Source organism: Antechinus flavipes, chromosome 3, assembly GCF_016432865.1.
Source record: "Antechinus flavipes isolate AdamAnt ecotype Samford, QLD, Australia chromosome 3, AdamAnt_v2, whole genome shotgun sequence".
NCBI classification, from domain to species: Eukaryota; Metazoa; Chordata; class Mammalia; order Dasyuromorphia; family Dasyuridae; genus Antechinus; species Antechinus flavipes.
In genome coordinates, this window is record NC_067400.1 from 568536540 (window position 1) to 568680718 (window position 144179).

A 144179-nucleotide genomic window follows, 5' to 3' on the forward strand; every position below is an offset into this window, starting at 1 on the left:
CCCTTCAGCCTGGCTCTGCTCTGCTTGGAATCCACTTTCCTCCAAGGGTCAGTTGGCGTTAACCTGTGGGTGAAGCGCTTCAGAGCCCCCTCGCTACTACTGGCTCCCCTGTTCTCTCCACCCCATCACCTCCCCTAAAACTAGTAAAGCTAAAGTTGAAGTGCAGTGCCTTTCCACTTCTATCTGCAGAGCCTGCAATTTAACACGTGCTTATTTGTGGAGTAGTTGGGGAGCAGAGAACCTGCCTGCTGAACAGCTGAAGGGCTGTTAGGGCAAAGACCTCAGCTTATCCTTAAGCTCTATCTTGGAAGACCGAATTAGCATCAATGAGTTGACATTTAGAGGCTGAATTTGGTTAGCCTGAGAGCACATTCAGGTATCCCATCTCCAGAGTAGAATGGGCTGCCTTTGGTGACAGTGAATTTCCTAGGCTGGATGACCGACTAGCCTGCAGGAAGGATTCTTACTTTAAAGGGAACAACTTTGAGTGCATCTGATAAATGAACCTCTAGGTCTCAAGGTCCTACGTCATCTATGCTTCATTTCCTGGGTCCAGATCATGGGCAGGGGCCAGGAATGGATTCAGGGGACTAAAATATAAGCTGTACGCCCATTCAAATGCCAGAATCTCATGCTTCAAGCATCACCAGCTCCCATTTGGAATGAGCTCTCAAGCTCAGTGGGAAGCTGATAGCCAAGAGGGTGGGAATCAGATCAAATGGCTTTTCCTTCATCCAATGGCAAACTCTCATCTATCTCCTCTAATTTCTACAATTCACTCATGAGTCAAAAATCTGTTCCCTTCTACTGTGACCTCCCCAAATACTGTCATCCCTACCCATCTCGGTCCTACCCCTCCAGTAACTAGCTTTGTCTGCCTTCCTATTCCATTATCATCTGGAGCAATTCCCCATCATTCTGGATCTCCCCACTTCCCAATTTTTCCAGTTTTGGGTGCTAAAAGAAAGATTCTCTGCAAGAATTTGCTCCTTGACCACTCTTTTGTTCCCTCCTTTACAGACTATCCCTCTGATATCAGCAACTACTGGTTTAAATATCTCCATGCAGATGAATTCCAAATCCATCTACTCACTCTTTGTCTCTTTTTTGAGATCTGGTTCCATATTGCACATCTCAACCTTGGTATTTCACTGAAATTTTAGATTTAATATATCCAAAATGGAATATCTCTTTCCCTGCAAATCCTAAAATCCACCTCCTCTCCAAATTTCCATGTATTTCTTGACACTGCCCCCTCAGATTTCAAGCATAGTGGTTGCATGGAAGCCCTCTTAAGTAGTCTTCTACAACAACAAAGAATATTTAGTACAGATATAAAGAAAAAAAAGGTTTGATTATTCCTTCCCCTTCTCCTCCCCAGCAAAGGGCAGCATTATGGGATGGGCACAGGGTGGGGAATTTAACCAGGACAGACAAGTGGACCATCTCCCTAGTTAGAGAGAAAGCTGAAAAGGCAAATAGTGGAAAATCTAGCTCAGCAATTTAGAAATGGTCTAGTTTGTGAAAACTCCCAGCTGAATGATGGTCAGATTTAAATGGAAGCAGCTATTTATGGATCTAGTGAGCCAAAGTTTTCTATGTGTCTCCTCTGCTAATGTCCTTCCCCAAAGCCTCATTGCTACATGGAGGGAGCCTTAGGTTCTAGAGGGGCACAATGGAGTACAAACCCTGAGTCCTACTAGTCTGAGAAACCTTGACATAAAAGACTAGAACAAAACCAGCTAACCCAGACTCAACTCAAATTTGGAGAGGATCCTAACCAGGTTGGCTATGAAGTGAGGAAAAGTTTGCAGCAGCAACTCACAAAGGCTTTCTTTGTCAAGGCAGGGGTGATGTATTAGAAAACATCAAAAATAAGGATTGTCACAAACTCAAGGTCAACTGAGGTCTAAGTTTTCAGCACTTAGCAAAGATCTAAGTAAAGGCTCTTACACACACAGAGGCTTCAGCCTTCAGTGGTAAATGAGTTACTGCCAAAAAGCAACAAACCCAACTCAGAATCGAATGCTGTATCCAGCCCCCAGAGACAACATCACCAAAGGGCTACAAATGATTAATACATTTTATTGATTCCAGGGCCAAAAAAGAGCAGCATTTGGTCAGTTAAAGGTGAAAGGCACCTTGTTTTTTAAAAAACAAAACACACCACCACAGGACTGCTGTGTTTCAGCCTCAAGAGTTGCAGGGGGAAGGAATTTCTTTGGAATGAGACAATCTTCAAAGTTGGTTTTTTTTTTTTTTAAAGGAAATAAAAAGGATTCTTTACAGTGTGTAGAAAGAAGGCAAGAACAGAGGATGCACACTTGCAGATAGCAACTTATGATGGCTTTTCCCTTGAGATTAATGGAGTTAGTCAAAATCAGAGGTAAGTAAAACGGGAGGAATCAGCTGGCTTGACTCTTATGAGTCCATTAAACAATGTGTCCAGCCAGCCTTCTCACAGATTCCTCACCAAACATGGGGACTGTTATTTGGTCACATTATGTGGGGTGTTAAGGTCAGCAACCAAAACCTACCCTGTTATGAGGTACAGAACAGAGAGGAGGCAACAGGGGGAGTTACTGCTCTCCCCATCTGGCAAGCTTAGAGGTCCATAAATGACAACTAAGGTCTCAGGTCAATGGCTTTTCCATTACAATCACATTCCTGGATGAAAGGTAACTGTGCCCAAGGGATCCTGTAGAATTAATACTAGGCCTTCCTCCTCTTTCCCACACCCTCCATGTTGGGAGCTTTAGAAACGTACAACCCTCTCCCCACAACATACCCCCCATCTAGCTACTATTTATAAAACTCCCACTTGAATGGGGAAAAACGACCCCACTAAAGCAATTGCCCCCCAATTTGTATCCCTTCTTGTTCCTCGCCAACCCTTCCCTCCGCCCAGCACGTTTAAAAGCTTGGACTCTTGCTCTGAAGTTGGTCAGCAATGGTGTGGTCTTGCCTGGCCTGCAGTCATTTGGCTGAAATAAAGAAAAGGAAACATGAGAAGACAAAATGCATTACAAGTCAGACAACCAAGCAAAGCAGAACGAGGCTGGCCCACAGGTCCAAGCCGCCCGTCATCCGGGGGTAACCTCATGTGCTCCCCACTAGGCGAGGGTAAGGACCAAGGAAAACCCAACTCGGAGTTTTAGGATTCCTTCCAGAGACGGTTTACTTCTTGGAAGGGGAATCACAAGGGGGTCCAAAGGCTGGCTTGGCTACTCACTCCCACAGCCACTTCCCAGCTCTGGGCCGTCTCCTCATCTGTTACCGAGGGGCTGGACTCCCTGCCGAGAGCCCTCCCAGCTTCCACCCTCTCATTAATGTGTTCAGTGGGCAGCGTGCAGGTGGTGGAAGAAGGGAGGCCAGAAGAGCCGGCGGGGGATCCCAGCCCCACTACTTACTTGTGTGGTCTCAGGCGAGTCCCTTAATTTCTCTGTTCCTCAGTTTTATCACCTGCAAAATAAAGGGGTGGGGATGAGGCTCTCAAAGGTCCCTTCTGGGTCTAGATGACAAGCAGCTTGGCAAACATCTATAATGCTTGGGGAGCATCGTGCTAGACCCTGGGGAAGATACAAAGTTGGGACGGGACCTGGTCCCCACCCTCATAGGGCTCTGTCTGGGAAGAGAAAAAAATGGTCACTGGTCCTAATTCTTCACTCTTGAGCTAGGGAAACCAAGTATTTTTACAGGCAAGGAAACTGAGAGCAAGTGAGGTGAAGTGAGGGCCCACAGTCCTGGCATGGCAAGTGGTGGGTCGGCTCATCCGGGGTTCTTGCCAACCCTACTGTCTGGGACTTCCCCATGCGGACCCAGAGCTGTCCCTGAAGGTCTGTGTACACGTCTGGGCCTGGGGAGAGAAGCCTTGCCCAGGGACGCTGACGCAGCCAGCCTGCTAAGAGAAATCACGTGGATGGCTGTTTCCAGCCAGGCACAGGAGCCCAAGGTCTTTTGGCCAGGAGTCTGACCCTTGGCAGGGGCTGAGGGAAGAGGGAGGAACAAGGTCTCTTTAGTTAAGATTGTTTTGCTTTCACTTTTGTCCCTTCGGTAAACTTACTAATCATGTGTTTTCCAGTAAGTAGACATGGTGAGGCTGTTTCGCTTCTGAGTGAGAGCATTTTAGCCTTCACAGCAAAAGTCAGATAGGAAACGTGGAAGGGCACACAGCACACTCAGACCAGACAAAGAGGGCCAACTAGCCAAAGGGACAGGATCGAGCTTCTGGGAACCCAGAGACAAAGAGGGGAGACCTCGGGGAACTGAAACCATGCTGCCATGAATCAGCAGACTAAATGGAGGAAGGACAGCCAGTGTTATTCACTGCTCCAACTACTGACCTGAAAATGGGTTTTCCAGAGCCTGCCTTTTCTAGGTCTCACAGCAGAGTTCATTATTTCAAATGAAACAAGCCCAGGATGGGAAGCCCAGAGCTTCAGAAGAAAAGAGGCTGGCTCAGTGAGGAGTCCGCATTTCCTGCCATCACGGGGAAGGGGGCTGCTTTGAAGTGAAAGGATCAATCACTTCATCTAGGTTTTCTCACAATCAGTCACCAAAACAGAATAGCTCCTTTACAAGCCACTGCCTTATTGCCTCACATTTGGAGTAAGATTGTTACCAGATAAAATGGGAGTTGCCCAGCGGGAGCCTCGAGTTCCAGTCACAGCTGTGCACTTAACACTTGTGTCTCTATGGGCAAGTGACAGGAGCTCCACGACCTCCAAGGTTCCCTCACCTGCTCTAGATCCTCCTGGTTCCAATTCCACCTGCGGTCCCCTGACCACCACATGCAGACAGTCTGACCCAGGACTCTAGGTTCTTGGCTGGCCCCACAGCAGCCTCTATAACAGTGACATCCTTTCCTCTGCTGGCTTTCAGAACTTCTGTGTCAGCAGGTTCATTCAGAAAATGGATTAGGTGGGATATCCCATCTATTGTGATCTCAGGTCTGGGCCATGATAACCCTAGCTCTGTGTAAGCCAATCTCTCTCTCAGGGCCTCAGTTGACTTACACAAAGGGGCTGGACAAAGGGCCATCTTGTCCTTTGTATCCCCTCCCCCCCAATGCCAGGTAATTGGGGGTGCCTGGCCCCAAGTTGTATAGCTAGGAAGTGTTAAGTGTCTGAGGCCAAATTTGAACTCAGGTCTTCCCGACTTCAGGGCTGGGGCTCTATCCCCTGGGTGGTTCAGAACCGTCACCAGCTCAGCAGACAATACTCAGACCAAGGATGTTCTAAAGGTCTTCTCCTCTGGCCAAACAAAACACACTCTTTCCCGTTCACTCTCACACATACACACGCGAGAACCACCACATAGAAATGGATGACATGACAGTTGTGCACAGGTACACATGCCGAAGAAATGGTCAAGTGCTTATTTAATTAAGAGCGCGAACACTGTGTCTTCCTGGCAGGGCTGAGCCTCACTCTGAACTCTCCCCCAAGCAGAGACAGAAGGAGGATCAAGCGGTCCCCGTGGGAACAGACCCCTAGATAAATATAATCACATCTTTACATGTTGCTTTGGAGAAGGCTGCCAGGATGCTGGCAAACACCACATCTGGGGACTGAGACGCATCCACTGCCGAATGGATCCCTCTTTTACTGTAGTACTTCACCAGGGGGGTAGTCTGGGAGTGGTAGGCCTTCAGGCGGGTTTGCAAAGCAGCTTCATTATCATCAGAACGTCGAATCAAAGGCTCCCCAGTGATCTGGGAACAGGAAGAAGGCAGTAAGCAAGACAGACCTTCAATGCAAACTGATTCCCATCCCCCATGTGATTCTTGTCCTTATGTTCTTCTTCATGACATCATAATGGAAAACCGTGGACCCCACAAAACCCTGGCCCTCCTCCTCATTACCTGTATGATCTGGGATGAGTCCTTTACCTCCTCACCTGAGAACAAGGGAGCTAAATACATGATCTCTAAGCTTGCCCCAGCAACCCCAGAGGCTAGCTCTCCTTCACACCTTTAGATCCCCTCTCCAATTTTTTTTGAGCAAGACCAACCTGGTTCAGGAAATCTACCTACAAATAAGGCTGCCTCTGACCACCAGGAGCTTATGTATCAGGTATGGGAGGATTGAGGAATTGCATGAGTGCTCCCCGGGCCTGGAATCTACTGCTCCACAAGATTAAACTCAAAACATTGTGTTTTCCAAATGTAAAGATCATTACAAGATTGTTAACTTCCAAGGACGCTTCTAGCTCTCAGGATTCTTCATTTCTACATTGTTCTTCCTTTCTTTGAACTTTTCAATCTTATACCTATCTTAACCGTCTTTTCTAGGGAAGGTCCGGAAAAACTTCAGGCACAAAGTATTCCCATTTAAAAGAAAACCAGGAAACTATCCCCACCAATCTACATACATCATCCTTCATGTGCTGCTTCGGGGGGTTGAATTCTTCATGGTAGGAGCGGCCACTTGCAGGATGGATCAGCCTGAAAAATGTTAAATGAAGGATCAAAAACCAAAAAACCCTTGGTTCTTGGATGTAATTAAAAAATAACCTTAGATAATTTAGCAAACTTTCTGAGAACATGCATTTAAACGAACAAAAAAAATACCTTTGGATGAAAAATGTAAATAGTAACTCTAAAGATAATAATAGAACAGCCTGAACTCAAAAGATATTATAAGAAACACACTGAAAAGCAGCCATATCAGAGTGGATGGGGCATTAGAGTTAAGAAGATTCGACTCAAATCTACTCTAGTCACCTACTATAAACTGTATCCCAGTTTTCTCATCTGTAAAATAAAGGGAATGAAATTAAAAACCACAAAAGTTCCTTTTACCTCTAAAATCCATGATCCTATTACATGTCTCAAAAACAGCAATCCTCAAGGTTTTATTATTATAATTTTTTAAGAAATTTGGCAACATCATAAAATGCAAAACGGACTACTTTGATTACATGAAAAAGTTTTTGCACAAACAAAACCAACTTATATAAACAAGATTAAAAAAAGAAGTACAAGCTGATTTTAGAAAGGCCTGGAAAGAGTTACATGAACTGTTGCTGAGCAAAACAAGCAGAACTAGGAATACATTGTACAAAGTTTGACAGCAAGACTGTGTGATGATCAAGTATAAATGACTTGTTTCTTCTCAGTGGTTCAGTGATGCAAGGCAATGCCATCCAATAAATTTGGATATAAAACACTTATTTGCATCCAGAGAGAAAACTATGGAGACTGAATGAAAATCAACATGTTTATTTTTTCTTTTTGTTCTGGTTTTTTCCTTTTGTGGTTTTTCCCTTTTGTTCTGATTTTTCTCAATTCATAAATACACATTTAAAAAAATTAACAAACAAGTATAACAAGGAAAAAAAAACAATAAAAAAAAAGACATTTGACCAAGCTGTCTTTGAAACTTCACATTTAAGGGAAACTTTTTCTTTTTGGCTCAATTTGCATTTTTTATCATTGAAACATAGATTAGAAAACAAATCTACATCTGTACTTGTTTTGTTAACAACTACCAAGGTTCTTCCTGACACGCAGAATTAATTGCCTCCTCTATTACAATCTAAATCAATGGCTTCCTTTGTCAACAGTTCCATTAGCAGGTCAGACAGGTACCTGGGGTGGGTGTCATGAGTGTTCTTCAGAGTAAGGCTGAGAAGCTGGGGGCAGGTGAACAGAAGGCTCCTGATGGACAATAGCATCCAGCTTCAAAGTACCCAGAGAACAGAAACAAGATACCCTCTCCGACTCCCCCCACCCCCAGCTCAATGGCATTCCCCAGGTCTGGAAGGACTCTCCCTCACACATTTCTGGGGGGTGAGCTAAGTGCAGCAGAGCCATTAGTGCAGGGCCCCGTGGTCTGAACCTTGGGCTCTGCCACTGTTTGTGATCCTTCCCAAGTACCCGAACCCTTTGGACTCCAATTTCTCCAGCTGCAGAATGGGGAAGCTGAACCAGATTCTTTCTAAGACCCTTCCCAACTTCACCCTTCATTACTAATGGCTGACCTTCCCCTGGCAGGGTTTACGCCCTGGAGAGGCCCAGCTGGAGCAGGACTAGCCCCAGACAGTTCCTCACTCCCAATGCCTCGGGCACACGGCTGGATGGGCTCCTCCCTGCAGGCACAGGCTCCGAGGCTCGGCTGGTGTGGGCTCAGACTAAGGCCGCTCCCAGGCCTTTCAGAGGCTGGCCAGAGCAGCTTTTTGTGACATTCGCCACTGTAGGACAGAGTACAGCTCCAATTCCATGCCCAGGGATGCCCTCACAGGAGGGCCTTCTGACCCTTCAGTTTCTCTTTCTCTACAAGGGGACACTCACTGCACAGCAGAGGGGAAAATGCCAACCCGACCAAGAATTCATGTCGCGTGGTTTTTGATAACAAGTACCAAATGAAGAAATGATACCACGAATACAGATCCAATACTGACAGAGTGATCTCCCTGCTGCTACTACACTTTTTGTTTAAATAGTCACTCATAACTTTCAACAGGGTCTAGACAGGCAATTCCCAAGTCTTTAACTTCCATTTTGCATTTATTAGCATTTCAGTCCTAGATTTCCTATTGTCTAAGAAGGGACATTTCCCTTCAGGCTGTTCCTGGTCACCTCAAACTGCCAACAAGGCCCAAATGTGTGTGCGTTCCCTCTGTGTGCAGAGGGAACCTTGTTTCTGGTCCACCTCCATCCAATTGGTTGGACAAGAGAAGATCACTGAACTGGGATCAGAAATCTTAGGCCCCAAACTTGACTCAGACAATTCCTAGACAAGGGCTAGCCTGCTGTGAAACGAGATAATTGGATTAAATGAGTTCCAAGGGTCCCCATTTATTCAGTTGTCCAGGAGAGGAAGCTAGTCCTCTGTGGCTCTTCTTCCCCCCTCAAGCTCTCAGCTTCCTGGTTACCAAGTCCTCCCGGTTTTTTCCTCTGAAATTCTGCTGTGACACTTCTTGTGTGACTTTGAAAGTGTTCCTTAATCTGCCTGAACCTCAGTATCCTTACCTACAAAGTCCACGTAATATTTATACTCTCTACACTACAGGAAGGTTGGGATTCAATTCAAACAGTTATTGACTTAGTACCTATTAAGTGTCCTGTGTTAGGGAATGATCCACAGAAAAAAAGAGTTTTTTAAAAGTCTGTTCAAGCTGCTTTCATTCTGCTAGCATACGCTAGTATTTTACAATGCTTCATATCACTGATAATTTCATGCCAGTTATATTCCAATGCTCTGGAGGATGTTCACTGATGGGTGTGAACAGGGCCAAGGTTCAGGCTGGGAGAGTCCCCTCCCATGGCTTCTACTGCTGTTGGATTAGGAAGCCCTGGCTTGTTCTGGCTGCCATGTGATTGAAGCTCAAGCTCTAGAAATAAGTGTCCCATAGGAGCCTACCTCACACTGGGCTCTCAATAAAAAGGACTTCATGTCTGCTTGTTAAGAGTTTGTGCAGTGTTTTCTCTTTGGACTGTGGGGCAAGAATACTGTCTTTTACTTCTTTATTCTCTGTGATGTTTAGCACAGTGCTGGGCACATAGGAGACAATTAATGCTTGTAGATTGTTTGAAACAAAAGCTCTTTTCTCATTGGAGTTGGTTTTTCCTAGTTTTTACCTCCCATTAAAACAGCAATCCTTAACAATGCCTTCAGTTTCACTTCTTTTTGGTCTGTGGGCCAGCCAACAAATACTACATCTACTAAAAATACATGATGCTAGGCAGTGGATTTACAAAGTTATAGCAAACTTAGCTCCTGTTCTATAAAAGTTTACAAGAAATAGTTGGTGAAATAAGACAAGAAACGTCTTAAAGATAAAAAATACAAGTGTAGTATACTATACAGACCACACCTGGAAATTCTTTAAAAGGGTTTTAATTGGTACAGTTGCTTCACTACTGGGATCTTTCCCTACCACTTTAGGATTGCCTAATTAGTAAATTAGGACTAGATTTCTTGATCCAATCCCTCGAACCAATCTATCTCCAATTGACTATCTCCAGCTAGAACTACTCCTGCCTCCTGCAGGACTAATTGGCAATAAGCCCTGGCCAAGACCCGATTCCTGCTTCTGGGTCAGTTGAGAGGGGCCTACCCTCTTATGGATAATTCTTCGGCACTACTCTCTACCCAAAGACAATCTGTCCTACCCCCAGCTGCCTGTCATTTCTTCCCCTGCCTGAGCAGCTCCGGCAAATCTACTCATTTGATCCACATTTTATCTCTGAGGTCCTTGTAGCATTCACAGAAATCCCCTTGACATGCCAGACCTCTAACACTGTAACAGGACACTAAGAGATCCTGACTTCTTAAGAGTCAACTTAGGGATTGGAGAGAGCCAGGGCTGGGAGCACGAAGCCTCCATTTCTCTAACTGACACCTAGGCTGGAACTAGAGCAGTCTCTGATTCCCACATCCTTCAGCTCCTCTTTCCCTGACCCCATAAATGAAGCCCAGAGCAGAACTACAAGTATGGTCATTTTCGAAGGGTGAAACCAGCTCAGCAAATCTCTGTACTCTCAGGACAAAACCAAGATGGAGCAGAACTTCTTGTTCCAATGGTAGTCTTTAAGGGGGGCTGTGCTCTACTGCACCTTGCTAAGAACTCACAAAGAGAGGTCTGCAAGCAGAGGTTGGGGGAATTAAATAGGGGAGGGTGGGGGGCAGGGAAAGTGAATACCTTCCTGTGATTCTCCGGATAAGTAGAGAGTCGGCGATACTGAACTCAATGACTGAATCTAGTTTTTCTTTCCTCTTGTCCATGAGGTCATCGAGCTGCAAGAGAGTAAGGGTGAAACTGCACTTAATCCTCTGGGGCTGTGACCTGACCCCTCTTCTTTTCAGAAAAGGCTGGAATGTTAAATGCGCCAGCAGGCCTTCCTCCCACTCTGGGGCCACAAAACGAATCCACCTACCATCTCCGCCTGTCTCACTGTCCGAGGGAAGCCATCTAAGAGAAAGCCGTTCTTGCAAGGAGGGCTATCTAAGTTCTTCTCAATCAGTTCCACGACCATATCGTCACTCACCTGAAAGCCAAAGAAGAAACGACACTTTGCTTATAGGGTTAAAACACGCACGGTGCTAAGCAAGCAGAGAGTAAAAGGAGAAGACAGTTCCTGGCTCACGCTCTGACTGGAAGGGTCAATACCTAAAGAGGCTTCAGGTGCACCATTACTGCAAGCCCAGGAATTCTTGGGACATTACAAAGAGGGAACCTGGAAGGGACTGGCCCACTGCCACTGGGAAGAGGGAAGTGGGCATAAGGGGAGGGATGGGGCAAGGATTCCCGACGCCCCTGGGGGCAGCCAACAAGGGCAAGGAGCCCTGGAAAGGAAAGGCGCGCAGAGATGAGCTGCCCTCGGTGGGGGAGGGCACTCAAGCGCTTCAGGACCAATTATTAAACATTTACCCAACATCCTTGACCTTAGTGTTCCCCAAAGAGCTCAGAATAAAACTTAGAAAACAGAAGTGAGTTTCTCTGACAGATCCAACTCTCTGTAGTTCTGTTTGAACCTCATGAGGTACATGCCTTCCCACCTCCAGGGCCGGCCATGTCATGCCAGATCTCTAATTTTTGTGCTTTGGGTCTTTCCACTTCTGGTCCCAGAGTCTGCTGGGCTAGGAGGGACTTGATGCCTTATGGGTCAGGCCAGCGCCGTGGATTTCACATAAATGTGGGCCGAAAGGCAGGGAACAAGGAATACTCATGTGAATAACTGTGGTAATGAAGGTAACATGGCAGTTTAGAAATCATTGAGTTTCCCTCCTTTCAAAAAATACGATTACAAAGAAAACAAACTGAATAATCATTTCCTGAAGTGAGCTGTCCAAGGCCATACAGGTAGTAGCCACAGAGTAGGAATTCACATGCAGACATGAGGAACGCTGCACTATTTTATGGGGAGATGGAAAAAACCATCCCCAAAACCCATTTCACCAAAATTTAAATGAATTGGAGATCCTAAGTTTAAACAGGCCTGCATAATACAAGTTGTTCCATGACATTTAAGTGCCACAAAGAGGCTGCTAGTCTGCCACTCTGATTTGCCAAGATCAGTTCGACTCAAGGGCAAAGTACAAGCTTGGAGAGTAAGGGAAAACCAGAGATAAGCACTGCTGCCATATCCCCAAAGGCCCTTCTACTAAGCACCAAAGTCCACAATGGCCTTCCAACGTGACTTAAGGCCATACAAACAAGAGGCAGAGATAGGGGAAAGAAAAAAAAAGAGCCCAAATTGGTATTAAAAACTCCTGGGTACCGCTTGTTTCAAAGGGAGGTGATAATGTAGCAAGCACAGAATTTTGAGTCAGAAGGGACCTTGGCCATCACCTAATAAAAACTCCTTCATCTGAGGCACCATCCTTTACAATCCCAACAAGAAGTCATCCAGGCTTGACCTGAATTCACACTTCAAGTGCCGGAGTGTGTCAATGCTTCCCAAGGAAGCCCGTTCTGCCGTCAGCTCGGACTGATAACAAGTTATTTCTTGGAGGACTTCTGAAAGGACACTAGATTTGGGGTCAAAGGTACTTTATTAGAATCTTGAGTCTGATAAGGACTACCTGTGTAACCTTAGGCAAGCCTAGTACCTAAGTCTTCAAAGACCCACTCCAGCTGATTAAGTCAAAATCTGTTTCCTTTTAATTCCTTCTAACTTGACCTCCTCCTGTCTGCTGGGGCCACAGATGATAACACTCAATGGTTGATCACCAAGTGTTCTTTTTTTCAGGTAAAGGGAAATCTCTAAAATGCCTCCATCCAATATTCTAAGAAGTCAAAATTTACTAGAAACAAAGGGCAAACAAATAAATAAATCAATCTCCCAGCGTCCTAGTCTTGGAATAATCATTGTCATACCTATATCTTCCACATGGTAGATTGTTAAAACTGTTTGCTAACCTTGAATTGAACCACAAATCCTTTAAAATCCATTATAAGAGATCATGTTACTGAAAGACTAAACCAGACAATGGCATATTATATTAAGAGGAATGCTAGACTTAAGGCAGGAAAACAAGCTTTAATTAGGTGACATACTAGGAATGAAATGCTTTTGCCTATTTGAAATGAGAGGGGCTGAGATAGGACATTTTCAGACTTGGATATCCAATGACTTGAAGTGAAAATTTTAGCACATACTGAAAATGAACCTTTGCAAAGGACCTAACTCATGCTATCACAATCTGAAGGTCACCTTGGTCTCTGGAAGGCTATGCTGATACAGTACAAGCTCTGGCAGGTTTTACCAAGTTGTTGTTGTTTGTCTTTTTCTCTAAGAGGACATGCAAGTGAATTGGATTCAAGTGAGGGAGGCCACCTGCCTCACTTTCCTATCTGGAGCCACCTGGATTCAGTGGCCAGATATACATCAGGAGGACTGGAGATGGATGCAACGGGAGCCCTCGGCCTCTTTGAGTTAAGGTCTTCCCCAGGTCCCAGCTTGACTGAGGCTGCACCCATTCAGTATTAAGGCTAGATAAGAAATGAGGCAAAGAATCTCCTCTTTCACCAAGGAGGGCAAGTTTTAAATATGGGCTCAGTAAAGTACTGTCCTGCAGCTCACCAGCCTAGCCAAGAGTCTGAGGCTTGTCACCAGGAGTTTGGTGACTAAGTGAACAATCCAGAGACAAAAACAAAATTATCCTCCCCTTCAAAGAGCTTACAGTCTATTGGGGGAATACAAATTATGTACAGATTATCAATAAATGCAAACCAATTTGGGACAAGAGACAGCTGCTGGGGAAGCCGGAGGCCAGCTCCACATAAGTGGCACCTATGCAGCTCATGAAGTCAACCTCACTTCATGTGTCAAGGGGACTGAGGGGTAGTGGGGGGATGACAACAAAAATCAAGGATCTCTTTGAGTCATGGAAACAAGATATCTCATCCATGGAACTTTTAAGCTACTCATTGAATATATAGTTTGTCAAAAAAAAAGCTGAACCAATTAAAGCACAAGTGTCACAAGCCCAGCTCTGTTTGTCAAGCCCACAAGCCCACCAAACCTACCAGCTTTCCAGCATCCATTGTCTTCTTGAGTCTCTGGCCCAGCTCTGAACCGGAAGCTACCATGGCTCTCAGCATGTCCCCTGTAGCCAAATGGCAAACACAGTAACTTTCAGCCAGCTTGGGAGCCTGCGAGGGGGAGAGCAGGAGGAAGAGAAAAAATCAAGACGCTTTAGACAATGACATGCAGGAGGGAACGCTCTCATATTGGATACTATTTCACATACTAGCAGGACATCTAAGTAGATAAACCTAATGGTAGGACATCCAGATGCCTCACAGAGTAAAAGAAGGCTGACGGTTAATAAATTCTCCAAAATCACTACGAAGTAGTAGAGGCAGGATTTGAATTCAGGTCTCTGCTTAGGAAGCCACTATTCTACAAGAGGAAATGTCATGGCTTAACAGGTAGATGGGGAAAATCACAAAATCTCAAAAGGGAAACCTTAGGGATCAGCTGATTCAAAAAGAACCTGAGGCAAGGAGGCAACTTCTCTATAGTATCTCAGGGAGTTGTTATGCCTTTCCATGAAGGGAGGCAGGTCATTAGGATCAAGGAGGGGAGTATCACAGACAAATGAGGCATTTTTGGGGGGCTACTCTCATTTTGAGGACATTTTCCCTTCAATTTATCTGAAATCTGCCTCTTCAACTTCAAACTGATCCCAGTTCTATTCTCTGAGGCCAAAGAGAATAAGTCTCGCTGCCCCTAGATAGCTTTTCAACTGAAGAGAGTTCAACCCCTTTCCCCCCAATTTCTTTGAGGGAATTGTCCCCAATTCAATCAACTCTCATCTGACAGCTTTAAATTTCCTTGCCAACCCTTCCCCCCACGCGCCCCCCCCCCCCCCAAGTGCTTCTTCCTAAAATGCAGTGTCAACATGTTCCTCATGCTGCAGATGTGGTCAGACCAGGCCCATGACAAAGGGACAATAATCTCTTTGGGTCTGGGTCTGCTTCTGTTAGGGCAGTCTAAGACTGCACCAGCTTTTTTGGGTTACTATGTCACACTACCGATTCATAATGAATTGGCTATAATTAATTAAAACCAAGTCTTTCCCCTCAAAAACACTAACTCTACCTCCTTCAGTTGCCATTTGGATTAAAGAACCAGTTGTTCAAGGCCTTTACATTTATCCCTACTAAATTTATTTTATTAGTCTTGAATCTATTTCCATTGTCTCTTTGGATTATTTAACTTATGACTTATCCTTTCTAGTTTAGTGCCATTGGCAAATCTGAAAAGCTAGCTACCTATGTGGCCTTGTGGTTAGAGCCAGGAAGACCTAAATTCAAATCCTGCCAGACACTTATGAGCTGTGTGGCTCTGGCCAAGTCACTTAACTTCTGTTTCCTTCAGCTTACTCAACTATAAAGTAGTGAAAATAATAGCACTTACCCCGAGGTACCTCTCCTCTCCCCCACTCCCCCACTGTGCTTGAGGAACAAATGAAATACTTGTAAAGAGTTTAATACAGGGGCTGTCACACAACAGATACTCTAAATGCTAGTTACTGATAGTGCTACACCATATAACTATGTTCTTATAAAAATATTGAACAGAACAGTCTATTTAATTGAACCATATGAAATATTAATTAAAACACCTGGTTATAGGATCACAAAATCTGAAGGCCATCTAATGAACCTCTAGGTCTAAACAAATGACTCCTCTAAAAATGGTTCCCTACTGCCTTTAGAATAAAATGCATTCTTCAGTTTGGCCTTTGGAGTCCTTCCACAGACTACTTGTAGCCCATCTTTCCAATTTTCACAATATTCACCTTCAAACACTTTTAAGTACCAGCTGTATTTCTGTTTCTAGGACTTGAGCCTCCCTCTCCCACCTGTAAACAGATTTATCCACTCCTAGCTGTAACACAGAATCTTTTTACTTCTACTTCCTAGAATCTTTGATTCCTTCAAGGAACCTCTCAGATTTGATTTCCTACTTTGTGAAGCTTCTCCTGATAAAGCTAATCTGCTTTCTTTCCCTCACATTATCATATAGTTATCTTTTTTCTAACATCACAAAGCTGTTCTTGTCATGTAGCCTGCTCCTGAGCCCCTCCGATGATGGAGAGATCCTTCTTTTGTCAAGATGGTCAATTCTACCCAACAGCTTTTTTCATTCATCTCACAACTTTCAATTGTTAGTCCTATAATTGACTTAAATTCACAGAATAAATTTAATCTCCTTTCCACACAATTATCAAATGAAAAATATGTGAAGGTAAGTAACAACTAAAATTTTCCATTCAGTCATAGGTGATGGAATTTGGGACTATGGAGGTTTTTTCAGGTAAACATTCCTAGTTCTTTGAGCTGATGCTCTGGTTTATACAATTCAGAGCTCATTCCATCCAACCTCATCACTTTACTGATGAGAAAACAGGCTCAGAGTAAATAAGATGAGTTGTCAAGGCTGTAAAGACAGTAAGTGGCAGTCCCAGGATTTATACCCAAGTCCTAGTACCCTTTCTTCTATATCTCACTACCTTATAGCGCCCCCTTCCCCAATAAAATAAATTGAAAACCATATTACAAATTGGTGCTAGTCATTCTAGCTTTCAGTTAATAGACTAAATCATAGGGATAAATTAAAATGAAAATGAAAACTGGATTTTAAAGTGTTAAAAAATAAAACGTAATCTGAGCAATAACTAAAAGCTAGGATCACTGGGCAAGAGAAAGCCTCTCGTATCCTCCAAAGGGGTTGTTACCACACCCTATACCAAAACAGGACAAAGTTCTGTTAATCTAGCTCCTCATTTGTTGGAATCAACTCAAGAGAGAGGCAGTGCTTACTCATGGGACAGAAAAAGCAGAGAAACCACAGAAATGAACTGTCCCAACTGAATCGACTCTCCTATTTTTACCCTCCCCCAAAAGCATAACTAGAACCCAACTGTCAGTGCTATGTTCCAAGGGGATGAGTGCCAAGCTGGCAGGCCAACAACAGGCCTTGAAAAGAAGGGTTGGGGGACCTAATGAAAACGTCTGATGGAAACTGATGAGTTTTGGAGTTGGAAAGGACCTTAGAGAGCATTTAATCCAATCCCCTCGTTTTATAATGACATTTCATACTAGCTATGTGATCCTGGGCAAGTCACTTAACCCTTGCAAAAACAAAACCAAAAAACCCCCAAACGATTATAGTCAGGAAGACTGAATGCAACCCTCTGTAATCTTGCTCCCATGGACCTTTTCCTTTCCATTTACCAAGACTTTAGGTCCTTTTTACCTCATGCGTAAACTACTGTTAATTAAGTCTCTGAAAGCATAATCCTACATTTAATTTCTCTTCCCTCTATATCAATATAAAATCTTCCTAAAGTATGTACTATCCTATCTATCAAAAGCCTTCCACGGCTTCTCACTCCCCAAAGTATAAATTTCTTTGCCCCGGCATACAAGACCTTCTATAATTTGCCTCTCTCCCCCTCTAAACTTATTAGAATGGAGGCTTTTGAATCGAAAGGGACTTGTTCAAGGTGACACAGGCAAACCAGCATTCAAATCTAAGCTTCATGAATGCAAATCCATTTTTAAAAAAATTCCCTATAGCTCTTACACCCACTGTTGCTCCCAAACTAAGAGGTCCTCCAGCCTCAGCATCAGTTCTTTTCACATCCCAGTTCCACAAATCACTTCTTCTCATCTGGCTTCACACTCTTATTATCCCCTTTCTCCTCTCTCTTATTCACTAGGGTCTCCCCCTTGGCACATCAAGTGTTAAGAAATGAGACAAGAAAGAACAAAACAATCTCTAGCTTCAGGGTCACAATTTAAAAAGGCAGTTGGGAGAACATGAATGAGAGGTATTAAAAAACCATGTTAGTGTTGGGATAAAGAGGAAAAATTCCCCGAGAGGCTACATGAAATGGATATTGAAGAATGGCCCAGTTGTTTATATGACTGTTAGCATATACTAAAATTAGTTATTTATCCTTATGCATCTATGTATGATTTCCTTAATCAGAGTATAAAATGTCAAGGCAGTTTTGTGCTTTTGTATCACAATATTGCATAGGTACATAAATGCTTAATAATTAGTCCTACCAAGAACACAATTGCTTGAAATAACACTATATTTGTAACTCATAAATGGAATTGCTTGCATTTTTAGGATATATAAGAGAAATTCCCTTTAGTGGTTTCCAGCTTTTTTTTTTTTCCTAATAAGTATACCAGAAAAATGAATTACTTGATTTACAAAGCAGATAGTTGCAAAGAAAGCCATCAGGAGATTAAATATGCCACAATTTAATAAAGACTATTTTGACTCCATTTCAATGATAATCTGGTGTGGAACATGCAGTACACCTGAGAATTGTGGGCCCTGATTTTGAATCTTGGCTCCTATACTCTATGGTCATGGAGATGATTCTTCCCCTCCGCATTTAAAGATAGAGGATAATTCTATGCATCCCACTCCCTCCCTCTCAGGGTTCTCACAGGAATCTTCTTTAAGGCAGGTATCGTGGTGAAAGTGAGAGAGGTCTGACCCTAATCCTGGCTACATGTGTCTCTCCCTTCTAGTTGGGGAGCCGTTGGGTAGGGATCTCATTTTTTTTAGGCCAGAGTCTCAATTCTCTCATCTGTAAAAGAAGGATAATAATAATCTCTTTCCTCCCTACCTCCAGGGGTTGTTAGAGGGATGAAACTAGGCCAGGAATGATAGCCAAAGTGTCATGCAAGCACAAGGTATCATTAGAAGGAAAAGACTATCACAAAAATAAGCTGGTGAAGTTGTTTTATTTAATAAAATAAACTTAGATATTCTGGAGATTTTTCAATCAAGTTTACTTTAACAATATAAGCATCCTTAAATGTACTGGTCTGAATACAGACTTGCTTAGAATGTAGGCTGTGCTTATGTATTTATCATATATTCTAACTTTAATGACAACTTTGTGGCCAAGAGAACTTATGTAAAGTACACACATGTGAAATATGCACTTTCACCTCCCCTTGCTCTGAAATCAGGATTTTATCAGAGTGGATACTGTCACTGCCACAGCTCAATCCATTGGTGACTCAAGATGGCGTCTGAGAACTTCTGCAGTTGAAAAGTCCTTTGCCCTGCAGCCAAGCTGGTGATGAGCCTCTCCACATTCATGGAGGCTGGTCCTTGGAGGACGGGCATAGAGCCCAACATCGGTTCTGTACTCAAAGCCAGCTCTGCTACTTACTATCTGGGTGATCTTGGACGAGCCACAACTTTTCTGGGTCTCAGATTCTTTATCTGTGTAACAAGGCCAGAGCAGTTGAACTGGAAGATCTCTTCTAGCTCTAAATCTATAATCTTCTGGTGAGATATTAAGTCCCACCTAGTGAGCTAGGAGCACCTTTAGCCACAATTAGAAATTGGAACAGGACTTTAGTGGATACAATGAAAAAAAAAAAAAAACAAGGAAAAGTTTTTACTGTAAAATTTTGGCAATCGAGGGTGGGGACAATAGCTATTCTTGTGGTCCAGAGCTATCTGGGAGATATCTTGGGAGAATGTCAACAACAACTAGGAACTTTTGGCAAATCCACATACCCCTTTTATTTAAGCTGAAGGGGAAAGAATCCATCAACTACATAAGATTGCTATGCTCATTAAAGCAGGATAACTCAGGTTTTATACGGGACATCTTTGGAGAAAGTTTATAGTTGTAACAGGGCAGCTAAGTGGTACCATAGTGCATGGCACTTAGATGGCTGGGCCTGGAGTCAGGCAGACTCATTTCAAGTTCAAATCTTAGCTCAACACTCACTCTTCATGCGACTGTGGGAAAAGCCCTCCCCCCCCCCCCACGTTTGCCTCAGTTTCTTATCTGTACAATGAGCTGGAGAAGGAAATTTGCCAAATGTGGTCATAAAAGACATGATTGAATTCTGAATATCTGTAGTGAAATATTTGCAATTTTAAAACTACATTTCATATTTATAACAATCATAAAACTTCTGCCAGTTCAGCAAACATGAATGAGAGGTATAAAAAACCATGTTAGTGTTGGGACAAAGAGGAAAAATTCCCCGAGAGGCTACATGAAATGGATATTGAAGAATGGCCCAGTTGTTTATATGGCAAGAAAAAAGCCTAAATAAGAAACCCCTGATTTATATGCACCCTGTTCCTACCACCTACTACAATAATGAGCTTCAGACCTCAGGTTTCTAAACCAGTGTTGGAAGGGTAGGGCCATGTCAACATCTGAGACTCTCAAACAGAATCTTATGGTCAGTGAAGTAAGTGGTCTAGCCTAAGTCTTCCAAAGGGGCAGTTAAGGATATGATAAGGCAACATTCTATTTTTACACTAAGTATATCAAGAGGCCAGTGAACAATGTTTTATCAACAAATCTACCCTATTCATCCTTATACTCTCCATCCTTCCAACACTATCTGCCTTATTTGATAAATAATTATTCAATGCTTACTGTGAATCTTGCTCTTAAGGAATTCAAAAATGAAGAAAATTGGACTAGGTGATCTAGAAGATCTTTTCCAACTCTAAAAATTTAACGATCCTAGTTAAGGGGGCGCGGATCAGTCCCCAAGACCCACACTTAGAAAAGCCTAGTTCAAGAGACTCAGAGTCCGCATGTCCCCAGATGCTTTAACCTGGGTAATGAAGAATAGAGACTTAAGAGAGTCTGAAGATTAAAATCAGAAATTATTCAGTTGCACAACAACCAAATTCTCCCCAACTCCTATTTTGCAAAGAAGGTCCTTGAGTCATAGTGATTTGGCCAAGCTATGTGTTCAGCTTTCCCCACTCTTATAAGACTTCCCTTTTAACCATTCATTGTCTCAACTCTCTTACTTTTTACTGGTAAACTTCCTGAAGAAGCTGTCTATAACCATCACTACGATTTCCCACAACTTGCTTTCTTTTCAATACGGCCAATATACTTTTCCATTTTCTATCACTGTTTTCTGAAAACGGCCTCTTCAAGACCCGAAACTTCCAATTCAACAGTGTTTTTGGGTTGATTTTGTTCTTATTCTCTTTACATTCAGCAAACACTGAGACTACTGTGTCCAACGCACAGCGCTAGGCCACAGCATACAAACACTCACAGTACAAACTTTGCTCTTGAGAAGTTTACAATCTAATAGGGCGGAAAAACGATAGATACACCTAACTAATAAAAGATACAAAGGAGACAAATTCCTGAAAGATCAGAGGAAGTGAATCATTTTAATGAAAGTGACATTTACACAGCATTTTCAGGTTTGTAAGATGTGTTACATACATTACCTCATTTGAGACTTCATTTAAAAAGGCAGCACCTGAATTGGCCCTTAAAGAAAAGAGATTTCAACAGAGATGAGGCAGGCAGAGAAAAGAATCAATTAGAACACGGGCAAAGGCAAGGAGGTGGGAGGAAGGTTAAGAACAGGGGAGGGAGAGAGTAGTCCAATTTTGCTAGAATGTGGACTATACGAAATGTAGTATGAAATATCAAAGCCAGTTTTGACATTGTTGATGATCCCTTGTTCTACCCTATCTCTCTTCCCTCAGTAGAGACACTATTTCTACTCCTGACTCTTAACCACTTTCTTTATTCAACCTGAAGGAGAGTTGCAAAAAGGCAAATTTAGGTTTGACAGTTCTCCCAACTGTCTAACCGGCTACCTCAGCACCAAGTGGGGGATCCTTTCCTTGGAGAGCTTCAAGCAAAGGGTGAGTGGACCGGCCCCTCCTAGAGTATGTCATGATGAAGATGTTTCTCCTCGCCCTCACCAGCCTTTAAGGTCTACTCGGTCTTTCCTTTCCCTGCTACCTCTCATGGCCATCCCCGCTTCAACTAACACCTCCATTCAAGTGTTTCTAAATCCAGACGGTCAGGATTCCCCTTCCCTTGGATCCTCACCTATAGAGAAAGCTCAGTCTTTCCCCTCCGGGACCCCTCGCAAAAATATCCTGATACAAAGGCTCTTTAAAAAACATTAACCATGTTTTCATGGACTTGGTTTCCTCTGTAACTTTATTTTATGCGTTTAAAAATCCAATTTTGGGAATATTCCACAGGTTTCAAGACTGTCACCAAAAGGGGGAAAAAAAGAAGCGAAGATCGCCTAGCTTGGTGCAGAAGGGACGGGGCTTGGAATCAGGAGGATCTGGGTTCGAATGCTCCCTCAGACACTGGCAAGCTGGGTCCGTTTTCTCAACTGTATAACCGGGAGCCGGGCCAGCTCTTGCGCCTTGACCTCATGCCTCCCTGCGGCGGCCCGGGCTCCTCGCTCTGCCAGAAACTCCGTTACTCCGATTCCGAACCCTGGGTTCGAGGCCCGCCTCACCCCAGCCCCAGCTGACCTTGGGCTCGCCCCGGCCCGGCTGCTCACCTGCGTGCCCTTGCCAGCCCCGGGCGGCCCCAGGAGCACGGCGCGGATGCCCCTGGGCGAGTTCTGCTTCGGCTCCGGCGCCGTGGCCACGCTAGGCGCCATTGTCCCTCACTCGCCGCCTCGACCCCAACACGGTGCTTCCAAGACCTCTAGCAGCCTGGTCCCGCCACGCACGCTACGTTACGTTACGCTACGCCAGCCGTCACGTACACCGGTGATGCACCCGCGCCTCAAGCTGCCGGTGGGCCCGGGAGACGTCCATTAAGACTATAGCCCACCCCCATATCAGCGACAGACATTTCCCTTTACCAATGAAGCTCGGCACAGTGTAAGACTTCATTTATGATTGGAGAAGACTTCGAGAAGGGGCGGGGTATCTTTGCTTTCGGAATAGGAGGAGTTTGCGGGCGCCTGTGAATTTGCTTAGAGCTGGCTGGCCAGGTAAGGTTATAGGCTACTGGTTCGAATCCCCGTTTCTACAGAGTATGTTTAGTCTCATGAATTTCGATTAAATATAGATCCTAGCTAAACTCATGGGGCAGTAGAGAGAGCACTGAAGAGAACACTCACTATATTCAAGAAGGTCTGAATTCAAATCCCGTCTCGGATCCTTACTAGTTGTGTGACCCTGGCCACGTCACTTCCCCGCGTGCCTCAGTTTCCTCATTCGCAAAATGAGTTGGAGGAGGAAAGGGTGATTCCCTTCCAGTATCTTTGCCAAGAAAACCTCAAATGGTTGCCAGAAGTCCAACAATTGCTGATCTAGAGATGATTTACTTCAGCCAACCAAACGCTGGAGCCATCCCCTACCAGGAATGACGAAGGCTCTCAGAACTTGATTTACTGCTTTGTTGATCCTCTAGATTTAACCAAATAGTGGAGGGTAATGCTCACAATGCAGATTAAACCTGAAAAGCCGGTTGTTGAACATTTCGGTTTCAGGTGGTTTATCCAAGGTTAGTTGGTGTGATAGCTACTATGTTACCACACTAGGAGATTTTTATTCTGTGCTCAGGCTGTGTCTTCCAACCACCCCGGCATTCCCTTTGGTATGTGAAAGTTTAATCTACAACATCTAAGGAGCAAAGGTCAGTGCTCCATACAGGCAGGACTCCCAGTTGGATAGGATTATGTAATAATGAAAATTTCTCCAAGCAGTCTCCGTGTCAAGTTCTAAAACCGAAAAGGACATTTTAGAAACTACCTCTGAACACCTCAGGCTCCAAAGCCTTGGAGAAGAATGGATGAAGCAAGCGGTGAAGAGGCTGAAAATGTCTATTCTGTTACCCTATGTTGCTTAGGGGGGAAAATTTTATTTTCTGAAGAAGCAGGATTTGGGGCCTGAAGTTTGGGTCACACAAATTTCTTTTCAATTCACAGTAAATTTATTTTCTATAAAGGAAGAAACTTGATGTTAGTGAAAAATTCAGCAGAAAACAGAGCTTCTGCTTTTGATTTAGTTTACTTAAAAGTAGAATCCACTTCTTAATGAAAACTTCAATAGAAACAGAATCCTTTAAGGAAATATTTAGGGCATAAAGTTAAAAGCTCTAAACATCAAATCTGAACAGTGAAAGATTCACCACGAAGTATTATTGGCAGAAAAGCTTAGTTCTGATGGCTGGTAGTTTCTGAGTCTCTTAAGACCTTAATATGGAAGACACAAACTTGCTTTCTGTAGTCAATTATTTATAAATGTTGTCTCATAACTGGTAGTCTATATAGAGGCCCACTGCGTAGCTGAGCAGTTCAAAGTAAGTAACTGGGATTTTGATCTTTTCATTTCCCCTTTCACCTATCAGCCAGTATGAATCCATGGTAACCATACTGTATGGATGATCACCTTATCTGTGAGAAGTGATAATTCACTACTATTTGTAGGATTCCTTCAAGTCACTGAAGGCAGGAGAAACAACTGTGTTACTTGTGCAAGGCAATAACATGTGATAACTGCTGATGAGGCGGAAGTGGAGGGCACTTACACATAAGTTGGAGAAGACTGGTTTGAGGCTGATGGAAACTTCTAAGTTGTTTCTGTAGTCCAGCATATACTGGTAACATTGAATTTAGTAAGTCTTCTTTTTTCCATAAGTCATTTATTTAGGAAGCAAAGAAGGTGATGTGCATGTTGATCCCTTCCAGAAAGAATCTATCAAATTTACTCTGAGTTATTCTTCACTTAATATTATTCCCCCCCCCCCCAATTACATGTGATTTATCCAACATTACTTGGACAGTGTGATAAACTACTCCATTACTAAACTAGGAGATTTTTATTCTGTTCTCAAACTGTGTCTTTCAGTTAGTCCTTTGGTATGTGTAAATCTAATCCACAAAGTTTAATCTAGTTTTTAACATTCACTTTCATAAGATTTTGAGCTCCAAATTTTTCTCCTTCCTGCCCCACCTTCTGAAGACACCAAGCAATGCTATATAAGCTATACATGTACAATCATGTCAAATATATTTCCATATACATGTACAATCATGTTAAACATATTTCCATATTAGTCTTGTGAAAAATGAATCAGAACAAAAGGGAAAAAGCATGAAAAAGAAAGAACAAAAAAATTTAAAACAAGTGAAAATAGTGTGTTTTGATCTGCATTCAGACTCCAGAGTTCTTTCTCTGGATGTGGATGGCATTTTCCATTATGAGTCTTTTGGAATTGTCTTGAATCACTGTATTGCTAAAAAGAGCAAAATCTGTCATAGTTGATCATTGCACAATGTTGCTGTTACTGTGTATAGTGTTCTGGTTCTGCTCAGTTTTTCTTAATTCCCATTTATATAATGCTCTAGACTCTGCAATTTTTGCCTTTTTCAGTCTGGTCTTTGTTGTATCCAAGTCAAGTCTTATATTTTGCAATAATTTATTTATTTTTTTCTTTTAGCAATTGTTTTATAATCTCTTATAAAGTTTCTTAAATGGATAAGAAAGTTTATTGTCAATGTTTGAATCAGCTCTCTTCCAATTGTTTTTGTGTTTCTCCACATTTGCCGAGGGCATTATGCAAGCAATTCCTGGACCAAATTCATTCTCTGTCTCAATCATGTATTACCTCAAGAGTTCTTGGGACTTTTCTGTTCAACATCTCATAAACAAAATCTTCTAGCATTAGGATTTGACTGCAATAGTCCTTCTGTTTGCCTCATAATTTTTTCTGTCCATTGGTTGGTGCATTCAGCTTTGCTCTCAAAGATCTTTAATCTTTTCTGCCTGATCAAACTTTTCTTCTGTAAACTGCATGAATGGCTGAGGAAAGTGTCCATGTCAGCTGCACCTTCTTCATGTTGAAGACATGATACTCATGTTGGGCTGGAGCCTGAACTTCTGCCATCTCAAAGGGAACAAAGACAGAATTAGAGTGTCCACTCTATTTTCTTTAGAAATAGAGGGTGTGTGGAATTAACTGAGGAAAAATGCTCCCACGAGAATATAGCCTTAAACTATATTTTTAATTGTGACTTGAGACTTTATAATAACAAATAGAGCAATAGGTGGCTCAAAAGTTACAGGTACTGTCCCCTCCTATTTCCCACCACTTCTCGTACTTCTTTTAAAGGTGAAGATGGCTTTGAATTAAGAGTTTATTACTTGTATTCTTTTATTTCTGGGTTAGAGTTCCATGATTAGAATGCAAGTCTGGATTCCCCCTAATAATGGGAGAAAAGGTCAGTCTGGAGGGGGGATGGGGACTTTGGGGGCTTTTGCATTCAGGGATCTATTTAATCTTGTTTCCCAGTTTGCACATTTAAACTCTACTGCAGAGAACATAGCTGTATGCACATTTGACTAAAATACTATTTTATGTGGAGCTCACACAAAGTAAGCACTCACACGGAGGTCAGAAGAAGTGATACCAGGACATCTCAAGATCTCTCTGAAGAGCTTAAGTATCAATTGTGAGACTGGAGATGCTGGCACAGGACCGCCAAGCATAGCATGTTCACATGAAACGAATGCTCTTGCTGAATGAGCAAAGCAGAATTGTAGTCGCTCAAAAGAAACATGAGATGCACAAATCTAGAGACATTTCCCTCCCAAATGTTCAAAAGGACTATTTGTGGCCCACTTATGGTAAAGCTTTCTGAGCTCATATTGGGCTGATCAGCCATGGTTGAACACTTTTGATTCCGACATCATGATGTCAATGGTCTTCAAATAAGGGTAAACATCACTCTCAAGGAAGTTATCTGTGTTTAGAGATTGAACAGTGAAAGGACAGAGTTGAGGGCTTTATTAAATGGGATAGGAAATAGAACAGAGGGATCTTTCAATGGGTAAGGTATGGACCAAGGGAAGATGAGTGTCTGGGACTGAAAGGCCAGGCTGCTAAATGGTTTTGACCACTGGAACACATAATCTCACAATATGAGTGTTTTAGAGATCCAATGTCCTCATTATGCAGATGAGGAAAATGAGGCTCAAACAGAAGGAATTTGGCCCAAGTTGCAAATCCAGTGAGTGGACAGCATTAAGGTTGTCTGATTGTAGAAAAAGCTTTCTTAGGAGTATATCATACAATCTTGGAAAAAGGGGACTAGAGAATTAAAGCTGCTATTGTATTTAGGCGATCCAAACTAAACCACTGTCTTCTCAGAGGAAATCTGGTTAGGGCAATGGGAAAAAAATAGAGGTGGTAAACAGAAAAGAAGGGCATGAATCTCAGCTCGGTGAACGTTGGGCCAACCACAGTTTCCTGTGTTCTCCTCTGTAAAATGGGGAGATCATGAAGAAGGCTAGATGATCTTTAAATACTCTAATCTTATGATGCTTCTAGCTCTTTTTGCAAATTCTGCCCTAAAGCAGAGTCTCTAGGAAGCCTTTCCCCATCCCCTGCATCTTTTAATCTCTTCTCTCATATTACCTTCCTTTTTTTTTTTTCTTTATATATCTTGTACTTATGAAGCTATTTAAATTTTTTCTCCCTCATTGGATTGCAAGCTCTCTAAAGGCTGGGACTGTGTTTATTTTTCTAAATATCCTCCCTACTTGATCCAATACCTGATGCATAGTGAGCACTTAATAAAGCTTGTAGACTCACTGATATGGAGTCAGAGAATCTGAGTTCTAGACTCAGCTCCTGGCCACTAGTTTCCTGGTGACCTTGGGCAAGTACTTTCCTGCTTCTATGTGTTAATTTGTCAAATGATAATATTAGGCTAGATTGGTGGTTTTCAAATGTTTTGGTTTCAGAGACCCTTTCTTTTTTTCTTTTTGCTGAGGTGATTGGGGTTAAGTGACTTGCCCAGGATCATACAGGTTAAGTATCTGAGGTCAGATTTGAACTCAGGTCCTCCTGGCTTCAGGGTGGATGCTCTATCTACTGCACCACTTAGCTGCCCCAGGAACCCTTTATTTATTTATTTTTTTAAATATTAAGAACTCCAGATGATGTGGATTGTATCTATTGATCATTACTACATTAGAAATTAAAACTCATACATTTTGAAAATACTAATTCATTTAAAAATAATAATAAATCCATGACATGTTAATGTTTTTGTCAAAAATAACTGCATTTTCCAAAACAAAAAAGATTAATGAGAAGAGTGATGTTGTTTTAGATAATTTGCAATATCTTCTTAATATCTAGCTTAATTAGAAGATAATTAGATTCTTATATTTGCCTCTACGATGAATCTGTTGGGGTATTTTTTTGGTTGAAGTATGTAAAGGAAATCTAGCCTCACACAGACATGTAGTTGGAAAAGGAAATATTTTAATAGACAAATAATGTCTTAGTATTATTATGAAAATAGTTTTCACCTCATGAAGTTCCTGAAAGGATCTGAGAGGCCTCCAGGCGTCTGTAGACCACACTTTGAGAACTGATGAATTAAATGATCTCTGGGTTTTTCAGTGTGGCCATGGTCAATTCTTTGTCTTCTGTGCCTCAGTTTCCCTTATTGCTTATTAGGAGTTGGTCTGGATTATCCTAGATTCCTTCCAGCTCTAAGTCCTATAACGATCTTTGGTATTATGTTCAGTACTAGGTGCCATAGTGTAAGAAGGATGGGTATTATCTGGAGAATAATGAGTTTCACCAGGATGGTAGAGGTTCTTCAGTACATGCCAAATAAGAATCAATTGAAAGAACTAGGAATTTTTATAGTCTGGAGAAGGGAAGCCTCCAGGATAAAAATAATCACTGCCTTCAGGTATTTGAAGGTCTGTCATGGAGGAGGGCTTAGACTTCTTCCATTTGGCCCCAAAGAGTGGAACCAAGAGTGATGGGTAGAAGTAACAAAGAAACAAATTTATGCCCAATATCAGGGGAAAAAATGGCCTAATGGTTAAAAGGCTGTCATGTTAGTTGTGGCATTCAACTTGTTTCATATGCCCAAGAGGACAGAATTAGGAGCAACAGGTGGGAGGTGCAGAAAGGAAGTTATTGTTTTATAAGGAAAACCTTAGAACTCAATCCAGAGCATAATGAGCTGTCTCAGGGAGTAGTGGGTTTCTCTCTAGATGGAGAGTTTTATAGAAAGACTGGATAGCTGCTTTTTCAAGTGTGCTATAGTGGGCATTTTCTGCAGATATAGATTGAGTTAGATGGCCATTGAGGTCCCTTCCAACTGAAATTCTGTGATATGGATGTAAGGGTGGAAGGTAGGTTGAGTCAGTCCCTAAAATCACCTCATCCCACCTAAAACAGGCACTGAGAAACATTTATCAAATAAGAACATACTTCACTTTTTCACTAGATGCTAACATGAAGGAGACACCTCCCTTGGTACTACAGGAAGTCTGTTTGGGGTGGCTGAGGATCTTGGTCATGTCCCCTGAAGACCATGTGAAGGATAAAGGTATCTACAAGGAGAGATTCCAGTGCCTGGCAGCAGCTAAAGCCATGAGAAGGATTCACTTGGAGTGTGGGAAGAAGAACAGAAGACTTTGGCTCAAATCTTGGACTACACTCCATGCCTCATGAATTTTGGAGAAGGATGGATTTTTCTACAGTGTCCTCGCAACATTCCTGAGATGATTGATGACAGTGTCTGCATCTGGAGCCAAGGACAAATGATCTGATGCAGAAAGCAGATATAAATCTCCGCAAAGTGCCTAGCAGAAAAGTTATACATACACCGAGTGGTGAGATGCTGAACCTAGAGTCAGTAAGACCTGAACTTAAATCTATACTCAACTACTTAATAGCTGTGTGACTCTGGGCAAGTCATGTGACTTTTGTCTGCTTCCATTTCCTCTTTTGTAAAATTTTTGTTAAAAAAAAACAAAACAAAAAACTATCTGGCCAGAAACTGAAAACTGAGTGGATGCCCATCAATTGGAGAATGTTGGGTAAGTTGTGGTATATGAATATTATGGAATATTATTGTTCTGTAACAAATGACCAGCAGGATTATTTCAGAAAGTCCTGGAGAGACTTACACAAACTCATGCTGAGTGAAATGAGCAGGACCAGGAGATCATTATTTACTTCAACAACGATACTGTATGAGGATGTATTCTGATGGACATGGCCATCTCCAGCAATGAGATGAACCAAATCAGCTCCAATAAAGGAGTAATGAATTGAACCAGCTACACCCAGTGAAAGAACTCTGGGAGATGACTATGAACCATTACATAGAATTCCCAATCCCTATATTTTTGTCTGCCTGCATTTTTGATTTCCTTCAAAGTCCGATTCTTTTTGTACAGCAAAATAACTGTTTGGACATGTATACTTATATTGTATTTAATTTATACTTTAACATATTTAACATGTATTGGTCAACCTGCCATTGGGGGGAGGGGGTTGGGAGGAAGGAGGGAAAAAATTGGAACAAAAGGTTTGGCAATTGTCAATGCTGTAAAATTACCCATGCATATAACTTATGAATAAAAAGCTATTTAAAAAACTACCTCCCAGGGTTATTATGAGGCTAGAATGAGATAATGTACATTGCAAATCTTAAAGTTTTATATAAATGCTAGCAATAACTCAATGCCAAAGGGGAAACATCTTGAAGACTCCAGCAAAAAAGACTTCCAGGAATTGTAAGTTACTACTTTGTCAAATATCCCATCTAAACTTGAGCCCATTTTCTCCTGGACTTTTGGGAATATATGCTTTTGGGAAAGTGTGTCAAAGACTTTTGGAGGAATGTTTTGTGCTAACTATTCCTATGCTACCTTCATAAAATACCCTTTCTAAAAGCTAATTAAGTCCGGGGAAGGAGGAGTGGGCAGGTAGGGAGGATAGTGAATAGAGTACCCAATATGGAATCAGGAAGACTCATCTTACTGAGTTCAAATTCAGCCTCAGACTCTTACTAGCTGTGTGACCCTGGCCAAATCACTCTACCCTGTTTGTCCCAGTTTTTTCATCTGGAAAATGAGCTGGAAAAGGAAATGACAAATCCACTGCAGTATCTTTGCTGAGAAAATTGAAATAGGTCATGACTGATAATCACTGATCAACAACAACAAAATTGTCTGGCTTCTAATTAATATCAATTTATAATCATGGGAGGAATCATACTTATGAAGCTCATGTACATAAAGCATTAGAAAAATATACTCCAATCCCTCACAGTTAACCCTAAAGCCTTGAAAGAGATAGTAGATGAGTTCTGAGGACCCAACCTTCCAGTCTGAGTTAGGAGTTGGCAAAATAGCTCCAGAGCATATGCTGAATAAGACAGCCTTAAGATGATTACATTCTAATTAGGGAAGGTAATGTAAAAGATAGCCAGAAAAGAGACATGGGTTGGGAGCACGTGGAAGCATGTTTTAGAAATGTCCACTAAGTGGTCCTTAATCTGGGCAAAAATAAGGTGGAAACTCAGTTATCAGAGTTCAGGACAGTTTTAAGGGTAAAGTCCAAGATTCTTGTGGGAGAGAGAAGAGGAAGATGAGGATAGTGACCTTATTGCAGGCAAATGTGCTAGAGATGATTGGGAAACTTGGACAGTCTCTGTTTTGAAACTCCTCCCTTCCTTTGCCCTTCTCTCCTATAGTCTAAGTTTTTTTTTTTCAGTTTTGACATTATATATGCTATATATGTGTATTATAAATATACACTATTTTTATTTTTATTTTATTTTATTTTTTGCTGAGGCAATTGGGATTAAGTAACTTGCCCAGGGTCACCCAGATAGGAAGTGTTAAGTGTCTGAGATCAGATTTGAACTCAGGTCCGCCTGACTTCAGTGCTGGTGCTCTATTCACTGGGCCATCTAGCTGCCCCTATGTTATTTTAAAAAATGTTTTAATCCTGTCAACCCAGTCATTTTACAGTCTATGGTCTAATATCTTTTCCAATGCTGATATTGTGTTATGTATTGTAAGGTAACTTCCATCTCTGACATTCGATTCAATTCAATGCAATTCAATTTAAAATTGAAAGGTAGTTTCTAAATAACAAAAATATGGTTAAATCTAGACATCTGCTCATAATTCTAAATACCCACAGCCTTTTTAGGAACAGCTGCTGTTTTGAGATCATTGCAGTAAAAAACAGATTTCCATGGAACCTGCCAATTTCCTGGAAAATACTGATGACTTTAATAGCAAAAACACATGCTCTGCCTGTAAATGCTCAAAGTTAGACTCTGTGGGGAAACCCTGGATGACCCTGGGCAAGTAACTCAATCTGTTTGCCTCAGTTTTTTCATCTGTAAAATGGGGATAATAATAACAACTACCTTTCTGGGTTGTTATATGAAATCAAATATGCTAACAATTGTAAAGTGCTTTAGTACAATGCATGGTACATAGTACTCTATAAATGTTATCTATTACTGTTGCTATGTTGTTGTTGTTCTTGTTAAAATATTAGTTACATAAATCATCACAAATAGTGAATAAACCAATTTGTTCAAGCTAACAGAAAATATAAATAAGAGAAGTTATACAGATTAGAATAAATAAGATAATTCACAGTTAATTAGCTTTCTACTTCAGAGCAAAATATCTCAGAAGTCCCTAATCCTATTCATAGGAAAATTCCCCAAAGTACCTAGTGTAGGAGGTCAGAAAGTTTTGGAGGGTTTGGTTTCTCTATAAGGGCCCTTTGTTTTCTAAGGTGGGATATAGAAATGAACAAATATATTTATATATGTATAGACACATATATATAATATGTAATCTTAAGAAGTTCATAATTTTACTGAGGAATATAAAATTTACACAAGAAAAGCAATATACAACATATAATATGTAAGGACAAAAGAGAAATCCAGACAAAATACTCTTACGGAAAGTTGAGAGGAAGTGATACTTTTACCTGGGTGGTTTGGGTGGATGATCAGGAATAGAAAGGTGCTACCTTAGCTGAACCTTGAAGGAAATTAAGAATTTCACTTGCACCATAAAAAAATATGTTCCAATTAATGAAGATTGATTGTACAAGATCATGCCGATGTTAAGACGTAGGATGAGATCATTGGTCCACTTTGGTAGAACCAACGTAAAGTAGAACAATATTTAAAAAAAAAAAAAAAAAGGCTAGAAAGGTAGAATGGAGCCAGATTATGGAAGCTCTTAAATTCTGACAAGGAGTTTGCATTTTATTGGAAGCTATTAGAGAGTTTTGAGTGGTGGTAAATTGATCCTATTTGTGCTTTAGAAAGATTATTTTGGCAGCTCTGTGAAAGATATGTAAGGAATGATATAGAATTATGCTGTTTTGTTTTGCCCATGTGGTTATATATGTACTCATGTGTCTGTCAAGATATGGCTCACAAGAAGGCAAGAACTGATATCTCTACAGTCTCTTTCCCCAAACTTTCTTCAAGGGAGTTTTTAATTTCTGCCTAGAGGGCAAACAGGAAATTAGTGCCAGAAGCTGACCACACTGCTCTCTTCAGAGAGAGGCAATACTGGACAAAAGTTATATCTATTTGCTCCCTTAAATATTATTAGTCTAGGGAAAGTAATTTTTAGCTTCATGATGTGTTATTCATCTTTATCCTAAAGAGGAAGCAATGTCTTATACTGCATACCAGTGACTGGATTCCCTTCCCACTAAATACCATTTTCACAATGAACACACATAGCAAATAGTGAGTAAACCATTTATCCAAATAAGTAACAGAACTTCAACAGAACAGAATTAAAGTAAACAAATCAGAGATTGTCTATAAAGAAGATATATTCCAATCAATATAAAATAAATAGGTTCTCCTGTTGGGAGCAAAATAACTGAAACAAGGAAACTTTAGATTTCACGCCATAGGAAATCTCCCAAAGTCTCTAGCCTAGCAAGTTTGGGATAGGGACATGATAGAGATTCCAAGCTCCTCTACATGTTGATTTTGAATCACTTAGGGAAGGATCATCTTGTTATGCAAGTCCTAACTCAAAATGACTAATCAAGAGATTTCTCAAAGTGAAGAACAGAAGCTTTATTAGAATCTGGTGAGAAGCAAGCAGGTTTGCTCACTGAATTCTCCAGAAAGAGGAGAGCACTTTCACAGAAGTTAAGCATTGTTATATAGTCATAAGCCACAAGAATCCATGACTCCCTCCCCTTATCCCATTATTTTCACTACCTTGCCCAATGCTTGCTCAAGTGGAAGTAGCACGGATTTGCTAAATTCTAGTCAGGCTGAATTAGTTGACTTGTTACAGATGTGTTTACCTAAGTTTATGGTGGTCAGTTTTAGAAGGTTTACAAATGCATGCAGGTGTGTTTGCCTAAGTTTATGCTGGTCATTTTACAATGTTTACAAATGCTTACTTGAGCTAGTATGAGCATTCTATTATAAGGTTTGTACAAAGAATTTCTTTCCTAAACCCATCAGACCTTCATAAACTAAATTTAGGTTATAGGTTTGTGTGGAAAGATGAAGAACTTACAGATTAAGCACATATTGATCAGAGACTGTTAACTAAAGTAGATCAGGCCTATAGGCCCCAGTCCCGTGATTTTAGATGAGACCTGGACTGCATTCCATTATCCAAAGAAGGAATTAAGTGGCCGAAGCTGTATATCGCCTTTTTCACTGCATTCCACTGACCAAATAGGGAGATAAAGGTTTATGTAACCAATCACAGCCTGTAAAGGGTGGGATTTGGGGGATTCTTTGTCTGAAATGTATAAAAGTTGTAAGCATCTTCAAGTGAATGACTCTCCTCCTGTGGGTATCTTTGCTGTCCTTTCGGGCCCACAGGCCAGGATGGTCCGCTTCTCTAGATTCTAATAAATTCTTTCTGTACATCATTTGGAGTGACTCCTGAGTAGTCAGTTTGGGTAGGTGCAATTGCCCCAAACAGGTTCAATCTACCTTAGTTAATAATTTTATGAGAAACCACATAATCCCTCACAATTAGGAGATTTATTTACAGATAAGTAATCCATTAAGCCCGAGGAGTTAGAAGGTTTCTAGAATAACCAAGGAGATTTAGTTTACCTCAGGCTTCCTCAGTCAACAAATAGAGATAGCTAGTTTGGAGTTTCTTGAATATCTCCAGGCCATTAAATAATTAGTCATGTTTTTCTCTAAGCAGTTAAGTAAAGGTCCAAGAAGTTATCTCAGATATTTTTTTGCTAGAAAAGCAAGTCTTTTGCTCTTCTTTCTAGAGCCTTAATGATTAACAGAGCTTTGGTGCTGAGTCTTGAATTTCTCACCGTTACTATTCTGAGAAGTCCTCAGTTTCCCATTTCACTCAATCTTATATAGAAGTCTACAAATGCTGGATTTGAGTTCAGAGGATTTGGGTTCAAATTTGAGGGTTGCTCTGTATTTCCTTCCTAAAGCTCAATGTCTCTTCCTGGCTCAGGAAGCTCCAGGAGCTTCTTTTATTTCTATGATCAAATACAAACCCCTCCATTAGGCATTTAAAGTCCTTTGCCTTTTGGCTATATACCATCTTTCCAGAATAGCTATTACATATTATTCCCTTTCATATACCCCACAGTCCAGCCAAACTGTTCTACTCATTGTTTCTTATACACAACATCTCCAGTGTCCATATTTTTGCAGAAAATGTCTTCCAGGACTGGAATGCTTTCATTGTTTTCTTCTACCTTTTAGAATTCCTAAGTGCCATTTTTTTCAGGAAGCCTTTCTGGATCCTTCCACTTCCTAGGACTTCATCCCTTAAATATTTATTTTGTATTAATTTATGTGCATACATAATATACACATAAGCTCCCTGAGGATTGTTTGTTTTAGTCTTTGTTTCCTCAGTGCCTAATACAAGCACTCAATACTTTTGGGAATCCCAGGAAGGAAAGACTGAGGCTCCATTGCTACATTTAAGAGTTACCTGCATAGATGTGAGAATTAAACCAATAGGAATTGGAGAAATCTCCACAGGACAGAGGGAGAGAGCCAAGGACTAAGGCATGGTAGAATGCTACACTTGGGAATTGGCAGAAGGAGCACCAGGACACTTTGGGAATTGGCAGAAGGAACAGTGTCATGGAAGACAACCAAGGAGAAACCATGAAGGAATAGGAAGTGGTTATCAACGTCAACTATTGCAGAAAGTTTGAAAAGATGAGGACTTAGAAAAAGCTATTATTAACTTATAAGACATATATATTATTTAAATTTTATAACTTAAAAGTTATTGAGAAGTTGCTAGTGATCTTGGAGAACAGTTTCAGTCTAATGGTTGTGTTGGAACTCAGATTACAGAGAGTTGAATAATAAATGGATGGTGAAGGAGTGGAAGAAAGCAGTGTAGACTATTCATTCTAAAAATTAAATAGTGAAGGAGAAGATAGATATAAAATAAGAACTTGAGGGAATGATGAGGTCAAGAAAAGCTTTTGTCTTTTTTTAAAGATTTTGGAAATAAGCACATTTGTAGGCACCAGGAAAAGATAGATTAGAGAAAAGAGATAGGGGAGGAGGGAGGAAGAGAAGGAAAAAGGAAGGGAGAGGAGAGGAGAGAAAAAGAGAGAGAGAGAGACAGGGAGGGAAGGATGGAAGGAGGGAGGGAGGGAGACAGAGACAGAGACAGACAGACAGAGAGACAGAGAGAGATGGAAGCAAATTTCTAGAAGAGACAGAAGGAAGACTGATTGAGGACACAAGTGGAGAAGTTCACTTTATTGACAAGGGAAAAGAGCATCTCATCTTCTGAGATGAGAGAAAGAGAGGAGGGGATAAATTGAAGTCTAGTGTAGGCAACAAGATGTCTTGGTGGACAGCCTGAATTTTCTCAGTGTCAAGTAGAAGGCAAGGACAGCTCATGAGAGAAAGAGGACTATGGGATCAATCTAGGGCTTGAGGAGAGAGATTTGTAATATCTGCTGTGAATAGTATAATAGAGAATCAATTAAAGATTAATAAAAGGACTATTTGAAAATGAGTGTCCATTTGGAAGAAAGGAAGGAAACATTTAATAATCATTTAGTATGTGTTATTTTGTCAAGGATTTTACAAATACTTTTTTGATATTCACAACAACACTGAAAAATAAGTGAAATTATGATGTTCATTTTACAGATGATAAGTGATTTGCCCAGAGTTACACAACTAGTAAATGTTATAAGATTTGAATTCACGCCTTCCTGATTCTAAAATCTGAGCCCTGACCATTACATTGCCTTATCATATGAGGATAGAAAGCATAAATGTATATAGTTAATTGGGGCAGAAGTTTCATAATTTTCTCTAGAGGCACAGATTTGTAGGTAGTTGGTAGAGATGCTGGTTCAGAACCTAGAATTTTTAACTTGTAGGCCTGAGATTTTGCCATATGACATTCTCGCTATGAAAGATTCTTGATCCTTTGCTCTCCCTTCTCTGGACTTCTCTCAGAATCTACCTGCCTCTGTCATAATCACATTATCTTAGATAGTTGCAATATAGTTGTATAGAATCAAGGTTTCCTATCAATTCCTTAAAGTTTTAAATTCATGCATTTCCAAGGAGATCCTGGTTAGTAAATATTAAGAAATCAATGTCAAACTGGAGGAAAGTTTTAGTGGCACAATCTGTCCCTGGCATTGTGTTTAACATTTATTGAAAGTTTTACATTAAGACAGAGATTATGTGTTTATCCAACTTATGGATATCACAAAGTTGTAAAGGACAGCAAACACATTAAATTCCAGAACCATGGTCCCCAAAGGATCTCAAAAGGTGAGAACCCTGAGATTTAATAATGTAAGATGATTAAACTTAATAGGGATGTATATTCAGTAGGGTTCATTTCATATTTCTCAAACTGTGTTCCATGAAATTCTGGGATTGGGCAAAACAATATAAAGGTTTCTATAAAGAAAAAAGTTGAAATAATGGGTAAATACGCACAGTAAACTCATGTAGCATATTGTTTGTCAGGTTTATACATATTGTATGCATTCAGAATGCCACAAGAGAGAGACAGACATACAGAGACAGAGAAAAACAGAGATAGAGAGAGACAAAGACAGAGACAGAGAGAAAGAGTCAGAGGGAGATAGACACACACACAAATAGGCAGAAAGAGAAAGGTTGAACTTGATGACATGTAAGAAAAGTTAGCTTCTTATTGATCTAAAATGAACCATTGGCTTTGCACCCAATGAAACAGCCCATTCAACTGAACCAATGAAACAACAATGAAATCGGAGTATGGATGTTTTCTTTTTATTATATGTTTCTGTGTCAAATCCATTATCAAAATTGGTTAATATTGGAAAGTTTGAGGAAAAGAAAGCAATTAGTGAAATGGAAAAACCCTTGAATTTGGAGTCAAAGGACCCAAGTTTGAAACTTTGTTTTGCTTTTGAGTATTTTTATGACTTTTTGACAAGTCATGATCTTTCTGTGTTTCCGTTTCATAATCTTTATGGAACCTATGACCCAGAGCCCCAAGCTCTGTGTCTACATGGATTGTGTTCCATGTTGGGAATCCATCCAAGAATTTGTTCTCTTTGGCTTATTTTGTCCCCATACAGAATTTCTTCTGGGAACTTCAGAATATACAACTTACTGATATGGGCAAAAAGATCCTCAGTTCCTAGGTAAGCATTCTAGATAAGAACATTCTATTTCACAATGAAGAATATGTTAAACAATATAAAAGATTCCCAGTATCCCTCAATCATTGTGGAAAACTTAAAGAACTTTTAATAAGATGAATGGAATACTGGATTTGGAGTTTAGGAAGACCGTTGAAAAATAATCTAAAGATCTTGGCCTTTAGTTTCTTGATCTAAGGTCTCTAGAGTCCTTTCTAGTTCAAATATATGAGTTAAAAATCCCTTAACTCAAGGGAACCAATAAGAATCAAGAAATCCTCTTTGTCTACTGTGAATAACCTCTAATTCTCCCCACAAAGAAGTAGATTTGGGGCTACAGGAAAGATACCTTTTTTTTCCTCAATGGACCCACAAAATTCAAGTAGCTGAGAGGAGGAGGGCAAAATCTAGTATTCTGTTTTTCTATATCTGCCTCACAACTTTGTTGTTCCTTCACTTCTGAGACTGTATACTGGGTTCTCATCTCTGGTATTGGTGACTGATAATATTGAGGGATTCTCCCATACTTCTCTTAATGAGGTGTGAATAGATCAAAAAGTACTAATCTTAGTTCTCTATATGAGGCATTAATGGACCAAGAAGCATAGATTTATAGCTAGAAGAGAACATTAAGGGTCACAAGATCCAATCTTCTCATTTTACAAATGAAAAAACTTAGGCTCAGGGAAATTGTTAGAGTGCCTACTATGTGTCAGGGACTGTGCTAAGTGTTGGGGATATAAAGAAAGCAAAAGATAGTCCCTGTTCTCAGAGAATTCATAACCAAATTGAAGTGAGAACCTGACAACTATGTATAAACAAGTTATAGACATGATAAATTGAAGGAAATTAGCAGGGGGAAAATTCTAACATTGAAGGGGATTTGGGAAAGGCTTCTTGTAGAAGACGGGATTTTAGCTGCAACTTGAAAATAGCCAAATAACCAGATAATAAGTGTCTTGAAGTAGAATTAGAACCATTATCCTTTTGATCTCAAGTCCAGTGTTCCATCAGTTATATCACACTGCCTCTCAACATATCCACATCTTCCAGAGGAAAGTCCTTTAAAGTCTCAAAGACTTACTTCTTGTATGGTTGATGAGCATATCGACATATTGTCATGTTGATCAAAGTCCCATCAAGATTCCATTTGCAAAATGAAGGGCTTAATCCTGATCTTTCTGGCCCCTTCCAGCTCTGAATCTCTGAGCCTCATTTAGAATAAAGACCCTTTGCTGAGCTGTGAACCCAGCCAGAAGAGCAAATCTTGAATACAAAAGAAATAAAAATATGTGAACAGTTTTCTCTAATGGAATGTATTCCTACTGGTTCTGATACTAGGGTATGTGCTATTATCAATTTAGAAAATATCAATCCTTGGTTCTGAAAACATTACACCATATAGCAAGTGTGCATCTGAACTGTAATTCGAGAAATGACTTGTGGAGACTAGGAAAAATGCTTTGTGAGTATACAAGCTGACATTTTGTCAGGACATGGAAATAGAGGAGAAAGTTTTGATTATGGAATTTAAGAGGAAAAGAAGGGAGGCTACCATTACCAGTAGATTGTTAAATTAGTGCTAGATGGCACATCAGATAGAGTTGGATCTGGAATCAGGAGCAAGTGCAAATTCAGCCTCAGATGCTTATTAGCTGTGTGACTTTGTACAAATTACTTAACCCTTATTTGCTTCATTTTTCTTAACTATAAAATAGAATTCCAAATAAAACCTGCCTCACAGGTTTGTTGTGAGGATTAAATGAGATAATATTTGTAAAAATACTTAGCCCAATGTTGGACATACTATGGGTTCTTGATAAATCTGTGCTCCCTTCCCTTTAGGAAAACTTGGCTAATTTAAGTTTTAAAAATTAATTTTATTATATATTTCAAATTAATTAAGTTAATTTAAGGTCAGAACAAGGTACCCTCCTGAGGTCAGGAAAGACAGATAGCTAGGTATTCTAGAAGTTAGAGCAAAGGACTGGATGTCAGGATGATGTGGGATAAAATCCTGCTGTAGAGACTTACTAGCTGTGTGTGACTCTGCATAAGTCACTAGTCTCCTAGCCTGAGTTTCCTTCTATGGAAAATGGATATAGTAATAGTACTTACCTTGCAAAGTTATTGTGCAGATCAAATGATTCAGCATATATAACATTTCATAAAATTTTAAGTGCTACATAAATTCTCATTATTTTTATAATTATTATATTTTGTTGTTATATGATTACATTGTCTGGGTTTCTCAAAAAGTATTTTTGACATAATTGTGTCTTTGTATCTTGTTTGAGGACCAATAGAAAACCCCCTGTGGAGCAGTATGATAGAACTTTCCTCTCCTAGTCATGTTGTATCCTCTGGCTATTCCTGGTGGGTATTTTTGGTAGAGGCAGAATCTGTGATGAGAAGGAAGTCCAGATATACCTTAGACTAGCCCTCTGACATGGAAGTTGATTTTATTGCCCTGAGGGTGGGCTGAAGAGCCCCAGATGGAAGAACTTAAAATGCAAACTTCTCTAACTTTTAAAGCAAAGAAATATGTTGAACTGAAACCTGGATTCTCTTTGTTGGGGGGAAAGAGGAAGAAGGAAGGAGGAAGGGAAAAGGGAAGAAAAGCCCCAGAACAGAAGATGCTTCAAGAGTCTGGAACAACAATACCAGGAACTCAGAAGACCAGTTGACAAGCTACAAAGAGTCAGAGGATACCTGAGAACAAACAGGGTGGAAAGCAAAAACTGTATAATGAGATCTGAAAGGGATCTAGTCAGAGTGAATGTCTGAGTTTTCAGTTCAGAGAATTCAAAAACAGGAATTACAAATGGAATTTGTGGGTTTCAGAAAGCAGCATGGGAATATTAGAATTCCCCTCTCCACCCACTAGCTTCCTGCACCACCTTTGCCATAATTAACCTCCAGCACTCCACATGACTTTACTTAACCAGACTGACCTCCCATGTCTGATATATATATATTTTCTGTCAAACTTCACAAAAATACACATACACACACATTTGCATTTTAACATTTATTTTTGAAATTTTGAGCTCCTAATTATCTCTCTTTCTCCACTCTACCCAATACCCATTGAAAAGGCAAACAATATGGTACCAATTATATATATGAAATCACGCAAGATATATTTTCATACTAACTATATCATAGCTTCTTTTGAAGAATAACTTAGGTCCCACCTTCTATAAAATTTAGTTTTTTTTTTTTAACTAAACCTAAAATTTATTTTCTCTCCCTTTTTCTCCCACCACCCCACTGAGAAGAAAAAGTAAAACAAAACCCTTTCTACAAAGCCATGTCCATCAGAATTGATCATCATATGGTATTGTTGTTGAAGTATATAATGATCTCCTGGCTTGCTCATTTCACTTAGCATCAGTTCATGTAAGTCTCTCCGAAGGCCTCTCTGAAATCATCCTGCTGGTCATTTCTTACAGAACAATAATATTCCATAACATTCATCTACCACAATTTATTCAGCCATTCTCCAATTGATGGGCATCTACTCAGTTTCCAGTTTCTGGTTACTACAAAGAAGGCTGTCACAAACATTCTGTGCAATCCTTTTTAAAGATATTTACATATTTGTTATATTGTACGAGAAAAATCAGACCAAAAGGGAAAAAACATGACAGAAAAAATGAACAAGCAAACAAAGGTGAAAATTCTATGCTTTGATCTATATTCACTCTCCATAGTTCTCTCTCTCGATGTAAATGGCATTTTCCATCCCATCTATTGGAATTGTTTTGTATTAACTGAAGTCATTTCTTGAACTAAGCTACCAAATATTCAAAGTCTACTGCAGAGAGTGCAACTCCAATGGGTGGGCCACATTGTACAAATGCCAAATATATGCTGTCAAAAAAACTACTTTATGAGAATTTAAAGAGGGCAAGCACTCACATGACACTCAGAAGAAGAGATGCAAGGACATTTTGAAGAACTTTGGAATTGATTTCACGACATTGCCCAACATGGCATAACCTTATCATAGAAGATGCCATTTTCTATGAGCAAAGCAGAACTGAAGCTCAAAAGAAACATGAGATGTGCAACATTATCCATGTTCTAATGTATTTTTATTTATTTTGTTAAATATTTATTAATTGCATTTTAATTTGACTGCTCTTGGAAGTATTATAAGAGGCAGCTTTGACATCTGTCTTAGCCACATCAAGCATTCAATGTTTAATTGAATTGAATTTTAAGACCACAGGCCTGCTCTAGTTCATTAACCATAGCATTTCCTGTCAGTCAATAAGCATTGATATAGCCACCAGTTAGTCAATAAGCTCTTATTAATTGCCTACAATGTGTCAGATACTGTGATAAACATATACCTTAGTTACCTTAGTTAACCTTTGAGGAATTTATAGGATGACAAGCAGTCTTTTCATAAATTGCTCATAAAGGACTCTAAATAGTAAGTCATGTGCATAAAAAACATATGGTGGGGAATGGAAACAATCCTTTCAAATACTGGCTTGTGTAAAGGAAATTGTTATGAAGTATTTTAGGTGAGCTATTAAATTTTTATTGGGAACAAAATTTATATTTTTCTAGATAAACATGTTGTTTATTGAACTGAGATTCAAATCTTGCCTTTGACATATATTGGTTATTTGATTCCTAGGCAGATTGCCTAACTTTTCACTGATCTGGGCAGTACTCCAAGCTTTTAAGTTACAGAGAGGGTGCTAGCCTGAATTGACAGAAGGGATTTTTTGATTCTGGAATTCCCATTATTAGTGTGTAAAATAGGGCTTAGCTTTACACATACCCAGATCATCTAGCACAGAGATATCCATCCATCTGGGAAATACAGGGATGTGCTTCTGGGAGAAGACTTTCTGCCTTGTCCTACCATGAGAGGAGGAACAGCCTCTTTTTATTAATAACTTAGCTGGATGTATTGTTAAAACTATTAGATCTGGACAATACCTCTTTTCCTGCAACATCCAAGGGGGTTGGAGTGGGATGAAAGTTTGCTTTATTCAAAGCATGGGGGTCAGAAACTGAGCTTGCCCCCTTCTTTGGATTGTGTGGACCTGAACTGGTGCCTAAGGTCTGAAATCTGTTTCACTTGTCCTTTTTAGGACCTATTTAAGCATCTGTAGGTCGAACATCTCTGGTCTCTTCTAAGGATTCTTGTGTCATTTTGGGATGCTAGTCCAAGTTTCCATCAGAGTGGAATCAAGGTGCCTACTGAGTTAGTTCTACATGGTGGACAACTCAGATATCTCCTCTTGGAGAATAATGAATGCAGTGGCAAGATGCTTTTATGTAGGCTTAATGAAGGTAGTACATGAGCTCATTTGAATTCCATACTCTGCTGTGGGACTACTATGATGTTGAAAGTGTTTTATGGTTTATGCAGACTCACATGCAGTTCTCAAGCACCACAATATCACAATGATAATTTTTTCCAAGTTGTTTAAATAATAATAGCCAGCATTTATTTAGCACATTAAATTTTATAATGCCTTTTATGGACTAAAACTGTAGATTTTATTGCCTTCCCTTTGCAGAGATCAGTCTTTGGTCCACTATGTTATGTTTTCTTTTTAAAGTAAACAGAATCACAACTTCAGAAAATTCGGGAACTACAGGTGTAACATTGCCTCAATTTTCAGAAGAAACTGAGACTTGGGAAGTGAAAGATAGTTGCCCAAATTTACAAAGAGTCAATGGTCAAAGAAAGGCTATAATTCTAGTCTTCTGATTCTAGCCCAGAAGACTTACCATTGCACCATAATGCCCTTCTGATGGGCAGGCTTCATTTTCCCTCTTAAGTTATCTTTCCTCAAAGGGTTTTCTGAGAAAGTTCAATCTTTTTCCATGAGGTCGATTTCATAGCGAAAACTCCCAAACTCAGAAATGAAAGGATTGTGGGCTTGGTCCAGACAAAGGAAATGACTGTCTCTAAAACTGTGGTTTCCTTCTCTCATTATCTAGGATCAGTCAGTCCTATCCTGCCTGACAACCTCCCTTTCCAGCTGTCAAACTAGACCCAGATTATAAGTCTTTTTTTAACCTAACCTTTTCTTCTGAAATGCATACCAGAATTAGAACCTATATCCTGTAACCCACATCTTGATGACTTTAAAGTTCAGGACCTTGTAACACTGAGCAGGGAGGAAAGGTTAGCAGCCTATTTGTAGGGAGTCTGCTTTTCCTTCCCTCTCCCCACTTCTTCTGTTGTCTGAAATTTCTTTTTGGGGAGACAAAACCTTTCATTACATTATTAGAGGCCAGAATGAAAGCAGTGCTCCTTCCAGGTAAGACAGGGACTCTTAAAGTGTGTGTGTGTGTGTGTGTGTGTGTGTGTGAAAATACAGATCCACAAATCTGTTGAAGCCTACGGATCCCTTTTCAGAATTAAAAAAAAGTTAATGGAAAGAAATGTCAAATTTCAGTTACAATTTATTGAAAAAATGTAATTTTTTTACCTATCCAACTTCAAGAACTTCTTCAAATCTATCCATATACATGGACCTCAGTAAGGACCCTTGTAATATATATGGGCTTATATTAATAAATAGTGGGGTATATGGATATACTTTTTCAGTAAATTTGTGATTTAAATTGTGTTTATGTTAAATTGTGAGCAACACTCACTAGCCTATCTCAGGATTTCAGAGAAGCTGGTTGCCAATCATTTTTTAGTACTACTTCTTATATGAGTGCCTTGTTTGGCCCCTCTACTAGTGACTCCCATATTGTGCATATGGCAGGACATATTGTTCATACTCTATGGCTAATGCCTTGCCTCCTGAGATTATCTGTTTACGATGTTTATGTCTTGTGTTATGGGCCAGAACTCTGTATTTGAAACAAGGATTCTTACAAGGTGTTAAGTCAGTGGAATTGATAAGACAATGGTTATCTAGTTTAGCCTAGTGATTAATAGTTCTCTAGTTCAGTACATGTACTTAATACTTAATACAGTTCTCTACAAGATTGACACCTATTCTACAAAATTCACACCTTCGATGATGTAATTATAATAGAGCATATAAACTGGGACAAACTCGGCCAGACAGAATCATTTCACATTTGTGGTGGCTGGAGGCTGGATTTGGGACTGGGACAGACTTCAAGATAGAGACCATGGTGGTGGTCCTCCTGCCTCCCCCACAGAAACCAAGACATATTCCAGAGGACCTCCAGAAAGCTGAGCTGGTCCAGGCCCCAGGCAAGGAAACAGACTGTGAAGGAGATAATAAAAAATTTGGACTTTATCCTGCTATTTTTGTGGTGATTACTCTGACTGAAAAGAAGGCTGGTCCTAAGATCTCCAGAAAACCAACCTGAACCTCTTCAGTCTTGTATGTATATAGTTATTTATATCTTGTCTCCCCTATTAGTGTTCAAGCTCCTTGAGGAAAAGAACTACTTTTTGCCTTTTTTTTAATCCTTAGCACTTAACATAGTGCTTGACATGTAGTAAACAATACTTATTGATTGACTGACTTATACCAGGTGTCATGTAAGTGGTTTCAGATCATGTAGTAACTATCATTCATTATCTAACTCTTTGACAGACGGATGACCTCATCAAGTCCACTGATGTAGGGGGTCCACTAGTGTAGATTACAACCTATTTTCACCTTTATATCCTGTGTGACATACATATTTGGGGAGCATTCCATATATACACATATGGATATATGTATATATGTTTGTACTACATTCCTCACTTCTGAAATTAGTTTATGCTCACTTTTCTGTATATATGTTTCTATCCCTATAGAATGTAAACGCCTTGAGAGTAGGGAATATTTTCTTTCTGTTTTGGTATTTATTCTCAATGCCCAGTATGGTGCATGCTAAGCAATAGATGCTTAATAAAAGCTTGTTGAATTGGATTGTTCAGTTGTGTTTCCATAAATCCTCCACAGACTATAGATCCACCAATTGCCCTGAAAACAGTTCTCTAGTTTTTTAATGTTTTACTGATAATGGTGTAGCCTTACCATGGTCTATATTCTGTCATTTCCCTATACAACCAGTTACTGAACTGGTGTCAAATTTCCTTTTTAGGCCAGACACTTCTTTGATGATGTCTTTTATGCCAGTCAGTCCTTTATATCTAATTTGGCCCAAGCCCATGCTTCACTCTAACCTCCCATACCTAGGAACCAGGACCTTACTAGTTTGAATGTCTTGCCTGAGCTAGTCCCTACATGTGTATCCTTTGTCCCATTCCTTCCTTTCCACTTCTATTTCTTGCTCAAGAAACAATAATCCAATCAATATTACTGTTGTTACTAGGAAGGCTGTTATAAATGACTGCCTTATGACTACTGCCTATAACCAAGCTTGTTTCTTTATCCAATCAATCAATCAAACATTTATTAGGTGTCTATGTTACAAATCAAGCATTGTGTTAACCATAGTTTTCTGTGAGTCATTTACAATTTTTATTAGAATGTGGCATCCCATGATTCCGTTATTCAGTTTTACTTGGGAAATATTGGCATTAAAAGGTTGACTTTTGCAGGAAGGCATTGCTTGGAATTGTTGAAAGTGCTATGAAATTTTCCCAATTGATAGAATCATTGTGTTATAGTGGAAAGAGCACTGAAATTTGGAAGTGAAAATACCTGGGAATATTGGCTCTGATATTTACTAGCTGTGTGACTTTGGAAGAATGCCAGAATTGTAGAGTTGGAAGGAATTTTAGTCATCATTTAGTTTAGCCCATAACTGAAGAATAATTTTACAACAGTCAACAAGTGCCAGCTTTTGCTTGAAGACCTATCATAAAGGGAAATCAAACACCACCTATGCAGTTCATTCCACTTTTGGCTAGTTTAAATGAAATTACATTTGCCATTGAAATAAGCCTGAATTGGCCAAATCAACCAATGATTTGAGCTCTAATCTCTATTGCATGCAGTTTTTCAACTATACTTGTTGATAATAACTATGTTCCTCTCTCCCTCAAATTTTCCCAGATCCAGACTAAACATCTCTAATTATTTCCATTGATCAACTTTAAACTATTTACCAGTCTGAATGACTTCTACATACTTTCCAGTTTGTCAATATTCCTCCTAAAATGTGATTTCCTTAGAAGAAAACACAATATGTCAGATATAGTATGCTTGGGATAGAGTACAATGGAATCATCTCCTTTTTATTCCTGTAGAACTATAACTTTATTTTTTACTTTTTTAAAAATAAGTTTTAAATAACATCTTTGAGGTTTCTTGTACATCATCATGATTTCCCCAAGTATTCTTTTACCTGTCCCTCTCTAAGAACTGTCACATATAAAAATTAGTATTTTTTTAAAGATAAAAAGGAAAAAGAGGGAAAATCAGCTTAATTGATTAAAATATTGAAAAAAATCTCAAAATATGTCCAATGTTCAACTTTTGTATACTTTCCATCTCTTCAAAGGGATGGAAGTAAGAAGTTTTTCTCTTCTAACTTTTTTCACGTCATGTTTAATTTTTGTTTTTAAAACATTCACTTTTTTTGGGAAGGTTGTTTTTCTAATTATTGTTGTAGTCATTGTGTAGATTATTTTCTTGACTCTGCTTAATTCACTTTGTATCAGTTAATGCAGATCTTTCCAAGCTTCTCTGTATTCATCACATCAAACATTTCTTTTTTTTTAAATTTTTATTTAATAATTACTTTATATTGACAGAATCCATGCCAGGGTAATTTTTTTTTTTACAACATCATCCCTTGCACTCGTTTCTGTTCCGATTTTTCCCCTCCCTCCTTCCACTCCCTCCCCTAGATGGCAAGCAGTCCACATCAAACATTTCTTACCGTGATATTCCATTATGTTTATGTACCACAGTTTGCTCATTCTCCAGTCAGTAGGCATTTGTTTTGTTTCAAATCCTGTGCTATCATAAAAATATGGCTATAAAATATTTTGGTGTATTTGAGGAATTTCTTCTTACCAATGATTTCCTTGGAGTATAAGCCTAATAGTAGAATCTCTGGTTTAAAGAGTATAGCTAGTTTAGTTACTTTGCATAATTCAAAATTATTTGTATAATTCCAAATTTCTGAAATGACTGTACTGACTCATGGTACTATGACTTTTAATATAACTCAGGATAGCTTTACCTTTCTCTGTTGCTATGTCTCACTGTTCTCTTACACTAAACTAAAACTTCCTTTTTTTTCCCACACAAACTGTTCTCTAGCCATACTTTTCTTGGCCAAACTAATGAGTTTTTTTAAAATAAGACTTTACATTTCTTACTATTAAATTCATCATATTCAATTCAATTTCATGATCTAATTTATTAAGATATTTCCTAAGACAATCCTCCAATTTGCTGGTTATTCCTTCCATGTTTGTGTTTTCTGAAAACTTGCTAAGCATACTGGTTATACATTCATTTAATTATCGACAAAGATGTTAAAAGCACAGATCCCTGTGCTCCAATGAAGGCCTTCTTCTAATATGACAGAACCATAATACTACTCTTTGAACACGGTCATTAAACCTAATTGTATTATTGCCTAGTTTATATATTTCCATTTTCTCTCAAGAATAGCATGAGAAACTTTATCTAATACCCCTAACCTCTAGGCAAGCTATATTTACAACATATCCCTTATTTTATAACTTAGTTGTTCATTCTTCATTTTCTAGGGAAAATTCTTTTCTGAAATTTTTAGACAATTGGGTTAAATGATTTATCCATGTCATACAACTAGTAAGTGTTATGTCTAAGGCTGGATTTGAACTCAGATCCTTCTGACTTCAGGACTGGCACACTATCCAGTGTGCCTTCATCCTTCATTCACTTTTGCTGTCCACTTGCCACCAAACTTTCACTTATGACTTAGTAGCCTTGTCAAAAAAAAGGAAGTAATGTTACTAACCCTATAGTGAGAGCCAAACTCAGAGTAGAATTTCCCTAATTGACTCTTCTACCTTTTTGAATGCTTCAATTATTGTTAAGGCAAATCAAGAAACTATTAGCTGATCTATTTTTGGGAGAGAGACAACAGAGACAGACACATCTAGAGATAAAGACAGAGACAGAGATATAAGGAGAAACAGAGACAGAGACAGATAGAAAATAAGAATGACAAAGAGATAGACTGATGCTAGAACATGTCTGGACAAGTGGAGTTCCCTGTCACTACTATTCAAGACTCCAAGCCATATTTGTGTCCTTCTCCCTATTTAGTGTCTCTTAATGTCCTAGTTCTACAATATATAATGACAAAAATGTTGCTGTTTCTTATTCCATTGATTCATCCAAATGCTTTCCATCAGACTTCTCCCTCTGGTTTCTAAATTTCCTCTCATAAATAATATAAATATATTCATAATATAATATATAATTCATAACTCAAAATGCCAACATCTACGAGTCACTTTCTTATTATGAGTCTCATTCCACCAAGTTTTGGTTATACTTACACAAGGTTAAATTTTTATTTTGCTTGTTGATTAGATTATGGATATTTCTTTATTAAAATCAGAAGTCATTAGTTTCATTACTGGTTCCTTCATTTGAATCTCTCTACTCTAAAATTAATAGTACTGTTTTATTTCTGCTATGTAACTATTCTCAAATCTAAATAAATTTTAGATTTAGATTTTATTAAAAGATAACTCTTTTTTGGTAGGATCATGAATTTCAAGTTGAAAGGGAACTTAGAGACCATTATGTGCAACCCTCTCTTTTTACATATGGGGCAGGTAAGGCACAGGGAGAGTCACACAATTAGTCTGGGGCAGGATTTAAATTCATTTTTCTAGAGTCCAGTACCCTATGCAGTATACAATGATTCCCCTTATTATCTAGCTTATATCTTAACATCTTTTTTTTTTTAAATAGGAATTGTCATCTAAACTCTATGATCCACAGTTTTTTCATTTGTAAATTATGATATTTGCATTATTTCCTGTACAGGGTTGCTATGAGGAAAGGATTCACCCACATGCATATACAAATGTAGATTACTTAATTGGCTTCTGTGGCTGGGGTTCAGAAAAATATAAAGTGATGAATCGATTAGGAGAAGCACCAGGAGATGACAGCATCATGAAATGGGGGAGAGGGGAGGAGGAGAGGGAAGAAAATCTGTGCATGAAAGGGGAACTCCACTGTTTTAAAGGCAAAAGAAAAGCAGTTTTACAAATACTGAAAAAAGGCTAATAGATTTGACAGTTAAAAGATTATTGAAAATTAAAAGATCAAGAACATCAGTGGAAAAAACAGAAAAAAATAGAAATTTAAGGGATCCACCATTACTATGTAGCCAATTATATAATAAAACAATTCTCATCACAACTATTTGATAGTGGTTAAAAAAAAAGAAAAAAAAAAGGCAGACTAGAGGAATAGACTGTGTAATGAAGGCCTAAGAAGTGAACAGAGAAGTCCATAATTTAAGAAACCTCAGAATATAAATGAATGAGAAGGTTTCTTGGCCTGGACAAACTGCAAGGAAAATTGCAAAGCAATTAGGTACTACTTTTTATTAAACACATTAATATGTGCCCAGGAGAGATATACTGGGATGGTGAAAGGAGTAGAGAATATACTATAAATGCATATAAAGGAATTGGGGTTATTTCGTTTGGAGAAGAAAAATTTATAGGAAGAACATTTATAGTCTGTCATCAAATATTTAAAGGGCTGTCAAGTGAAAGGAGAGTTAATTAGATTTGTGCTTAGTACCAGAGGACAGAACTTGCAGCAATGGACAGAATTTACGCAGAGAAATTTGGGCTTTTTTCAGGGGGAAACATCCTACCAATCAAATCTGGACCCGAATGTGTCCTCCCTCTCTCCTTCTCTCCTTTCCCCCTCCTTCCTTCCTCCCTTTCCCATCCTTTATCCCTTCTCTTCCTCCTTGCCTCCCATACTTGCCATGTCTTTACACTAACCAATGTTGTGAGATTAGTGATCAAGTCTGAGCTCATGGCTTTGTGGGCATAGATTTTAAGATGGAAGCAAAATTGCCCTGTGGTCACACCAAAACTGTATGCTGGAATATGTGGTGAAAGTTGAGAATGAACATGGCTGTTGTAAAAAGCTAAAACTTTTTGGGATTAGAAGTTGATTTGGACAAATAGATCTCCAACTCTTCCCATATGTTACCTCTTACTCCAATCCTAATCTTTAATAATGACCAAATGAGATAGCATGTAAAGTGCTTTGCAAATATTAAAGCACTAGATAAATAGCTATTATCTCTCAGCATGAACATCATCTTCTGCAACTACTTTAATTCCCTCAAGAAATGTTAAAACTGTCCCAGTAAGTTATTTTGGCTTACGATTGCTCAAATTCTCATTCAATTCCCACAATTCTTATCTAGTAAGGAATTGTTTCTCCCTGTGACACTTTAGTCACTGATATACATTGACCTATCCTTAGGTGAAATGTGAAACTATAGAGCTAGGGACTATAATGTGCAATTTTTGTTGTTCAGCCTTTTTACTTGTGTCTCTTTGTGATCCCATCTAGGATTTTCTGGGCAAGCATATTGGAATGATCTGCCATTTCTTTCTTTAGCTCATTTTACAAATGAGGAAACTGAGGCAAGCACAATTAAGTGATTTGCCCAAGGTAAATGGTAAGTGTCCAAGGCCAGATATGAACTGAGAAAGTCTTTTTCACTTTAAACCTAGAACTCTACCTATTATACTACCTGAGAATGTACTGCTCTGAGAATGTCTAATATTTGGTCTATATCCGATGGAGTAAGTAAAGTAGTAAAGTAAGAGAAGTAAAAGGGATAATGAGTTTGGAATATACTTGGTGATGAAAAAGCATGGTGGTGATAATAATAGCTCACATTTCTATATTTTTTCCTGATTTCAAAATTAAATATATATATGCATATATATACATTATATATATATAATATGTATATATATATGTACATATGTGTGTGTGTGTGTGTGTGTGTGTGTGTGTATTTTTCTCCCTCATTTGATCCTCTTAGCCTTTCAGGTAAGTGCTATTTTTGCAGATAAGGTATCTAGAGATTAAGTGATTTGCTAATGGTCTTATGTAAATATCTGAGGCTGCATTTGCCCCTAGGTTTTTCTTGCTTCAGTTCTCACACTATTGACTATAGTACATTGATTCTAAGGGGAATACGTAGGAAAAAAATATGAGGTGAGTCAATGAAATTGAACCTAAAGGAAAAAAAAAACTAGTAAAGCCTTGAGACATGATGGAGGAAGTAATAGTCATGGTGTTTGTATTGGGGAATCTTCTCTTATATCTTCCTTGTGCAGAGGGAAGGCTGTTTTAGGACACCAGTCTGTACCAATCTGTGTCTTAGTATATGCTACTAGGGACCCAGAGCACATGGTGTAAAGGAATTGAAAAGGTGATAAAGAAAACTATGTTTAGGCACTGTCTCATCTGAACTTATTTCCAACTTTCCAACTTAGAGAACAATCCTGGTGACAGTGGTATTGAGCCTTTATACTGATCATTTTGCACCCCACCTTTGCTTATCAATTACCTCTCCCCTAACTCTCACCTACAAATTATACAAGTGTATTATTTGGTAGTCTACCTAAAATGGGGATTTCTCAGTGTTTGTTCAGCTATTTTGGCACTCCATACACATGGAGGGATTACAAAAGTCACAAAGTGTCAGTACCTCTGCTGAGAGCAGAAAGGAAGTTGAGAATAGCAAGCTTAGTCAGCACCTGTGGCCAAGGACAGCTCCAATGGGACCTAGTTGAGCAGCAGCTTTGTGAGGCCAGGAGAGACTTGTTTCATCATTTTTGGGTTTTGTAGCCTCAGGACTAGCCTGGAATTTAATAAATGCTTGCAGACTGATTGATTGACTGGTATATCTCCACTAGTTGATTATTTGAAGTAAGGCAAATCTGTGATGAGGCCTTCTTGAGATTGCCTAGTTTGCTTTATTATAGATAACTGTCTGAACCTCTCCCCCCTCTTCAATGTTGGAGCATGACAAGAATCCTTGTTTAACGATTTTGTAAAAACATTTACATACCTGAAGATGACTCAGCACTCTGGTTTTCTATTTCAAGGTCTCTCTTGAAATGGGAAAATTGGAGTTTACAGATTTTCTGACAGTGTTATGTAGTGTAATAACTCACATTTCTATGTTCTTTTCCTGATTTCAAAATTATATATATATATACACATATATATATTTCCCACTTGATCCTCTTAGCCTCTGAAGTAGGTGCCATTTTATTTCCATTTTTGCAGAAAAATGGAAGTTCAAATTTTGGCTTTTCTGCTTCTTGTAAATGTAGCTTTGGGGAAGTTACAATCTTTTGGGGCCTCAGTTTTATCTGTATAATTTTATAATTAGGGTAATTAATTAGCATTTCATGATCTGTGATCTAGTTAAGAATTTTAGGTGGATTTCCCTTTCATGTTCAGTGGCTATTATTATCCCCATTTAACAAATAAACTGAGGAAAACAAAAGTGACTTGCCCAAATAAGTGAGGCTGCCCTTCAACTTGAATCTTTCAGACTCCAATGCTCTATCTATTGTGCCACTCAGCTGTTCAGAAAAAACAAAACCAAAAAATTTTTTTAAATGGAAGAAAATATAATTTTCTAGCAAATTGCTGATCAACTGTCATTAGTGGGCTGATAATTATATCCAAGCATAACAGCACCATCCCTTCTCCCCTCCCCAACCCATGGCTCTGATTTTAGCTCAGTCTTTTAAGTTGTCATCTAGGGAACTGATCCTTGTAGAGTTGCAACCCTGTAGGTGCAGCAGCCCTAATTTTTTGGCAGCCACAACTTCTGAAGATGCAGAAAAGCTCTTGACATTCAAGTCCTAAGTGGTTCAATATCAAGAGATAGATATGGTTTTATGAATGGAGATAACATTAAGGAAGATGCATACCATTTACTTCTCTACTACATACTAAGTTCCATGATCCCTTCCTATGTGACTTGCACCTGAAACTTTCTGTATATATTGTGTCCTTCTGTTAGAATATGAGATCTTTGAAAGCAAGGACATTCTGCTTTTCTATTAGTATTCCCCAAATTTAGCATAATCCTTTGCCCAGAGTAATCAATAAATACTTTTTCATTGATTATATGTTTTTTATAGTAATGGAAGAAACAAAATCTCAAAAGTAGATATGAATCTCTTTTCCTTGGCAAGGTGGAGGACTATTTGTGTGGAATGCTGCATCAGCAGTCAGACTGTTACTGTGTCAAATGATTAACTGTTCTTTGTTTAAAGGGAAGACTCTTTAGGTGGGGGTGGGGTAGAGTAGATTCAGAAATAATTGTGATATAAAAACAAAAAATAATAGTAAAAAAAACCCAAAAAGAAATAGATTGCTGTTTTGTACCATATAGCCTCAGAGAGGTGCTTGAGGGATCAAGTTAATTGACTTGACCACGTTCATACAGAGGAAGAATTTAGGCCCAAAGTGTCCTGACTTGGAGGTTCACTCTGTTATCTACTATGCAGCATGACTTTCAACTATTTCCTAGCTCGTCCTCCCTCTCCCCTTAGATTTTAAGCTCCTTAAAGACTGGGGACTATTTCTTTTCCCTCCCCCAAATAGACACTACATAAAATTATTATTTCTATAGGCACCGCAGAAAAGAAAAAGAGAATTGAATTTGAAACTCCAGGTCTCCTATGTAAAGCTTGCTTTTCTTTTTAAGGTATATATTAAGTTCAACTTAGGATTTTTAAAGTTATCCTGTTTAACTGCTTTTTTTCCATGTCTCCTTTTGTTCTATGCATTAAAAAAGAATGCCTCAATGATTTTTTTCTTCCCTCCCTCCTTCCTTCCTTCTTTCTTTCCTCCCTCCCTCCCTTCCTCCTTACCTTCCTTCCTCTTTCCCTTCCCCCTTCCTTTTTTTCTTCCTCCCTCCCTCTCTTCCTTCCTTCTTTCCCCCTTCTTTTCTCCCTTCCTTCTTCCCTCCCTCCCTTCCTCTTTCCCTCCCCCCTTCCTTCTTTACCTTCCTCCCTACCTCCCTCCCTTCCTTCCTCCCTATCTCCTTCTCTCCCTTCCTTACTTCTTTTTCCTTCCTTCCTTCCTTCCTTCCTTCCTTCCTTCCTTCTTTCTTTTCTTTCTTCCTTGCCCTCTAATTCCTCCCTCACTCTCTATTCTTTCCCCTCTTTTTGCTCCCATCTTCACAAAAAGAAAAAAGCAAAACCATTGTAATAAATATGCACAGTCAAGCAAAATACATTTTTACATTGACTATGTCAAAAATGGATTATTCTGCATCTGGAGAAGGTCAGTTTAATTGATGAACCAGTTTCCTGTGTATCTACATCAGTTTCTTTAGACAACTATTCTCTTTCCTCTTCATGTGAATAGTTTCTATTTGTGTCTTCTGAATTTTTCTTGAGAATTTCAACGAATATGAAATTATCATTTTTCATTTGTGTCTTTGATGTTGAATATAGAGTTTTTCACAGGAACTTAATGTTTTTGAATTGCACTGAATTGAAAGGAAGCTAATGAAAGCTGAGTTTAGAGACTGGGTCACAAGTAGTTCAGTATCAGTGTAAGGAACAAAGGATGAGAAAGAATTGTCTCAATCAATGTTCATTCACTCAAATACTTTATAGATGAATGCATCTATCCGTCCATCTACCTCTCTCTCTCTCTGTCTGTCACCCTGTCCCATTCTCTCTCTCTCTCTCTCTCTCTCTCTCTCTCTCTCTCTCTCTCTCTCTTCTCTCTCTCTCTCTCTCTCTCTCTCTCTCTCTCTTCTCTCTCTCTCTCTCTCTCTCTCTCTCTCTCTCTCTCTCTCTCTCTCTCTCTCTCTCTCTCTTCTCTCTCTCTCTCTCTTTCTCTTTCTGTATCTATGTCTATCTTTTGGCCTGGTCACACCTCACTCCAGTTTTCTTAGAATTCCTTTCAGCTGGGGACCATTCCATTGTCACTTGCCTAGTAGTTCTCCATGGTAACAACTAAGTTTAAACAGGGGGCACTAAGTGCAATTGTTCCCCAACTCTCAGAATCACAGAATTTTATTTTATTTTATTTAATAACTTTATATTGACAGAATCCATGCCAGGGTAATTTTTTTTTTTTACAACATTATCCCTTGCACTCGCTTCTGTTCCTATTTTTCCCCTCCCTCCTTCCACTCCTTCCCCTAGATGGCAAGCAGTGCTATATATGTTAGATATGTTGCAGTATGTCCTAGATACAATATATGTTTGCAGAACCGAACAGTTTTCTTGTTGCACAGGGAGAATTGGAGAATCACAGAATTTTAAAGTAATATCAGAGGCCATCTAGTTTTATCCATCCCCCAAACAAATCTCCTACAACAGACACCCACCAAATGACATTCTGCCTTTACTTGAAATGAAGGGGAGGGCTATTGCCTTTAGACACTTCGCATTGCACTTGGCAGGAAGATTTCCTTTCAGCAAACTTAAACCTGCTTTTTTGCAACTCCTACCTATTGCTTCTACTTCTGCCCTTTATGCCAAAGAGAATAATGTTAGCACATGATGTCAGTACTTGAAGAAAGTTATCATTTCTTCCCAGTCCTTCTCTTCTCCTAATGAAACAATCCTAGCTCCTTCAGTGGATTCTGATATGGCAATCTCAATCTCTATCTCATTTCTATTTTTCCTGGACGTCTTTCCTCAGACCCCCTAAAATAGAATCCATTATCTTCTCTATAAACCCATTCTTTTCTAGAGTGTACCATTCCAGCCCACATTCTCTTAATCTTAAAACCCTGCAGAACAAATAAAGGCAAAGGATAAAGAACAAGAGAGAGAGAAAGGAAAAACTTTAAGCCTCGTCTTCTCCTTTGGAAAGAATGAGGAAATAGAAGAGGAATTTAGAAAATTGATCTAGCAAATCTGACTTGGGCATGACATAGTAGAGATGTGGGCTTCTAATATCTCTGCATCTGTGGGAGTTGCCAAAGCCAAACAGCTAAGACATTCCTGGTTTACTTTTACAATAATTTATATTTATAAGAGATAGAGGGAGTAATAAGAACTATTATTCTGAATCTCATTTCACCAACGAAAAGGAACTGATTACTGATGGGAATTTTAAAAAAAATGTTAAAATATATGTTAAATCTAATATGTATAAACATATTTATACAATTCTCTTGCTGAACAAGAGAAATCAGATCAAAAAGAGAAAGTAAATGAGTAAGAAAACAAAATGCAAATGAACAACAACAAAAAGAGTGTGATCCACACTCAATTCCCACAGTCTTCTCTCTGGATGTGGATGGCTCTCTTCACCACAAGATCATTGGAACTGGCCTTAGTCGTCTCGTTGTTGGAAAGAGTCACGTTTGTCAGAATTGATCTTTATATAATATTGATGTTGTAATATACAATGATCTCTTGGTTCTGCTTATTTCACTTAGCATCAGTTCATGTAAGTCTCTCCAGGCCTTTCTAAAATCATCCTCCTGATCATTTCTTATAGAACAATAATATTCCATAATATTCATATACCACAATTTATTCAGCAGCCATTCTCCAATTGATGGGCATCCACTCAATTTCCAGTTTCTTGCCATTATGAAAAGGGCTGCCACAAACATTTTTGCACCTTCAGGTCCTTTTCCTTCTTTTAAGATCTCTTTGGGATATAGGCCCAATAGGGTCAAAGGGTATGCACAGCTGGATAAATTTTTGAACATTATTCCAAACTGCTCTCCAGAATGGCTGGATCTGTTCAAAACTCCACCAACAACGTATTAGTGTCCCAGTTTTACCACATCCCCTTCAACATTCATCCTTGTCTTTTCCCGTCATCTTAGCCAATCTGAGAGGTATGTAGTGGTATCTCAGAGTTGTATTAATTTGCATTTCTCTCATCAGTAATGATTTAGAGCATCTTCTCATATGATTAGAAATAGTTTTAATTTTTTCATCTGAAAATTGTCTGTTCATATCCTTTGACCATTTATCAATTGGAGAATGGCTTAGATTCTTATAAATTTGAGTCAATTGAAATGATGGGAAATTTGAAGACCAAGTAATAAATTCTGAGAACTTGTGGAAGCAGTCCATAGTCTGACATGCATTCTGTGGTTTGGGGAAGCAGATTTCAAAAGATTCAGAAAAAAGGTTAGGTAGTATCCCATGGCTTAAAATAAACAAAGGAAGTCAGCTCAGAAGAGATGGGAAACACTTAAAATGAAAATCTGAGGTCATACACAAACAAAAGAAGAAGAAAAGGAGAGGAGACCAATATAGTTATATAGGGAACTTATTGACTAACTTACACTTAAAAAAAAGACAAGGACATTTTTCAATGTGTTGATTGGTTTTGATAATCTTTTTCTCTTTTTTCCTTTAAAAATTTCTTTTTTATAAGGAATATATTTTGGGGAGAAGGAAGAAGTAATAATACAGAGGAAATGTAGGCAATGAAAATAAAAAATATCAGTAAAAATCTTTTTAAAAGATGTGTAGGAGATGGAAGCAAAGATGAGTAAGGAAAAAGAAATGCAAAGTCATGACATGGTCCTGAAAAGAAGTATCAGGAGAATTAGAGCTGAAGATCAGCTGAGGTTGGTGTGAAAATAACATAAAAGTGGTTTTTTCCAAATAAAAGTATATTGGAAAAAAAGATCAAAAAAGGAATAGGACCACTGTTGGGGATGGATGATGCCAGATGGAAAGAGGGGATAACCAATTATTGTTTGGTTTCTATTTTCTCTGCTAAGGAGAATAGTGCTTTGACTGAAAAGGAAAAGGAACAAATCATAGTTAATTGAAATTTTAGATCAGTAAGGTGATAGTAAGTTAAGAGTCTACCTCCTACTAGACTTAAAGAATTTAAATCACTAGACCCAAATGAACTATGTCCTTTTTACCCATTCGCATCCTGGTGCATGTGACAGTTGAGCAGTGTGCTGTTAATGTTTAATGATCTCCTTATATAGTGCAGTTAGATGGCACAGTGAATAGAGTATTAATCAAATTAGGCCTCAAATACTTGACACTTAATAGCTGTGTAACATTGGGTAAGTTATTTAACCCAGATTGCCTCACAAAAACAAATAAAATTCATCTCCTTATCACTGATCACTTTTAAGATGAATCCGTATTATTAACTTTTTTTTCCTTTAAAAGTCTAGGCAAAATAATAAATCAAGCCGAGATGTATTTCTGACATATAAATAATTATGCTGCATTTGACAATTGGCTTTGGAACTAGTTCAGCAAATTCTAGCAAAACTTTGTTGCTGAACTTCTGTTGGGAATCTTAGACTGGGAAGAACTGTAGAATTGGAGAAAGTAAATGTTGCCCCAGAAGAAGACATAGTAAATCACGACTGAGTTTGAATTCAGTTCTAGAATACATTTTTAATGGTGAATGAGTCTATAGAAAAGGAAAACTTAAAAGCCAACATGGCTTCAGAAATAACATATCATGGCCAATCTAACATTATTTCATTGTCTGACAGTTACCAGGCTGATAGACCTAGGAAATGCTATAGGTAAAATCTGTATAGATTTTTGGCAAAACATTTGACCAAGTCCCTTATACCATCCATATGACTAAGATGGCAAGCACTGTACTAGATAATATGTATGATAAAATAATTAAGAGGATTTGAAACTGGTTGAATGACTAGATCCAAAGAATAGTCATTTAATGGGTAAATGCTAGTTTGAAGATAAGTTTCTGGAGGAATATCTATTTGGTCTTGTGTTGTTGAGGGTTTTTAATTAATGATGTTATTTTAGATTTTTCCCCTTTATGCACTCAATTTATTTTTATTTTTTTAAATAATAGCTTTTTATTTTCAAAATACACACAAAGATAGATTATGACATTCACTCTTTATGCATTCAATTACAAGCCAAACTTGATTACTAGCTGTTTGTTAAATGTTAAATCTATCTCTAAATAGAGAGGGAATAGAGAGCAGCTGAATGGCTCTGTGGATAGAGCACTAATTCTGCAATCAGGAAGACTTGAATTCAAATCCATACTTATCTATCTATATCTATATATACACAAATACATATAAGCTGTGTGACCCTGGACAAGTCACTTAACCTCAATTTCCCCAATTGTAAATGAGGATCGTTAACAGTATCTACCTGCTAGAGTTGTTGAAAATCAAATGAAATAATTTTTAAAAGCACTTAATATAGGGCCTGACACATACAGGTACTTAAAAATGTGTGTTTGCACAGACTTTCCTCTGTTCCTGGAAAGTGCTTCCTTCTCTTCTTTCATTATTCTGTCTCTTTGAGACTCAATTTTCTCAACAGTTGGACTAGGTAGAGGTGCTTTCCTTCAGATTCTCTGATTGCTTTAGCTCCAAACTTGTGATGCTTGAATCACAAGAGGCTGAATAGCATCAAGAATATAGGATTAGTATTGGAATCAGAAGACCTTGGCTCAAGCCCTGCCTTTGATATCTCCTAGTTGTAGGATCATGGGTTTAGCCTTTCAGTGTCTCAGGCAACTGTCTAAGATGATAAGTTTACAGTATTACGAAACTGAATCAGCAGAGAAAATGTCTATACTGGGAGTTCCTGTCACTGAAGGATTCTTTGGCTCAAAGGAATATACATACCCCATCCTTGTTTTGCTCCCTTGACAAAAAGTGATTCTATACCAGTGGACCACAAACTTTGAAAGTTCTCACGAAGCTAAAACAGAACTTCAAATTCAGGTCTAGAAATAGACAAAGTCTGTGCTTCAAGTACTGGCCTAGCTAATTTTAGAGCATTTTATCACTAGAAGGTTTGCTACTAGGTGATGATCATGAAGACTATGTATCAAGATCTAGGGGAGTTGCCATCTATACTGTGTTAGGTAGCACCCACCACAAACCACATATCATTGAAGTATTGAAATATAATTTCATCTAATTACATTGGAGTCATGACTCATGTTTTAGCCCATTCAGCTGCTTTCATTATCCAGCATACTCCTCTTAGTCCTTGAGCACTTGTAAATTTGATAAGCATGATGATATTTATGCCTTTGTCAAAGTCATTAATAGAAATGTTAAATAGCCATGCATAGAGTCCTGTGGTACTTCACTAGAGATTTCCTTTTGGTGTTGACCAATCATTTAAGTGTCTGCCTCTGTGATGGATGGGCTTGTCTTTGTGTGATGTTATATTCTATTTGTGAAGTAGTGGTGACACTAATCTGTATTTCCATGTTTTTCCTTCCATTGGGAGAGGGGAAATGAAAGAACACATGATAAAGGAAGACTAGGACTCTTGTGGTTTGAACAATGTGGGGACAGAGGGGAAAAAAGAAAATGGAAGGAGAGGACAAACTCATGTCCAGTTGCAATGGAAGTAAGAGGAGAAGGGGGAAGGTAAATAAGAATTGGGAGCAGTAAGTCCTGGAACTTAGAGAACAAAACACAAAGGGATGGAGATCAGGTTACTAGAGATCTTGGGTTGGGAATTCAGGGATAGTTTGGAAAGTCCTTTACCAAAAAAAAAATTGAGACTTTCCACTGGGAACTCCCTTTTCTCCCTTCCTCCTCACCTGACAACCTTTCTATCTCTTCTCATAACAGATTAACATCATTCCCACCATTTCTTCTTTATTCCAGTCTCCAGTGAAGAGGTAGAATTTTTCCTAAGACCACCCTTTCTACATGTACCTTTGACTTGATTCTTTTTCATCTTCTTAAGCAGATTTCCTCTCACCAGTCTTCAATCTTTATCTACTGGTTCTTTCCTTGCTGTCTCCAAACATACCCAAGTCTCTCCTATGCTTGAAAAAAAATCAAGACAAGATCTCATTGGATTTGATCATCCCTCACTGTCACCCTGCATCTCTCCCCTTTCCCCCTGCCTCATTCTCAGCCAAATTCTTTGAAGAAGCCTAGATATACTTGGTCTCCCCTTTCTTTTCTATCTCTTTCAACCTCTTACAATCTGGCTTCTGATTTTGCCACTCAACTGAAACTATTAGCTCCAAAGTTATTAATGATCTCCTAACCTTAAGTCCAACTGCTGCTTTTCAATTTTTATCCTTATCCTTGACTCGTATGCTGCATTTGATACTATTGACTGCTTTCTTCACCTGGGTTTTCATGACACTGCTTCTCATTCTCTTCTGAATCCATGTCATTTTTACTATGGGTGTGATCCAACCCTCTGTACTGGAACCTCTTCTTTTTTATTTCTGTACTCTCTCTCAGTGACCTCATAAACTTCTATGGATTCAATTATCATCTCTATATAGATTATACCCAAATCTATAGATTCCATCCTAATCTCTTTTGAGCTCCAGTTCTATAACACCAAGTGCCTATAGTATATTTCCAGGAAAGTTTAAGGAGCATTAAAGTAGAATTCATTTTATCTCCCCAAATTCCAATCTATCTTTCTTCCAAACTGTTGAAGGCATATTTATCTTCCCAGTCATCCAGGCATTAAACCTCTATATCATTGAATCTTCATTTTTACATATATAGATGTCAACTCTGAAAACAGGTAATCAAAAAAATCACAAAAGTTATATAACCAATGTTAGCTCCAAAAATAGCAAAGAACAGGTTATTACAACCACAGTGCCCTCCCTCCATATATATGTATATATACATGTATTCTATTATATATATTTTGTGTACACACACACACACACACACACACACATATATATATATATATATATATATATATATATATAAACACTTAAATGTTCCTATTCTCTCTCTCCTCCATTAGAATATAATCTCCTTGAGGGCAGGAACTGCTTCACTCTTAGATTTGTAGCCCATTTCTTAGTATATTTCCTGGCATATAACAATTACTCAATAAAATGTGTGTTGATACTAAAAGGGGAACCCCCGGGCATTGAATACAATAGTATTGTCTTAGAGAAGGGATGAAATTCATGAGAAATTCCAGGATGAAAATTAACTTGTTATTAAATCCAACTCCCTCATTTTTTTATAGATGAGAAAACTGAGGTCCAGCAAGGTTGTGCATCTTGCCCATTGCTACACAAGGAGTAAATGACAAAACTAGAATACAAACCCAGGATTCTTTCTACTGCACCATCCATTTCTGGGAAGCTGATGTGTATCATCAAGATCCAGGGCTCAGGGTTGGATCGTTTACTGTCTCCTCTTCCACAAAGGGGCAGTGCTTTCTATTTATCCAACTCTGTGTTGGCCACTAGGGTTACAAAGAAATCTATATCTTTAAATTTTGTGTCTGAATCTGTGATGCAGTGAAAAGAACACTAGCTTTGGGGTCAAGAGAACATGCGTTCACGCCTTAGTCTGTCATTTACACACTTCTGTGTGACCTTGCCACTAATCTGTGGGTCTCATTTTCCTCACTTATAAAATGAGGGACTTGAATTAGATGCTCTCTACCTTCTCTTCCAGCTCACACTCTAGGATCCTATGGATCCCTAGGCACTATCTCTGTCCTCAGAGGACTTACACACTCCTGCTTTGGAGAATCTTGGATCTAGAAAGAAAGTATTCAAGTTCAGCCCTTGGTTCTTTTACAGAAAGAGGAGGAAGTGAAGTGATATGCCCACATTCAGTGCTGGGATTGGCAGAAGGCCTGGAAAGAGAAACCATGAACTGCAAGGCCTTGCCTATATGACAAGAGCCAAGGGGTCTCTAGAGACTTGAGCCTTAGGGCTACAAAAGATTTACAAGTCTATCTAGCATGGAGTATTAGCAACATCACTAGATCTATGAATCTGGATTTTTAATTCCAGGTGATTTTTCTTTTGGGCCTCATTTCCCTCAAGTATTAAATAAGTGATTGAAATATGGTTGTAGATCCCTCTCAAGTATGAAATCCTAGGATTTCTGTCCAGCCCCTTAATTTGATAAGACATAATCTCAGAGAAGAAAAATCTCTCTGGCTGGGATGTAAAGGAAAAGCAGATTGGAGGAGATGAGTTGGATCTGGGTCCTGAGAGAAAGACAAGTAACAAATCCGCCTTGGATTTGGAATTTAGAATTGGGAGGGGATGGCCTATTTTGCTGGGAAGCCTTCCTCCTCCCATATCACCTATCATTGGGATGTCTGGGCCTTTCCTTCTGGAGCCTGGATGCTGCGGACAAGCTAGCTCTTTGTGATCAGACTCTACTGTGGGTTCCGAAGCACTTTGGCTTCACTGGATGTGGACTGGGAAGTGTGGAGGGCGAGGTCCAGGAGTCAGGGGGCGGTGGTGGGGGACGATGCTGAGGTGTGTGTCGCGGGGCAGGGTGCGGCCGGGGGCGAATGCTTTGTGTCGGAATCGACCAATGGGCTGGCGATGCCTGGTTGCCAGGGTTACGGGAGTCAGAGGAGGCGGGGCGAGGGGGGTCCTGGGGGAGTAGGGGTATATAAGGGGAGAGGCTGGCGGGAGGCGGGGTGTGGAATCAGTCGCTGCTGCGGGCGGGCGGGGCGCAGGCCGCAGGGCCGGGCCGGAGCCGCGGGGGGAGCGGAGGCGCCGGTATCCGATTCACTCGCTGGGGAGACCTATGGGCAGAAGCCGTGTAAATGCGTTTTAAGGTGAGTTGAAGGGAGGAGGGGGGGGGAGGGGAGGATTCCCGAGGGGAGAGATCTTCTTCTCTCCTCCTTCTGTGCCCCCAATCTTGGACAAGTTCCTTACACTCTTTGGGCCTTCACGTTTGTCATCTGTAAAATGGGGGAGGTTTGAGTCAGACGATCACTAAATTCTTTCCATGTTGTAGGTCTTTCCTCCTCCTCCTTCCCTCTTCCCTTCACCTTATTCTGATTAGCTTCTCCCTTCCTTTCCTCTCTCCACCCTTTTTTGGGGAGCAGGGGCCTCAGCTCCCCAGCAGCAGCTACTCCTCGGGGTGTTGCACAAGTTCTGAGCTCACCTGCGAGCCCCCCTAGCATCGCACCCGGCTCTGCCCCCCCCAAGGAGGACGGGGCTCGGTAAGTGGAGGGCCCCCCCCAGCCTAGGGGATGAAAAAGGGGGGATGGGAGGTCTCAGCTTGGTTACCTTGGGGAAATGAGCCTATATAGTGGGTGCCTTGAAACCCTAGGCCCAGAGAGAAAGAAGGCAGGGTGGGCAGAATGGTAATTAGATCAGGTCACCAGGTCCTCTTGATCCTAGGTGGGTTTATGCAACTCATCATCCTTTACTAATAATATCCTCTTAGATCTGAGTCCTTGAGTATTTCATGCTGAAATCTCAGGCCTTTTCCTGGAGATTTTACTTACCTGCAAGACAAGGTTCATTCTTACTCTTCCCCAATCCATCCTATGCTGATATGCTCTGGAAAACAAACTGGGGGTTAGGATGTTGAGGGACCTGTGGGAGGCTCCTGGATCTCCTCCTGGGGCCTTCTCTTCCCTGTCTTTCCTTCAAACCTGGCAGTGTGTTGCATACTTTCTACGGCGGTGGGAGCCGGTCCACCTAGCATTCCCCGTGGCTCCCAAGCATGGCTGGCTACCTGAGTGAATCAGACTTTGTGATGGTGGAGGAGGGCTTCACCACCAGAGACCTGCTGGAGGAGCTGACCCTGGGGGGCTCACAGGTAGGAAAAGAGAGAAAGAGGAATAATTTGATGTTCTGCAGTAGGGGAAAATTCAGACACTATGTAGGAAGGTGGGCTTTTGGAGTATGGCAGGTTAAGCTCTGAATTTTGAGTCGCTTGGGACATGGTTTAGCATCCCACAGCTCTTACATTCTTGCCTGGTTGTCTTTGGGCAAGTCACTAAATCAATTTTATTGATAAATACTTATTGATAAAATAAGGAAAGGAGTTAGACTACTGAGGCATCTTCTAGCTCTGAATTCATTATAATAACTCGAGAATCCTGTACATGGATGGACAGCTGTATGATACAGTGGTCTAGAGTGCAAGGCCTGGAGTCAGGAATCTTCCTAAATTAAAATTTGGTCTTAGACTTACTAGCTGTGAAATCCTGGGCAAATCACTTAACTCTGTTTACCTCAGTTTCCTCATTTGTAAAATGAGCTGGAGAAAGAAATGGCAATACCATACCAGTATCTCTGCCAAGAAAATCCCAAATGGAGTCATAAGTCTGACATGACTGGAAGGACTGAACAGCAACAGCAATAACAAAAGGCAAATCACTCCCAAGATCTCTAAAGGCAGAAGATAAGTAAACTGGAGTGGAAGGCAAGAAGAGCATACAGGCAGATAGGCCTCTGGACCTAGATAGGCTCCTTAGAAATCTCTAGAGTGAGGGACTCCTTATTTGGTAGATGTATAAAGGCTGATTGCAGAAATGTGAAAAGATCTATCAGTGACTGGTGATGTTGGACAATTAGCTCCATTTCTTTAGGACTTCATTTTCCTCACTTGCCAAATAAAAGAGATTGGACTTGATAATCTCTGAACTTTTCTTCCAGCTCTCGATTCCATGTTTTTAAGTAGATTAATCTAACTATTTTTAGGTGGAAGAAATGAGATAAAGGAGAATGCTCAAGCATTCTACCTTTCACAACTCTTTTTCTTTTTTTGCTTTTGTGCTGAGGCAATTGGGGTTAAGTGACTTGTCCAGGGTCACATATCTAGAAAGTGTTTGTGTCTGAGGTCAAATTTGAACTCAAGTCCTCCTGACTTCAGGGCTGGTGCTCTAATCACTGTACCACCTAGTTGCCCACCTTGCGCAACTCTTAGCCCTATCAATATTTGGGGAATAATTAAAAAAGTAACCTGGGGACCTAGCAGAGGGATGATGAGATGTTTGGAAGTTTGCTCTTTGGATGGGGAAAGATGTGGGAAAGAGCAGGAATTCCAGTGAAATTGGTTCACTCTTTTCTGTATAGGATGAAGGTGTCTCCTTCTTTGTGGCCGACCTAGGAGATGTGGTGAAGAAGCACCTTCGTTTTCTGAAGAACCTACCCCGGGTCAGACCCTTCTTTGTCGTCAAGTGCAACAGCAGCCCTGGGGTGCTGAGGGCCCTGGCGGAGCTGGGGCTGGGGTTCAGTTGTGCTAATAAGGTAAGGAGAATGATCCCTTCTTCCCTTTTCTGACCTACTTTAAGAGTCCTATTTCATTTTAAGAGTTTAGAGCATACGTTGTCAGAGCTGGGAGGTAAACCTCAGAACCTAGACCTCAAAGCTGGAAAAGGTAGGGTTTGGAATCTTAGAATAGACTGTTGGCATTGAATGATCACCTTTCTTGTTTTTATTGAGTTATTTCAGCCATAACTAACTTTTCATAACCCCACTTATTTGTTTGTTTGTTTGTTTTTTGGCAAAGATACTGCAGTGGCTTGCTATTTCCCTTTCCAGCTCATTTTGCAGATGAGGAAACTGAGACAAAGTTAAGGGACTTTCCTAGGGTGTCCACATATAAATAAATTATATATATATATATATATAGATAGATATGTAGGAATAATCAATGAGTGTAGGCACTAGAATTAAGAACACCTTCCTGAAGAAGGTGATATTTTAGCTGGGATTTAAAGGAAGACAGGGAGAAAAAATGAGGAAAGAGAATATTCCCAGCATGGGAGACAATCCAATGAAAATGCATGTGTTCTATTTGATCCTAGAGGAAATGAGGAGTCATTGGAGGTTATTTTGAGTAGGGGAATGACATGGTCAGAACTGTGCTTTAGGAAAAACTACTTTGATGGCTGAGTGAAGGATATTGGAGTTGAGGAGAGACCTGGGGCAGGTAATGCAATAATCCAGGCACAAGATGATGAGACTAGAATCTTGGGCAATAGTAGAGGAGAAGGAAGGGTATATTCAAGAAATGTTGCAAAGGTTGACTATAGGTTGTATATTGTGGGGAGTGGAATGAGAGATAAACTTCATGGTCCTTCCTTCTCCTCCTGTTACAGCTGGAGAAGGCTGATATATCCAGAAGGAGAAAGTTAGTGATCTACAAAGTTATCTGCAATTTCAGTAATGATGTATGGGCTTTTTACCATCGCTAAATATGTCATCCAATTATTCATTTTATTGAGTTCTCTTGTTACATTCTGGGCTGAAGATGCAGTAACAGGAACCAAGAGGTCTAAAATTGAATCGAAGTCTTTTTGTTGTAGTTGTCGTTGAGTCATTTTGAATTGTGGCACTCTTTGTGATCCCATTTGGAGTTTTCTTGGCAAATTATTGTCATTTCTTTCTCCAATTCATTTTACAGATGAGAAAATTGAGGTATTCAAGGTTAAGTGACTTGTCCAAGATCATATAGCTATTATTAAGTGTCTGAGGCCAGGTTTGAACAGAGGAAGATGAGGTTCCAGGCCCTAGCACGTTATCCACTCTGCTACTTAGCTGCCCTTAAATGATATGAAGTGAAAAAAATAACAGTGGCCCTTCCCCCCTCAAAAAAAAAAAAAGAACAACAACAAAAGGAAAATTTCAAGGTTCAGAATCAGGAAATTTGGGATTCAAGTTTTAAAGTTCTGTCATTTTCTATTTTTGATTACCTCCCTCTAAGCTTAACTTTTCATTACCTCTCTCTAAGTTTCACTTGTCTTACCTGTTAAATGCGGATTAATATTGTAAGAAAAGTGCTTGTAAATCTTAAAAATCATAGAATGGGAACTAAAATGTGAAAAGATGCTGTCTACAAAACAACTGTTATCATAAGAGCAATAAATATTTGAAGAGCCCATCCATAACATTTCATTTATTTATTTTTAATTTTAATTTTCCCCAGTTACATGTAGAAAATTTTTTTGGTTATACATGTACATTCATTTTTGTACATATTTTCTTATGAATCAAGTTGGGAGAGAAAAATAAGAACAAAAAGGGAAGAAACAAGAGAGAAAAAAAGAAAAAATATGAATATAGCATATGTTGATGAATTCAGGCTCTATAGTTCTTTCTCAAAGAAAAAAAAAGTGAATATTGTATATGTTGATTTGCATTCAGTCTCTATAATTTCTCTCTTTGGATGTGGATGACATTTTCCACCCAAAGTTTACTGGTATTGACTTGGATCACTGAACATCTGAGAAGATGCAAGCCTGTCATAGTTAGTTGATTATCCTGGCTGGAAGATTTTAGAGAAGGACAGCTGGTGTGTTGTAGACAGACATTTGGAGTCAGAAAAACTAAATTTGAGCCTGTCAATCATTAACTGTGTCCTAGGGCTAGGCTTACTTTATCACTCTAGATGTCTAGTTTCCTCATCTGAAAATAAGGGGGTTGGATTAAATGATTCCTTAAGGTTCCTTACAGCATTTTGCAAACTGGAAAGGGAAATAACATTTTTTTAATTTCCAATTTTATTTATTTATAACATTCATTTTTGGAAATTTTGAGTTTCAGATTATTTTCCTCCTTTCTAACTCCACCACCCATTGAGAAGACAAGTATTATAATACCCATTATAAATATATGGAATCATGCAAAACATTTCCATATTAAGTCATGTTGTAGGAAAAAAAACAAGAAAAATAAGAAAGTAAAAAAGTATATGTTTCAATTGGCACTCAGAATTCATCAGTTCTCTCTCTGGATGCAAATGGCATTTTTCATCATGAGTCCTTTGGAATTGTTGACAGATCATTGTTTTGACAAGAGTAGCTTTCACAGTTAATTATCATTATTATTGTGTATAGTGTTTTTCTGGTTCTGCTCACCTCACTTAAGCATCAGTTTATATAAGTTTCCCCAGTTTTTTCTTTTTTCTGAAATCATCTACCTAGTCATATCTTGGATTACAGCAATATTCATTATTGTCTCTGGGCTAGGATTGTTAGGGAAGACTTAATGGAGAAGCTTGAAGAGTGGATAGGATTTGAACCAGGCAATGAGGGAAGAGGGGTGGAATGATGAATCTAGGCTATGGGTAACATTGAAGAAGATACATTGAAGAGTGGGGTTGAAAGAATGAGCCTGGGGATGAAATCTAGCTTGATTTGCACTATTGTAATAGATCATCTCCTTTGTAGATCATTTCTTAGTAATTCAGCCTAGAGTTGTTTACCTCTTCCCTCTCTTAAGGCTGATCAGAGAAAACTCTCCTAGGGATTTTAGACACTTGGAGAGACTCCCTCAGGGTTCATTCCTGGATGGGGTAGTGATGGAAAGGGGAACTGTAGGGCCCTGGGATTGACCCCTTGGGTCCAGCTGTATCTCCCTTGGAGTTTGGGATTAGGTGGGAGAAATGAGGGTCAAAAAGAGGGAGTCCTATGCTAAATCGATATATTGACTCTATTTTCTGAGTCTGAAGAAGTATTTTTCTCTCCCTCCCTCCCTCCCTTCTTCTTTCCTTCCTCCCTCCATTTCCTTTCTCATTCCCTCCCTCTGTTTCCTTTCTCCTTCCCTCCCTCCCTTTCCTTTCTTCCTCTCTCTTTTTTTCCCTTTCTCCCTCTCTCCCTCCCTTCCCTTTCCTTTCTCTTTCCCTCCCTTTCCTTTTCTCCCTTCCTTCCCCTTCTCTCCCTTCCTTCCTTGCTTCCTTCCATCTCTTTCTTTCTCCTTCCTTCCTTCCTTCCTTCCTTCCTTCCTTCCTTCCTTCCTTCCTTCCTTGTTTCTTTCCATCTCTTTCTCTCTCTCTTCTTTCTTCCTTCCTTCCTTTCTTCTTTGTAGGGAATTTCTGTCTGTATCCTCATGTCTTAGAGAGTTGATCCACGGACATCAAGATTTAAAGAGCTTGTCTAGAATTATACAGTCAATATTATACCAGAGATGGGACTTGAACTACACTGTGACTTCCTGACTCTGAGGCTGCTTGTCATTTTCATTGGGCCAGGCTGCCTTTTATTGAATTCTTATCTACCATTTAACATCCTAACTCCAATTCCAACTCCTCTAGGAAGCCTAAGTTTCCAGTTAGCTCATGGGATTGTGATTAACCCTACTGGAGTCTTGCTGGGTAAGGTCCAGGATGAGCAAGGACAGAGCTCAGTCCCTTACTGTCCTTGTAGGCAGAGATGGAGCTGCTACGGCACATTGGGGTCCCTGTCCACAAGATCATCTATACCAGCCCATGCAAGCAGGCTGCCCAGGTGAAGCAGGCTGCCAGGCTTGGCATTCAAGTGCTCAGCTTTGACAACGAGGTGGAGCTGGCGAAGGTGGCGAGGTCCCACCCCACTGCCAGGTAGGCTGATTGTAAGGAAAAGTTTCCCTAAGAGTCATCCAAAGGGGCCAAGCTTTCCTGGGGGGAGGAAAGGATTCCCTAGTATTGAAAGTCTTCAAGAGGAGGCTGGATGACTATTGATGAGTTCAGAATTGAGAATTGAGATGCAGTCAATGACAATTTCTCCATATCATAGATTTAGAATTGAAAAGAGACTTTTTAAAAGGTCTAACTCCCCTCACTTTATTGAGAATGATGACTCTGAGGTCTCAAATAAATTAACCTACTTGTCTAAGGTTGCACAGAGCAATCTGAGGAGCCGAATCCAGTCTTCAGATCAACAACACAGGCTGTTGTAGGGGTATAGAGGTGTGTGTGTGTGTGTGTGTGTGTGTGTGAGAAATTCTTGTTCAGATGCAAGTTGGACTTTTGACTTCTAAGGTCTTGTCCAGCTCCCAAAGTTCTGAAGCCTGGCGTCAAAATCTGGCTCTGCTCTTTAATAGTTATATGTGACCTTGATGTAGTAATTTCCCTAGTTTCCTCAGGTAGAAAATAAAAATGTTGGATTGTCTTTAGTTGGATTCAGTAAGCCTTAATGATTCTATAACTAGTTTATCAGTTTTATTAAGACTGATGGAACTTGGGAGTTGGTTTGTGTGATCCTGGACAAGCTACTTACATTTTCTGGGTCTCACTATCCTCATATGTAGCTCCAGCCTCCCAGAGTAGTTGTCAGCATAAAATGAAATAATATTTATAAATTATTATAAGTATATAAATATTGGGAGAAACAATTCATTTGGACCCTTACTCTATTCCAATACATTAATCAATTTGGTAGAATCATATCAAAGTTCTGTATATAAAGGCCTCAGAGTTATGAGCTGCAGATTCTAAGTCACTTGCTCAATTATATAGGAAGTTAATTAGAGGTCTTCCTCCTTTGGTTTTGCTGCCTTGCAGTGGTGACCAAGCTCAGTGTGGTAGAGATCACAACTATACATGGAAAGTCCCTCAAAATATTTTTGTGCCTCTGGACCAATCCTTGTCCAGTAAGAGCGGGTGACCATCGTATGACCATATGTATATATTATATATAAATGTTACATATAATATACTAATATATGGTTTGTAAAATTTTATTATAAATTATTACTTGTAAAATTAAAGGTTTGGACTAGATTGCTCCTATGAGCCATTCTAGTTTTACATTAATGAACCTTTGCTTTTAAATCATTTAACTTTCCATCTCTCAGTTTCTTCCTCAATTATGTGGGAATAATAATACTCACATAGCATTCACCTTCTTATATTCACCTTCTTATATGAAGAAAGGTATGCCGGTAAATGTTTAACAAAAGATTCTCTGGTGGAGAAAATGGATCTTGGCCATATTTTAAACATTATTAACATCTTCTCCATCACTTCTAAAAACCACCAGAACAACAACATGCACCCTGATTTGTAGTATTTATTGGTTCCTGAGGAGTAAAATGTTCACCCTGAATATTTAACAATGGGCTCTCTGAAGCTGGGCAGGATATACTGTAGCACACTGCAGATTGAAAAGCTTTAAGTAGGATAGAAATTTGGGCTACTGTCAGTGGCACCTTGAGGGTAAGGATGGAGGTTGTGGGCAACTTTCTTGAATCTGACTTTTTACAGTCTCTCAGCTGAGAGATAGAAACATAGATTTTGAATTCAGATGTGAACCTCAGTTAATCAAAGGACTAGGCTTCCAGAGCAGGGAAGAGGGGGGGGAAATCTCACAGGTCAATTAAGTTCAAGACCTTCCTCTTATAGAGGAGGAACAGGCTGCATAGGTTACCATGAATGGCAATAAATTGGCCAGGGAGTCCAGTGTTGCCCATTTTACAGATATGGTCCTATGACTCCAGATCCTGGTATGATTTGCCATATACTAAGTAAGGGTCCTATAGGTTCGTAAGACCCTTAGCCGATGTCGATATTCCTTAAAAGCAATAAATCCCTACGTGAACAATTTGAACAATAAATACGTTTTTTTCCTATACAATCTAGAATTGAGGATTCGTTTTGGATCTAGGAGCTTGGGACCAGATGGTAGAGGGCCCGAAAATGCCAGTGGCCGGGGAAGAATGTGGAATGATTTTGAAGGGCAATAGGGAGCCACTGAAGGTTTTGATGATGAGATGAAGGTGGCCAATGAAGAAAGAAAATGTATATTACTTGTCTGTGGGGTCACTATGTGAGACCATATGGTACTATTCATACTTTTTAGTCCAGCCTATCTGGCTCTATCTGGTCCAGGGTGATCTTCCTGTCTGAGGAATCCCCTGGCTATGATCTCAGTAGCATCTGTTATAGAGAGGGGGAAAAAAAGAGAGTCAGAGGTGGGTGAAGAAATAGAGATGCCTAAAAACTGGAGATGGTGGCCTGTGGTAGGAAAATACTAAGGCTAAGCCACAGCTTTGGCTCCTCAGACTAGGGCGTTGGGGGGTATGTGCCCACCATGGCTCCCTTGCTGGGGATGCTTGCTAGTTGAATGGTTCTAAGCCAGGTAGTCTGCAGCCTGCTGGCCCAGGAGAGATGTCCTGGAGGAGCAGCAAGCAAGAGAACCCTGTGGAGGGGGGGTGGATCTCCACCCAGCGGGGAGGGCGGGGTGTGCGTGTCTCCCCACAGGATGGTTTTACGCATTGCCACAGATGACTCCTGCTCTCCTGCCCGCCTGAGCATGAAGCTCGGTGCTACTCTGAAGTCCTGTAGACACCTGCTAGAAACTGCCAAGAAGATGAACATGGATGTGGTGGGTGTTAGGTCAGTGAATGTTCCTCCCAGGTGACCTGCCTCCTCTGGGTGGGTGGAAACCATGTCATAGCCATGTCCCAGCTGTGTGATGTTATGAAAGTATGTGAGAATAATGGAAGGAAGGATACTCTGGGAATTTTAAATTGGGTTCTCTTAGGCAACAGCAAATCACTTAGCAATCACTTCCCAGCTGATTAATCTCACTGAGTTGATTAAGGCTGGTTTGTCTTACAATTATTCATTAGTGTTATTAGGAAGAATCTGACGAAGGCATCCCAGAGGGATCACTGACTTGATGACTTTGGCAGCCAGCTGACCTTTTCAGGGGTGGGATTGGGAAAGGGCATGGGGAAAATTACAGAACCCCTCTGCCTAGACTCCTATTAGAGATGCCTCCACATGACTTTGTCCTTATTAGCTGTGTTTTATCATTTCCCTGGACCTCCATCTCTGCATCAGTAAATTGAGGGAGCTGAAGTAGGTGGCCTTTTAAGCTCCCTTATGATTCTAACATTTTATATGTCAGACATTTCCCTCTTTAAATATCCTCCCAATACATTTTTAATGATGTCTTGTGTTTTGACGTTGGCTAAATTTCCCCTTGTAACCCACTTCTCTCCCAGAATACAATTTTTTATATCAGATAAGTGGTGACCCCTTTTCTACTTTCTTTCTCTGTTACCCAAGGTCCTTTATTTCTCTGGGTTCAGTTGCTTCCTCTGTAGAGTGGGTATATTTCTTTTAACTCTAAGACCTACAACTCTGTAGCTGGTAGGGTTGAGGAGGGGCTACTTTTTCTCCTCCTTCTCCTTCCCCTTCCCCTCTCCTCTCTAATTCCCTCTCTTCCCTTCCTTCTGTCTTCCCTCTCCTCCTTCCCTTCTTCCTTTTCCCTTCTTTTCTCCCCTTCTCCTCTCCCCTCATCCTCCAGTAAGTCCTTCTCTTAGAACAGGATTCTTTCTCTTTAGTTTTCATGTTGGAAGTGGCTGCGCCTCCGACCCTCAGGCCTTTACTCAATCCATCGCAGATGCTCGCCTGGTGTTTGAAATGGGGACTGAGCTGGGCTACCGGATGCACATCCTGGATCTTGGAGGTGGCTTTCCTGGCACTGAGGACTCCAAAGTCAGGTTTGAAGAGGTAAAAATCTAATGATCTGTGGGCTCCTTCTCCCAGGAAATCTCAGAGGATCCTGTTTTGGGGCAGGGGGATGCACAGAGGCTGTGGGAATAAACTCCACCAAGAAGCTTCAGGTTCCACCTTAGCCCAGCCCTCCCAGCTCTGCCATTATATCAATTCAGTAAACATAGAAGATGATAGAATCAGAGCTGTGACCCAGTCATTTGGTTCCATGACTGTTTTATATTATGGTCCTGGGCACTTTGGATATAAAGACAAAGGAAACAATCCCTAGTCTCAGGGAACTTACACTCTACGGAGCAAAATGCAGCTCAAGCACTCCTTCTGTTCTCTACTTTCCTTCCTCCTTTCTCCACCCCCCAGATGACCTCATATCTACTTTTGTTAACCTCTCCCAATAGAATAAGCTCCTTCAGAGGGACTGTTTTCATTTTTTCTTTGTATTCCCAGAGCCTGGCACATAATGGGCATTTAATAAATTCTTAATGATTGACTGAACACGTGCAGAGAAATCAATTTTTATAGAAAGTAATTTTAAGAGTTTGAAAGCACAACTTTGAGAGGGGAGGCTCAGGAAAGATTCTGGACCTTGAATGATGTCCTAAGGAGAACAAAGTGCTGTTTTCCTATTGCTGAAATAAGTGGTGACAAGGGAGGAGTTAGGGAGGGCAGAACAATAGGAGGACGATTGAAGGGTCCTAGTAAAATTTATTTATATTGTAGCTTTCCTTCCCCCAATTTAGACAGAGTCCTCGACTTGTAGTCATGAGAACTGGATTTGAGTACTGGCTCTGCTACTTGACAGGTTATGTGCTAAATCTTTCTGAGCCTTAATTTCCCCTCTTGTAAAATGGAGAGGTTAATACTTGTCTAATCTGACTACTCCACAGACCTTTTGCTAAGGATCAAAAGCAATAAAATATGTGAACTCTTATCTGTAATGATCAACTGAAGTAACAATAACAGTACTATTGATAACAATAATGCTTTTTTATGTTACTTGTGATTTCCTTCACTTACATAGAGAGCAGCTCCTCTCTGCCTTAGTATGTGGTCTTTACAGGTGGCTGTGACCCCAAAGCTTTATCTCTTAGTGGCTAACCCTTTATTGGTGAATTTCTCTGCACTTAGCTGGGCTGATCCTTTGGATTCCAGACACATCACCAGTCCAAACTTAGGAAGTTTTTAGAACTTGTTCCCAGCTGCTCTAGCCACTGAGAACCCGGGGGTCTCATCTAAGCACTGGTGAAATCATCTTACATATGACAAATTGGTAGCCTGAAAAGGGAGAAGAAATTTGCCCCTAAGAGCTCAACATAATAAGGTGAGAGTTGGAATTTAAATTCTGGTCCATGGACTTCAAATCCAGGACTTTTCCCAGTCCTCTAAGAAGGAGAAAGAGCAGCAGTGGGCATTCATGACTGAATACTATCAGCATTCTTGGAACAGGACCAATGACCTGATATGCACAGGGAACTCTCGATGAGGAAGCTACCTCCACCACTGCAAACTGACAGTCTCTTGTCTGGGGTTTTTTAAACTGGTCATTTGCCTAGAGTCACAAGGAGGTCTTTAATAATCATAATTTTTTTCCCTTAATCATCCTCTCTTACTATTTCTCTTTGGGTTTTGAGGAGGTACCTGAATTGCTAATGCTGGGTATTTTTCTAATCATCTACTTGGCACAGTGATTGGATTGCCATGCTTGGAGTCATCTTCCTGAGTTCAAATCTGGCCTCAGATACTCACTAGTTATGGTGACTCTGGGCAAGTCACTTAACCCTGTTTGCTTCAATTTCTTTATTTGTAAAATAAGTTGGAAAAGGAAACGGCAAACCACTCCAGTATCTTTACCAAGAAAAACCCCAATTTGGGGTCATGGAGAATCAAAAATGAACAACAAAATTAATTAAAAATTTAAGTTGTAGAGGGAGGAGGAACTTTGAAGAAGTGTACTTGAAACAAGGTGTTAACTCAGTGGAATTGATGAAATGATTGTTTTCTAGTTCACATATATACTTAGTACTTAATAGGATGATGTAATGATTCTCTAGTTCACACATACTCAGTATACTGTAATTGCAATGGGGTATATAAGGGTTAAGAAGGACTGGAAAATAGACATTCTATCTTTGACCAGCCTTGTGGTGGCTCTCATGCCTCCTGCACTAAGATCAAGACTGGGTCAGAATAAAGAATCTAGACTATTCTTGACCATTTTTGTGATGTCTATCCTGGTGAAACCAAGGCTCATCTGAAGGACCTCCAGAAAGCTAGCCTGGACATTATATTGTTTACTGCTGCTTCTGAACACTGTACTTGCAAGTGGTGGAGAATACTCCCTGTCCTTTTTCTTAAGGAGCTCACAGCCTAGGAAAAACAGCATGTGATGTCTCTGATAGACACATTAAAAAAATGATTTTTTTCCCCCACACACTATGATAGGACAGAAGCAAACGCAGACCAACACTTTGACCTCTACTCAGATAATTGATTCCATTTTTGGTGTGTCTGTTTCTTTGCTACCTTTGCTGGTTGCAGGGAGGTGGAATCTTTTTCCACTGACCTTTTTGATCCTTGGAGATGCTAGCTCACCAGGGATGGGACCTGATTCTGTAGTAGCTGCCTCTTACAGGGTTTATTCTTGAAAAGCAATACTTCAAGGGCAGTTTGATGGTGAAGTGGATAGAATAAGGACTCTGGTGTCAGGAGGACCTGAATTCAGATCTGTTTCAGACACTAGTTGTGTGACTCTGGACAGGTCATTTAATCTTAATATCTCCCAAAAGAAGCAAAATAAAAAGAAAGGAATACTTAAATGGGCTTTTAATTCCATCATTTGGATATTCCCCTATCACAACCTTTTCCATGCCCTCTCATCCTAGATATAAAGTGTACCTTTTATGGCAAAAGGTAGGCAGGAACCCTGGATTTTGTGGTCAGAAGATCTAGACTTGAACCATATCTTTAAGTATTTGAAGATATCTTTTAAGTATTTTGTCTTAGAGAGGAGTGATTAAGTTCTAGAAAATCACAGGATTTTGACTTAGAGAAGATCTAAGAGAGGTCTCAATCCAATCCATACCTGAAAGGAGCTTTCCTTATCAAATGCATATCTGAGGCACAGTCAGGCAATTCAGCCTTTTTGCTCATAGTCTTCCAGAGGAAAGAAACCCATCGTTTTCCTAGGTAGCTCATTCCACTTGGACACAGCTCGAAGTGTTAGGAAATTTTTCCTAATGTCAAGCCTAAATTTGCTTTTTTGCAATTTTCACTAATATTGGGGGCCAAAGTAGACAGGTTTAATGCTGCTTTTCCAAGTTCTACTTGGCCCCAGGTTTCAGAATTATCAACCATGGGATGGTGGAGGAGGAATTTCAAAGAATCCCTATTCTGGTAGACATTGGATTGAGTAATTTCTGAATTTTATTCCAACTATAAAAGTAAGATTTTTATTTCTAGACAGAATGATTTTTTGAGCTGAGATTTCATTTCTGGAGGAATCTGAGGGCTTCTTCACCATTTCCCTTCTTTACCTTTCCTGGCCCCAGATGGCTTCTGTGATCAATTCAGCCTTGGATATGTACTTTCCTGAAGGCTGTGGAGTAGACATTCTGGCTGAGCCTGGACGCTATTATGTGGCCTCTGCTTTTACCTTGGCTGTCAGGATTGTTGCCAAGAAGGAAGTTCCATCAGATCAGGCTGGCTTGGATGGTAAGTTGCGTGGGGGTTTGGGGGTGGGGAAGATGGCCAAGGAAGCTTGGTGTCCTTTCCCTTGGGAGGTTCCTCTTAGGCTGGTTGGGTTTTATGCAGGCACGATGTCAGAGTGTGAACAGACTATACGAACCACATGCAAAAGGATCTGAGATGACATCAGTGCTTGGAATTGGCCAGGATTAATTTGAGAAGGCTGCCTGGAGGAGGAGGTAGCTGTTTGGCAGGATTTGTGGGAACCTGGCATGGCAGAGATGGGAAGAAACATTCTGATCACGGGGACCCAGATTGGGTGGAGGAAGTGGGGGATCCTTCCTCCTGCTACTTCTTCCTTCACCTCCCAAGCATATTGTGAAGGTGGTCAACAAGATAACTGTTACCAAAGGGTATCTCTGTACGTAGAGAACCATATGCTTGGAGTGGAGGAGGCTGTGCTTTCCTTTTTGCCTCTCCTCAATCCATAGCCTCATAGAATTTAAAGCTAGAAATATTCCAAGATCATAGATTTAGAACAGGAAGGAACTTCAGAGAGCATCTAATTCAATAGTTCTCATTTTACAAAAGTCCCAAGAAGTTGAAGTGTCTCTCTCTCCCCCCCATCACAAAGATAATAAGCAGAGCTAGTATTCAAACACTTTTTTTTCCCACTGCTTCCATAATATCTCAGGAAAAGGATCTTAGAGATTATTTAGTCCTGCTTCCCCATTTTACAGATGAGGAAACTGAAGCCCAGGGGTGTAAAACAATTTGCCCAAAGTGATTCAGATAGTCCATTGCAAAGCTAAAATTTGAAGCTGGTACCTGTGGCTCCAAATCCTTTCTCTTATGCTATGTTGCCTTTCCTTTTGAGGGTGATTAGCAATGGCCTGGCCTCTTGGGCAGAGGGGAACCCCGGTCAGCTTGTAGGGACGGCCTACTGGGAGGAGGAATCTATCATTGCAACTCCAGGAAAGCCCAGGGAATTTCCCTGGCCAGGGTTTTGACTATTCTCCCTGACCCTCTTGCCCTTCCCCTTCACAGAGGAAGACGGGGCCTCTCCCAAGAGTATCGTGTACCATATTTCTGAGGGTGTCTATGGAGCCTTCAACTGTGTCTTCTTTGACAACGCTTGTCCCATGCCCATCTTGCAGAAGGTAAATGGGATAGAATGGGAGGCTATTTTTTTCCATTAAAAAGTTTAACTTTTAAAAATCTTTTTCATGTAGGCAGAACTAATAAGAGAAAAAATATTCCAACCAGGTTCCTTGATAGAGCTACTGCATGGTACATGTAACTACTGTAGTCCCTAGGAAGCGTTCCCCCATCTCTGCTTATTTCAGAGCTGAGCCTTTTGTGGGGAGGGTCAGAGGTACGTATGTAAGATAAACTTTAGAGGCAGCACATAGCCTGGAAACATGGTTGGGGATGGAGTTAGGAGACCTGGGAAGAGTCTTGGCACTAACACTGGCTAGCTGTGTGATTTTGGGCAAATCACCAAAGCTCTGAGCCTCAGTTCCCTCGTGTATAAAATGCAAATAATGAGTACCTCCCTCACAGGATTGACACAAAGAAAAATACCTTGTAAATCACAGAGTTTTAGAGGGGAAGGATGCTTAGAGCTGGAAAAGACTTTGGAGATCATCTTTGATCCCCTTTATGCTCTTCTTTTCTCTGCCAGATGACAGGACCACAGAATCGTAGATTAGAGCTGGAAGGAACTTTAGAGAATATCTAGTTTAACCCTTCCTCTTTCCTTTTATAGATGAGGAAACTGAGGCTCACCCAAGAAAGGGTAGTGACTTGCCCAATATCACACAGGGAGCCAGTGAGAGATCCAGGTCTCCTGAGTCCACATCCCATTTCAACTCATTCCCTTACAGTTCTGTAGAAATGTGACCTATTCTTGACCTAAATGAATGATTAAAACATGAATTAAGCACTTACTGTCTGCAAAGTATATTTTAAGTTGAAAAAGCAGTCTCTGCTCTTGCTCATATACTTTTTTTCCCTGAGGCAATTGGGGCTAAGTGACTTGCTCCAGGGTCACACAGCTAGGACATGTTAAGTGTCTGAGGCCAGATTTGAACCCAGGGCTCCTGACTTCAAGGCTGATGCTTTATCCACTGCGCCCGGAGCTCATATTCTAATAGGGGAAGATATTGCATAGGGAATTTCAGCTGTAAGGCAGATGGGAACGTCTCCTGGTCATTGCAGGTAGTCATAAATTAAAATGTTGATGACCGTCTGAATATCATTTCTACTGATAAAATCTTATCGGTTTCTGATGTTGAACCATTGGTCAGTGGCAAGGAATGTAAGACTAGGATTTGAACCCAAACTTTCTTATTGAAAGCCTAATATTTCTAGTACACCAAGCCGCCTCCTTTTAGCAATGCTCCTTTCTCTGGGTTCATTTGCTTTTGATGATAGCTCCAAAGGCAGGCAAGGTATATACAGGCTCTCAAGAATGGCTAGCCATAGTGCAATATCTGGATAAGCCACCAGGTGGCACTCCAATCCATGTATTAAATACCTTGGAGAAGGTGCCCAGGGTTCTGAGTCCCTTTGCTGTTCTTGGACCAATGGGATTATAAGGACTTGAGCATGAATTGGGCTGCCCTGAGGCAGAGTTGTGCAAAATTGTCAATCGCACATTCCCCCAGTTATCCTGAGTCCCTTTGCACATGTGCAAACTACCTTGGTCCAGGCTCAGTCTCATGTGGTTCAAGATATAAAGCAATGGGGACAGCCAGGTGGTACAGTGGGTAGAGTACCAGAGCACTAGCCCTGAAGTCAGGAGGACCTGGGTTCAAATCTTACTTCAGACACTTAACACTTCTTAGCTGTGTGACTCTGGGCAAGTCACTTAACCCAATTGCCTCAGCCAAAAAAAAATTATAAAATAATCATTAAGTGAAAAAACCATTAAGTTGTTTCCTTCCCAACTCTGTGTGGCTTGAAAGAATTAATCACACATGGTTTGTAGAGAATACATGGACTAAAGCAGACATTGGCAATGAACAACCTTGGTTTTAAAATTGCCGGGTTTCTGAACAGCCTTCCTGTTGAGCCCTCAATTCCCCAACCTACTCAGAGGTCAAAGAAAGAAGAGGTGGAATAACTGGTTCACCAGAATCAGTGTGTCTCACCATGACAGTCACGCATTCTGAGTCCTGGAGAAGCTAGCAGTTATTTCCTGGATGATCCCCAGGCAAAACCTGGAGGGAGGCCAATGATTTAGTAGGATTAGAGGTCATTGGAGGTTCTTTGTTCAGGAATAGCTATTGCTTGGGCCTGGGTGGCTCTGTAACCATCTGGTGAATTCATGCTGTGAGTTTCAATGTTTCTGCTGCTTTTCTCTCTGAAGCTATTTGGCCCATTTCCTTTAAAGCAAGTGGCTTTTTAAAATATCCCCACTTTGGGGAAATAGAGAGCATGATTTTTTTTTTTTTTAATTTGCTGAGGCAATTGGGGTTAAGTGACCTGCCCAGGGTCACACAGCTAAGAAGTGTTAAGTGTTTGAGACCAGATTTGAACTCAGGTCCTCCTGACTTCAAGGCTGGTGCTCTATCCCCTGTACTATCTAGCTGCTCCAATAGAGAGCATGATTGACTCTATAGGCAATTCGATTTCATATTGTCTATTTCTTTGGGGCTTTTAGGGTTGGGATGAGGAGGAGGAAAAGAAAAAAAAATAACTTCAAGTTGGTCACAAATAATCTCATTATTATAATTGCAATAAATAAGATATTGATAAGAATAACTATTAACATTACAAGTGATATTTATTTATTTGTTTGTTTTTAAATAACTTTTTATTGATAGAGCCCATGCCAGGGTAATTTTTTACAGCATTATCCCTTGCATTCACTTCTGTTCTGATTTTTCCCCTCCCTCTCTCTATCCCCTCCCCCAGATGGCAATCAGTCCTATACATGTTGAATATGTCATAGTATAGATACAATATATGTGTGCAGAACCGATCAGTTCTCTTGTTGCACAGGAAGAATTGGATTCAGAAGGTATAAATAACCCGGGAAAAAAAAAAACAGAAATGCAAACAATTTACATTCATTTCCCAGTGTTCTTTCTTCGGGTGTAGCTGATTCTGTCCAGATTGATCAATTGAAACTGAATTAGCTCTCTTTATCAAAGAGATCCACTTCCATCAGAATATATCCTTATACAGTATTGTTGTTGAGGTATATAATGACCTCCTGGTTCTGCTCATTTCACTTAGCATCAGTTCATGTAAGTCTCTCCAAGCCTCTCTGTATTCATCCTGCTGATCATTTCTTACAGAACAATAACATTCCATAACATTCATATACCACAACTTACCCAACCATTCTCTAATTGATGGGCATCCACTCATTTTTCAGTTTCTAGCCACTACAAACAGGGCTGCCACAAACATTTTGGCATATTATTATTATTATTATTCCTATTATTAAAGTCAAATATTAGAGTTAAAAAGGTCCTTTCACTTCTTCAGTATCTCTTTGGGGTATAAGCCCAGTAGTAGCACTGCTAGATCAAAGGGTATGCCCAGATTGATAATTTTTTGGGCATAATTCCAGATTGCTCTCCAGAATGGTTAGATTTGTTCACAACTCCACCAACAATGCATCAGTGTCCCTACAACTGATATTTATAAAGCAATTTTGTAAATTGTTTATGACATTAGCTTATTTGATCTTAAAAACACTCTCATGAGATAAGATATAACCTTAACATTTCCTCATTTTGCAGATGTGTTAAGAAACATGCTTGTGGCTATATAGTTAATGGGTATGAAAAATGAGTATAAACTCCACCCTCTTCTAACTTCAGGCCTTACACTCTTTCCACTACACTGTGATAACTAACCCTCTGGAATCACAATTTGGCTCAATAGAAGTACCAGATATAATAATAACCAGAGCTCTGCACAGATGGGATGGGTGACCTTGGGAGGTATTGGGCTCATGGAAGGAAGTGTTTAAACAGAAGCTGGATCATCACTTGACCCAGTTGTGTTGGAGAGGGGATTACTGCCTTGGCTGGAAGGTGAGATACAAATTAGACTTATGCTACCTTAAGTAATTTTGGATTTTAAATCGCAAAACTGATCAACAAACCAAGACTTCTTATCTAACATTTCTCAGTTGAATGTCAACATTTAAAAATGTTTCAGTGCTCGTGATAGCGCTATTGAAGCTTTGATAGAAGTTTTTATCTCCAATCTGGCATTGCTGAGTGATTAATTCTGGTCTGATCATTGACTGCTCAGGAATATAATTATTCTATCAAAGGACTTTGAGCTGGAAGAGAGCGCTCAGGAGCAATCTGTTCCAGCATCTTCATTTGACAGATGAAGAAACTGAGACACTCAGGAAGGGGGAAGGACTTGATAGGGTCATTGATCTAAAAGTATAAGGGATCTTGGGGATCATTTCATTTTTAAAAATGAGGAGATTGAATCCCTTCTCCAATAAAGCTCATGTGACTTGTCCAAGGGGCTTCCCAATTAGTAAATAGCAAAGTCAGAATTTGATTCCAAAAACCTGATTTCAAATCCAATGGTCCTTCTACTTCAGATATAAAGTTAGAAATTGTGGTGTTCATGTATGACTTGTGTGGCATAACCAAAAGAATATTAAGTTGAGCTAGCATTTATAAATTTTGAAAAACACTTTACAGATGTTATCTTGTCTTCTCAAAACAGGGTGGTTATTATCATTATCTCTACTTTATAGTCGATTCAGAGGTTAAGGGACTTGCCTAGAATCACACAGTATTGTGTCTAAGGCAGGATTTGAACTCAGGTCTCCCTGATTCCAGGCCTACTGCTCTATCCATAGTGCTATCTACTACTCCTATTATTAAAGTCAAATATTAGAGTTAAAAAGATTGGAATGATCAGAAATGTGTTATAATTTCTCAAGTATAGTATAACTCACTGTTGTCATTGACCTTACTTGTTGTCCGTCTTCAGTACCTGACCATTAGTGGTATATGTGGAATCATGGATTAATTCAATGGCCTGCCTAGTCAAATAGATATTACAATCCAGACAATAATGCTTTTGGGATCTCACTAAAGGGGTACCATAATGATATTCTGGGGCTTGATGTAGTCAGCATGAGATCATCCATAAATGGGAGCATCTGGAAGGAACTCACTAACTTTAGGGAATCTGTCTTCCCATTTGGACTGTCCAAAAGAGGTGAGCACTTTTGGCTATGATGCATTTTTCTCTTTTAAGCTCTGCTCGATATCTTTCAATGGAAATGGCAGTCATAGTTGTAGCCAGGGATGTGCTGGATTCAAATGACTCTTGATCATTAACATGGGCTGTGTTGATGGGTTCAGGACTGTAAGGGAATGGGAGGTGATCTTTATGAAGATGGGAGGATTGAGACCATATTAAGCTTAGTAGGGCCAACCCTTCTAGTGTGGGGGCCACAGTTGCTTGTTAAATTTTCAGTGTGAGTAGAAATTGCTGAACCCAATTGATGATTGTTTAGATTTCAGAAAGTGTTAATAATGCAGATTAAATCTAAAAGTATTTCCTTTGTATTTTTTCTTCTGCTGCTTGTAAAATGTTTCCCTCTCTACACACTCTTGCTCTTGTAGCTTTCACATTACTGAACTTACTAGCTTGCTTGTCCTCCTTTCCTTTCCTTTCCTTAGCTTGTCTTTCCAAACTTTGTCTTTGGCTTTTTCCTGGGGCATAAGTCCAAAATGTTGTTTCCAGAGTTTCCTGGAGACATGCTCTAAATACCTCTGCCAGCAGAGAACTGACCTTTAGTCTTTTCATTACATAATTGATCATAGAATCACAAAGATTGGATAAGGAAGGACATGTCTTATTCGAACTCTTCCATTTAATAGATGAGGAAGCTGACTCCTAGAAAAATCAAGTGACTTGCCCAAAATCACACAGCGCAGAGTTAGAGTGTGAATTCAGAGCTTTTGGATTTCAAATATACATCAGCGTTCTGTGTATGTGCTTGGTGTGACCTCTTTTTTAGTAGATCATTGAATAATTATCTCTGGTTGCATTTATTAAGGAGTCTGATATTATGTACATGGAAGCCATCACTTTGGAGGAGAGTCTCACTTTTATTTCTACCAAGACAAAAATTTTAAAAAATTATTGGTATCTTTTGTTTTTACTTCCTCTTAAATTCCAAATATATTCATTCCCCTTCTCCCTCCCATCCCCGCCAGAGAGCAGTCCTTTTGTGTGACAAAGAATAAAAAAAGGCATAAAGAGGAATTCAAGAAAACTAACCTATATGTTCACCAAGTCAGATTTTATATGCAATGTCCTACACCCATAACCCCCAAATGTCTACAGAGGGAGGAAGGCATATTTCCTCCTTTCTTCTCTCAGGTCAAGTTTAATCATTATAATCATTCTGTGTTCAATTCTATTTTGCCTTTACATTTATACTGCAACAGTCATTCCTTAGACTTTTTTTTAATACTGCTTGCTTTACTCTGCATCTATTCATAGAGATCTTTCCATGCTTCTCTCTAGTCTTTATAGTCAATTTTTTTTTACATCCATTGCATTGCAATTTATTTAGTCAGTTAAATTTTATTTGGTCTGGCCATTTCTCAGTTTCTAGTTCTTTGAATCCTGACTCAGTAACTAACTTACTCTTGAAGCCTCACTTCTCTGTAAAATGGGAATAATAATAGTGCTTTGCAAATCTTAAAGGGCTATAAACATATGGACTGTTATTATTATTTGCTAATGCAAAAAGTGCTGCTATTACTATTTTGGTGTTTATAAAATGGGAACTTTCTTTGCTACACCTCCTGAGTAAAATACTTTTAAAAAACATACATTAAATACAATGAGATCTTTTGCTTGGTTATGCTGGGAAAAACCTTTTGTGATTGCTTGTTTGTACCATAAGAGTGCCTTTAATGGATGGTGGGTAGTTCTTTCTCATAATTGTTTCTTACCCTTATATAATCTCTATGGGAATGAACTACATATTTCATTTCATTCTGTGAAATTGAATTGTACACAGCTGACTAGATATTACTCCCACATTGCTAACTGGTCTCGTCTCTCTCTCCTTCCTTCCCTTCCTTTCTCTTTTCATCTTTTTCTTCCTCCCTTTTTTCTTCCTCCTTTCTTCTCTTTCTCTTTTCTCTGTCTCTCCCTCACAATCTTTTGTGACTGCTTGTTTGTACCACAAGAGTGTCCATAATGAATGTGGGTAGTTCTTTCTCATTACTTTTCTCTCACTTCTCTATAATCTTTATGGGAATGAACTACAAAGTTCTTTTTGTGAAGTTGAATTGAGTTGCATTCTATGAAGCTGATTTATAGATAACTCCAACACTTCTAAGTGATCTTCTCTTTCTTCCTTTCTTTCCTCCCTTCCTTTCCTTCTTTTCCTTTCCTTAACTGTAGCCATCTGATCAGCATTAGCCCTATGGCATCTCTGAACATCAGCTTTGGTCTCTAGGCTTGTATCACCACATCTGAATTCATTTCCTCTCTGTTCAAATAGCAGTTTTATATTCTGTGATGATGTTTGTTTCTCATTATATCTAGTACTTCATTATTCTCTTCTGGAAGCAAATATCCATAATACATAGGTAGGAGATTTGAGGCAGTCCATTTACCTTGGGCTAACCTTTTTGCTGAAGAATTACTTTTTTGACCTTATTTTCCCCTTAATATTTTCCTCTTTGTTCACATTCCTATTGAAGTCAACAGGAATCTGTGTATGTGTTAACTAGTCTGGAGTTATTGCTGAGTTCTTTCTAGGATTTTTCTAGCTCAGCCTCTGTAGTAGAGGCAGTAGATATTAGTGGACAGAGTCCTTACTAATTGTGTGACCTGGGTAAGTCACTTTATGTCAATATGCCTCAATTTTATCAGTTACAAAATGAGAGTGATTTCTCCTTGACTTCAGGAACATACTCTGAAGTTGGCTCTTCCAGGTCCCTTATTTCTGCCCATTCAAGGGGAGCTTATATACTATATTTACCCCTAGCAACTTCCTCCTCTGTTCTATCTTGCATCAATACACAATGGGCCTCTTATGTCTTAGTTCAGTTCCTTCAGTAGTGTATACTTGTATTTGGTTGTTGAACAAGGAATCTCATATTCAGAGCCTGGGACTTCAATTAATAAACTATGGATGGTTCACAAACCATGTGATTCTTACACTCCTTCCTTTGGACCATTCTGACACCATCACTGCAGAAGCAGAATGGGGCTCCATTGGACTGAGGAACATTTTAGGTTTTTCTAAACCTAAATGGGTTTCTGTGGCCAATGAATTCATTCACTTACCAATCCATTTTTAGTGATTTCTGGTCTTAGATAGGCTGGCCATTGATTACTGACACAGACGGAACCTGTCAAGACAACAGGGTTATCACCACACTGTGATGGGCCAGTGTTAAGGCTTGTGGAGGTGTGGTCCCTTAAGAAGTAGAATTGCTAAGTTCACCAAGACCTGTGCTTCCAATATAGAGCCTCTTGATCATTAACATGGGCTGTGTCCGATGGGTTCAGGATTGTAAGGAAATGGGAGGTGATCTTTATGAAGATAGGGAATTATAAAAGACAGTGCAGTCTCCCAAGATTGAGACCATATTAAGCTTAGTAGGGCCAACCCTTCTAGTGTAGGGGCCACAGTTGCTTGGCCCTTTGGAGGAAGAGGGAAAATGAAATGTCAGCAGAATAAGATTCAGGGAGCGAGGCTGAGGGAATATTGTCTAGAGACACAGGCCAGAACAAATACAAGCAAATTTTAATTGATTCTGAGATCAAAGAAATCACTGACAGGAAAAAAATCAGATGGCAGCCTTCTCCCCTCTTTCCCTATGGTTTTGGCACTTAGACATTGATGTCAATGTTCTAAGCCTTCAGTCCCCTGAGTCAATTAGATATGGAGAATGGTTTCAATAACCTTAAAAAAAAAAAAAAAACTCTGGTGAGGATTAAGTGACTGGTCTGGGATCATATAACTAGTAAGTGTCAAGTGCCTGAGGCTGGATTGGAATTAGACTCCTCCTGACTCCAAGGCCTGGTACTCAGTTTCACTATCTTTTAAAAGAAAAGAACTAGCCCAGTGTATATTGGAGATGAGGGTATGAGAGACTGACTCATCACAATAATCTTAGTGGGGAATGTTCTAGCTGATGGAGAACTGAAGTCTTGTAGCATAGCACTTGAGCTGAGTCTTTAGAGATGGAGTTAAGAGGGAGAACATTCCAAGATGGAAAATTAAATCCAATAAATAGTTATTAAGTACTTAATATATGTCAGGCAACTATGCTAAGTGCTAAAGATACAAAAAGAGGCAAAATATCCCAGCCCTCAAGGAGCTTACAATTATTGAGAGTGTATGCAAGCAAATATATATACAAAGCAACCTATATGTAGGAAAAACAGAAATAATTGGGAAAGCACTGGATTGAGAGGCTTAGAGAAGGGTTTCTGTATAAAGTGAGATTTTAGTTGGGTTTTAAAGGAAGCCAAAGAGGTCAGTAGTCAGGGTGGAGGGAGGAAAAGCAAGTAATTTAATATCACCATATGACAGTATGTGTGAAAAGGAGAATTGTAAGGCTGGAGGGGTAGGAAGAAGTTAGTTTCTTGGAGAAAAGCTATTGCATTTATTGTGAGACAAGATCAGCATTATCAATAGTTTTTGCTTAACTGTTTTTCTTACAAGGGGAAGGTTCAGTATAGGGGAAGCAGTGGGACAGAATATACTCATATGACTGATTTTAAAATATACATAAAATAATAAAACTAAACATTCTATAGGATGGAGATTGGAAAAGGAAGATGGGCTGGCTATCTTGATGAGAGAAAAGCCTTCTGTGATATCCAGACAACATTGAGATCTGTAGAAAGATACTCAGCTCTTTGTTGGGGAGATGCCTGGAAAGGATTTTCAAAGGAATAGACAAGAAATTGGACAGGACAAAAGGAGATAAAGAAAAGTTGCTACCTGTACTTGCAGAGGGGCTCAGGTCGGACTCCCCAGCTTAGAGCCTTGCTCAGGAAGGAGTGCTCTCTTAAAATCCTTGCAGAGGGCAGATCTGGCTGATTCTCCAGACTGACTATTCCCAGTCCTGAAGTTCCACAAATGTGCATATACTCTGCTCCTGAGTGTACATGGGGTCCTCTGTACATCTGCTTAAGTATTTCCATTCCCAGTTTCTAGAAATGACTCAGTTTTCCCAAACCTGGCCACCCGTGGACAGGTGGATACACTGCTCACTGGAAGGTTAGAAATTTCTCTCATAGATACCTTCAGTTTTCCATCCAAAAGGAGCACAAATAGGGTAGCATTATGAATCTGGGAGGAGATAACATAAGCTCTAGGAAGCATTCAGACTCCTTAGAGTCTTTTATTTATAAATAAATATAATACAAATAAAGCCCTAAAAGAGTGCTTTCCCATCCTTAAGGGGTATTTTGCCTTTCTGAGTTCTGAGACCCATTTTACTGGTAATTGCTAACCTTCCCAATAGATTGAATATGCTCAGAACTTTGTGCCTTAGTTTACTTTATTTTTGATCATAATACTAGACATGAGCTATAGTTGAGCTATATTATCAACTTTCCTAGAGGTCATTCTGAATGAGGGGCAGTATGAGCCAGAGAAATGATTTTTGGAAGGACTCCAAGATTGAATGTGATTCACAATAGTTCAGAGCCTGAGGAGCCTGGACCACAGATTATAAATGAACAAGAGACTAGATATATAAAATCTTAACAATAACATGGCACACCAACAGAGAATAGATGTCCATGACTTTGTTGGAAGAGATCCAGGTATGTGTAAGGAGAAGAAATTATTCCCACGGGGAGGCAACCTGGGGAGATTGTTTTTCTAACATGTCTTTGGCTCTCTGGTTGTCTTATCAGGGCTTGGACCATCTCTGTTTGTCAAGGGTTTAGTGTTCAGATACATACTAAGTCTGATAAGTCTTGTAAAAGACAACCCAGCCTATAATTGTGATAGCGAGAAGGGTGTGCTAGAGCCAATTTAAATGACTCCAGAGAGCTGATTATTCAATTTTTATTGTGAAGATTTTCACTTTTAAACTTAGCAAATCAGGGCTTGATTTATTATTTTGTTGCTTATATAGGCTTAAGAAAGTGATGGGAAAATGTTAATAATGCTGGTTAATTTTAAAAGTTTATCTTACATACATTCCCTCTCCCCCCTTGAAAACTGCTAGTTAAACATTTATCATCACAGTCCTGTATAATGCTGCTTAATCTGTGACTTCACCTTTTACTCTAAGGTTGTGCCCTAGAGCTCAAATATATGGTGAGAACTAGGCAATCTTGGTTGGGAAGAATTCTGAAGTGAGGTGGGAATGAGCAAAATTTATACAAGGAGAAAGTGTAAAGTGGAGAACAGGCATGTGTTTTGGGAAGGACACCAATAAATTGGAGAGTGTCAGAGGAGGGCCAGTAGAGGAGCGCAGATCATGCCATATGAAAATCGTGATGCACCTGGGAATGGTTAGCCCAGAGAAGGGAAGACTTGGGGGTGGAGCATGAGTCATTTTCAGATATTTCCAAGCCTGCCATCTGGAAGATGGATTGGGCATCTAGGTGGTGTGACAGATAAGAGTAAGTGGTCTAGATTCAGGAAGACCTGAATTCACATCTGGCTTCTGACACTATTTGAGTGATCTTGAGCAAATCATCTAACCTCTGGCTACCTCACTTTCCTCAATTATAGAATGAGTATAATAGCACCTACCTCCCAGGATTGTGAGAATTAAATAAAATAATAAGTGCTTAAGCACAATGCTTGGTGCATAATAGATATTTAATGAATGCCTTTTCCCTATATCCTGATTTTTTTCCCCAGAGATTGGAACCCGGAGCAGTGGGATGATAAATTAAGGTTTGCTGACAAGGAAATAATTCCTAAGTCTGAACTATTCTTATAAGTGTAATGGGATGCTTGAAAAAGATAGCAGGTTTCCTCCCTTACCAGAGTTCTTTAAGCAAAGGCTAAATGACTGTTTGTTTTGGGTATGCTATAATGAGGATTTTGGGGGGATCTGGATTGGGGTAAGGCTCATTGAGGTCACTTCTTACTCTGAAATTCAGTGATTTTGATATATAAGCTGTCTCTTATGGGAAAAGAGATTTTCTGTTGGAAAGAAATAGAAACAGGGTAGACTGGGTGGGACCAGACATAGGATTGTGAAGTAAGGACTTTAGGGATCAGCTGCTTTTACACATAGGACATTTGAGAGTTGGAGAAAAGATTGTCCAGGATTATGATGCTAGTAAGTGTAAGAGCTGATATCTTGCGGGGAGGAGTGGTTTGTGTGTGTGTGTGTGTGTGTGTGTGTGTGTGTGTGTGTGTGTATGTGTGTGTGTGTGATGGAGAGGGTTGGGAGGCAGGTGTTCCTAGGATAGTATGGTGAAAAGAACACCAAGTCTAGAATGAGAGGCCGTTACTAGGAAGCAGTTCTCCTGTCACTCTTAATTTTACCTCTGCCACTATAAAAATATAAAATAAAAAAGTAAAATTACCTCTTGACCATGTCACTAAGCCTTAGCCCCAATTTGGAATCCTGTATGCCTAGAGGCAGATGGACTTCACCAGACTAATGTGGGACCTCAATGGATGTGTCCAACAGTCTTAGCCTTACTCTTCCTACTTACATCCCACCAAGAATCCCCCTTTCCCAGCCTTTTCATTTTTTCTGCAACTTATATCTCTATTTGTATCTCCCCCTTGTATGTAAGGCTGAGGTTCAGCCAGATTGTCTTGTCTGGCTCTTTACTTGTATTTTTTTAGCTCCACTTTTTTTATGGTTCAATTGTGTCTGACTCTTCATGACCTCATTTGGGATATTCTCTATAAAGATTCTGGGGTGATTTGCCGTTTCCTTCTTCAACTCATTTTACAGATGAGGAAACTGAGGCAAACAGGGTAAAATGAGTTGTCTAGAGTGACATAGCTAATGAGTGTCTGAGATTAGATTTGGACTCAATAATCTGAGTCTTGTGCTCTATCCACTGTGTCACCTAGTCATCCTCTCAGCCCTTAGTACAGTGCTTGTTCATAGTGAATGATTGATGAATGCTCTCCCCCTTTTCCAGTTTCTTCATCCATAAAATGAGGGGCCCTCTGAAGTCCCTCCTCACTTTAGGCCTCTTGATTTCAAATCAGAGTTCTTTCCAATTCACTCTCCTGTGTCTTAAGTTCCTCAGGCTTCCTTGGGAATGACTTGCCAGGCCATTGTTCATCTGTTGTCCTATGAAGAGTATGCTGGGTCTCTCTAGTGACTGCTGCCTTTTTTCTTCCCCACGACTGTAGAAACCATCTCCAGATCAGCGTATGTTTAGCAGCAGCCTCTGGGGCCCAACCTGTGATGACTTGGACCGTGTGGCTGAGAGCCTCTGGCTGCCTGAGCTGCAGCCGGGCGATTGGCTCATCTTTGAGAACATGGGAGCCTACACCGTGGGCACTTCGGCCTCCTGCAGTGGGCGCCAGGCCTGCCAGACTACTTATGCCATGTCTAGAGTCACCTGGTAAGGGGCTTGGGGCTGGGGTGGAGGGGACAGTTTGTGCAAAATAGCTGCTGTTTCTAGGGAGGGGCCATCCTAGCTCTCAATAACTCATTTAGTGTACTGTCTTTGGACAAGTGAACTCTGGGCAGAATCAAAGAATCTCAGCTCTCAGAGGCACATCTTGTCCAACCTTGTCCAATCTTTGGCAGGAAATCCCTCTATACCATCCTTGATAAATGATCGAAGACCTCCAATGAGGGGGAGCCCATTCTGCATTTAGACAGCTCTCTAGGGGAAGTTATCTCTCTGAAGCCTTTCCCCATGACAACACTCCAAATATTTGTTCTTGCAAAATTTTCTCTTCTCCAGGAGAAGCATTCTCAGATCCTGTTCTGTTCTCATTTGTCATCTCCTTCCTGAAACATTTCCAGAGACCATCCCAAATGTGGTCTGACCGGGACAGCATCCAACAGGACAATCTTCTCCCTCTTTCAGGATGCACAGTATCTTTCTTAAATACACCTCATTGGGGCAGCTAGGTGGTGTGATGGATAAAGCACCAGACCTGAAAGGGGAAGAGTCATTTTTCTGAGTCTGAATTTACCTCAGGCACTTCCTACTTGTGTGACCTGGGCAAGTTACTTAACTCTGCTTGCCTCAGTTTCCCCATTTGTAAAATGAGCTGGAGAAGGAAATGACAAATTGCACTAGGATCTTTGCCAAGAAAACCCCAAATGGGATTAGACATGACGGGAAAAAACCCTACTGAATAACAATAATGATTATATTAAGAGAGAGAATTTTTATTGGCCCTGTGACCTTATTGATTTTAAGTTTGTAAGTTCACTGAGACCTCCATATCTTTTTCATATATGTTATTGTCTCATTGCACCTACCCTATTCTATATTTGTACAGTTAATTTAAAAAAATAAGATGCATATAGAGAGCATCGACCCTGTAATAAGATGGGCCTAAGTTCAAATACACTCTGATTATGCCTCCAAAAAATTGTTCTTAGCCCATCAAACATTTTTGGATGCTGATTCTTGCCTGCTCAGTGTGGAGAGGCTCACGTGAGAATGGATTGGATGTTGATTAGTTCTGCATTTCCCTTGCTTTATTAAAATTGGAACTGAGGTGGCCCTTACTGAATCAGGCAACTGCCCCTTTTTTGGAAAGAGAGCAGAGGATGAGGAGGCTGTTACCTCTCTTGTATCCTTTTTACTTTAGACTGGAGAATTTAATTATGATTAAATGAATATTTATAAAGGGCCAATAATGTGTGCAAGGCATTGTGCCAGATATTGGGGGATACAAAGAGAAGGCAATGAAACAATTCTGCCCTCAATGAAGTTATAGTGTCCTAGGGACAGGGTAAAAGCAACATGTACCAAGATTAGTCAGTACAAAACAAATACAAAATACATATTTTTGGTGGTGGTAGGGAGGTGGGAAGATTCTCAGTTAGGAGACTAGGAAAAGCCCCATGGAGAAAGGTGGCTTTTGAGTTGAACTTAAAGGGAGCTGGGGAATTAGAAGAGGAGACATGTTGAAATGGGAATACATGCCAGGCCATGGAGAGTAGCTTGTACAAAAGGCTGGAGATTGGGGCACAGAATAGTACATAAAAGCACCTGGAAGTAGGTCAGTTTGACAAGAACAGAGTGTATGTCTCCCCCACATTGGGGGCCCTCTAAGAATAGCCATTTCTGTGTTCACCTGCAACAGAAGTACTTGAGGAGACTTAAGTACCCTCAATCTACCAGAAATAGATTTAATGTTAGAAAGTTTTCTAACAGTTGAAAGTGCCCCCAAATGGAACTGGTTCATGCTGGTCCTTAAGACCTCAAGCACAATTTCTGATGATGAAAACACCCTTGGGTGTTTTACCTTTTATCCATCTTGTTCCCTGCCCTCTTCCAGCTCCCTGAATCCAATGGTGTCTTTCCCCCATCCTTGTGAACCCTGATCTATTCTTGACACCAGTAAGCTCTCTTCCTCTCTTGACATTTCCCTTTCTACCTATTCAATTACTTAGCTTTTCAGTATTTTTCATTGTTCTCTTAAATTTTGCTATTTTTCAAGACCCATCCCAAGTCCTCTCTTCTCTGGACATTTTTCTCTCGACAATTTCATTGACTGTTTCCTGGAATCAATTAGGATGTGTATATACTGATAATTCCCAAATTTATATCCAGCCCTAGTTTGTTTCTTGAGAAAGGCCAGGCCCATACTTCCACCTAGAAAGCATCTCAAAGGTGACAGATCCAAAATGGGATTGATGTCTTTATCCCTGGACTGTTTTTTGCATCAAAATTTGCCTTTTTCTGCCCAAAGTCATCATTACCCGTCAAGTCACCCAGGATTTTATAATCTCAGGTCATCCCTTGTCTTTTTTCTCTCTTATTCCCATTCCACTCTCCCTTCATCAATCAAAAAGAATTCTACCTTCACTCTTAGATAAATCCATACTTTTTTTTTAAATAAAAAAAGTTTTATTCACATTTGAAATAATCCACAGCAGAGCAACTGGAAATTATAGAATATCCAGACTTTTACTAATTACATATTTTGTAAGGAAACAGTATGTTGCTTAAAGGAAACTGGGCAATTAATCACTGCAGGTTGCAAAGAATTTAGCATCTGTTGGATAACTAGAAATACATAATTAATTTTGCAGAGCTCTATGACAGAAGCTCTCTAACATTCACAAACTTGCAAATATTTTTCAAAGGATGAGGAGAGGATGAGGTAATGATAATGGATATAAGCATTAATTATAATTATTGATTAATTAATCAGAAACTTATATAGCACTTTAAAATTTGTAAGGATTACTAATTTATTGAGGAATAAGTAATCTGTCTCTTTCCACTCACATAGTTCTCCTTGTTCAGGTTCTTATCACCTATATTACTGTGATAATTCCTAATAGATTATCTTGACATCTTCCATCCTCCTTACTATCCTTCATAGCTAAAGGTGGCTATCTGGTACAGTAGATAGAGTGCTACCTCTGGAGTAAGGAGTTCAAATCTCATCATAGTCATTTTAGCTGTGTCAGATTAAGTGACTAGACAAGTTACTTAAACTTCTGCCTCAGTTTCTTTAACTGTGTAAAATGGGGATAATTATACCATCTACCTTGCAGGGTTGTTGAAAAGCTCAAATGAGATAATGCCTGAACGTAGTAAACACTTATTAAATTCTTGTTTCCTTCCCATCTCCATACAGTTGCCAGAATATTCATCCTAAAACTTCAGGTATGACCATGATATAAACTTTCCACAATCCTTTAGTGGTTCCCTATTATTATATATAAAATTTTAGTTCAGTGACATATATCACATCATTCCTTTAATACCTTCAATATCATTCACATAACCAATATCTTAATCCAGTTCTCATCACCTCATCTGGTCTTCTGTCAAAATAACCTTCCTATGGCATGATTTTGATATGCTGCTCCCTTGCTCTAAAACCCTATTACTCCTTACTATCTTGAGGATGAGATGCAAATTCCTCAGTCTGTTATTTAAGGTTTTCTGTGGTTTGGGTCCAGTTTGGGTCCAATCTTCCTTCTCAGCTGTTTATAATATTATTCTCCTTTTTGAGTTCTTAATTCCTATCCCTTTAGATTACTTATCTCTTCCCTGAAGTATATATTCTATTATCTGTTTTGTGCCTTCTCGCCAGCTCTCACTTCTATTTCTGGAATATGGTCCCACCTTATCACTGCTCATTAGAGTGTAAAACAAAGGTATCAAACATTAGGATCAACCAGATTAAAATGTAGGAATAAAAATAAAATAAAAAATGTAAGAAATTATTAACAAAATAAGTAAAACAGAGTAGAACAGAGATAATGTTAATGTGTGCCCAAACAGATCTTTATAAACTGTTTTAGCAGCCCCTCTTTCTATATGAGTTTGGCACCGTATTCTAAAGCTTAGTTCAGATGAAAACCCTTTCTATGAAGTCCCCTGAACCCTCTCTCCCAGTTTGCATTCTCTCTTGATTCTCAAATACTGTGCTTAGGATCATAGCATTCCACTTCTCTGAGCTAGAAATGTCCTTGGAGCCCATCAATCCCAACTCCCTCAATCTAGACCTGAGGACACTGGGGCTCAGAGAAGGGAGGAACTGATTAAGTCACATAGACACAATAAAAGGTACTCTAGAATAAGACTGTCTTACTTTTATTTTACAGTCTCTAGCATTTAGCACAGTACATACAGTTGGAGCTTAATACATGTTATTGACTGACTGGGTGTGAGGCTGTGAGTAAAAAGGCTGCTACTAACCTCACCAACATGGAGACTGGCAGTCAGTCAATGAGCATTTATTAAGTGCTTACTGTGTATCAGGTGCTATATTAAACTCTGGGTAAAATCCATGGGATGTAGTAAAGTAGAAAGGGAGCTAGATTTGGAATTAGAGGAGCTGGCTTTGAATCTCTGCTGACCCAATGCTTATGGGGCCCTGGGTAAGACCTTTACCTGATGAGACTCAACGAATTAGAGGATTAGAACAGATGGACTCTTATGGGTCCTTCTAGCTCCGAATCTGTGTTGCTCAAATGATGCCCACAGTCCTTTCCTGCTTACTGACAGGCAGGTGGGTGTCACAGTGGAGAAAGTGCCGGAAATAGAGTGAGGAAGAGATGAGTTTACATTTTGCCTCAGGACAAGTTACTTCACTGGTCTGTTCTCTCATCTGTCAGTCACAGATAATAAAAGTATTAAATTCATGGAACTTGTGAGGATCCACTGGTGATAATATTTTTAAAATTTTTATTTTCCACAGTTATATGAAAAAACATTTTATTGGTTAAACATGTACATTCTTCTTCTTCTTCTTTTTTTTTTTTTAACATCTTTCCTTATGAATCATGTTGGGGGAGAAAAATCAGAACAAAAGGGAAAAACCATGAGAGAGGAAAAAAACAGAAGAAAAAAGGGAAAAAAGTAACATAGTATGTGTTGATTTAACTTCAGTCTCTCTAGTTCTCTCTGGATGTGGATGGTATTTTCCATGCAGAGTTTACTGGAATTGAATCACTGAATAGAACCAAATCTGTCATAGTCGATCATCACACAAACCTGCTGTTGCTGTGCACAATGTCTTCCCAGTTCTGCTTCTTTCTCTCAGCATCAGTTCATGTAAATCTTTCCAAGCCTTTCTAAAATCAGCCTGTTTGTCATTTTGGTGATCATATTTATAAAATGTTCTGTAAGCCTTAAAGAGAGATATAAATGCTGGTTATTGTGGTTATGATCAGGCCTCTCTCACCCACAGGGAAGCAGTGCGAGGCAGGCTTTTGCCTCCGGAAGAGGAGGCAGAGGACATGTGTAAACCCCTGTCGTGTGGCTGGGAGATCGCAGACACTCTGTGTGTGGGCCCCGTCTTTGCTCCCACCAGCATCATCTGAGCTGTCCCTCCAGTTTTCCCTCTATCTCTTCTTGGCCCTGCTCCCCTACCTGAGAACGGGTCGGTAGGGGGGGTGGTGGGCTGAGGCAGATGGATGCCTTCCAGGGAGGTGGGGGGAGGAGGTGGGAAACCTCTCTGAGGAGGCAAGGACTCTTGTGACCTCTGGGCCCTGTCCCCCAAACCCTGCCTCTAGTGTTTCTGCCCTGTAAGTAGGCCCAGTCTTACAATCGCTGTAGTTAAAGTATGCAACATAAATCCTGTCCCTTCCAATTGTGTCTGTGTCCTCTCCAGCGCCAGTCAGGTCTGTCTGCCTTCCTGGTCTGTCTGTCCGTCCATCTGTCTTTCTGTTCTGTTTGTCCGTTATATCCCCTCCCCCTGGCTTCCACTTATTCTTTTCTCTGTAAATACATGCTAATAAATATTTAAGTTTTACTATCTTGAGCAGAGTTGTGTCTGCCACTGTCTTTGGTTGGGTGAATTAGACCCTGCACAGCCTCAGGCCAAGATGGGACCTGAGGCTGATAGGGGAGCTCTGTCTCCTCTCCCCCTTGCCACCTTCATCCTGGCCTGTCCTGCTTGATCAGACATTGCTCTGGATGGTAAAGTGGAGAGATTTGGAGCAAGAGGGTCCTGCTGCCTGTGGGGCCGTGGGCAAATAACTTTCCTTCTCTAGCCCTCAGTTTCTCCCTCTGTAAAATATGAGTATTAGACTAAATGAATATCTCTTTCCTATATCCTCTTCTTTTCAGGATTCTACAAAGTACATTGATTAAAATTTTTTTCTCTTGATTAAAGAACGATGTGCAACTATGCCTTTGTAAATAACCTCAATTGAACTAGAACAGGGCTGGGATGGGGGGAGGGGCTTTTCTATCTGACCAATGATCTCAGTGGACAAATCCATTACACCAGAACTTTACTTAAAACCCACAAAAAGGCAAAGCCTAAGGGAAGAAAGAGCTAGCTCCTTGGGAGTCCAAGAGAGCTCCATGGCTGCTCAATGTCCACTCCGAAGTCAAGTGGCTTATCTTACCTGGGAAGGATATATACTGCATTGATAGTTCCTAGTTTTTATTACTGAGTATGATCAGTCCAGGGCAGGCAGATGGTGCACTGAGTAAAGAGCTGAGCCTGGAAGTCAGGGAGACCTGATTTCAAATCTGAACTCAAGACGACACTAGCTATATGATCTTAGGCGAATTTAGGGTTAGGCAAGTCACTTAACCTGTTTACCTTAGTTTCCTCATATGTTAAATGAGAAGGAAAACTCCAAATGGGGTCATGAAGAGTTGGACACAACTGAAAATGAACAAAACACGATCAGGACATTGTCTATGGCATCCTCTGGTGGTCACTTATGCAAAGTGGGCTTCTCTCTTCCTCTTCCCCTGTGTCATAAGGACATTGGACTGTTCCAAGGACATATTGAAACTGCTAAGTTTGGTAGTGAGGACTTTCTTTTTTGGCTCTGCAGGACAGTGACTGCAGCATCTCCAGAAGCAGTTGCCCAGGCTATACCTCCTTTTTTCTGAACATGGAAACTCCTGGTAGCTTTGTTTGTTTTCCTTCCCCATCCCCTCTCATACTACCATATGGTATGGGTTCCTTCTGGAAAAGAAATCCACTTTGGAATGTTAAATATGACTATATCAAGAAATGCAGTTCAAAGTCCCTGTAACCTTGTCATAGAGGTGGGTAACTCTAACTCTTTGGATCCTACTATCAATTTGAGTTTAAAAAAATGACAAAATAGTTACAGGATGGAGATGTGGCTACATGACATTTTGTGCTGAGAAGACAGTGTCTTTGTGAAGAAAATCCAAGTCAACAACATAACAGCACCCAAAAAAACAGAAGGAAACAGACATTAATCACCACCTATGTGCACAGTGCTTTGTTGCACAAATATCTCATTTCATCCTCAAATTTAATGTAGTATTACTCTTCATGAATAGATAAATAAAAATGTTTGTAGCAGCTTTTTTTTTTTGTAGTGACAAAGAATTGGAAATTGAGTGGATGCCCCTCAGTTGGGGAATAGCTGAATATAGGTGATGGTATATGAAGGTGATGAAATATTATTCTGTAAGAAATGATGAGCAGGCTGTTTTCAGAAAAGCCTGGGAAGACTTACAATGAAATAAGCAGAACCAAGAGAATATTGTACAAAGTAACAAGATGCTTATGTAATGATCAACTCTGATGGACTTGGCTCTTCTCAGCAATGAAGTGACTCAAGGTAATTTCAGTAGACTTGTGATGGAAAGAGCCATCCATATCCAGAGAGAACTATGGAGACTGAATTGGATTGAAGCATAGTATTTTCACCTTTTTTGTTTGCTTTTTCTTTCTTGTGGTTCTTTCCCTTATTTTTCTTGTACAACATGACAAACATGTAAATATATTTTAAGAAGACTGTACATGTTTAACTCACATCAGATTGCTTGTGGGGAAAGTAAAGAAGGAAGGGAGAAAAATTTGAAACACAAGTCTTTATAAAAATGAATGTTGAAAACTACCATTTACATGTATTTGGAAGAAAATACTATTGGGGAGGGAAAAATAGATACAAAATTTTCTTAGGGGCTCTTAATCTATCCAAGGATATCATAAATAGATTTTAGGGAACTTGGAAACTTGAATGGGAACCCAATTACATCTTTTATTTTCACTAACCTCTGATTACTTTTGTAGTCCTATCACTGGATTTTATGTTTTTAAAAGCACTCTTTGGAGGAGTCAGTACACATTACCAGACAACAAAAGGAGTCCACAATGCAAAAATGGTTATGAACCTTTCAGGAAAATGATAGTCTCACTGTTCTCTACCCTGATTAAATCACATGTGAGATGTTGTAACCAGATCTAGATGCCATGTTATAGGAAGAAAAATGGGAAACTGTGACACATCCAGTTGGAAGGCAATCAGAATAGAGAGGAACCTAGAGACTCTGCCATGTGGTGACTGAAGGAAATTGGGTTAGTTTCGAGAGAGTGACAGCTAGATGACACAATAAAGCATTAGGCCTAAACTCAGGAAGACTGCTCTTCATATATATATACCCATGCTGGGATACTTATTGGCTATGTGATACTGGACAACTTAATTCTGCTCAAGTTTCCCCATATGTTTTAGAAAAAGAAATGGCAAATTACTCCAGCATTTCTTCCAAGAAAACTCCAAAAAGGGGGGCGGTCACAAGGAATTGGAGATGACTAAAAAAATGACAAGTTGGAGGTGGAGAATGTGAACTCCATTTTCTAGTATTCAAAGGCTTTTTACTTGGAAATGTTACTAAGCTAGTTCTGCTTAGCCCTAGAGGACATACTTAGGAACAGTGAATGGGACCTTCAAAAAGTAGATTTTGTTCAGCTTGATTTCCAGAAAACTTCCTACTAATGAGGCTGTCCTTGAGTTCAGTGGGGAGTTTGAGAAGTAATCCTCAAGCAAAGGTTGATGCTCACCTGTCAGGGAAGTTGTAGGAAGTATGTCTAATTAGATTTGGATTGGACTTTATGGTCCTTTGTGGTTTTGACTTTTGAGATCTTCAAGGTGGCAAATTTTCACATCTTAGATCTGTGACCATTTTCTAGTGTTCTTTATCCAGATCTAGTTGACTCATTTAAGACCAACCAAATCTAACTTAACCTTAGCTCAGTTTATCTTTATCCAACCAGCCTTGTACAGGGGAGCTCATGTACCCTAAATTCCCTATCAGAATCCTCAAGATTCTTAAAATCAAATTTTATATCTATATGGTTTTTATTTTTTATTTCAACAAATATTTCTCAATTACATATAAAAAATTTTTAACATATATCTTTACAAATTTTGAGTTCCACATTCTTTGCTCCCTCCCCTCTTTAAGAAGGCAAACAATTTGATAATGATTATACATGTGAAGTCATGCAAAACATATTTTTATATTAGCCACATTAATAAAAGTATATTTACCTCTTCATTTAAAGTTCTTTCATCATGGGTACTTTGGAATTGTCTTGAATCATTATCTTAATCAGAATAGCTAAGTCTTTCACAATTGATCATCTTTACAATATTGCTGTTATTATATACAATGAAACTGATTTTACTCACTCTATATGAATTCATATATATCTTCCCAGTTTTTCTGAAATCATACTGCTCATCATTTCTTATAGCACAATAGTATTCCATCATACCATCAAATTCCACAGTTGATAACCATCCCCTTGATTTCCAAACTGCTATAAAAAAGCTGCTTTAAATATTTTTGTACCTATAGTTTATTTTCCCTTTTCTTTGATCTCTTTGGGATACAGACCTAATAGTATCACTTGGTCATAGTTCTCCAAAATGGTTTCACTAATTCACACCACCACCAACTAGTGTTCCAATTTTTCCAAATCCCCTCCTACATTTGCCTTTTTCTTTTTGTATCATCCTATTCTGACAGGTGTGAGATGGTATCTCAGAAGTATTTGATTTTTTTCTTTTGAAAACTTCCTTTATCATTTGACCATTTTCTATTGAGGAATGGCTTTTTTTTTTTAAACAAAAAGCTGCTTTTTGTATATTTGTGTTTTTTCCCCCTCTTTAATCTCTTTAGGAGTTTGGTCTCCTTTGAAACTTTGTGAAGCCTAGGGACCCTTTCTTAGGATACTGTTTTCAAATACATGAAATACATAGAATTACAAAGAAAACTAACTACATTGAAATACTACTTTCTCTTTACACATACACATATATACAGATGTGTGTGTGTGTATACACACACACACACACACACACACACACACACACACACATATATATATATTTTAAAGTTCAAAGAGCCCAGATTAAGAATTGATGCTTATGGTATAGGTCAAAGGGTGGTATCCCTGGATCAATGAGTATTTACCATTAAGTGGATTTTGGGGCAAAATTCCAAATTATATTTTATGATAATTAGACCAATACCCCATTTGTGTACATCAGTATGTCCAGTTTCCCATAAACCCACCTGAGGATGTGAGAAGAAATATCAAAGTTGCTTCAATGTGCATTTTGGTAATTTTTAGTGATTTGCAGCATTCATTCATATATCTGTTGATAGCTTAGATTTATGCCTTTGAGAACTATCTGTTTATAATCTTTTGACCATTTATTTGTTGGGAAATGGCCATTACGTTGAGTACACAGTGGTTGAATGCTGAATGATATATCTCAGATGTATTAAGGAAGCCTGTCTGTTCATTCTCTTTATTTATCCTCTTGGTAAATCTACATTTTCACATATCCCATTCTTTTAGAACAGGATACACAGTATTATTTGATGAGGAAGACAGCACTGTCATGGTTCTCATTTAACTGGGAAACTTGAGTTTATAGATGGGGATGTGATGACTTACCATTGTGTTATACAAATATGTGTGAGAATTAGGATTCACATTTGCATTTCCTGACTTCCATTTGCTGCTCCTAATATACTGTGCTGTCTCTCAATTAATTTCATTATAATCTCTGTAGAATATATGGTTAATTTTCCTTTTTTGCAACTAAGGAAACAAATTGAGGGATATGTAAAAATTGCTTTGACCGTAACTCATAATTATCTGAGTTGGGATTCGAACTCAGGTCTTCTGTCTGCTATGTTCTTCCCATCATTTGAAGGGTACTTTTCTCCATGGATGTGCCTACTTTGCCATGGTATTAGAGACAGAAAAGCAGCTAAGCTTTTAACTTCATGGGGTTTTGACCTGAAGTGATTTTTTAGAGTGTAATGTCTCTACTAGCCACTAGATGGTACTCCAATCTCTGAATTACCTGCCTTAGACACTGCTGTAAATACTGTAATAAAATAGACCTATACTTAGAGGGTTTTGTCTCAGATCAATTCCTAAGTGTGTCTGCATATGTATGGATGACCTTGATTTCTAAATTGTTCTTTTATTGCTTTGGCCCAAATCCAGTAGTCTCTGGTCTAGGATGTGAAATAGGAAAATAACCAGCAATAATTCATAAATTATGACTTGATTGATTGTCTCATACTTCCAAACCTAATACCTTAAATAATGCATGACCTGAAATGATTATTCTTTCACATGTAGATTAAACGCATATTTACTAATAAAACAAAAATGAATAATAGTTTTATAACTCCTCAACACTTGACAGAGGTTAAGGTCACTCCTCCTACTGGGGACTGAAATCTCAACTCTCCCACTCACTCTTTAGTGTCTAGTGTTTACAGAGGTATGCCCCAGGCATTTTGATGTCAAAGGTAAAAGGAACTGGGGATGTTTCAAAATGGAGAAAAAAAGTCATGGGGAAGGGCAATCAAGTCTTTGAAAGGCTGTCATGGGCATAAGGGATTAGATCTGTTCCATTTGATCCTAAAACACAAGAAGAAAAGGAACAATTTAGGTTTGATGTCAAGAAAAGCTTCCTCACAATTAGAACTGTTTGAAAGTGTAATGATATTCCTTGAGAGGTGATGAGCAATAGGATAATAGATAAGAGGTGGAAGAGATGTCAGAAATTATCTAATTCAACTTCACTTTATAGATGAAGAAACTGCTGCTCAAGAAGGAAATGACTTAAGGTCATAGAGAATACTAAATATAAGAAGTAGGATTTTAATGCAGGTCCTCTGATTCCAAGGCAAGTACTTCTTTCCTCTGTACTATGGAAGAAGCTAGATGGTCATTTTTGGAAATTCTTTGATGGGAGGATTCCTTTCATGCCGGAGTAGGGTTAAATGGCCAACAATGTCCCTTCCAGTTCTCCAGTTCTGTGATTCCAGATGGGGCTTCTCTTGTCAAGAGAAAACTTTCATTTGTGACACTTTACCAGTAGAGACATTTGAGGGTTTTGGGTGGACATCCATAGTCTAGCTTGAAGTTGATTTTGGACCTGGGTGCAATCCCCCAAACAAATAGACATAGAGCCTCACACTGGGATAAGTTGGGTTTTAGCTGTGTCTTGTATATTTCTGGTAAACTAATAATGCTTTCCTTTTTATTAAAATCCATTTTTGTGGTAGAAAAGAATTTGGGGGAGAAGCAGGGACCTATTTATTGGGGACTGGCTGAAAATAGTGGTATGTGAATGTGACGAAACCTTATTGAACTGTGAAGAATAATATGAATAATTCAGAGAAACGTGGAGAGACTTGTTATAAGCCATTATGGAGTAAAGTTAGCAGAACCAGGAAAAAATAAACATAAAGGATACAACAATGTCAAACAAACATTCAGTTTTTGTTATGCCAGACACGGTTAAGCACTTAAATGTAAATGGAAAGAACAATAAAAACAAAATGGAATACTATATAATTATACTGATGGAGATTGACCCCAGGGAAGAGCTGAGAAAATGCACTCTCAATTATGGGGGGAGGAGGGGGTTTGGAGAGAGGAACATTATATTGTCAGACTTGATTGCTATTGATTTTGTTGAAGTGTCTTTTTTTCTTTTTAATCTTAGTTACAAGGACAGCTTTCTGTGTGGGGAGAAAAGGAGATATTTTGGGAAGTGAACATGATATATAAACAAAGATATCAATGAAACAGAGCAATTAGGTGGCCCAATGAATACGGCACCTGTAGCCGGAAAGACTCATCTTCCTGAGGTTAACTCCAACCTTGGTCACTTACTAGCTGTGTGACTTTGGGAAAGCCACTTTATCCTTTTTGCCTCAGTTTCTTCATCTGTAAAATGAGCTGGAGGAAATGGAAAACTACTTGCCAAGAAAATCCCAAATGAGATCATGAGAAGAATCACATTGTTATTTCCTCTACGTATCTAATCCTTTGCCTAAATCTTGTCATTTTTGTCTTCTTGAGATTCCTCACATGTGTCTTCTAACTAGTTATACAACTACCCTCCTATTTCAGGGTCTCATCACCTCTCACTTGGACTATTACAATAGACTCTAGTTGGTCTGCCTGGATACTCCAATCCATCCTCCACTCACCCTCGAAATAATTTTTCTAAAGTCTGATTCTGCCATTCATTCCCCTATTCAATAGAATCCAGTGTCTATTTAATATCTGCAGGATCAAATGGAAAGTCCTTTGCTTGATATTTAAAGATCCCTTAACTTAGTTCCTGCTTGGTTTTCCTTCCTTTTATGCATGCTACAATTGAATTATTTTCGCCTATCTGCTGCTCTGCACACACAAATTGCCATCTCTATGTCTTTACACTGGCTATTCCCATATCTGGGATGCTCTCATTCAAACAGCTGTTTCTTGGCTTCTCTGGCCACCTTTAACACCCAACTCCAATCCTACCCTCTGCAGGAGGGCTTTTCCCGCTTCTAGCATCTTTCTCTTTCATATTACCTTATAACTATTCTGGGCATATTTTGTATGTCTCGAGTTATTTTTGCATTTTTTTCCCCCATTGAATATGCAGATGGGTTTATTTTTGCCTTTCTTTATATCCCCAGCACTTAATATAGTTCTTGGCACCTTTTGTGATTCTATAATTCAACAAATGTTTGTTGGATCTACCATGCATTCTTCCCAAGCTAAGCCCCAGAAATTTAAAGGTAGTCAGAAAACAGGTTTTATTTTCAAGGAGCTTACAAATTTGTGTTTAAGTGGAGGAAAAGGTTACATAGGGGTCTGTTGTGAGCTTTGAAGGGAGGTAGGAACTTCAACAGGTGAGTGGTGTCTGAGATGGGAGGAGGAAGAGTTTATTCTAGTGAGGATAGAGATTGTGAGCACAGCCATCTCAGAGACAGGAGAGAGCAGTATGAGAACAAGGGATGAAAAAGTCAAATTTGGCTGGAGTAGTGTGAAACGGGGGAAATATGATGAAGATTGAGTATGGGAGGCCCTGACTGCCAGAATCAGCCATTTAAATTTTATTTGGTAGATAACAGGGAGTACTGAAGGTCTTTGAATGGAGGAGTGACATGGTCAGACTTTTGTATTAGGAAGAAGATTCTGTATAGGGAAGATGGATCAGATAAAGAAAAAAATTGGCTGTAGGGACAAATAGATTCTAATAACAGTCTAGATTGATGGATTTTGGAATTTTTTGGATTGCAGACCCTATCAGTAAAAATTTTTAGAGCATCCACCACATATATATATATATTTGTATTTATATATATATATATGCATGTAATACACATATATATTTGAGTCATATAAGCATACTGCTAATTATGTACATTATACAATTTAATGAAAATAAAAATTTGAAAAGGTTGAAAGAGGCTTTGGTTCTAAAATCAATATTTGACTTTGTTGAGTCAGGCATTCTTTATACTACACTTTACCACTTTTTGAGTAGGATATGGGTGCCTCCTTGTTCTATACTCCTACACACTAGTATCTGTTCCCCAACCCTATTTCCCATCCCACAATCCTGCATCTTGACCTCACAGATAGAAGCAGGGGTAGAAAGGTCACTGTAGAGCTTCCAGACACCTTGGAAGGAATGCATCTCAAGTTCACAGGACATGTCAGAAGCCAGCTATGGACAAGTCCCTATACCCTGGAAGGAAATAAGGGGGATTATTGGAAACATAGGATTTAGAGATGGAAGGAAATTTAAAACAAAATATCAAAGCTGGGATCGACCTTAGAACATAGACTTGGATTGTGGAGGACAGATTTAGAACACACAATTGGAAAAGACCTTAGAATACGGAATTTCAGAGTAAGAAAGAACTTGGAATATAGAATGTCAGACTAGAAAGGTCCCTTAGAACTTAGAATGTTAGAACTGGAAGGAACTTTAAAACACAAGAGTACCAGATAGGAAAGGGTCCTTGGGACATAGTATATTTGAGCAGGCCCTTAGAACTTAGAATGTTAGAACTGGAAGGAACTTTAAAACAGAATACTAGATAGGAAAAGATCCTTAGGACATATGTCTGAGCAGAAAGGGAATATAGAATATTTTGTTGTTCTTTGTTTTAAAGAGGACCAATGACATCATGTACTGATGTCCTGAGTCATTGAAGTCCAGTGGCAAAATGAAGTCAAGATGACCAGTCGGGATGCAGTGGATGACCTTAGCATCTTCAGTGTCTGACCAAGTTTTAAGTGCTGCCCAGCTCCTGCTTCATTTTGCTTTCATGGTCATTAGAACAAATTGTTCTCATCTGCTCTACTGGGAAAAGTCTTCACATACTTGGAGTAGACATCCCCCGCCCCCCAATCCTGTGAACTCACCAATGGGTTTGATGCCTGTGATTATTCTCAACTCAGTCTAGCTTGTCTGTCTAAATGGTTTTTCTAGGGTGTGATGACTATGCATATTACACAGGTAAGAGTTGGGTAGAAAGTGGACATGGAAAATGGATAAGCAGTCGTGAAAAGAGCTTGGCAAGCCCACAAACCAGAGGTACTAGTCTTCCTTAAACACTTCATACACTCCACTATAGAATACAAAGTGTCAAGGGTGGAAAGTGATTTTAGAACATAGAATAAAGAAAGTTAAGAGTTTGATAGAACCTTGGAAAATATTCTATTGGAGTTAAGAGGGACAGTTACAATATAAAATGTCTTTGAGGCTGTGATGTAAAATGTCAGAATTGGAAAGGACCTTTTAACATAAAATGTTAGGATTAGGACAAGTCTCAGAACATAAAATGCCAAAGCAGGAAGGTACCTTGGAAGACTATTGGAATAGGAAGGGCCTTTAGAACTTTTAAAATATGTCAGAGCAGGAAGGGATCTTATAATGTAGAATGTTAAACCTGGGTGGGACCTTTAAACTGTTGTGTTCATAGACTATCAGGGATGGCAGAACATCGAATATAAAATGTTAGAAGTGAAAAAGATTTTAGTGATTCTGTGGTATAAGTCATTTGCTTTCTTCACAGAAGAAAATTGAGGCAGTTAGCTATTTTGTGTCAAGCACTGTGCTGGGAATATAAAGACAAAAAGACATACAGTCCCTGTGTATTTGTGTAGAAGGTAGCATTTTCTCTGAGACTTGAAGGAAGCCAGGGAAGTCAGGGCACAGGAATGAAGAGGAAGAGTGTTCCAGGAATAGGGAACAGCCCCAAAAAGTTCCTGGAAATAGGAGATGGACAGTAAAGAGGCCAGTGTTACTGGATGACAGAGGGGAAGAGGTTTGCCTGCTCTCTATTAGAGATAGAGAAAAGGAAGGAAGGTTGTGTTCCTTTTTAAGGGGTCAGGAAGGGGCAAGTATAGATTTGTGGGAATTGGGATGGGATTAACAAAATTACTTATCAGATCTTTGGGTAGCAAATTTCCTGATCAAATGAAAGGGAGGGGGGGATTATGGAAGACGAAATGGGCAATTTTGATTATATAAAAATTAAAAGTTTTTGCACAAACAAATCCAATAAAAGGCTGCTTAGAAGGGAAACATAACTAGGAAAAAAAATCTTTAAAGCAAGTTTCTCTGATAAAGGTCTTTTGAAAATATATGAAGAACTGAGTCAAATTTATAAGAATAAAAGACATTTCCCAATTTTGATAAATGGCTTGAGCAGCTATCAAGGGAAAAAACTCAGGCTACTTATAGCCAGAAGGCAAAAATACTCTAAAATCACTAATAGAGAAATGCAATTGTGAGATTACATACTGATCAGATTGGCAAATCTGATGACCAAAAAATATGGCAAATCGAGGGACTATAGGGAAAATGGGCACATTGATCTTGTACTGATTAGTGCATTTATTAATGAGTACAACTTTTTTTTTTGGAAGAATAGTGGAAATGATACAGAAAACAATGCATACCCTTCTGTCCAGCTATATATGAAAAACTTTTCTACATAAGAGATGGAAAACACAGCCAACCTCAAAAAGGTGATAAAGTCTATGAGCAACTATATTTGTAGAGCATGAAAGAATATACTCAGATTGATCTCTTGGTAAAAGATATGGATCCCTTGGGAGTCCCAGTTCTTCTAATTGTCTAAGCCTCAATTTTTTTTTGTTTTTTTGTTAATAGAGATGAGCTGAGAAATCAAAGCTCCCTCCTAGTTCTTGTACTGACCCTAAGTTTCCCTTGGGCTGGAGTGGAGTGAGATTTTTGAAATGTTTCTAGTTTTGCAGAGTCTGGGCTGTGAGGGAATTGAATGAAGGATGGGAGGGAACTTTGGGGAGGATAGGGGGCTTGCAGCCTGAATTCTTATTAAAATGGTGGGAAGGACCTTTGCAGGGATTGCAGTCTGAATTTCTTAATTTTTTTCTAGTCACTCTCCACTTTTGAGAAACACCTCATTTTTCCTGTTGTTGCTTCCTTCCCCAAAGAGTTTGCCTTCATTTGTTACAGTAGCTTCCTTGGCTCTGCTTAACGAGTCCATCAGGTCTGTTTTTAAAGGAATGAAAGCCAAGAGGTTTGAATGAGGATGGTTATGCTTGGTAGTGAAGAGCTGAGTGATATTCAGGGGTATCAGAGAGCTCTTAGATGATGAAAAGAGAATTCCAGGGACTGAAAGAAGGAATTAATTTTTTAGGATATAGAAGGAGGAGGATTAGCAATCCTCCTCATACTGAAAAAAATATAAGGTTTTTTTTGAGGAGAGCCTTGGAGCAATAGTGTGATGGTAGTACAAGGTGTTTGTGACCAGTAGTTAGGAGCTCTGAATTCTAATTTGGGCTTTGTAACTAATTTTCTATGTGATCTCCAATTCAAGTTTTTTAATCTGTAAAATGGGGGATGATATCTGCTTCATATGGGGCACATCAGCCAAAAAGCATGATAATTGTAACTGAAGTAGGCTGGCCATGAGAAATGACAAGAGGTGCAGAAGAAGTGGTGCATAATAGATTTATCCACAAAACCCATCTCTTTAAATAAATTCACAACCTCCTTTTCTGTCCATCATAAAGGATTGTAGAGAGAATTTATCATTTGGGGACCAAGTGTGCAAGATTCTCCACTTCAACCACCTGAAAAGGGATAAAGTGGGATCCCCATCTGACTCTTTTAATTTATTAATCTGATTTTCAAGAGCTTAAATTATCCTTAAACTTTCCCAGTTGATATAATTCTTCAGATGACAGTTATTCTAAAATTACCCCCCCCATTAGACCATGCTCTCATTAATCTTTTTTCCTTTTTTTGTTTCCTATTTATTAATACACATTGCTTTATGAATCATGCCGGGAGAGAAAAATCAGAACAAAGGGGAAAAAGCATGGGAGAGGGGGAAAAAACAGAAAAAAGAAGTGAACATATCTTGTATTGATTTACATTCCATCTCCGTAATTCTTTTTCTGGATGCACATGGCATTTTCTATCCAAAGTCTACTGGGATTGACTTGGATCACTAAACCACTGAGAAAAGAACCAAGTCTTTCATAGTTGATCATCGCACATTCTTGTTATTATTGTGCACAATGTACTCCTGGTTCTGCTTGTTTCTCTCAGCATCAGTTCATGTAAATCTTTCCCCAGGCCTTTCTAAAATCAGCTTGTTCCATCATTTTTTATATAACAGTACTATTCCATTACCTTCATATACCACATCTTGTTCAACCATTCCCCAAATGATAGGCATCTACTCATTTTCCAATTCTTTTCTACCACAAAAAGAAATGCTACAAACATTTTGCACATTTGGGTTCTTTTCCCTCCTTTAAGATTTTCTTGGGATACAAACCCCGGGTCAAAGGGTATACACAGTTTTATAGCCCTTTGGGCGTAGTTCCAAATTGCTCTCCAGAATGATTGGATCAAATCTTTGTTCTAAAGTTTTGTTGACTGTTATTTAAATTTCTCTTGCAGCTACAAATTTCTTAAAAATCCACTCCTTCATCAATTATTCCCCCAGCCCACTTGACTAGAAGATACTCCTGGAGAAAGAGAACATGATCAGGACTGAAATATGGCTCACAAACATGACTACCCATATCATTGTGTTTTATAGTCTCCAATTTTAATAAATTCTCCAGAGAATCCTCAGGGTCAGAAAATACAATTTCTTCCATAGCTTACTCATCTTTGACTCCATTAATATTGACCTTTTCACCTAAGTAGTCAACAGATCCATTAAAAGCCATTCTGACTTAAGCTAACTATTTTTTTAAATTAAAAGCTCATTTTACATCTGCCTCTAATTATTTAATCCTTAAAAGCCATTTATGTTCTTTCTCATTGCTTTGGCAGTCTGTCTTTTCCATAGAGATCAGCAAGAGCTAAATAGTGTTTCAGACCCTTTTTTGACCTTTTTCCATAGAGATAAATAAGAGTCAAATAGTGCTTCAGGCCCTTTTTGCTTTCTTTTAATATATTAGCAATCAATAGTAGGAACTAAAATTTTCCTTAGGCTCAAAAGGTTTACCATATGTTATGTGACCTGGAATATATTCATCAATCATATGTAAAAAAATGCAAGATGCTTTTTTTCTCCCCCTTCCTCTCTCTTCTCCTCTCCTCTTCTCTTCTCTGTCTCTCTCTCTCTCCCTTCCTCCTCCCCTCCTCCTCTTGTTAATCAGATATAGATTGGCACAACTTCTGGCACTTAATAAATGCTTGTCGATGGATTCAATTTTAATGCCAGTCTTTGTGATAGGCACTGGAGACACAGAACTAAAAATGAAATGGTCTTTGTTTGTCTTCAAGAACATGAACACACACAAACCAAGAAAAGTTGTATCCACTTCTCTTTATTTAAATTACAGTAACACAGGACTTCAGATGAGAAGTTACAGGTAACAGTTTTAACCAGTTACAATGATACAGGACTTCAGATAAGAAGTTACAGGTAACAGTTTTTTTAACCACAAAATGATTTTTGTTGTTCCTTCTTGATTTTTTAAAAGGAGCAATGACACATGAAGGTGATGTCTTGACATACGTGTAATTGGATTTAAGTGAGGCAGAACTGCACAAAGTCATCAGCCTCATTCTTTTCTCCAGAGTCAATGGAATCCAGGACTGAGATAAAAGTAAAAATGATTAGTGATGGTCCGGAATTCAGTGGGTGACCCCTGGACTTTTTAAGTTAAGGTCTTCTCCCAGGATCATTTTAGGAGAAGGATCATTGTGTATCTTACTGCAAGTGTTTAAGTAAAGCAACTGCTTGAATCACATAAAGGCGTATCTCAAAGATATTGTGACTTTGGTTCCAGACCACTGCAAATATCAAAATAAAGTGAATTATTTCATGAATTTTTTGTTTTCCCAGTGCATGTAAAAGTTATGCTTATACTACACTGTAGTCCATTAAGTGTGCTGTAGTATTATATCTTAAAAAACAATGTACATATCTTAATTAAAATATTTTCTGGCTAAAAATGCTGAGCTTACAACAAATTGTAATATTTTTTGCTGGCAAAAGGTCTTGCCTCTGTGTTGATGGCTGCTGGAGGATCAGGGTGATGGTTGTTGGAGGTTGGGGTGGCTGTGTCAATATCTTAAAATAAGACAAGAAAAACATTTGCTGCATTGATTGATTCTTCCTTTCATGAAAGATTTCTCTCTAGCACAGTAGAACTTCTTTCAAAATTTGAGTCAATCCTCTCAAAACCTGCCACTGTTTTTTCAACTAAGATTATGTAATAGTCTTTGATATTGTTGTATCTCAGGGAGTAGAGATCCTCAAAGAAAGGGAGAGAGACAAGGGAACTGGCTAGTCAGTAGAGCAGTCAGAACACATACAACATTTATTGATTAAGCTTATTTGTGGGTTGTTTATGGTGCCCCAAAACAGTTAAAAATAATATCATCAAAGATCACTGATAATCACAGATATAATAATAATGAAAAAGTTTACTATATTGCAAGAATTCCTAAAATGTGATACAGACACAACATGAGTGCATGTTGTTGCAAAAATGGCACTGATAAACTTGTTTGATGCAGGATTACCACAAACCTTAAATTTGTAAAAAAAAAAAAAATGCAATTATCTGCCAAATGCAATAAATTGAGGTATGCCCTTAAGATCTCATATGTTTTATTGGATCATATTAGAACATATTTAAATTTCCATAATGATAGATGGTCATATAATATGCCCTCTGGGGCTTCTCCCAATTTGCATTTGGAAGGTTGAGAATATAGAAGGAAGTTCTAGGAATAGCATTTGTGAGCAGTGATTCTCCTAACACTGTCACCTAAGACCCTTCCCTGTTGCACTTCCCTCTAGTCAACCATTAAACAACTAGAGATAGTAATGACAACTGATATAAAAGATTCCCCTGGGTTACCTCTTCCACAAATATAGAATCTATTGAAAATGTGGGCTCAAATAATATTCAGTGGTAGCAGGATACACATGTAAAACTTGTGTGTAGCAAAGGAATAAATCACAGTTCTTGATACTGGAAGTCTTTTCTCTCGTAGACTCCATGAAATTTCCCTTAAGTATAGCTATGGACAGAAAACTTGGAACTGAATCTTTTCTTGAGTTTATAGGGGGTGTTTCTGTTTCCAAAAAGGTCATGTTTCCTGACAAGTATCCTTGCCTTCCTCAAGAGACACTCTTTCCATGAAATTTTAGTACAGAGTCTAGCATATGATGGATGTTTATTTATTGATTTATTATTAGTGTGTATCTTTGCTATCAGAGGGATAAGTTGATTATTACTTAAATAGTTTATTTGATGACATGGACAATGGGGTGAGGCAGAGTGGAGAAAAACAAAGTCTAAAAGTCCTTTCCTTTCCCCCAGGGATCTGTTCCTTTACTTTTGGCTCCAGATCTTGAACTGGTGAGCTCTCAACTGAAACTCTTTTCTGCTGGACTAATGAACTTTCAAACTGATTTCTGTTTTTATACCTAGATGCAGAAGTATGTCTGATTCTTCCACATAAAAGGATTTTTGTGTGGTCAGCTGTCTTTCATTTATGGAATCTTCTGAATTCATTAAGGATTTATTTACATATTGTAGAATTATATGGAAATTCCTTAATAACTATTACCTTGTGATTAAATAAGGGGAACAGACATTACACAGAATTATTTATATTTAAAACCTGTACACTGAATACTGTGATTACATTCTCAGTCTATTTTCTGATATATTCAGTTTAGATATCTGGATTCAAGAAATATTTATTTGGCACCTACTATATATAGGTACTATGCTAAGCACTGAGGATACAAATAAGAAAAAAACAATCCCTGCTCTCAAAGAGCTTTAGTCTAATGGGGGAGAAGATAATACACAAGAGGAAGCTAGAAAATGGAAAGAGGGAAGAAGGGAGAGAGAAAGGGGACAGATACTAGGGTTGTCCAGCATGAGAGTATCTTGTTTTATGGAGTTGAAACCAAGCAGGAATATAGGTGAAATATAGAATCAACTGCAAAGTGATCCTGCCCTCTATAAAAAAAAGTTTTAGGAAGAGATACATGTTCTACCCTTCACCCTCTGTAATGAATGAAAAACCCTTAGGGACAGAGTTTTGGGATAATAATAATCAACTTATTAACTTAGCCATCAATCAATAAATTAATGGTCAATGTCTCAGTAAACAAAAATGCTTAATGGTGATTTTGAAAACTTTAAATCTCTTTTGAAAGGGAATTCTCGGGGCACCTAGGTGGTGCAGTGGATAGAGTACCAGCCCTGAAGTCAGGAGGACCTGAGTTCAAATCTGACCTCAGACACTTACCACTTCTTAGCTGTGTGCCTCTTGGCAAGTATCTTAACCCTAATTGTCTCAGCAAAAATAAATAAATAAAGGATATTTTCTTGACATGTGAAACTTAACCCTGATTGGTGGACATTTAAAAAGGAGATGAGCTAAACATTTTCAGCTCTTCCTGCTGAGAACGTAGTTTGATCATGAAAATCAGCCACCTCTAACAATCTGGGTAGGGAAATCCTGTCTCTATCCAGACCACTCTAGCTGGTTTTCTCCTACATGAACCGGGTCACCTGAAACTCTAAGGACAGGGGCTCCAATCCCCTGGATAAGAACTTGCCCAGACTGGAAGTTAAGTCTCCTAGATGGACAAGTATGTTTCTTGAGGGCTAAAGGTAATGTCCTCAATCAATCATATTCTTCAGATACTGACTTTAACAAGAATTGGAGCTTGATGAGGAAATTGAGAAGAAAATCTAGATCTCAATTTAATAAATGATTGTTAATATAATAGCAAAATAATTTCCAATCAGAGGGGGGAGGATGCTAAAGAGTGAAGGTATTGAGTATATTCAATGTTGAATGAAACAGCATAATGAGGTTTCCAGTGAACATTAATTAATTAGTTTGTCATACCCCTTCCTCAATATATGCATACCTTATTGTATCATTGACTTTATTATATCATTAACCACAAGTATTCCACTTCCACCATTTTTGAATCTTTCATTTTCTGTAACTGACCATAACTTCCTGTCTACCACAGTATCTGTTCAAATCTTTTCATCTCCTCTCAAATAACCTACAATAGTAATTCCCACCCACCCTTCAGCAGACAACTTCATAATTAATTGAAAAAAATGATATTATTATTCTAGAACTATCTCTTCTATTCAATTCCATATTTGAAACCATTTAAGTATTGCCCTTATTCCCCATCTCCTTTCCCACAGGCTCAGAGAATAAGATGGCCCTTCCCCTTGCCAATGTCATCTTCTGCCCTCGATCCCATCTTCTCTTAGCTTTCCCCTTAGATCATCTCTTCCCATTGCTAAATTTGCATTTTCTCCTCAAATTATTTTTGTTGCCTATAAATGTAACAACATTATTTGTTGTATGTATCTCCACTATTCTTTAAAAATAAATTCACTTGACCTATTATTCCCACAAACCCTTGTCCTATTTTCTTTTCCCCTGTAGAGTAAAATTGCCCCCAAAAGCCATCTATACTCATTGCCTTCACTTTTTTTTTTTTACCACCTTCTTAACTTCTCAGCCTTTTGTTTGATTTCTCTGTCTGCATCTCACCTGAAACAGTTCTTTTATGTCATTAATGATCTTTTTGCTGCTAAATCAATGAGATAGAAATGAAATGAGCAGTGAGGTTGCGACTTTCATTCTAGTAATCCTTTCAAAGTCTTCAGATAGAGTTATTTATGTAGGATATGTTTTGTAGAATAGTTATATTAGCTTTTATCTTTTGGAATATTGTATCTCAAGATTTCTTCTCCTTTATAGTGGTAGATGCCAGGATTTGTGTGAACCTGACTGCATAATTCCTTTGTGTTTGAACTCTTTTTTTTTTTTTCCTGACTGCTTACAGTTAGTTTTATTTGATTGTAGATTTTGGCTATAACATCCTGGTAGTTTTCATATAGGAATTTCTTTCAAGGGATGATTGGTGAATCTTTCCATTTACATTTTACCCTTTGATTCTAAGATATATGGGCAGTTCTCATTTGATATCTTGAAATATTCTAGTCAATCTTTTCTAGGTAGTTTTCAGGTAGTCTGATGATCTCTCCTTTTTTATGTGTAAACATAAATATAATTCTCTTGCTGCACAAGAAAAATCAAATCAAAAAAGAAAGTAAATGAGTAAGAAAACAAAGTGCAAGCGAACAACAACAAAAAGAGTAAAAATGCTATGTTGTGATCCACATTGAGTTCCCACAGTTCTCTCTAGGTGTAGATAGCTCTCTTCATCACAAGATCATTGGAACTCACATAAGTCATCTCATTGTTGGAAAGAGTCACGTTTGATGAGCTCTCCTTGATCACTTTTCCAGGACAGATTCTTTGATAGTATACACTTCATATTTTTCCTAATCTTTTGATTTAATTTTAATATTTCTTACTCTTCTATAGAGTCATTGTTTTGGGTTTGGTATATTTTAAGTTACAGGAAGCCATTTTCTTTGGAAAGGATTACCATTTTCTATGCTGATACCCTCTTTTTCATAGCTTTTATTTCATTTATTACATTTTCTATCTTTTGCATCTTTTCATTTTTTCTAGGTAGTTCTGCAGTTCTTATACCCAAATTATTTCCTTCCCTGAGGATTTGATTATAGCTATTATGGAATTATTCTCTTTTTTCTGGACTTTTTTTTGAATACTTCTTCACCTATAATCTTTCTTCATAATATTTGGTGTCTTCTATTTGCTCATATCTTGAACCTTAGATCCTGGTTTGAACCTTAATGCCTGGACTCTGCTTCCTCCCATACTCTTGGATAGAGGTGATCAAACCCTATTTGGCCCTGATTGTACTTTTCTGGGCTCTTGATGCTGAATTCCACTTTCTTAGCTGTGTCTGCTATCAGGCTCCTGTCCCTAGTTAGAAGTCTATAGTTGGTAGTCTTTTGAACTCGAGTACAATGCACATTTATCTGTAGCTAATTCTACCTAGAGCAAGCATCTATCAATCCTAGAATACAATATAATGGCTAGTGCAGGGACCTACATGATTCTGGACTAAACTGATCTTCTGAAGTTACTGTTTCCTCTTTGAATAAAAAGATTCTGGACAATTCTGGGGAATTGATTCTAGGTCCCCAAGGAAAGAGGAGAGGGAGAGACATCCAGTAGGACATCTCCCTTTCTTCTTTCCTTATAACCACAGTGTCTCTGTTTTTGATCTTGCGAGACTTGCTCTTATGAAAATGATTAATTATTTTTATTTCTACCTTGAATTTCCTATTGGGGACAGCATTGCTTTAACATCTCTAGACCTTATACTGCCACTTAATTACTGTGTGATCTTGGACAAGTCATTTACCTTTTTCTGGACTTCACAGACTGTATTAGGCTTAGGTGATACAAAGACAATACTAAAACAACTGCTGTCCTTAAGCATCTTATACCACCAGGGGAAAGAAAATGTACACACAGTAAGTATAGAAGCAAAATATGAGACGCTTCCTGGGGATACACACCAGACATGGGGGGAATCAGGAAAGACCTTATGTAGTGGGAGGTACTGCAGCTGAAGGGGGGTTAGGAATTTCAAGGAGTAGAGGTGGGGAGGGGAGGACATTCCAGGCATGAAGGAAAGCCTGTGCAAAGGTACAAGAATGGGATTGAATCCTATAATTGAGGGAGAATAAATGGGGCAATTTGCCTAGACTACTGAGTGCATGAATGGCTGTAATGTGTAATAATTCTGGGAAAATAAATTCTAGCCAGACTTTGATGGACTTTAAATGACTAACAGAAATTTATATCTAAGGACAAAAATAAATCACTGGAGTTTTTTGAATGAGGCAATAAAAGGGTTAAACCTATGCTAATATTTTGGAAACTCCATGAAGGTTGGATTAGAGCAAAGATAGATCACACAAAAGCTTATTATAATAGTTTAAGTAATGGCCTGAGCTGGAATGGTGGTCATGTGGGTAGTGAGGAGAGGGAGGAAGGAGATGGCTGCATGAAATATTGTAAAGATAGAATAAATAAGGCTTGATATGGAAATGAGGGGGAATGAAAGATTGAGCATAAGTGAATTTAGGAGTTTAGTTATCTGGAAGAATGGTGGTAACCGGACATAGAAGTAAGGACATTAGGAAAAGTCAACTGGAACAGAATGGACACCCTATAAATATATATTAATTGACTGCTTAAAATGAGGCATTTTAACTTTTCCTGTTTCATTTGATCAAAGACCTGATCACAGTTCTCATATCACCAAATATATGATCTTTTTGTTGCTAAATCAATGAGATAGAAATGAAATGAGCAGTGAGGCTATGACTTTCAAAGTGTAGTAATCCTTTCAAGAAACTCTCTAGCTAGCAAGTTTGAGGTAGAAGACCTCTTGAGGTAGAGGTCTTGAGGTCTTGAGGTAGAACAGAGACTGGGTTTAAGGGGTTAAGGTGAAGTTCTGTGTTGGCTATGTTGAGTTTGAGATGCTTATAGAATATCCAGTTTGAAAAAAAAATTGGTGATCTTGGAAGCTGCAAAAAGAGAAGACTGGATTTATTTTTTCATGACTAATTTCACAGTCATGTATTAAGATGATAATTGAAGCCATGGAAGCTAATAAAATCATAGAGAAAGTTAAGAGAATGAAGAAAAGAGGCCCAAGACATGATTGGCAATATAACAATGTAAATCAAGAAGGAGCAACCAAAAAGAATTTTTTCATGAAAATCTACAGAGGAGAAAGTGTCTTGGAGAGGGCAATACTACCAATGTTTCAAAGTGGTCCAGAGAAATAATAATTACGAAAAGGTTACTTTTTTTGAAAATTAAGAAATCATTAGTAAATTGAAGAGAGCTGTCTCAGCTGAATGATGACATACTCATATGAGGAAATTTAGAAATCAGTACTTGGGAGACACTGTAGAGAACATTTGGGTGATGATCAATGGAAAAAGAAATAAAAGTGATATTTATATAAGATCATAAAAGATCACATACACATCAAATTAGGAGGAGGAAAAGGATGACTTGTGTAAAGAGAACCACATGGATCCTCAAAGAACTCTCCAGCTAGTTTAGATTTTAAAAATAAAGTAACTGATGATGGAAGTAAAAATAAGCAATAGAGCATCAACACGGAAGCATGGCACAGTACTATAAGAATATTATCAATAGAGCTGGTACTAAAGCTCAGAATAGGCTAAAAAAGTGAAGGAAGGTAAGAGTAGCAATACTGAAGAAAAGAGTCAGATTGAATAAAGGATAGGACTATGATTCAAGGTGAAAAGAAGAATGATAGTGCATGAAAGTGAGACACCTCCTCCCCACCCAGATCACTGCTTTGTCATGGTAGAAGGACTTGTGTAGCTCAAGGAAACTATGAACTATGTCATTCAGGGTTATCAAAGATGAATAGATAGTTAGCCTAGGGACAAAGGGATCTTTTCTTAAAATAATAAGCAGTATCTAGCTAAAACCCACAGCAAGCATTATTTGTAATGGAGAGAAGCTGGACACATTCCCAATAAAATCAAGGGTAAAACAAGGATGCCCATTGTCACCATTATTCAACATTGTACTAAAAATGTTGGCTTTAGCAATAAGAAAAGGAAATGAAAGTAGAGTAGGCAATGAGGAGATAAAGCTATACACTTTGCAAATGATATGATAGTATACTTAGAGAATCCTAGAGAATCATCCAAAAATCTACTTGAAACAATTAACAGCTTTAGCAAAGTTGCAGGCTCTAAAACGACCACACAAATCATTATTTCTATATGTTACTAATGAAGTCCAGCAGCAAGAGGTAGAAAGAAAAATTCCATATTGTAGACAAAATATTTGGGGATCTACCTATAATTCATATTATAAATATGAATTTATCATATTCACAAGATAAATATGAACACAAAGTCAGATCTAAACAACTGGAAAAATATCAATTGTTCATGGCTGGGCTGAGCTAATATAATAAAAATGACAATTTTGCCTAAATTAATCTACTTGTTTAGTGCCATACCAATCAAACTATCCAAACATCATTTTATGGAATTAGAAAAAATAATAAAAAAATCCATCTGAAAGAACAAAAGATCAAGAATATCAAGAGAATTAATTAAAAACAATACAAAGTATGGTGGCTTAGCAATACCAAACCTAAAACTGTATTATGAAGCAGCACTCATCAAAATCATTTGGTACTGGCTAAGAAATAGAGTGGTGGATCAGTGGAATAGATTATATACACACAATGTAATAATCAAGGCTTATAGCAACCTACTATTTGATAGTAGATTCCAGCTTCTGGAATAAGATAACTGTTTGACAAAAATTGCTGGGAAAACTGGAAAATAATATGTAAGAAACTTGGCATAGACCTACATCTCACACCCCATACCAAAATAAAGTCAAATGGATATATAATGTGGGCATAAAGGATGATACCATAAATGTATTAGGAGAACAAAGAATAATTTTTACCTATCAGATCTTTGGAGAAGGGAGGAATTTATGACCAAAGAAAAAGTAGAGAACATTATGGAAGGCAGAATGGACAACTTTGATTACATTAAATTAAAAAGTTTTTGCACATACAAAACCAACAGAAACAAGATTAAAAGAGAAGTACAAAGCCGGGAAAAAATCCTTACAACCAGTTATTTCTGATAAATGTCTCATCTAAAATATATGAAGAACTGTGTCAAATTTATAAGAATACAAGTCATTCTCCAATTGATAAATGGTCAAAGGACACGAATAAACAATTTTCAGATGAAGAAATTAAAATTATCTATAGTTATATGAAAAATGCTTGAAGTCATCTTTAATTAGAGAAATGCAAATTGAAACAACTCTGAGATATTACTTCTCAGTTTGACTAAGATGACAGAAAAAGATAATGATGAATGTTGGAGGGGATGTGGGAAAATTAGGACACTAATGCATTGTTAGTGAAATTGTGAAAAGATCCAACCATTCTGAAGAGCAATTTGAAACTATGCATAACCTTTGACTCAACAGTGCTATCACTGAAGTCTGTATCCCAAGGAAATCATAAAAAAGGGAAAAGGACCCACATGTGCAAAAATGTTTGTAGCAGCAGTTTTTGTGGTAGCACAGAATTGGAATGTCTATTATTTGGGGAATGGTTGAACAAGTTGTGGTATATAAAAGTAATGGAATATTATTGTTCTATAAAAATAATGAACAATTTGATTTTAGAAAGGCCTGGAAAGATTTACATGAACTGATGCTGAATGAAAGACACAAAATCAGGAATATATTGTATACAATGTGCGATGATCAACTATGAAAGATTTGGTTCTTCTCAGTGGTCTAAAGCACTCCCAATAGATTTTGGGCAGAAAATGCCATCTGCATCCAAAAAAAAAAGAACTAAGGACACTGAATGTAATTCAATACATGCTATGTTCACTTCTTTTTTCTGTTTTTTAAAATTTTCCCCATGTTTTTCCCTTTTGCTCTGATTTTTCTTTCAACATGATTCATAAAGCAATGTGTGCTTAAAATAAAAAAAAAACACTATGACCTGTTCATAGTGAGAGTTCTGACAAAAGATGATCCGTTGGAAAAGGAAATGGTAAACAAACCACTTCAGTGTGTTTGCCAAGACAGACGCTTTGCCATAAGCGGTACTAAAATGATAAGAGATGACATTAGAAGATGAGTTCCCTCAAGCAAAAAATATCCAATATTCTATTGAAGAGGAGAAGAGGACAACTACAAGTAGCTTCAGTTTTAATGAAGTAGTGGGTCAGAGCTAAAAGGAAATTCAGCTGTAGTTTAATGATCACAGAAAAAATCTGACATTGTAAAGATCAGTATTGCATAGGAAACTGAAATGTATAATCTATGAGCCAAGGTAAGCTATATGTGGTCAAATAGAAGATGGAAATATTAAACACTTTATGTGGTCTTCTTCTTTTGTATAATATATGATGGTTCTCTGGGAGCAGGTTTCTTGGGAAGGTTTCTGGAGACAGCTTAGTTTCGGTTCAAAATAATAATCACTTCAAATACAGCTAGCTGATAAAATCCAAACGTTTATTTTCTCCTTCCAAGTCTTATCTTTTTCCTTGGGCCCGGTTAGCTTTCTTAAAGGCCTCTCTCCCTCCTTGGTTCCAAGAGCTCTTGCAGCTTGTCTGCCAGCTTCAACTTCTAGCTCAACTCCAACCCTTGGCAATCTTCTGAACTGACTGAATTCACTGACTCAGCTCCTTTTTATGCTCTCTCAAAGATTTACTCCTCCTCCAAGAGTGGGATTATGGGAGGTGTGAATTCACAAAGTTACAAAGCTAACTTTGTGTATCTCCCATACTTGTGAATACTTGTGAATCTTCCAAACTTGTGAACTAATATGTGTGAGTTAATGTGTGAACTCTCAAAGGTGCAAACCCAAGCACACAAACATTGCTTCTATCAATTCCATTGAGTTCTCACCTTGTTTCAAGTTCTGGCTCATAACATCTCCCTGTAGGATCAGATCAATCATATTGAACCATGCTAAATTAGATAATTATTGTCTCTATCAATTCTAATGATTTAACACTTTGTAAGGATTCCAACAACTTTAGATTAAATATCCTAAATATTGGTTGTCAATGAATTTCAACAAATGGGAATGGATGAATTTAATTCAGATGATGACTATATATACTGCTGTGGCCAAGAATTCCTTAGAAGAAATGCAGTAACCTCATAATTAATAAAAGAGTAAAAAAAAGCAGTACTGCAAGGTTGTTCTCAAATAGGATCATGTAAAATGATGTCAAATGACATTACTATGTTAGAGCTGAGTTTCAGTATGTCCAACTGATTGATCAGACCTATCTGAACTCGGAGTACTCTGCCACAAATCCAACACAAATAATCCACATGAACTTTTGGGGTATCTTCTCTAATTTTGCACATCTTGCATTTCTTCTGCACTAATTTAATTCTACTTTGCTCATAGAGCACAGCTCTTTCTGTGATGAGAGCACACTATGCTGGGCAGTCCTATGCCAATGTCTCCCATGTCATGCAATCAATTCTAAACTTCTTAAGATAGATCTTGAGAGTGTCTTTATATTTTTTTCCTGACTACCTTGTGAATGTTTGCCCTGTGTGAGTTCTCCATAAAAATATATTTTTTTGGCAAGCATATATTTGGCATTTGAACAATGTGACCTGCCCAACAGAGTTGTGTTCTGTGGAGTAGAATTGGAATTCTTGGCAGTTTATCTTAAAAATGATGGAATGATATCTGCTCAAATCCAAGACAAACTATTCCACATCATACTAATACAAATCTATGCTCCAACCACTTATGTTGAAGAGGACAAAGTTACTCAGTGCTTAGAAGTCTTGTAACATCTTCCAGAAATAACACCACCCCCACTGTCATCTTTGTCATAAGTATTGAAGTGCTGAATTAGGAAATCAAAAGAGAATTGGAATAATAGGCAAGTTTGGCCTTAAAGGGAAGAGACTAAGAGAATATTCCAAGATAACTCTCTGGTCACAATAACAATCTTTTTCAACAACCCAAAAGGCAATTCTAAACACAGACATCAATAGATTGATTATATGCTTTGCAGACAAAAATGGAGAAGTTCTCTACAATCAATTAAAAAAAAGACCTGGAACTGATTGTGTATCAGATCATGAGATTCTTATTGCAAAATTCAGACCTAAGTTGAAGAAAGTAGGGTAAACTTTCAAACTATATAGATATGAATTAAATAACACTCCTTATGAATATGAAGTGGAAGTAATGAATAGATTTAAGGGATTAGATCTGGTAGAGTACCTGAAGAATTACAGACAGAAATTTGTAACATAAAATAGAAGGTGCAACAAAAACATTCTAAAGAAAAAAGAAAAGCTAGGTAGCAACATGACTATGAGGCTTTACAAATAGTTGAGGAAAGAAGGAAAAGGAAAGGTAAAGTAGAAAAGGAAAACCTTTTCTACTAACTGGATGCAGAATTTCAGATAATAGCAAGGAGAGATTTTAAAAGTTTTCTTAAATAAGCAATGCAAAGAAATAGAAGAAAATAAAATGGGAAACAAAAGAGATCTCTTTAAGAAAATTAGACATATCAAGGGAACACTTCCTATCATTTCTTGGCAAATAAAGGGAGAAGAAATGGAAGCAGGATCAAATTTTGTTTATGTATTCAAAGATCACTTCATATGGCAACTTCAATCATGAAATAAAAAGATGTTTGCAAAGAAAGCTATGGCAAATCTGGCCAGCATAATATCTTGCTGACAAAGGTCCATATAATTAAAGCTATAATTTTTCCAGTAACAATGTGTGCCTGTGACAGCTGGATGGATTATAAGGAAAGCTAAGCACTACAGAACTTATGCTTTCAAATTGTAATGTTGTAAAATACTTTTGAGTCCCATGGACAGCAATGAGGTCAAATTAGTCAATAGTTAAAGAAATTAATTGAGCTAATCATTGAAAGGTCAAATACTCAAATTGAAGCTTAAATATTTTGACCACATGAAAAATCAGGATTCATTGGAAAAGATCCTGGTGTTGAGAAAGATTGAAAGCAGAAGGAAAAGGAGATGGCAGAGGATGATAGAAATAATATAGTGACATGGAAACATGAACATGAACTTGGACAAACTTAAAAAGTGGAGTATAGAAGGACCTGAAGTATTATGGTCCATGCTGTCACTTGAAAAATTGGACAATTGAACAACAACAACAAATGAAGGTGAAAACTGAGAATCGCCCTACTCTTATTTCAGTGCTGTATTTATCAAGAGCATCTAGGTGATGTAGTGGATAGAGTGCTGGATCTGGAGTGGAGGATCTGAGTTTACATTTGGTCTCAGACATTTACTAGCTGTGTGACCCTAAGCAAGTCACTTAAGCCTGTTAACCTCCATTTCTTCATCTCTTAGAAATATAAAAAATCCTCTGTTTGGAATTCACTACACATTACCTTTTCTTGGACACATTTGGAGTTCATTGCACACCTCTTTTTTAATCCTCTTATATCTTATACCTCCCACATATTCTGTGGTCTAGTGACACTATCTCCTTGCTGTTCCTCATATAAGAAGATTCATCTCTTGACTCCAAGCATTTTTCCTGGCTGTCCTCCATGCTTGGAACACTCTCCCTCCTTATCTCCTCCTCTTGGCCTTCCACAACTTCTTCCAAATTCCAGCTCAAAACCCACCTCCTACAGGAAGCTTAATGTGATGCCTTCCCTTCACTGATTATGTCTGATTTATTCTGTATATAGTTTGATTGTATGTAGTTTTTTGCATGTTATCTTCCTCATCAGTCTGTAAGATCCTTGAAAGAAGACAGTCTTACAGTCATTAATGGGCCCAAAGAAATGTCAAGATGGTAAGTCTTCCTTCATATCCCTAGCATTTAGCATAGTGCCTATTAAATAGTGAGCATTTAACAAGTCTTCAGTGACTGAGAACAAAATGCTTCAAATGGACTAAAATCCTGGAAAAATAAGGGGATATCAAAAAAGCATCTTGCCTCCCTTGATATGTTGAAATTACCTAGTCCAGATGAACAATGTTATATAATACTTTTGGAATTAGTCCGTTAATTTACTGCGTTGTCAGGGATCTCTTCATTTTGTTCCATGCTATTATACTTGCCTGAGACAAGATATAAGTGGTATACTTAATAAATCGTCAAAGGATATAAGGCTGGGAGGGAAAGCTAAAACATCAGATAACAGATATAGGATTCAAAAAATCTTACTAGTCTAGAAAAGGGCATCAATTCAACTAAGATAAAATTTAATTGGCAAGGATATTTTAAAATCATACACTTGTGTCAAAAAAGTTGACTTCACAATTGCTGATAGGAAAGTCATAAGATAGAATTTAGTTCGATTTGACAAACAATTATGTAGAAAGTACACAAAGACTCTTGTGTTATTACCAACTCTGACACTTAGAATTAATTTTTTTCTATAAAATCAATTGACATATATAACTATAACATAAGCAAGCATGTCTAGACCATATTCATATTTAGAGTGGCCCAAGATTTGTAGGACCTGTGTGATTTTATAGAGTATACAAAAGGAGTTAGAAACATCAACAAATATAAAATAGATAACAAAGTGATTTCAGGGCACCTTTGTTCTGGAATGCATGGTAAGTAGGCCCCAGACCCCTCCCACCACACCAACCATGAATAGATATCAAGTTGGTAGAATTTCCTGGATGTCAGGACCCACATTTATGGATTTATCAGCTATTTTAAATATTTCTGTCTACATATCCAACCTCTTCGCATTAAGGCAAGTGGATTTACAGTATTGTCAGGGATTTCTGAAAGATTGTGGGGAATGGAAGAAGCATCACAGAGTTGAAAAAGGGCAAATGGTTCAGTTTGAAAAAATGGAAGAGAATTGAATCAGAAAATTAAGTTAGTTTTACTTTGATTTCTGACCAAATTCTAGAAATGATTTTAATGAAAAGAAAGCAATTATCACAGGGAAGCAACATAATTTAAACAGTCCAAACTAAATTTTTTCAATTTTAATTTTTTTCAGAAGAGGTTATTATATTGATAGATCAAGTGGCCTATAGTCTATGAATTTGTTTAAAAATTTGTTTAAATTTACCCTTTGACCCAGCAGTGTTTTTACTGGGCTTATACCCCAAAGAGATACTAAAGAAGGGAAAGGGACTTCCATGTGCCAAGGAGGTTCTGTAAGAATCGTTCTGTAAGAAATGACCAGCAGGATGAATACAGAGAGGACTGGCAGACTTACATGAACTGATGCTAAGTGAAATGAGCAGAACCAGGAGATCATTATATACCTCAACAACGATACTGTTTGAGGATGTATCCTGATGGAAGTGGATCTTTTTGATAAAGAGAGCTAATTCAGTTTCAATTGATCAAGGATGGACAGAAGCAGCTACACTCAAATAAAGAACACTGGGAAATGAATATAAACTGCTTGCATTTCTGTTTTTCTTCTCGGGTTATTTATACCTTCTGAATCCAATTCTCCCTGTGCAACAAGAGAACTATTCGGTTCTGCATACATATATTGTATCTAGGATATACTGTAACCTATTAAACATATAAAGGACTGCTTGCCATCTGGGGGAGGGGGTACAGGGAGGGAAGGGAAAAATCGGAACAGAAGTGAGTGCAAGGGATAATGCTGTAAAAAATTACCCTGGCATGGGTTCTGTCAATAAAAAGTTTTAAAAAAAATTTGTTTAATTTTTTTTTTTTTGCTAACTGGATTTCTTTTTTTAAATAGCTTGTTATTTTTCCAAATACCTGTAAAGATGGTCTTCAACAATCACCTTTGCAAAATCTTGTGTTCCAATTTTTCTCCCTTTTGCTCCCCCTCCTAAACAAAGGAATCTGATATAGGTTAAACATGTGCAATACTTCTAACCATATTTCCAACTAACAGAATTTCAAAGTGATTTTCTCCCTTTTAATTCTATGCATTTATTTCACGGATTTAAAAACATGATTTTAGGAAAAGTCATAGGCTTTGCCAGATTGCTAACAGGGCCTAAAGTATAAAAAAGGCTAAAAGTTTCTGATTTAGGATAAAGTATCCAAACTAAACTTCGGAGCATATGGCCAGAACCACAGGCATCATTTTCCTCTGCTGGCACTGGATATTCCTCATGCTTGAAATGACTCTTTGTCTTAATCTCATCCTGTTGAGACTCTGAGATTCCTTCAAGACTCAGTTCAAGTGCTAGCTGCCCCCCTAGCAAAAATTAGTGTCCTGAAATCACTTTGTTATCTATTTTGCATATAACTTTTATACACATATATGTATTCATCTTGTCTTCTCTGATAGAATGTTGGCTCCTTTAAGTCAGGAACTATTTAACATTTGTCTTTGTATTCCCAGCACCTAGTATAGGACCTGACATATATTAGGCCCACATTTAATAAATGCTTGTTGATTGATTGATTGACATGAATGAACTTTTAACCAAAAGAAGAAAAGATTTGTAGGTGGCAGATAATCACTGTCTTAAAATATCAGAAGACCTGACATGCAAAAGAAGGAACAGGTATATTCTATTTGTAATCAGAGAAAAGCCATAAAAGCAATGGATAGAAATTACAAAGAGGCAGCTTTTGGCTCCACATAAAGAAAAAACCTTAAAAAAATAATTCAAATCCTAACATATAAGGTACTATCTCAGAAAGTAATGAGTTTCTCATCATGGAGGTCAAATGAAAGCTATATAAACAGTTGACAATCATGTTTCAAAGGGGAATCCTGATGAGGAAAAAGTTGGAGAAAATCTCCTCATTCTATAGCCTCTCCTAATCCTTACTCTCCCTTAATCTTGTGGGGGCTTTCTGAGGAATGTTATTGACCATCTTTTGTGGAACATGTGGGACAAGGGATATGGGAAGAAATGAAAAAGGTTGATTCAAAGATGAAAGGTATCCAATGGAAAGTAAGATATTAACTCCTGATGGGTTGGCAGGAGTTATGTGGAATTCTCCTTCAGCCCTGACTTCTGTGCCTTCCCCTGCCCCTATAAGGGGAGCTGCCCCTTTCTCCTTCAGACTGGTCTGTATCAGGCTCTCTGCATAGGAACTTTTTATCCATTTCTCAGTGCTTTTATATCAAAGACTGAAACATAGAGGAACTACTTAATTGTTTCATTTTAGATTCCCAGGGCAGAACTAGTCTCAATATCTTCCTCCTACCAATAATGTCTTTTGATTCAAAAGAACAATTATTAATCACTATGAGAAGAAAATTGTGCAAATATTACTTGCCAAATTTACAAAAGAAGCTACAGGCTACTACAGCCCAAAGAGAATAAAGAAAGAAGAGTATCCATATATATATACTAAAATATACAGTACAAAACAGGTACTCATCTATTGAGGAATGGCTAAACAAATTATACTATAGAAATGAAATGTAAGAAATGACAAAATGAATAATTTCAGAGAAATCTAGAAAAACCTGGATGAGCCAGTACAGAATGAAGCAGAACAAGGAGAACAATTTATACAATAACACAACATAATAAAGACAACTTTGAAAGACTTTAAAGAATTCTGATTAAATGCAATAATTAACTACAATTGCAGGGAACTGGAAATGACTCATATTATGTGTCTTTTTTTTTTGTGAGGAAAGAGGATCACTGTAGCCAACTTACCCCCAACCAACTCTTGGGGAGCTCTCAACCAGATAACATTCAATCTACTTTTCTTTTTAAAGAAAGTTTCTTATAGTTTCTTCTTAGAACCAGGCAACAGGAAACTTTTCAGACAGGGAATTGGAGTGACAGGTTTGATCTAAATGTTCAGCAATTGATAATTATATTCAATTCCCTTTTTGTAGATTTTTCTAATATTTTTGGACTATGTGTTTCATTGTGTGTGTGTGTGTGTGTGTGTGTGTGTGTGTGCGTGTGCATATGCATGGTGTAGCTATATCTGCCTATATAGTGGCAACTTAATCCTAAAAGAAGTCTCATGAATTCTGAAACTAATAATCAATGCTACATAATAAGAGGAAGTCCCAGTTTATAGTCAGAACTTTGCTGTGCTATTATAGGGAAAACTGACTGGGTTCTGGGGATAGGAGTGGTCCTAATGCACATCCTTTACACCAACTCATAGGGAGCAGACCTTCTGTATCCAATATATGATTAGCCATGGTGAAGTGGAAGTGGAAGTGAAGAAGTTGCTAAGCTTACTTAATTCCATGGTCAAGATGGTAGGAAAGTCCTGAAGTAAGGTGGGAGAAAGGGACACCATTATCAGCACCAAAATTTGGTAAACAGTAGTATGAAATAGATGGGAATAACCTGGACTTAGAGTTCAAACAGATCCAAAAGTCAGGGTACAGATGATGAGGAAGAAATAGAAAAGAGGTTCAGATGCCCAGTAAATGACATTTTGCACAGCGAGAGGTCTCAATTTAGGGCAAATCAGAGTCCCAATCATTGAAATTATTAATCAATGGTAGATAATAAGAGGAAATCCCAGTTCATGGGCAAAGCAGTGACTGGGAGATTCATTGGTTAGTGTTGGGCAGATATCATAGAGCAATGAGTCAGAGAAACAAGGTAAGCCTCATGAGAGAGAAGAAAAAAGAGTGACTTACACTCTGGGGCATAAGGTGTGTGTGTGTGTAGTTTGGTACTAGGGAAAGAAATAAGACTATTTTCTGTAAGCTGGGGACAAAGATTTGACAGAATGAGCAGCAAGATTGACTATGTCTGGGAAAAGTGGACAAGAGAAGCTGGAGTGTGAGGAGGAGTTTCCAGAGTCCCTCTGGGAATGGTTTCCCATTCTGGTAAGAGAGTGGGCAATAGAAAGAGCTCCAATGTCAAGATCAACCCAAGTCCAACTTCTTTCAGCCATGTAACTTTAGATAAGTCATTTCACTCCTGTGTGCCTCAATCTCCCCATGTGCAGCTTCAGTGAAAGCCTGTTTTCCTCGAGTGCTATTGTTGGGGTTCTCCTGGAGGTATGGGCAGCTGTTGACCATTACCAAGGATGAGGTAGTGGCTGTAGTTGCAATCTGGTGACTCTTAACTCCTTCTCCCTGGTTGTATAAGGGAAATGGCTTGCAAACAAGGAGGGATCTAGACACATGTGTCAGGCCCCACCCCTAGTAGGGAGACCCGAGGCAATGTGGGTTGATCTCAATACTTATATCAGTAGTTGCGCAGTCTGTTGTAGTCTTGACAATGAGGCATACCAGCAACAATATGACAAGTCTGATTCATAGCAGGACTTCACGTCCGGAACACGGATGCTTGTCTGAGCTTGTTTGAGTTTGTCCAAGCTCATAGAACACCTGGTGCTGGTTAAAGCAATATAATAATTTTGTGATTTTGCCAGAAGGTGAGATTATCCAGAGGTTGAGCACAAAAGGTTGTTACTATGCTAAATTGAGGGCACGGCTTGTTTGCTGGGCCTTACCTTTTGTAAATAAGGTGTCTCCTAATAATCGTGACACCTCTAAGGTCCCTTCTGCTTCTAAATCCCATGGTGCTGGGATTCTGGTAAGAGCCAAGCCGTGCACTTTTGGTGAGACAGAAGCTTTCCTTGGGAATAAGCATAACTGGGGAAAAGCCCTTCTTAAAAAAGCATCTCCTCAGTACAGAGCTTGAAGGGATCTTTTATAACTTCATAAGTAGCTCTTTCCTTTTTATATTAACTTTGTAGGTGGTCTTATCTGTCTATCAATTCTGATGCAGAATTCAATTATTGTCTAGCCTACAATGGGGCACTTTGTAGCACAGTGGATAGAATACTAGGCCTGGTGTCAGGAAGATTCATCTTCCTGAGTTCAAATCTGACCTCAGACACATATTTACTAGTTTGTGATCCTAGGCAAGTTTACCTCAGTTTCCTCATCTGCAAAATGAGCTGAATAAGGAAATAATAAACTACTTCGGTGTCTTTGCCAAGGAAATCTCCAAGAGGGGCAGCTTGGTGGTATAGTGAACAGAGCACTGGCCTTGGAATCAAGAGGACCTGAGTCAAATGTAGCATTGTTGAGGTTGGAAAATGAACCCCAAAAGTTTGGGGTCACAGACTGGTGTTGTAAGATATCTCAAAAGAATTTGTAGACTTGAACCCATTTCCTGGTCAAGCGGTAAAGTTTTTATAATACTTTTATTATTATAACACTATTACAATCAGTCTAAATTCCAAGAGAATCTAGGAAAGAAACAGAAACAAAGAGATACATTTATCTAGTTCTTCATGTTATAGATATACTCATTTTATGGCCCAGTGGTAGGACCAAGGAGTGGTCTCTGGAATTTGGTTATTGCTGACTAACAGACAGTAGTGTTTGTTGACAGACAGACTGTTAGAACAATAATATTCTTAGGCTGGATGTGGGAATTCTCTGAGTCAGATTCCAAAGCCAGACAATTTAGAATTACTGACTTGTTGTTAGAACAGAAGCCCCCTAAGGTCAGGGGACCTCAAAATTATTGCTGTCTCCCCTAGAAGCTGTATTACATTATTTTCCCCTCTCAAGCAGTCTTACTCCAAATTCATTTGGGACAAAGGGATGGAGATCTCATCTTTTGGAGCTGCTTCATGCTGATAAGGGATGTAGAGCTCCCTTGTCCAGGGAGATCCAGACTGAGGAGGGAGAAGCATGTGAACTGAAGATGGTGGCAGGAGCATTCAGAGGAGTGCTGGGTGTCAGGATCAGTTAGTCAGTGGTATTCAGAGTGAACAAATAGTTGGAAGTTCATAGCTTGGAGTCTGGAGGAAACAAATAGTTCTCAAGAGGTTATGAAGAAGCTTCATTTCTCCTTTTAATTTTAGAATTTCAAGTTTAGTAATTGATTGGGGGTTTTTAATTTGGTCTTTTTCTAACTTTTTAAGTTCTAGGCCCAATTCATTGAACTTCTCTTTTTCTATTTTATTCAAATAAGCCTCTAAGGATATAAAATTTCCCCTTATTACTGCTTTGGCTGCATCCCATAAATTTTGATGTGATGTCTCACAATTGTCATTATCTTGAGTGAAATTATTAATTGTGTCTATAATTTGCTGTTTCACCCAATCATTCTTTAAGATGAGATTATTTAGTTTCCAATTACTTTTTGGTCTATTTACACCTAACTTTTTGTTGAATGTAGTTTTTATTGCATTGTGATCTGAAAAGAAAGTATTTACTATTTACTATTTCTGCCTTCCTGCATTTAATTTTGAGGTCTTTATGTCCTAATATATGGTCAATTTTTGTGTAGGTTCCATGAAGAGTTGAGAAGAAAGTATACTCCTTTCTGTCACCATTCAGTTTTCTCCAGAGATCTATCATACCTAATTTTTCTAATATTCTATTTACCTCTTTAATTTCTTTCTTATTTGTTTTGTGATTTGATTTATCTAAATCTGAGAGTGTAAGACTGAGATCTCCTACTATTATAGTTTTGCTGTCTATTTCTTCTTGCAACTCTCTTAACTTCTCTTTAAGGTAGTTAGATGCTATACTACTTGGTGCATATATGTTTAATACTGATATTGTTTCATTGTTTATAGTACCCTTAAGCAAGATATAGTTTCCTTCCCTATCTCTTTTAATTAGATCAATCTTTGCTTTTGCTTGATCTGAGATAAGGATGGCTACCCCTGCTTTTTTGATTTCACCTGAAGCATAATAGATTCTGCTCCAGCCTTTTACTTTTACTCTGTATGTATTTCCCTGTTTTAAATGTGTTTCCTGTAAACAACAGATTGTAGGGTTCTGACTTTTGATCCAGTCTGCTATCCACCTCCTCTTTATGGGAGAGTTCATCCCATTCACATTTACAGTTAAAATAACCAATTCTGTATTTCCTGCCATCCTAATATCCCCAGATTATACTTTTCTTTTTCTTGCCCTCCTTCCCTTCTTCCCTAGTATTAAACTTATTGGTCCCATTAACGTCATGCAGCTCTCCCTCTTTAGTATCCCTCCTTCCTCCCTTTGAATCCCTTCCCCTTTTCTTGTTCCCTTCCCTTATTACTCTTTTTCCTTCTCCCTTTTCCTCTCCCACTTTTTAATGAAGTGAGAGAAGAATCTTTGTAAAACAATTATGTCAATTGTTTCCTCTTTGAGCCAACTCTGATGAGAGTAGGATTCACACAATGTTCCTCCCCCTCTCTAAGTTCCCTCATATATGATAGGTTTCCTTTGCCTCATTGTTGCATGTAGTTTTCCTCTTTTTATCTCCCCTCTTCCCTTTTTCTGACACTATCCCCTTTCCATTTCTACTTCCCTTTTTTATGTTATATCAGTAAAATCAAGTTATACATATGGTTTTTATGTATATCCACAACAGAAATACAGTTCTCAAGAGTTCCTTTTACCTTTTTCTACTTCTCTTGATTCCTGTTGTTGGAGATCAAATTTTTTGTTTAAGTCTGGTTTTTTTCCTTAGAAACAGATGGAATTCCTCTATTTCATTAAATGTCCATCTTCTTCCATGGAAAAAAATACTCAGCTTAGCTGGGTAATTTATTCTTGGCTGCATTCCAAGTTCTTTTGCCTTTCAGAATATCTGATTCCAGGCCCTTATGAAGAAGCTTCAAAGAAGGTGGGGAGAAATACTATGAGTGAGTTTGCCAGAATAATTTTGGAATGGATATTCTACAATTATTATATGGTTAAGAGCTCCTTTCCAGCAAGAAAACAGGAAATAAGTTAAAGTTATTCCCCTTGTGGGGTTAGCTAGTATAAATGGGGTGGCATCCAGGATGGAGAGAGTGACATTGAGAAAAAGCCTTTGCAAATAATGCATCAGGTCCCATCTGTGGGCTGCTTTGAGAATGCTGAAGGCACACTTTACAATCCTGAATGCCCCCACTGCTCATGGAGTTCCCTAGCCTGACTAAAGATTAAAGAGTTATCTCGTCACTGGCGGGGACCCACCAAGTGACACCAAAAGAGCTGGAGAGAAAAATACTAAGAGTAAAGCTTCTATCCTTGGAGTGTTGTTCAAGGTACACCTGGAAAAATTGGACAATAACAAGAAAGAAAGCTAGAGTGAGGGAGAGAAGGACATGGGCAATTTCTGCCTTCTCTATCCAGTGTGTTTCCAATGTTTCCAGAAATACTGCAAAAGAGTAGTTTCAGGTCCTGTATAGCTTCACAGGAATATATATTCAGGAAGGTCTGGGGGAGAAGCACTTTTAATTCTAGAAACATGAGTCTAGCTGGGAGGAAACCTTTGAGTTTGCACCTAATTCTTTCGAGTCTCCAGGTATAGTTTAGTAAAGACTCGCTTGAGGATGTTCCACCTTCCCAGAAGACTGAGGCTGCCAGGCAAGGTGGAGATGAGAAATAATCTTAAGTGCCTCAGCCACATTTTGAGTTATTTGAAAAGTGAAGGCTGGCCAAAGAGATCTTAAAGAAGGGAAAGGGACCTGTATATGCAAGAATGTTTGTGGCAGCCCTCTTTGTAATGGCCAGAAACTGGAAACTGAGTAGATGTACATCAATTGGAGAATGGCTGAATAAACCGTGGTATATGAATAATATGGAATATTATTGTTCGGTAAGAAACGACAACAGGATGATTTCGGAAAAGCCTGGAGAGACTTACATGAGCTGATGCTGAGTGAAATGAGCAGGACCAGGAGATCATTATATACTTCAACAACAATACTATATGATGATCAATTCTGATGGACCTGGCCATCTTCAGCAATAAGATGAACCAAATCACTTCCAATGGAGCAGTAATGAACTGAACAAGCTACAACCAGCGAAAGAATTCTGGGAGATGACTAAGAACCATTACATCGAATTCCCAATCCCTGTATTTTTGCCCGCCTGCATTTCTGATTTCCTTCACAGGCTAACTGTACAATATTTCAGAGTCTGATTCTTTTTGTACAGCAAAATAATGGTTTGGACATGTATACTTATTTTGTATTCAATTTATACTCTAATATATTTAACATGTATTGGTCATCCTGCTATCTAGGGGAGGAGGTGGGGGGAAGGAGGGGAAAAATTGGAACAAAAGGTTTGGCAATTGTCAATGCCAAATAAAATTACTCATTCATATAACTTGAAAATAAAAGCTGTTTAAAAAAAAGTGAAGGCTGGGGCCATTGTCACTCTGCAAAGAATTGGACAGGCCAAAATGAAGTTCCCACTGGCTTGCCTTTGGGATTGGAAGCTGTCCTGAGGTTGTAGGGCATAATAGGAGAATTTTTTTTTTTTTGCTGTCAAAGGTCCTCTTTCTTTCATTATAACTCCATGAGTGTGCAAAATATGAAAAGCATATTTGGAGTCTGTATCGATGTTCACTCTCATTCCCTTCCTCAGTTCCAAAGCCCAAATAAGGACAATAGATTCAGCTTTCTAAGCAGAAGTTCTGGGAGGGGGAAATACAGGGATGGGGAGTTGAGGAATATAGAGAACAGCTCTACACCCCTTCTCAGCATGAATCAGCTCCAGAAAATGAGATCTCCATCCCTTTGTCCCAGATGAATTTGGAATGGGACTTCTTGAGAGGGGAAATGCTATAATATAGCTTCTAGGGGAGACAGCAATGATTTTAGGTCCCTTGACTTTAGGGGTTTCTGTTCTAACAAGTCAGTAATTCTAAATCTTCTGGCTTTGGATTCTGCCTTAGAGAATTCCTACCTAACATCTAATCTAAGAATACTATTGTTCTAAGAATTTGTCTGTCAACAAACATAACTGTCTGTTGGTCAGTAATAATCAAACTCCAGAGACCACTCCTTGGGCTAATCTCTGGTCCATAAAATTAGCCTACTATAACTATTGAGGGTCACCATAGAATAACCTTCCTTTCCCCATTTTCAAGAAAACTGAACCCATCTGTAAACTATTCACCATCTGGGTTGTCAAGAGATATGTCCCTCAAGTCAGGTCGACTAGAGTAGACAGAATCTAAAGATTCCTTGCTATTACCAGGGAGCAGAGTGGCAGGATTAAGGGTGTGGCACCCTTACTTCCGACACCTAAGTCGGGAGTGTCTAGCAAGAGAGCCTGATATCTGGTAAGCCTTCTATTAACAAGCCATTGAGGACCTTTGGCTTCCAAAATGCTCTGAACCCGATGGTGAGCTTAGAGGCTTCTTCAATTAGAAGGGCTGTGGCAGCTAGTTCTAAGGTAAGTAAGCAAGGGATTTGGGTTAAGGTTCTAGAGACCCTAGTCAAGTTGAGTTGAGATCCCTAGGACCTGGTCCTGCCTTCCATCAATGTACAGTGTACATTGGGCTAAGTACGGCTAAGGCCAGGACAGGAGGTTAGTTTAGCTTTCAGGGTCTTAACAAACTGATAAGATTGTGTGGGCCTTTAGACAAAGAAATTTCATAGCACTGGGTGGGGGAGAGGGGCTGCAGTTAGGGGTTTGTATGGCTGTAGCCAGAGAAGCCTCTCGGGTGGGGTTGCAGATCAAGATATCATCTACATACTGGATATCCAGTACCTGTCCAAATGTGTAGGGGCTGTCACAGAAGCCTTGAGCTACCTCCATGTTATGGACATGGCTGTCCATGTTCATTGGATTACATTTCCCTGGATTTGTCCCTTCAAGGATAAAAAGAAATTATGAGTCCTTATGCAATGGTATGCAAAAAGAAGTAATTTTAAGATCTAGAATAGAGAACCATTTTGTCCCCTGGGATACTTATATTGGCTCATGGCTTCTACTGACCTTTTGCTCTGATTATAGACATTTGCTATGAGAGAAAAAAGCAGGGACATGATTATAATAGCATCAATATAGGTCCTTCAGGCCTCAACCTGAAAGCACATACATGACAGGATAAAGCATCCTTAGATCTGTTTGACAACCAGATCATGCAGTAATAATTCCACCTCATAGCCAGACTCAGGAATAATCAGGTAGGAAACTAAAGAAACAGAACTGAGAAACTGAGTTAGAAGGATCCCACCTTAAGCAGAGGCTAAGGTTGTCCTCCCAACTTGCGCAGATAAGACATCCACTTAAAAGCATATAGCATTTATATTGACTTAATAATCAGGCAATCAAATTCAGAACTCAAAAGAATATGTTATAGTCCCAAGAGATTTTATCTCTAATAGCAAATTCTACTAATTGCAGGTTAGGGCTTGATACATTATTTTAAACGTTTAACAGGTCTTATATACATAGAAGATTTTGTTTAACATGTTTTATATGTTTAAACTTATCCTAGTGCAAAGAATCAATCATTAAACAAGCTTATATATTCTTAGTAAATGCATTCCTTGTTTAGAAACTATGACTCCTAAAAAAGTTTTATTTCTCAGCATGATGACTTGATGGTTTCAAGAAAACTGGCAAGCTTACAAATTAAGGGGAGATGACAGAGACCCCAAGGAAAGGGCTGAATTTGCTGTTGCCCACCACAACTATTCTTAGTGTTTTCGTGGGCTGTGCTGTTTAATACCTCTCCCCACTCTGTGAAGAGAGAAAAGGTATGGCACATCTCATACTTTGAGATGAACTGATAAGGCTTTCATCTCATCCCTCTTGTTCCACATACAGTAATTACCAATTTTAGGGTTAGTATGATGACAATGACTCCAAATAACTTAGTTGACAATTTTCCTAAGTAATGGCCAAATAGTCTTAGCTATAATTTCTATTCTCTTAAATAAGTTTCCCTTTTGTTTTAGAGAGAAAACAAAGACAATTCTTAAAATTGAGAACAGATTTTAAAAGTGACTTAATTTTAATTAATGAGATTCCTAAATTCTGATTAAATGTTCTAGACAAACTGAATTGCCATTTGGTTAATTTCGAATTCACACAAATTATTTCTCTTTTGTGAGCCAGGAAAAGAGTTAAGGTGCCATTTTTGCTGACAGGGACCTTGGAAGTTTGAATTTAGATAGCTAGAGTTGTAAAGTAGTCCCAAACTCTTCTGTTACCACTATCAGTGCAAATATAGTATAATTTGTAGCTCCTTTAAAATTGCTTTTACTATCATATTTCACACAAATTTCCAAATTACTTTACCCACACATAGAAATCATTTATCTGGTGGTCACATCTAAAAAAATCCCTTATAAAGTTATCAAGTAATTATATCCAATAAAGAAGTTAATGTTCATATAGCATGTTTCATGCTAAGCACTACTGCCAGGATATCCTTTGATGGTAGTTTCAGGTGCCAGGGCTCAGAGAATGCTGACCATGAGATTTGATCCCCACTCCATACCCATTCCCCCAAGTTGATTTGGGGAGGTGTTGGGGCAAGGTTATGTGGGGTCCCCAAGATGCTTCATCAATTTCTACAGGTGAGGAAGAATTTGACTTTTAATTTGATCTGAGAAGAGAGGAGTTAGTAAACAGAGGGACTTGGACTATATTGATCTTGTTAGCAATCCCCATAACTGAGATACATTCAGGACCACTCTGGGCAGTGGAGTGGAGAGGGTCCTTTAATACCTTCTGGCATGCTTTCCCAAAGAAGCAGAAGGGAACTCTGGACAAGATAGGAGTCAAGGAAAGGTTAGCAAAAAGTTGCTGTTTATCTGGTTTGTTTTTCATTTTTTTCTTTTCTTCCAGAATGGGATAAATTCCTGAAATTATCCCCAGTGTTTCAGGAATTTTTCTTATAATCTTAAGATGACTAATTGCCAAACTTCTTAATCATTGCTTTCAAAATTTTGAGAATCTGCTAAGATGTCATTCTAATTTTACTTAGCTATTTTTTTGTGTGTAGTCCCCAGCTTGGGCAAAGCTGATATTTACAGAGAAAAGTCAGGCTTTTTAAGAATTTTCCCCAACATTCTAACTACAGCATAGAGGGTTTTTTCTTGCTGGCTGCATTTTAAAATCTTTCCAAGTCACAAAATCTAGCTCACAGAACAAACATGACCCATACATTCTTCACAGAGATGCAGACACAGACAAAATGACATGAAAGAGGACTGTCCCATCTTTGCTAAAAGCTATAAAATTTTGCCAAAAGTTGTTCTATAACATTTCATCTTCTCTGGTGAACCAGAGAAGGTGAAGGGGTGGCAAAGGTTAACTTTGCTGAAAATTGCAAGAATTTCTCAGTCTGAATGTAAACAGTCAAGGAAAACTTACTGAGTGTGGAGCTGATGATAACCCAGGCAAACTTGGGGTGGCTTGGGGTCCCAGTGGCTTGGGGTGTCCCAGCTATAGAATTGTGGGAGAAAAAATGAGGGGCTTACCTTGACAAGGAGGAATCCAGCTAGGGGAATCCAGACTCTCCCCCTACCAGGCCAGCAAATGTTGTGGTTGGAAAGGGAACCCTAAAAGATTGGGGTCACAGACTGATATTGCAAGGTGTTGCAAAAGAATTTGCAGGCTTGAATGTATCTCCAAGTTAAGGGGCAAAATTTGTAATTGTATTGCCAATTGAAGCAGGCTAAGTTCCAAAATAATTTAGCAAAGAACCAGGAACAAGAAGACAATTTTATAGAGAGATCTGGTTCTCCATGTCACTGATATGCTAATTTTATGGTCCAGAGGTAGAATTGAAGAGTGGTCTATTCACTATTGTTTCAAGAATTTATCACTGACTAGCAGATTCTGATAGCCAGCAATGTTTCTAGGACTATCCTAAGGCTGGAACAATTTAGACAGATTGTTAGAATCATATAAGTCTAAGGTCAGGGGGACCTCAGGATTATTGCTATATTTCTTCTAGAAGCCGTACCCTATCAGTTTAAAACTTAGGGAGCTCAAACTTTCATTCATAGGAAAAGTAGAGAACAGTATAGAATTGAGTTGGACTCAGTTAGGGGCTACCTAGATGCAGGAAAATCTCCTGGAGGAGTTAGCACTTAGTCTTGGCTTTTTAAGGTAAAGAGGTAAGTGGAGAAGATGGAGAAAGACCTGTTCCAGGTATTTGCTCTAAGAGGGAGACATAAAAAAATCTGGTGTGTGGGGATCAGTGATGTGCCTGGTGTTATACTTTAAAGAATAATAATACTGTGGCCTAGTACTCTTTACAAAGCCATTCTAGCATCTGAAGATAAAGATGACAGCCTCTGACAGTTGTGAATTATGAAAGACATAGTGCAGAGTCTCCAATTGCTTCCACATGAGAAAAGAGAACACTAGGGTGTGGAGAACAAAATGGGCAGGATACTAAGGTTGTGAGACTTAAAAGCTACTGGACTTGACAGGATTCATGGGGAATGTATCCCATGAGTAGAGTGGCAGCTGTGTATAGTGAAAAGAGATCTGAATTTTCAATCATCAATTCTGGGTTCCAATTCTAGCACTGCCACTTGATTAGTTGTGTGGTCCTGGACAAGTCACTTCCTTTCTCTGGGTTTTAGTTTCTATAGGAATCCGTAATTTTCTTAATTCTAGTGCTTTCCCTCCATTGATTATCTACAGTTTCTCACAGATGTAGCTTGTTTTTACATTGCATGTTTGCAACATGTGAGTTTCTTGAAGGCAGGAACTATCTTTTGCCTTTCTTTGCAACCCTACTTAGCACAGTGTCTGACACTTTGGAGGCACTGTTTTTGACTGTTCTAAATAAGAGGGTTTGATAAGATAATCTTAAGTTATGTTCCATCTCTGATTTTTATTGATTTATGATTAGGTACTCAGAAAAATAAACATTGCCCCCATTTTCTCTCTAGTTTATCTATGTTTCTTTCAAGGAAAGAACTCAAAGCCTCTAATGTTTTCTTACATCATGGTAGTTCCTAGCAGATAGTGAAAAAATATGTTCCCTGCTCTCTTAAAGCATATATTCCAATGGAGGAGACAACTTGCAAAATAACTATGTAACAGTGAATAGGAAGCAGGACCTGGAATCATAAAATCATTCAAATCTGGCTCCAGACACTTGCTAGCTGTATGATGGCTAGACAAGTCACTTAATCCATGCCTGTCTCATTCTTCTCATCTGTAAAGTGGGTATAATAATAGCATCTACTTCCCAGGTTGCTGTGAGGACAAAATTACTTCTATTTTAAAAGTGTTTTATAAACCTCAAAATTCCAGATACATGCTAGCTATTATTAGTTATCTACTAATTATTTACACACAAGATAAGTACAGTATAATTGGGATGTAACTTTAGAGGGAACATGTGTACAGTATCATGAGGGGGTGGTATAAACAAGAATGCTCCCAGTAGCCTATGGGAGAAGATAGATTATGAAGCCTCTACAGCAATCACACCATATGCCCACAAAATAGAAGAAAACTCAGGCCCTTGTATTACTTAGGTTCAGATAAGAAGACCAAATCAAAATCTGCCACTCAAGGGGAAAAATGATTTTTAGAAGTGGGGATGCTGTTGTCTGAGAATCAATTAGAGCTTTGGCCAGTGGTAGAGAGGAAATTGAAAGTAATGTTGAATTCAGCACTGGAACTGTGGACAGCGCCAGAGTCTAACTGAACTATGTAAGGCAACAACACCTTTGCTCCATGTCATTTAAGAAGCAAGATGAGCTGTAATTGGTCATGTCTATTTAAGTTGCCCAACTTTGTTCTTAATCTGGGTAAGACCAGGAGGTTCTTTGGGTCTCATGAAGGAAGCATAGACAGGACCTCAAAAGCTATCTAATTCAGCAACTTCATTTACAGGTTTAAGTGACTTACCTAACTTCACACAGGTGGTAAGTTTCAGAAGCAGAATTTCAAACTCATTCCTCTGACTACAGAGTCAAGATTTAGAGTGTGATAATCTCTATACTGAGGAGAAATTTCTCTGATGTAGATCTCTCTGTGTCTCTCAGTTTCTC

At 38.9% G+C, this 144179-nt stretch overlaps 2 protein-coding genes across 6 annotated transcripts; one reads left to right on the forward strand and one right to left on the reverse strand.

The window, feature by feature from the left end:
* Window positions 1-2065: 2065 nt before the first annotated feature.
* On the reverse strand, window positions 2066-22478 carry AK2 (adenylate kinase 2). The gene is made up of 8 exons (XM_051987879.1): window positions 22318-22478; window positions 13978-14103; window positions 10883-10993; window positions 10648-10742; window positions 6373-6445; window positions 5518-5713; window positions 3411-3462; window positions 2066-2984 (listed from the first exon to the last, which is right to left on the reverse strand). The coding sequence occupies exons 1-7, from the start codon at window positions 22417-22419 to the stop codon at window positions 3434-3436; spliced, it is 732 nt and encodes a 243-aa protein (XP_051843839.1). The 5' UTR covers window positions 22420-22478; the 3' UTR covers window positions 2066-2984; window positions 3411-3433.
* A 21905-nt stretch (window positions 22479-44383) lies between these two features.
* Window positions 44384-99195, forward strand: AZIN2 (antizyme inhibitor 2). 5 transcript variants are annotated; one of them, XM_051987881.1, is made up of 12 exons: window positions 44384-44533; window positions 64978-65094; window positions 65540-65699; window positions 66962-67135; window positions 71035-71207; window positions 73848-73982; window positions 74939-75107; window positions 78659-78821; window positions 79842-79954; window positions 93130-93344; window positions 96559-96587; window positions 98623-99195. In XM_051987881.1, the coding sequence occupies exons 3-12, from the start codon at window positions 65604-65606 to the stop codon at window positions 98820-98822; spliced, it is 1467 nt and encodes a 488-aa protein (XP_051843841.1). In that variant the 5' UTR covers window positions 44384-44533; window positions 64978-65094; window positions 65540-65603; the 3' UTR covers window positions 98823-99195. The 5 variants fall into 5 exon arrangements, with proteins under 5 accessions (XP_051843841.1, XP_051843840.1, XP_051843842.1 ...); XM_051987880.1 differs by lacking the exon at window positions 44384-44533 and adding an exon at window positions 64577-64704; XM_051987882.1 differs by lacking the exons at window positions 44384-44533; window positions 96559-96587 and adding an exon at window positions 64577-64704.
* Window positions 99196-144179: the final 44984 nt, after the last annotated feature.

Bases quoted from the DNA above. Each gene is read 5' to 3' on its own strand.
- AK2 (XM_051987879.1), bottom strand. From the start codon at position 22,419: ATGGCGCCTAGCGTGGCCACGGCGCCGGAGCCGAAGCAGAACTCGCCC. The intron at 6,446-10,647 runs GTATTCACTTTC...AACATTTTTCAG, and splicing joins ATCCGGAGAATCACAGGAAG to GCTGATCCATCCTGCAAGTG. The intron at 5,714-6,372 runs GTATGTAGATTG...TCCTGTTCCCAG, and splicing joins AGCAGCACATGAAGGATGAT to ATCACTGGGGAGCCTTTGAT.
- AZIN2 (XM_051987881.1), top strand. From the start codon at position 65,604: ATGGCTGGCTACCTGAGTGAATCAGACTTTGTGATGGTGGAGGAGGGC. The intron at 65,700-66,961 runs GTAGGAAAAGAG...TTTTCTGTATAG, and splicing joins TGACCCTGGGGGGCTCACAG to GATGAAGGTGTCTCCTTCTT. The intron at 73,983-74,938 runs GTCAGTGAATGT...CTTTCTCTTTAG, and splicing joins ATGGATGTGGTGGGTGTTAG to TTTTCATGTTGGAAGTGGCT.